The 121362-nt window shown below is 36.8% G+C and overlaps 13 protein-coding genes, 1 long non-coding RNA gene and 5 pseudogenes across 18 annotated transcripts; 9 read left to right on the plus strand and 10 right to left on the minus strand.

Moving 5' to 3' along the window:
- Positions 1 to 6607: 6607 nt before the first annotated feature.
- Positions 6608 to 12180, plus strand: LOC103332304 (putative pectate lyase 5). 2 transcript variants are annotated; one of them, XM_008235031.3, is made up of 4 exons: positions 6608 to 7550; positions 7952 to 8855; positions 9401 to 9606; positions 11865 to 12180. In XM_008235031.3, exons 1-4 carry the CDS (start codon positions 7417 to 7419, stop codon positions 12118 to 12120), a joined length of 1500 nt encoding a protein of 499 aa, XP_008233253.2. In that variant the 5' UTR covers positions 6608 to 7416; the 3' UTR covers positions 12121 to 12180. The 2 variants fall into 2 exon arrangements, with proteins under 2 accessions (XP_008233253.2, XP_088908962.1); XM_089052836.1 differs by having other exon boundaries at positions 6612 to 7550; positions 11871 to 12180.
- Positions 12181 to 13358: 1178 nt separating this feature from the next.
- Positions 13359 to 16383, minus strand: LOC103332305 (serine/threonine protein phosphatase 2A 57 kDa regulatory subunit B' beta isoform). Its single transcript, XM_008235032.2, has 2 exons — positions 15110 to 16383; positions 13359 to 13938 (listed from the first exon to the last, which is right to left on the minus strand). Exons 1-2 carry the CDS (start codon positions 16148 to 16150, stop codon positions 13612 to 13614), a joined length of 1368 nt encoding a protein of 455 aa, XP_008233254.1. The 5' UTR covers positions 16151 to 16383; the 3' UTR covers positions 13359 to 13611.
- Positions 16384 to 16847: 464 nt separating this feature from the next.
- KTF1 (kow domain-containing transcription factor 1) lies at positions 16848 to 26818 on the minus strand. 2 transcript variants are annotated; one of them, XM_089052834.1, is made up of 18 exons: positions 26529 to 26818; positions 25448 to 25701; positions 25112 to 25267; positions 24830 to 24988; positions 24667 to 24750; positions 23526 to 23593; positions 22865 to 23437; positions 22715 to 22766; positions 22493 to 22648; positions 22238 to 22381; positions 22043 to 22139; positions 21804 to 21953; positions 21652 to 21706; positions 21496 to 21557; positions 21133 to 21208; positions 20138 to 20174; positions 19983 to 20031; positions 16848 to 19886 (listed from the first exon to the last, which is right to left on the minus strand). In XM_089052834.1, the coding sequence occupies exons 1-18, from the start codon at positions 26698 to 26700 to the stop codon at positions 16996 to 16998; spliced, it is 5235 nt and encodes a 1744-aa protein (XP_088908960.1). In that variant the 5' UTR covers positions 26701 to 26818; the 3' UTR covers positions 16848 to 16995. The 2 variants fall into 2 exon arrangements, with proteins under 2 accessions (XP_088908960.1, XP_088908961.1); XM_089052835.1 differs by lacking the exons at positions 24667 to 24750; positions 24830 to 24988; positions 25112 to 25267; positions 25448 to 25701; positions 26529 to 26818 and adding an exon at positions 24047 to 24187.
- A 918-nt stretch (positions 26819 to 27736) lies between these two features.
- LOC103332306 (protein NUCLEAR FUSION DEFECTIVE 4-like) lies at positions 27737 to 29842 on the minus strand (annotated as a pseudogene).
- A 1196-nt stretch (positions 29843 to 31038) lies between these two features.
- Positions 31039 to 33593, minus strand: LOC103332307 (protein NUCLEAR FUSION DEFECTIVE 4-like). Of its 2 annotated transcripts, none has more exons than XM_016794124.2 (2): positions 33361 to 33593; positions 31039 to 32895 (listed from the first exon to the last, which is right to left on the minus strand). In XM_016794124.2, exon 2 carries the CDS (start codon positions 32874 to 32876, stop codon positions 31155 to 31157), a length of 1722 nt encoding a protein of 573 aa, XP_016649610.2. In that variant the 5' UTR covers positions 32877 to 32895; positions 33361 to 33593; the 3' UTR covers positions 31039 to 31154. The 2 variants fall into 2 exon arrangements, with proteins under 2 accessions (XP_016649610.2, XP_008233255.2); XM_008235033.3 differs by having other exon boundaries at positions 31039 to 32929.
- Positions 33594 to 36057: 2464 nt separating this feature from the next.
- LOC103332309 (protein NUCLEAR FUSION DEFECTIVE 4-like) lies at positions 36058 to 38082 on the minus strand. The gene is given in 2 exon segments (XM_008235034.2): positions 36058 to 36874; positions 36877 to 38082. Coding segments are annotated over 2 exon segments (1800 nt in total). The 5' UTR covers positions 38015 to 38082; the 3' UTR covers positions 36058 to 36212.
- A 4648-nt stretch (positions 38083 to 42730) lies between these two features.
- Positions 42731 to 47532, minus strand: ATRZ-1C (RNA-binding (RRM/RBD/RNP motifs) family protein with retrovirus zinc finger-like domain-containing protein). The gene is given in 4 exon segments (XM_008235035.3): positions 42731 to 43173; positions 43321 to 43535; positions 43537 to 43815; positions 47203 to 47532. Coding segments are annotated over 4 exon segments (834 nt in total). The 5' UTR covers positions 47314 to 47532; the 3' UTR covers positions 42731 to 42944.
- A 704-nt stretch (positions 47533 to 48236) lies between these two features.
- Positions 48237 to 52480, minus strand: SPD1 (P-loop containing nucleoside triphosphate hydrolases superfamily protein). The gene is made up of 9 exons (XM_008235037.3): positions 51743 to 52480; positions 51113 to 51327; positions 50852 to 51002; positions 50537 to 50728; positions 50143 to 50305; positions 49755 to 50014; positions 49288 to 49464; positions 49012 to 49173; positions 48237 to 48780 (listed from the first exon to the last, which is right to left on the minus strand). Exons 1-9 carry the CDS (start codon positions 52235 to 52237, stop codon positions 48472 to 48474), a joined length of 2124 nt encoding a protein of 707 aa, XP_008233259.1. The 5' UTR covers positions 52238 to 52480; the 3' UTR covers positions 48237 to 48471.
- Positions 52481 to 53177: 697 nt separating this feature from the next.
- Positions 53178 to 56875, minus strand: LOC103332312 (ACT domain-containing protein ACR10-like). Its single transcript, XM_008235038.2, has 6 exons — positions 56443 to 56875; positions 55721 to 55942; positions 54773 to 54878; positions 54094 to 54430; positions 53532 to 53816; positions 53178 to 53416 (listed from the first exon to the last, which is right to left on the minus strand). Exons 1-6 carry the CDS (start codon positions 56594 to 56596, stop codon positions 53279 to 53281), a joined length of 1242 nt encoding a protein of 413 aa, XP_008233260.2. The 5' UTR covers positions 56597 to 56875; the 3' UTR covers positions 53178 to 53278.
- A 2374-nt stretch (positions 56876 to 59249) lies between these two features.
- LOC103332313 (Papain family cysteine protease) lies at positions 59250 to 61541 on the plus strand. Its single transcript, XM_008235039.2, has 4 exons — positions 59250 to 59741; positions 60619 to 60738; positions 60877 to 61120; positions 61264 to 61541. The coding sequence occupies exons 1-4, from the start codon at positions 59250 to 59252 to the stop codon at positions 61539 to 61541; spliced, it is 1134 nt and encodes a 377-aa protein (XP_008233261.2).
- Positions 61542 to 63204: 1663 nt separating this feature from the next.
- LOC103332318 (3-hydroxyisobutyryl-CoA hydrolase 1-like) lies at positions 63205 to 65737 on the plus strand. The gene is made up of 2 exons (XM_089053492.1): positions 63205 to 63629; positions 64627 to 65737. The coding sequence occupies exons 1-2, from the start codon at positions 63309 to 63311 to the stop codon at positions 65482 to 65484; spliced, it is 1179 nt and encodes a 392-aa protein (XP_088909618.1). The 5' UTR covers positions 63205 to 63308; the 3' UTR covers positions 65485 to 65737.
- A 3775-nt stretch (positions 65738 to 69512) lies between these two features.
- On the minus strand, positions 69513 to 70553 carry LOC103332317 (uncharacterized). Its single transcript, XR_514150.3, has 2 exons — positions 70325 to 70553; positions 69513 to 70219 (listed from the first exon to the last, which is right to left on the minus strand). It is a non-coding gene; the product is annotated as an uncharacterized LOC103332317 (long non-coding RNA).
- A 5387-nt stretch (positions 70554 to 75940) lies between these two features.
- Positions 75941 to 77644, plus strand: LOC103332314 (3-hydroxyisobutyryl-CoA hydrolase 1-like). The gene is made up of 2 exons (XM_008235040.3): positions 75941 to 76358; positions 76573 to 77644. The coding sequence occupies exons 1-2, from the start codon at positions 76038 to 76040 to the stop codon at positions 77410 to 77412; spliced, it is 1161 nt and encodes a 386-aa protein (XP_008233262.2). The 5' UTR covers positions 75941 to 76037; the 3' UTR covers positions 77413 to 77644.
- A 4272-nt stretch (positions 77645 to 81916) lies between these two features.
- On the plus strand, positions 81917 to 83809 carry LOC103332319 (3-hydroxyisobutyryl-CoA hydrolase 1-like; annotated as a pseudogene).
- A 17119-nt stretch (positions 83810 to 100928) lies between these two features.
- On the plus strand, positions 100929 to 103571 carry LOC103332320 (protein RICE SALT SENSITIVE 3-like). 2 transcript variants are annotated; one of them, XM_008235041.3, is made up of 7 exons: positions 100929 to 101352; positions 101491 to 101541; positions 101782 to 101913; positions 102093 to 102198; positions 102339 to 102380; positions 102466 to 102522; positions 102625 to 103571. In XM_008235041.3, the coding sequence occupies exons 1-7, from the start codon at positions 101222 to 101224 to the stop codon at positions 103363 to 103365; spliced, it is 1260 nt and encodes a 419-aa protein (XP_008233263.2). In that variant the 5' UTR covers positions 100929 to 101221; the 3' UTR covers positions 103366 to 103571. The 2 variants fall into 2 exon arrangements, with proteins under 2 accessions (XP_008233263.2, XP_088909777.1); XM_089053651.1 differs by lacking the exon at positions 100929 to 101352 and having other exon boundaries at positions 101524 to 101541; positions 101782 to 101924.
- A 913-nt stretch (positions 103572 to 104484) lies between these two features.
- LOC103332471 (uncharacterized) lies at positions 104485 to 105536 on the minus strand (annotated as a pseudogene).
- LOC103332472 (3-hydroxyisobutyryl-CoA hydrolase 1 pseudogene) lies at positions 105491 to 107736 on the plus strand (annotated as a pseudogene).
- A 3604-nt stretch (positions 107737 to 111340) lies between these two features.
- On the plus strand, positions 111341 to 112833 carry LOC103330560 (uncharacterized). The gene is made up of 2 exons (XM_089053706.1): positions 111341 to 112522; positions 112677 to 112833. Exons 1-2 carry the CDS (start codon positions 111341 to 111343, stop codon positions 112692 to 112694), a joined length of 1200 nt encoding a protein of 399 aa, XP_088909832.1. The 3' UTR covers positions 112695 to 112833.
- Positions 112834 to 119211: 6378 nt separating this feature from the next.
- LOC103332473 (3-hydroxyisobutyryl-CoA hydrolase 1 pseudogene) lies at positions 119212 to 120617 on the plus strand (annotated as a pseudogene).
- Positions 120618 to 121362: the final 745 nt, after the last annotated feature.

Here is a 121362-nt window from a genome sequence, read left to right on the forward strand (position 1 = left end):
ATTCGACTTTCTTCATGTTAACACAATGAATCGTACTTTTCTTCCTATCAAGACAAATAATACAAGTAGACGATTAAGCACAACTTGCACATTCTTGTTATCCCAAACGCAATTTGCAGGTCTCTTTCTCTAATGAAACCCAATTGGTATTCACACAATATAATAGACATTGTATAGATCAAGTTGGAGTACGTATCAAGATATATGTATACAAAGTTTTAACTTTGCACTTACAAAAAGAAATGTGCATTCCTCCCCTTATGGTCCTTCCCGTTTATTTATTTGTTATTTAATGACATATCGTTTTTAGAAGAGAATCTTACTCGTAACCGCACACTACTGTGGCGATATTCCAAATCAATCACGCATTATCATACATTTTAACTTTCCTACATGAGAGTGCATGATTGACTTGGAATACCTTCACGATGATATCCCATTGCACGAAAATTCTACTCCATTTCTAGACTTTGACTTAAGTTGGAGCTTTTTATTTATTTATATAACTTAAATAACATTAGGCGTGTAGCGTGTTTCCATGCTTTTGGGGCAAATTTTTTTTATGGTGCTTTAAAGGGTTTAGTATCAAGAACATCTTTGGCAATGTTTAGTAGAAGGAATTAAAAGTGTTTATGGGTTATAAAACAAACACCTTCCATATGCTTATTGAAGAAGAAACCTTAAAGTATTTCCCAAACAAACCTTAAACATTATGTTTTTCTTGAACATATATAGAGCTTCAGTTGAGGGATATCAATATAGGGTTCACTACGTAATATATTTTAATGATCCGAATTGTCTAGTTTTCAAGTCTTCACTTATAGATCATCATCTCAAAAATTCAGGCAAATTAAAAACCATTAAGGCATATAGTTGGAATCAACAAAATAGACGAACACGATGCTTCAACAAAAGGCTATAATAACAATAATCTAATTGAGTGGTTAAATAATTTTGGATTCAAGTGATTTTTTTTTTTTGCAAAATAATCTTTGAGGGAATATATAACAACTAAACGATTTGAATTATTGAAATACAATACGTTATGAGCCCTACAAAAATATCTCTCAAATAAGCTATATTTCCACCATGCAATGAGGCTGCATTTACTTGTCATTATTGACATAATTAACTTATTGTCAGTCCTACATTGATCACACGCATTTCACCATCAACTAATTGAGACAATTACTACATTCCAACGACTGTGAGTTTATAATAATTTCAAAAGCTTGCATTGTCATATGAACCAATAATATGAATGGCAATGAGTCAACATACTACACTAGAGTACGTGACTTTATTAATGTCACATCCACATAACCCTTGTGTTTCAAATTACTATACTGTCATCAAGTTGAAGTTTTTCACATTTTATGAACATTTTGAATGAAACAATGCAAACAACTTAGACTATATTATTTATATATATACAGTTGTTCTCATATGCGGACGTCCGGATGTTATTACTGTAGAACGTCGTTGTAAATATGGAAGAATATATGACGTCTGCAAGATATTAATAACGTCGAACGTCTGTATAGGAGAAATATATTTTTAAATGAGTGATAGAATTAATTTACATTTTTGTATAACACGATCGTGAATTCTTGGTTGGGGGTGAGGGCCTATGTAAAAGTAGCCTTCTTCGATCTATTACATTGATCTTTATGCTAAGTTTATTATAGAGAAAAGTATCTCCTAACTGATCACGGAAAACACGTACTAGACCTTGAAACTGAAATGCACCTAATTATTTTCAGTTTCACTACTTTCTTACTCCTGTATTTTGTATATTTTTCCGATATTAATAGTTCCGTAACACAACATATTAGATTGTCTGTCAAAACACATTTGCTTTGTTACAAAAATTGAAAATTAAAGCCAATCATTATACATTTCTTTCTTCATATCACAGTCACAGCCGATTTATTTGAAAAAATATCGAATTGTCTTGTCTCCATCATCTTTTGTTCATTTTTTCTGGAGAGGATTATACGACGGAAAACAAAATTTCTTGGTTTGTTTAATGTGGAAAAACAAAATGTTGAAAAGATATTCTTGTCTCCATCCTTTAATTAATGCAACGCTTCACTTATCAATATATAATTTTTTCTTCATAAAATTATATTTTTAATTGTTTCTTTTGTTTACTTTTTTTAATAGGAACTTTGATGTTGTTGCTGCTGCTAATTAATCACAGTTTCTGGTTGCAAAATTTATGAACTAGATTTTATCAGGATGGTTTTGAATGGATAGATACTTTACTATAAAGAAAGTTTTTTTTTTATTGTTTGTAAGTACATCCTATTTATGGGGCTTTAAATCAATGATCAAAATAAAAAATAAATATATAAATTGTTCATTTTTCAGAAATGATTATTCATTTAATTACTGATATCTTCTTTTTTCGATACAAGCGATACTGAGAGAGGGGGAAATTGAAACCTAAGACCTCAAATGCAACAGTAAATACTCTTAATTAGTTGAGTTACAAGCCCTTTGCATTGGTATCTTTGTTTTCGATGACCAAACAATTATGAGATATTACAAAGATAAATACCTAAAATATAGACGATTCCGATCCTTCAAATACATTATTAGGTAACCCCAAGAAAAATGTATGAACTTCTGTTAAAATAAGTACATCATCCGCATACAAAAATCCATACCACAAAATGGCTAAAGAAGATGAGCTGTAGTGTTTCGTCCAGGTAGAGCTATAATTGTGATGTGGGTAGCTAGCTGAATTGCTCACCTTCTTAAAATTTTCATTTGGCATTAAAAATTATATATATATTTTTTGCAAAATACTGCCTCTTGGGGTCCTCACAAGTGACAGCATATAATAATATCACACCTATTTATTTATGTGTGAACAATTATTTAGTCAAGGACAAAATTATATTAATTGCCGCTTTCTAGGAAAATATTTTATATCTAATAAAAAAATATAAACGAATATCACTCTACCGACCTAAATGCAAATTGCATTAACAAGTACAAATTAAACAATAGTAATATATTGCAGTAATAATTATTCACATATGCAGCCCAGGATGCAGGGAAGGTCGGTCTTGTTTATGGAAATATAAATATATATATATATATATATATAGTGAAGTTTTATTGAGGGACATTTTTACTCTCTGTTTGGTTGAAAATTACATAAAATTCTAAAATGACGGAATTTAGATTTCATCATTTCAATTTATGGTAATTGAAATTTCAGTGTTTAGATTTATGTATGTCGAATTTTGTAAATGACATAATTTTATAAATGACACTATGAAAATTGTGAAATTACGCCTATTTTGGTGGAAATTGAACTCAGAATTTAATACCTCAATTTTCACCATTTTTTCCTTGCTTCATTTAATAAATTCCATGCTTAAGTTACCAAACAATGGAATTGTCAATTTTTCTTCTTAAATTTTTGACTTTTAGTTAAATTTCGAGTTATTTTCCCTCATATAAATGGAGGGTTATAGGGACCATCACACATTGTTTTTCAATGATCCGAACCGTGTAAGTTTTAGATATTCACTCAAAGATCATATATCTACAAAAAATCACTTGAATATGAAACTATTTGACCTACTCAATTAGATTTTTGTTAATTTATTTTGTTATTAGCAATTAGATGCCTTAATGATTTTCAATTTTTATGATGGTTTGCAAGGATGATTTATGAATGAAGACTTGAAAAATAGACGGTTTGTATCTTCTTTTTTTTGTAAGGTATCCTAAAAGCGTCCCTCAAATAAAATTATTTGAGAGATCCTTCAATAGAAGGGACTATATATATACAAATATAAATTTATATAATAATTTTACTCAGGAAAATGTTAATTTGAATTATTTATGTAGTGTATAATATGGTCATAATAAATTAGACAAAGACATCTATCTATTATTGCATGTCCTATTCATATGCCAAATATTCCTACATGCATCCTCATCAGCAAGTTCCTACATCATTATTTGCCAGGATATCATTTTCCTTAGTTAGTATATTTTTTTTGGATAAATAATTTTTATTAAGGCAAAATTGTAGCAATGGTTCCTGGATTATATATCAACTTTACTTTTTGTCCATCACATTGATAAATTGTTATCGTCATACTTTAATTATGCCTCTGTCCAGCTACAAAAACCGTCATTGCCATAATTTCTGTCAAATTTTCCGTTAAAAATGATGACATGGTATTGACAAGTTTATTTGGCATGGGCAAAAATGTATTTTCGCACAAAATAAAATAAAATAAAATAAAATCATATATCTCTCTCTCCAGCCCGATTCCTCCCCCCCTCCCAACTAGGTCGGAGGTTCACTCTCAACTATGAAAAATTTCTAAAGCTTCCTCCCAATATCCATTTGAACTGCAAAACACCATATATGGAAAAAGAATCCTGTAACAACCCATCCATTCGTAACCTATAGAGGCCAAGGAAGGGATTTTGGGGGAGGTTGGTGGTGGTTTGTGTAGCTAAAGCCATGTTTAAATGATTGGTGGGGGCTGGGAAGAAATTGGTGGGCGGGAGAAGAAATATGGGTGAGAAGGGGCCTTGAAAAATGGTGTATTTTGATCAAAAACCAATGCAAGAAGAATATATGAAAATGGGACAGACAATGCAAGCGGCCCACCTAGTTACCCATCAACCCTCTGCTTCTCTGTTTTGATCAGATCTGGGGTGGAGGATGAGGGCTGGGGTTTTGGGCTCGTGGGTGCTGGGGTTGCGGCTACGGTAGAGGGTGGCTGTGGGATAGTTTGAGGATTGGAGCTTGCAGGTGGTAGTCATGGGGAATTGGGGGAAGAAGAAATCGTCGGGGGAAGAGGGAGAGTGCACAGGAGGGGAGGGGAGGGGAGAGAGAGAGAGAGAGAAATTGAATTTACCAATTTGCCCTTAATTTTGACAGAAAATTTAATAAAGTTAACGGAAAGACTAATGATGCAACACGAGATCTAATTGAAACACACTGTAACAATTTAACAATACAAAGGACGAAAAATAAAGTTAAGATATATTCCAAAGACCATTATTATAATTTTGCCTTTTATTAATTAGTTTAAATATTATAAAACATAATAATAACACCAGATTATTGTCTTCGTCCGATGAATTAGCTGCTATCATTAAATTAAACCTGTAATCCATTATATGCCCAAAGCGATGAAGCAGAATAATTAATAATCAAGAAAGACAACGCAACATCCAAAGCTCACAACAACCATGGTGCTTATTTTGTTTATTAAAAAAAAAATTTATTGTGGAAACAAACAACTTATGATGGATAACATTTTAATTTCATGAACCTAAATATTTATCAACAACTTATGATGGAATCTAATCCAGTAGAAAATGACATTGATTTGCAGATCATTGGTATCATGTTTGAAAATTAATGGCATCTTAATAATATGTGTGTGAGATACCTCCCATCTCCTTAAAGTTTAGACTATCGTTTGTATTAAAAAAAATTTATCAAAAATTATTTCATGATTAATTTGGGGATTATGAGTTATTGATGTGCTTATAATAAAATGAAAAAATTATTGTATGTAAGAACAAAATCCCTTGTCATAGCATTTTCTACGGCCTCGTCAAAGGCTGGCGGGTGCTGTCCTCCAATAGAAATGCCAAAGTCAAGCAGCAAATTAGGGATCCTAATTCCAGTCAACAACCTTAAGGAGTGCTTGTCAATTTACTTTTCCAAATAAAATATGCTTTCTTGTCAACCCTTTTGGTCTGTAAATGTTGTTGGTATATGAAAAAAAAGATATGATTTTCCAACTCTTCTTTTCTCCACTTACACTCTATTTTGTTTTTCAATACTTTTTAATCAATTTTGTTATTTCTCTTTTCTATTCTATCATTACCCTACATTAATTTTATTTTTACTTCATTTTTATATTAGTTATTTTTCTTTATACTTAATTTTCCAACTTGCACTACATTTTCAGTATTTTTTTCCTTTAATCGAGTAAGAAATTAAGTTTTTTTCCCCTTTAATACTAAAAATGGAGTGTAAGTTGGAAAATTAAGTATAAAGAAAAATAAATAATATAAAAGTGAAGTAAAAAATAAATTAATGTAGAGTAATGATAGAATAGGAAAAAGAAATAACAAAATTGATTAAAAAGTATTAAAAAGTAAAATGGAGTGTAAGTGGAGAAAATGGGAGTGGGGAAATCAGCTCCAAAAAAAAAAAAAAAAGAATCATCACACAATAAAAATTGGCTCTTCAAATTGCCAGGTAGATAAACAAAATACACTTTAAAGAGTCAAATTAGCTTGTTATGTTAGAAATGTTCTTAATTTTGTTTTTGGCTTATTTGAGCAAATAAAAGAAATTTGAAAACTTTTGTTTTGAATTTTTAACTTGTAGTAAAAGTTGTTTGAAACGGGAATAACACTGTTTTGATATTCGATCAATCACAGTATACCAAATGAAAAAATTATCTCGCGTGACATAGCGTGATTGACCGGGTATAACAAAATAATGGAGGGAAGAGGACTTTTAGGTGAACCCAATAATCTTTGCTGGCTTTTCTACTAGCAAAAAGGCGCTTTTTATAACAGCAAGCCCGCCTTCGTCTTCACCTGGCAAAGCCGAAAGAAAATTGCCGAAAGCTGCAATCTTTGTTTTGAGATCAACTGCTAAACAAACCTTCAATATTTTTCTAATCAAACCAACAAATGAAAGCGAAAAGAGTTCTTGTCCGCACTCAGAGGCGGGAGGTTTATAGGTTGGAATGAGAACATTCATAACTTTCAGCAAAGAATCTTAATCCGCAGGCAAAGCAGCAAGAAAATCTAGTTTTAGAGAACAAGAAAGAGCAGAAAAGAAAAGGCTTTTAGCATTTTGGATAAGCTCTCTCTCTGAATCTCCATCGGAATTTTTAACATTTTAAAAAGATTTTGATTTGGCTTTCTTCCCATCTATCCCTAGATTAGCAAGCAAGGTAAGAATGTGATTGACTGAAGATGTCTGCAAGGGAGATTGGAGAGTCATTATATTTCTCTCTCCTACTCCCTCATCTTCCAAGTTCCTTGGTTATCCCAATCACCAGCCTACCGCAGCCAAAAGCCACCCCCCCTCTACCCCAATATTTTCTTTCCAAAACCCTCCAAACCCTAGCAGAAAAGTGAAAACATTTTCACAATTAAATTATTCAGTGTTTCATTATTATAATAATTATTTATTATATAAACCACCTCACATTTCCCAAGATTTGCAGCTTCCCAAGTGGTTGTTTGTTGTTAATACTGGGCAGCATTGGAGAGAAAGATCTCTCTCAAAGAAGAGTCTTTTTTTATACAGAAGCATAAAAACACAACAGCAGCCAACAACAAACAAATACCCTTTGGCCTCCCTCCTTATTGTTCTTTCTTTCATCCTTGCTTTCAAGGATGCTTCCTACCACCTGCATTCTCTTAATATGCCTCTTGAGCTCTCTCTCCCCCCTCACCAAAGCTTCTTCCCTCAACCTCACCCTCCCTCACCAACACCCCAACCCTGAAGCTGTTGCTCAAGAAGTACAAAGGTAAGCACAAATGAGCCTCAGCCCCCCAATCATTTCACACAAAATACACACACAAATTGAAAATCCCCATCTGGGTTTTGCTCATTTTTTGATTTTACAAAAAGGGTTGGCTCCCATTTTTCAATCAGTAGGTCCTCAACAGCTAAAACCCCTGTATGGGTGCTGTACATTCTAGTGTTAATGCTCTGGGCCACTCTGTTTTCAAAGCACTGAGCAAAAATCCCAGCTGGGTTTTTCTCAAATCAGGCCCCTTTTCTTCTTTTCTGTGCTTTACTCAAGCATTTTGAGCTGTAAGACCCAAAACCCCCATCTGGGCATTGCTCATTTTCTCTGCATTTCCCTCATTTTCCCTCTAACAAAGCAGAGCACTCTGTTTTTTTTTTAAAACTGTTCATGTTCAGGAGAGTCAATGCATCTCTATCCAGACGCCAAATGCTGTCCCTCGAACTCAAAGAGCAACAACAATGTCTAATCGGCAACCCAATCGACGATTGCTGGCGCTGCGACTCGAACTGGGCCAGAAACCGCCAAAAGCTCGCCGATTGCGGCATAGGGTTCGGCCAAGACGCCATGGGAGGCAAAGGAGGCCAGATCTACATCGTCACCGACTCGTCCGATCGGGACCCAGCCAACCCAGTCCCGGGCACGCTCCGCCACGCCGTGATCCAAACGGAGCCCCTCTGGATCATCTTCTCCGCTGACATGACCATCAAGCTCAAATGCGAGCTCATCGTCAACAGCTTCAAGACCATTGACGGCCGGGGCTTCAACGTCCACGTCACCGGCGGCGGCTGCATAACACTCCAGTACGTCTCCAACATCATCATACACAACATCCACGTCCACCACTGCAAACCCGCGGGTAACACTAACGTCGCCTCCAGCCCCACCCACGTCGGGTGGCGTGGAAAATCGGACGGCGACGGCATCTCCCTCTTTGGCGCTCGCAAAATCTGGATCGACCATTGCTCGCTCTCCTACTGCGCCGACGGCCTGGTCGACGCCATAATGGGGTCCACAGGGATCACGATCTCGAACAGCTACTTTGCCCACCACGACGAGGTGATGCTTTTGGGCCACGACGATAAGTACTTGCCGGACTCCGGAATGCAGGTGACGATTGCGTTCAACCACTTCGGTGAGGCGCTGGTGCAGCGTATGCCTCGGTGCAGGCGCGGGTACATACACGTGGTGAACAACGACTTCACGCAGTGGGAGATGTATGCTATCGGCGGTAGCGCTAACCCCACCATTAACAGCCAGGGGAATCGGTACACTGCTCCCCAGGACCAAAACGCCAAGGAGGTAAAAATTGTAAATTTCTCTAAAGTTCGGGTCTTTTTTCATTTTTTTACTTCTGGGTCGGCGGGAAACCTGAAAAAGGGTAAAATGATTGTTTCATGATATTGGGAATTGGTTCGTTGGCGGGTCCCACTTGGAATGGTGGCGCGTGGGGGTTGTAATTCACGCGCTTCCAGGTTCGGCTTGTCACTTGGAGCATGCATGTCAAAATGGGAAATGGATTCTAACTATAGCCCACTTGCATGGCGGCGTGTGGGATTTAGAATGTATCACGCGCTTCCAGGTGGGGCTGGTTTTGTTGGATATGAAAATGGGTTTTGGGTAGAAGAGGGTTTTACTGTATATCTTGTCTGTGAAAAATTGTTTTGAAATTGAAAGGACAATGATTATATGATAAAGGAAGGAAGGCCTATGTCATACAGAGAGGGACGGTAGTGGCTGACAGTGAGCATTTGCAGCTGTTAATTTGGCACGACCTGTTGACCGTGATGATAGTACGAAGAGCCCTAATTCATTTATTTAATTTTTGCCGTGTGAACAATTCACAGGTAACAAAGCGCGTGGACACGAATGAGGGGGATTGGTCCGACTGGAATTGGAGGACGGACGGGGACATAATGGTAAATGGCGCGTTTTTCGTGCCCTCAGGAGCAGGAATGAGCACTCAGTATGCAAGGGCCTCAAGCACAGAGCCCAAGTCGGTCGCCCTCATCGACCGCCTCACAAACAACGCCGGTGTCTTTGGTGACCCCAGGTAAAGCAATTTACTCTTTCAACTGTATTACCTGTCACATTAACTGTCGTAATGAGGGCCTTTATGTCTTCCGAATATGAATCTCATCCTAAATGACCAAAATGCCCCTGCTTTGCATATTTGGTTGCTGGCATTTTACATGCATCCTGCTTGCTGGGTTTTGGGTTTGAGAATAATAAAATACAAATAGTGTGAGAAGAGCAAAGAGAGAGTGTGAAAAATGGAGCTAGGTTTTTATGGGGTGCACGTGATTATGCGGGGCAGTGGGAATCTAGCTGCTGACACTGCAGCCTTACAGTTCAGTTGTTCATTGTCTTGGCCAAAGGGCCCAAGGCCATGGTTATTATTAACTTATTGGGGTTTATTTATTAGTTAAATAATTTTGGGTTTGTTTTAAATTTAAGTATGACCTTGGGATTAGATTTGAAGTATGTCCCCCTACTCTTGATTTTGTTGGCAGTTTTATTCTTTCTAGGTTGCTTGGGGGGGTTTTGACCATTTTCACTCCCAAAAGACCATCTTATTTTAGAACTCCCAAAATGATGCAACTTGCAAGGGACAAAAGGCCAACGGGTGTGAAAAATGATAGCCTACATTTGCAAAACTATTATACTATTTTACAACTACCCTGAATACCAAATCTGCCCACAGTAGGGTAAGGGGGCTAGGTTTGTGGTGAGATAATTAATTACTGTAACATTGCTACCACCAGCCAATGGTGTCCCCATCAGAAGCTTGTGATGTTATGTTATTGGTGAATGTGTCTGTCAAGGGAAAGGTAGAAAAGTTGCAAGTGGGGGCTTTTTGTCTTTGGGTCCACCCCGGGTCATGGATTGGTGCGTCTGCGTTGGGAAGGTGACTCCGTTATGTTCTCCTCATTTTGCTTTTCAGCAAGTAACTGTGGGGTCCTTGTACAATTTTCAGAAGTGAGTGTGGGCCCACTTTTGATTTTTTTTAAATTATTCATTGGCCCACTTCGGATTTGATTTAACCAAAACATGGACAGCTTGCCCATGCTTAGAATTGGCCCAGGTCCTGAGTCTTGACCGTGAGACCTTTCCTTCTTCTTTCTTTTTCTGAACTTGACTGAGAGGTACCTGTTTCTGATCCTTTCTGTTTTAAGTTTGAGTTAATTTAGAGATTTAAAGTCTCTTAAAGTATAAATTATATAACTATTCTTTAAGGATTTAAAGGTAATCAAAATGTCACAAACTTATAAGAATTTGGATAGATGATGCAGTTTTTAAAGTTTGGAGATAGAGAAAGAGGGTTGGAGATTTTTTTGGTTATAAGAACGGGATCTTGGACTGACCCAAAATTACTGATCAATGAGCCTGAGCCAGCCCAACCCAAGTCCATGAGCCAAGAACTGTAGTGAACCAAGGATTGTGGGTTGTGAACCGACCCAAGTTGGGCTTTAGTTGGTGTGATATGTGAGGATTCTTTAGGTCGTTTGGCACCAACTGTTTGTAGAGTTTATTTAGAAATGTGAGGTAAATCTTAACATGGAAATGACAAAGACTTTGATTCAATCTGGTGATTTTGCATGTTCTTATTCGAGTACTTGCTACTAGATAGTGACAAGGTCATCTCATGCATGTCAGTGGAAGTTCTTGACACTAGGAGATATATTCTCTTTTCAAACCTTGCATTGGCTCTCATGAGCCGGAGCCGGAGCCAGACCAACCCAAGTCCATGAGCCATGAACTATAGTGAACCGACCCAAGTTGGGCTTTAGTTGGTGTGATAGGTGGGGATTCTTTATGTTGTTTGGCTCTCATAAAAATTGACAAAGCTGGCACAAGGGTTTCCAGCTGTTTTTACTACTTCCATAAGAGATTGCTTCTCTTTCTGTCAAATTTTCGTGGATCTTTTTGCTACCTTCTTTACCAATCCTTTATCCCAAAATGGCAAATGCAATTCCAACTATTTGAGAAAAGGTTTGCCAAAATAAGCGAGCTCAACCCACAGGCTCCTCTTATCCCATGTGAGACCAACCCCTTTCCCCAAATTTCCGTTCTCAGATTTGTTTATCACTGAATGCTAAGGACAGTCGTCCTCACGCGCGTGGACAACTCTTCACAATAATCTGTTGTTCATGTCCATGGGGACCTCATGATGTCTTAAAACTTGTTGCAAAGTGTTTTCAGTTACATTTATTTCCGTTCCGTCTATTCTGTTAAACCATATGTCATCATTCATTTCTTGATCTAAATAATTTACTGATTTTGGTTGCTTCAACTATTGTCATGGTATAGGAGCAGTTCGAGCGTATCACACCCCGGAGATGACGGCAGTGGGACCATCACCGATGGCACCAACACTGGAAGTGAAGGGTCCAGCGGCGGTGACGGAGACTATTTTGGAATGATATTTGGGAACGGTGCTCCACCAAGCTCTTCATCATCTTCAAACACAATATTCTTGTCTCTTCTAATTATTTTTATTTTGTACGTTACCATCAACCATGGTGGTGCTCTATTATCATTACCCTTATTATTAACATTATTATAGAATTCAAAGAAAATATCATTATCTGATAAAAAGAGAAAAAAAAGGGAAAAATTTCTCAAATGATTTGATTGCTTGGTTGGTCCCCCCACATCCTTTGTTATCTGTATTATTTTAGTTTTTTTTATGGTCCTTCCTTAAGATGAAAGCTTTCATGGGTTTTCATCACCATACGTTTGACTTTGAAGGCTCTCATGTTTTGGCGGTTCAGTTGGATTGAGTTTTGGGTAGGCTAACGTTACGTGGAGATGGCCACAAAAGAAAATAAAAAAAGAAGATGGGATATGATTGGCTGAGATGGCATGTCAAATTCAGGGGATTTATTTGTTTTTGGCTTCAACCATTTTCGTTGAATTTGAGTGCTTTTCATTGAGTAATAATAATGTAGTTAACATGGCATGTCTCCATGTCTTGGAAAATTGCCAAAAGACAATGGGATTTGTAGTGCCCTTCGAATCTTTTATCTTAGGCGCCCCACTTTCTTCTTTTATGCTAAAGTATAACGTGCTTGTTTGAGTCCGTTCGTTCACTTGTGTGCTAGTATAACAAGGAAACAGAAAGCATATGCATGTCTTGTCAGCTGTATCTGTAAATGATAAGAATTTCACGTGTACATGGGAAAGGGTGATTTCAAGTTAAGAGGAAAGCTAGGGAACTCTGCGGAAGATCAGTGTCCCCATTGTGGGACCAATACCAATCGACATAGTCAGACGGATGCCAACCAACGGTTGATAGTAAGCTATACCACGTCGACTGTTCCTAGCAAGACTCAAATTAGAAGCCATGATGGTTTGGAGCTTCAAGCTTTAGGAGTAGAGCAACCTATACGCATGTAGACGACTGTTTCCAGCAAGAATCAAATTAAAAGCCGTGATGGTTTGGAGTTTCAAGCCCTGGGACTGGGAGTAGAGCACTTCTTCCTCGCATGCACGACAACAGTTCCCTTCTTGTTTTCCCATTCCTTTCCTCTACACCAAAAATAAAAGACCAAAATGGTGAATTTTGTACTACATAATAACATAAAGGATCATTATATAAACAAGTTTCTGGTGACGGATTAGTACCTCTTGAGCTTTGTGCTTTTCACAACCTTCCCTGAAAGCTACAGCATTATATGGTTTAACCGGATTGATTAATCGATAACAAATTCGAGCCAAAGACACATATAAGCTTGTCAAAGAACAAGATAACACCAAGTAGTTTGATGAGGAAAATGAACACAACCTAAAGTGAAAAGTAGATATGAAATGAAGTATGCACATAACTTTTCCCGGTTGGGAAAGAAGGGGAAACAATGGCAAAATCTTCGCAAGCATTCACAATCTTCCATGACATTCATTACACCTTGTTACAACGTTTATATTTTACTCCTTTCCAAGTTATTTCATAGCCTTGGTAGGACTTCAACATTGAAACAAGTTTGAAAAAAAAAAAAGGAACAAAAAAAAAAGCCATTTAAGTGAAAACTTTGAGTTGTTTGTGTCCTATATTTAATTAACTAACCAATACCATATCCTCTCCCCCTGCAGTTGCCGCCACTGCTTCTATTCTCTTCCAAGTCAATTCTCGCTGCTCTTCCATTTCTCTGGCCCTTGTTTCTTTTTCTAAATATTGTTCCTGACACTCTTCAAACAATTCTGGGTCCATTTCCTGGAACATCCGTCGCACATTGGCTGTCAGCCCATGGATAGCCTGGTTCCAGTGACCTTGCGTGTTTTTCTCCAATGCTTCAAAGATTAATGGCAATATCACGTTCCGGTTCTGAGCAATTAAACTTACAATGTGTTCACTGTTCCACAAGTAAAGAGCTCGTTCGGCAACCTGCCAAGCATCTTTATATTAGAAACACTTTTCAAATAGAATAGTTATACAACTAGAGAAAGAAAAAAAAAAGTATGTTATAACATTTTGGGAAATCCCCAACACACATTTTCATTAAGCTTTCTTAGTCATAGATAAGAAGATATTTTGTTACGTGATGGCAAGGAAGAGGCATGTACCAATTGACTCCAACACAATAAGCAGCAATACAGCAACACCATAACTTATCCTTTAAAGAGGGTAGACAAATGTGAAAACTAGAGACATTGCCTAGCTTTGTTCAGCTAAACAGTGTTCCTTTTCTCAGACCGAGAAAAGAGCAACTGCGTAGCTTAAATAATAATAAAAACATGAATTTCATGGTTAAACTGTGGCCTGTCTAAGCATATGTATTTGCTGGCTAACCTGCGCCTAACCCTCTCTGCGAGCAAGAGCTCAGATTCAAACAAAAGTATTGTAATCAATGACGTGCGGGCAAAAATGACAGCTCACACAACCTTATTGTGTTTCTGTTGGACTTCAATATAGAGGCAAACTAAAGAGATGATTTAAAAATAAAATAAAAACAAACTAGCCATATGGAGAGACAACTAAGAATATAAGACTGCTTCAAAGAACTTACCAAACTTACTAACAATAGCATGTTTATAACCTATTATCAGGTAGTTCTTGTATGGATCATATCAACCACCATCAGAAGGGGACCAAGTGAAATTAATGTCTACCACAGCCAGAAAATTACACACAATAACTATGGAGACTCCTGAAATCTATTGTTTGAAAGAGTGGCACATGAGTATCCTACGCAATTTCAACACTTTCAACAGAAATGCTTACACGTCAAGCATTCAGACCAACTTTGAATGACACATAAGTCAAAGGTACGAGCTACAGTATTAGCTATATATTCTTTACAAAATCACATTTTGATGGATTCGTTCTCATAAAGTTTAAGTAGTCTCACAGAAACAGTGGAAGGGGGAAAGAAACGTCCAAGTGATGGTAATACTGTACATTAAACAGGTCCAACAACTTATTATCTATTTCATAACTAATGCCATAGTTTTATCATATAATTTACTTTTCGGAAAAAAATCACACTGAAAAATGCATAAACAATCTAATTGTAACTACCAGGCTACTCATATAAAAAACAGTCTTTCGAATTCACCTGAAAATGAGGGCTATTAAGGCAGCGCCCAATCTGTCTAAAAAGCGGAAGCATACATCTGTGAAACTCAGCAGCCTGCGTAGCTTCCAAAACCTCTTCTAACTCTGCAAGAAACAGAACCTCCTTCTGACAATTGGTGACCGGCCAATACTTCAACAACCCCTTGACCACCAATTCGGCCAACTTATAATCCTTGTCAACAAACTGTATGATACAATAGGCTAACTGGTGATGATACGCGGATATGCACTTGGGTTTGTGCAGAGGAATAAGTGCTCTCACAAGGAACAGCTTATGCTCCTCTTTCATGGGCAAAGCAAAGCCATTTATTATACTTCCTAGAATCTCTAACAACTCTCCAATCCCACAATGCCTCTGTGTCTCAAATATAAACCTATAAAACACATTATTCATGGCCTTCCTGATAAAGGGTCTGTGAACCATAAACTTCCCATAAATTCTATGCAAAAGGGTTTTCAAATACTCGCGTTCCCGAGGGTCCTCAGAATCAAACAACTCCATTAACCTCAACACAAAGATGTGATCAATGTAACGTTTAGCGACTTTAGCATCGGTTTCTGGTGAGGCAATGTACCTTAACAAGAGTTCATAGACGATTTGCAGGTGAGGCCATGAGGGCTCCTGATAGGGCTCGTCCTCGTCGGGTTCGAGCAAGTCCGAGGCCGGAGGCAAGCATCGGAAGATGTTGAGTGACACCATGCGAATGAGCTCCTCTTGCATTGGACCGGTGAGCTTGCACGAACTGGAGTCGATGAAGTCCACGAGCTCCATGAGGGTTTGGCGCTTGAGCTCTTTCTCGAGAACCCATTTGAGAGAGTTGGAGAAGTCGCAGTAGAAGGAGCAGAGTTGGAGCTTTTTGAGGAAAAGGGCCGGGCGGTCCAAAACAGCGACGTCTCGGAGAAGAGGAAGGGGTTCCATGGAGAGGGATAGTGTGATGGGTTGTGACTCGGGTTCGAACTCGAGATCGGTGGGTTCGGGTTTTGGGGATTTGCGGTGGCCGCGTTTTATGATTTTGAGCATTTTTTTTTTTTAAAATTGGTTTTTTTTGGGTTTAAAGGAGTATTGGGGAGAGATAAGGACGACCTAGGAAACTGAAGAAGAGAGGAAAATTAGGGTTGTGGATGGGGATAAGGAGGGATTTGGGGGAAGAGATATTGGGATGAGGAGATCATTTGGTGTTTGGGAGATGAGAAAATTTGCAGAGTGATGGGAAAGTTTGTGGGAGTGGGAAATTGAGAGGCCACCCCTTGCTTGGAACTGAGGGAGTAGTACGATTGACCATAAATGGAAACTTTTTGATTTTCTGTTAAAAGATCTCTTTTTCATTTGGACAATTTGCTAAAATATCACCTTTTAGTGCCTCCCGCTTTCCCTTCTCCCCACTTGAAATTGAGCATACAACGAAGTAGGCTACAAGTGTAAAATCGATCAAAAATTTTTTTTGGGTCAACAAAGATATCATAAAAGCCAACCAGCAAAGGCCCAAAGGGGAGCCAAACCCAACCAAACAAACAGAACAGACACACTAAATCAAAGAACTAAAAACAAGCCAAAATAACAAAACAAAAGAAGAGCCACACAACAAAAGATTAATTTGAATTAGCATTTTGTAGTGAATTTAGGTTTGGCAGGAGCATCATGATTCAATTTTCGGAAGCAATTTTATTTTGAGAAAAGCTTGTTCCATAACATCATCTGTTTCATGCTAAGGCTTGAATGTTGACAAAAAGATGCATACCAAATATCAACCATTGTCAATAGATACAGGGGTTTAATAAGTTACGATCCTTATAGCTGTGCGAAAGACAAAGCAATATCTACACCATTTAAGTTAAAAACACTACTTTTTTTGAAGAGTGATCTGATCACCACCCTCCTTTGCCACTTCCACCATCAGATCCCTTGCCCCAAGAGCTTGCGGGTGCTACGGCTTTGCCCCAGGAATTAGTCGGTTTTGCACCTTCATCGGTTCCTTGTTTTGCCTCACCACCATCAGATCCGTTGCCCCAAGAGCATGCTGCTGCTGCTTTGCCCCATGAATTGGTTGGTACTGCACCTTGATCGGTTCCTTGTTTTGCCTCACCTGATTGATTCCAACCAGAGGACTGAGCCCCACTTGAAGTGCTTGATTGCTTCCAGTCGGATGATTTACCTCCTCCAGCAGCACTTGGTTGGCCTCCAGTACCGCCTCCAAATCCTGAACCTGTTCCTTTGTTCCAACCTGAACCCTGGTTGCCCCAGCCCCCAGCTTGTGTGCTTGAGCTTGGTCCCTTGTTCCAGCCACCATCTTGATCAGTGGTTCCTTCGACTTCTTTGGCTGCAGTCGATTGTTTCCAGCTTGACAACTGGTCCACATTACAAGCATCTGATGATTTCCAATTGTTTGCCCAGCTTCCGCTCGCTTCATTACGAGAGCCTGTTCCTTTGTCCTGAGTGGCAGCAGTATCTTTAGCCTCCACTGTCTGATTCCAACCTGATCCTGAACCGCCAATTCCTTTATTCACATCAGACTGGTTCCAACCAGAGCTCTGGCTAATCCATCCGCTAGATTTCCCACCCTGCCAATCGTTCTTACTGCCACCTCCTTGGTTCCAACTTCCTCCGCCATTGTCTTTTTTCCATCCCTCGCCAGCACCATCTGCCCCTTTGCTCCAGCCTGATGAATTATTATCAAAAGAATCATTTCTATTGCTCCAACCACCACTTTGATCCCTCCCACGCCCTCTTCCTCCGTAGCCTGTACCACCAAACCCTCCTCCATCTGATCCATCTGTACCACCAAACCCTCCTCCGTCTGATCCACCTGTACCACCAAACCCTCCTCCGTCTGATCCTCCTCTACCACCAAACCCTCCTCTGTCTGATCTACCCCTACCACCAAAGCTCCCTCTGTCTCCACCTCTACCACCAAAACCCCCTCTACGTCCAAAGCCCCCTCTATCTCCCTCTCTCTCACCACCTCCACATCCAAAACCCCGTCCACCTCTAAAACCTCCTCTGTCTGAATTTCCTCTACCTGAACCACCTCTCCAATTTCCACCACTTCGATTATTATTGAAATCTTCAGGTTGGTCTCCATTCCCACCATCTATTGATTGACTGCCACCAAAAGAATTTGCTGAATTCCAATTGCTTTTACTGCTCCAATTAGAATTCTGATCTGCATCACCAGATCCTGAGTTCCAACTATTTTTCCTTCCCCAGCCAGAATCTTTATTGCCGCCAGTGTCACCAGATCCGGAGTTCCAGTTGCTTTTCTTGCCCCAAGTAGAATCCTGGTTCCCACCTGAGGAATCAGATCCAATGTTCCAATCTCTTTTCCCACCACTACTAGAATCCTGATTGCCACCAGCCTCACTAGATCTGGAGTTCCAACTGCCCTTTTGGCCCCAGCTAGAAACTTGACTTCCTCCATCACTTGACCCACTTTGCCAAGCTTTAGTTTGACCCCATCCTGACATTTGGTCTCTGTCAGAAGATTTTGGAGCATTCCAATCACCAGATTTGTTACCCCCTGTTGATTGTTCTTCAACATTCTCTTTCCCTGCCCCCCATCCTTTGCTCCAACCTGATCCATTGTTCTCAACAGAAGCATTTGGATTCTTCCAACCACCTATTCCATCAGCACTCCTATTGTTTTCCCGATCCTTGTTCCACCCAGAGGATTGATCCTGACTGAATGACCTACCCCTGCCAAATTGATCTCTACCTCCTCTTCCTCCTCTTCTTCCACCAAACCCATGAGCCCCCTCAAAGGATTTTGGCCTTCCCGAGAAGTCTTGCTGATCTATATCACCCTTATCCCCACTCCCTTTGCCCCAACCACCAGATCCTTGATCACCGCCAAAACTTTTTGCTCTCTTCCAACCATCATCTTGATTCCCCACTCCGCCAGACTCATGTCCTGCTGTTACATCAGCTTGTTTACCCCATGAAGATCCTCCAGCTTGTTTACTCCAAGAAGAATCTCCTGCTGGTTTATTCCAAGCAGAACCGCCATCTTGCTTATTCCAAGTAGAACCTTCACCTTGTTTATTCCATGTAGAATCTCCGTCTTGTTTATTCCAAGCAGAACCTCCATCTGCTTTACCCCAGGAAGCTCTTTTATTGTCATCTACACCACTTGGTTTCTTCCAACTGTCATTCTGATTCTCATTACTAAATGCACCTTTAGGTTTTGCCCAGCCACTTGCTTCATCTTTGTTTCCTGCCTCTGATTGGGGCAAAACCCCACCTGCATTACCCCAGCTTCCTGTCTGAACATCTTCTGCCGGCTTTGAAATTTTCCACCCTGCCTCACCAGCACTTGATTCATCTTTAGTGCTCCAGTTCCCTGTGGCTTTACTGCAAGAATCTTCTTTAGTTCCCCAACCGGCTCCTTTATTCTGAGCCTTACCCCAATCAGACCCATCACTACTGACTGCATTTCCTTTGTCCAAAGGTTTCTGTTGACCCCACCCAGAACTAGCAATATCACCAGATGTTGCATCAGAATTCTTTTCCCATGATCCTGATTCAACTACATTTTTACCTTTGCCCCATGAATCCAGTTGGCTATTCCCAGCAGTAGCAGTACCAGAAGGTTCTATTGCCTTCTGCCAAATATCCGATGCACTGCTGTCACCCCCAGTTTTAGCACTAGATTTACCCCAAGAGTCCACACCTTTTCCCCAGCCAGCACCTTGATCATTGTTATCTGTTGCTGCACCCCAGGACGAAATTTTATTTGGAGCAACTTTGCTCTCCCAAGAATCATCTACAGGTTATGAAGGAAAATGAATAAATCAGCTTTGGCTAAGGGAAATCTATCATCAAAGACATTGCTACTTTTAAACTTCAGAACTGAACATACCTTTCTTAACATCATTTCCATCCTGACCAGAAATGGACTCTGACTGAATCTGGAACCATAAAGAGAACTCAGTGGTCAGGATGTTAATCAAATACATGCACAAATATATACGGTTTTTTTCTCTTTCTTTGGGTGTGGGAGGGATAAAAACCTACCGAAATGCCTGTGGCAGAGAAACTTGGCCAAGAATTCCTGCAAGAATGCAGTCATCAGAATAAGATCATACAAAATGGCACATGGAGGGAAAACGGATCAAATAAACAAATAGGAAATGTACATTTTGTAAACAGCAAAAAAATATAATGTTTGTGGGGTTAGGTCACTTCATTTATCTGCATTATGCATCTGATGAAAATCAAGGCCTCACCAAACTGAGGCATTCATTTAATCATTTTTGAGTCAAGGCAATCAAACAAAGTACACCAAATAACAACTGGACGAGTATTACTGCAGTAAGCAGAGCATTGTACACATGAAATAAAAATTTACAAAAAAAATTACAGATGTACTAGCTTTCCATTTTCCAAGGTGACTTTCAATATTACATATATATATATATTATATAATGAGAAAATTACAAGTGATTGTACACAATACGAGCCATTCAATAAACATGTCAAAGAGAAAAAAAAACCATAATGATTAATATGATCATACAATTAACATAAATTCATAAAACCATAAATGAATTGTGCTCAAGAGTATGATAAGCAATGAGGAGTTATGACTTCTATATGTTGAGCATTGTGCTACAAATAATACAAAGTAGAAGTGTCAAAAAGGGGGTCAACCTCCACCTCCACCAGTAGTTATTACAACCTACCTAATTAATTTGTAAACATTTGTATGGAAAAAGATTTTTCTTGATAAATTAACAAGCATATTAAAAATATATATTGAGATCCTTAAAAAGATTTTTCATGATACCTAAGTTATGTTGTAAGCGAACGTATGCAAAAAGATGGTGCACGACTTCTATTAACTTGTAAATTTTGAGATGCTTCAGTAAAAGTTTTACCACAGGAACTCTACTTTCTATTACATCAAAATTCAACTAAATCCTGACCAATATTGCTGTATTAGGCAATTGCCAATTTATAGTATCTGCATGAGGAGATTGAGTGCATAATTCACAGGACCAAAATGTTACCTTTCACCAGATACCCCTCCAGCATTCCACCCATTGCCAGCACCGCCAGCTGATGCCCCAGCTCCATCTGTCCAATCTTCAAATACAAGAAGCACCATAAGTCACACTTGTTGAGGGTAAAGGCCAACAGATATATATATATATATATATAGAAAAGTGTTCTTTTTCCGGATAATCTGTCATGTTATGACGTCAAACTGTCATTTGGAACAGATAGATCATCATTTGAATGTGCGTCAAGCTTAACAGTTTTGACAACATAACATGTCAAATTGTCTGGAAAGAGAACATTACCCTATAAAATAGCTCAAGATAAAACTGAAGTATCAATTAAAGTAGAAACTTCTTCCAAGAGATATACACCTTTAGAGCCTCCTTCATTTCCAAGCATATCAAATGGTTTTAAACTGGACTCCGGATCCTCACTTTGCAGAGAAATAGGGTATTAGCACACTTAATGAAAAGACAATGAGTAAAGAACGGCTTGACACAAATGATTAATTGACTAAAAAGAAGTACCTAATCAGCACAGAAGAGCTCTTTCCACGAACTTCAGAAAGATGCTCACATTTAACTGCATTACATCACAACAAAATATTATGACAACGGTAGAATCGCATTCAATGATCAACCAACTAATTACACCCAGTACTTAATTGATATTGACGAACCTGTAAGAACCTTCTGCTGAGAATCAAGCTTAACAGTGATATCAGCACGGCGTATAGCCAAAATGCGACAGAGGTATCCCTTCAAGGGACCCACACGGATTCTCACAGTTTGACCAATTGAGAAAATTCCATCTGTATCACCCCGATTAACTGCATTCAAAATAATTAATGAGCAGGAGGCAGAAACCTTGATAGTTACAGTTGATAACTTACAATAGAGCATTAACACTCATGCATACAGTTACTATCTCTTTCTAGCCATGGCTTTTTTGGCGATAGAGGGGATTTAGGAGATGACATGAAATCTTCAAAACCTGGACCACCTGAATCCCCATCCTGAATGAAATGAGGAAGAAATATCATTACTAAAACCTTCATGCTAAGATTTAATATACCTTACAAGACTACTTCCAAAAGAGAAAAAAGCTTCCAACCTTTTCTTTGCAAGCATCATTATAAAGCTTAATTTTCTCACACATATGAGATTTTGAGCAGAAATAACCACCATTTTCTGTCTCGTTCTCATCATACAAGAATATGGTACCTCTATAGATTTGCCTAACAATCCCCTGCCTATCCTGAAAAGTGAGATAAAGCAGTGTAAAATGTTCCACTCTTTGGAGGCATATGTAACTCATTAAACTCCTTTTTCACATTCTAAGATAAATGATTTCAAATTAGTGTCAAACCTTCAATGGTCCTTCCAACACTTTGACAGTATCACTAACGCATATGGGTTTCGTGCGCCGATCTAAAGCCGTAAATTTCATATCAGAAAGAACATTCTTTAGCTCACGCTTCTGAACAATCAGAACAACAGGTCCTTCCAGCCCCTCTTTCAGAATCTAAGACACATTATAGAATGTAAGTAAGCAATATTAAGGATCTGAGCACATAAACTAAATATGTACCTTGTAACTATCATCTTTCTCCATGCCTATTACAAGACCAAAATCTTTCCGACTGCAATAGAAAATAAGAAAAGTAAACATCATTTCAATGTACATAAGCAGTTCATGGAGGATCACTAAGGCCACACAACCAGTTCATACAAGACTCACCCAAGACAAACAAGATCATACAGTTCAAAGCAATTCCCACCAGATCCTGATGAACCCACTCCTTTCCCCACAGACCCTAATGAACCCTCTCCTTTCCCCATAGAACCTGATGATCCCTCTCCCTTACCCATAGAACCCGATGAGCCCTCTCCTTTACCCATAGAACCCGATGCGCTCTCTCCTTTTCCCATAGAACCCGATGAGCCCTCTCCTTTCCCCATACACCCAGATGAGCCCTCTCCTTTCCCCATAGAACCCGATGAGCCCTCTCCTTTCCCCATACACCCAGATGAACCCTCTCCTTTCCCACCCCCTTCCTCAATTTTGATGGTCCGTCTTTTCTTTTCCTTACCATAAAGCTCTGTCAGCCACTCCAAATTATCACTTTCATTGTTCTCAGAAGACTTGAATTTCAGTAGCTCCTCTTCTGATGGCATAACACCCCAGAAGCTTAATGAATCTATTGGTACTTTTTTGTATAAATATCCATCCTTGAACATCAGACCATCAAGAAATTCAAACCTCATGCCACTTTCACGATCCTTCCTGCACTGAATGAGAGGGCGGAACTCCCTACACATGAAATAAATAAATAAACAAATAAACATTGACCAGAAGCTAGCATGAAATAATGAACTACAAGGCAAGATTTTGGTCATACTCGAGTTCGCTTGAGTTGATCAATCTCGGTGCAGGAGCGGGGACTTTCTTTCTAGTACCTCCCCCACCCTATAGAGTGAAAGGAATCAGTACATCCAGAATCTTAAATCATATTTAGATTCTAAATAAAATTTGGATTGCAAAGTTGCAGATACACAAAAACATCACATATTACAGTAGATCCATTTAAACAAGCATTAGAGGAAATTAGACTGCTTGTTTTGGTAAGTGGTAGAATCTGCACCTTCCTGACATAAAATTTAACAGACATTAAATGTATAAATCAGCTTTTATGGCCATAAACCTACATGCCATAGCCTTTTATGTATGACCCTTAGAATTTGCTTTGCTTGTTTGTCATTTGTGTCCAGTCACATCAAAGAAAGAACAATGAACAAAGCCAATCTATTTGTGTCTAATTCGTACTTATTAAAAGTTCCAACACATTTTTCCTATAAGATGTTCTTTACTTGTAGTGCACAAACACCATTCTAAAGATAACATCAGAAAGAAAATCACAACCTTCCTATGATGGGAATGGTTGAAAGGTAAAAATGATGCAGGAGCATCTACGGCCTCATAAAGCTCCCACATTTTGGGAGATCATATCATCAAGCTGAAACAAAGGTATTTGCATCAACAAAGTTCAATGAGGCAATTGTTCTTAGAAGCAGCTTTTAGAAAGAAGTCAAAGACTAAAACAAGGATATTTAAAGGGTAGTAATTATGTCACTGGTATTTAAAACTCTAATTTCTCCATGGGGGTTAAAAAGAAGCATTTGAGGGTAAAGGAGGTGTCATGGTTCCACTCCATCAGGTTAATACAAGGATATTCACATTTGTGTCCGGGGTAGAAACTGCCCATTTAAGGTACAATATCAAAGCTAAGCTCAACCCGACTATATTGACAACTGGTCCTAGAATTTCTTTGCAATAGAAACCTGGACTTTGAAACATTATTCCTCTAGAATACTCAATCTGGCAATTCAACTAACCCTTCCACCCAATTTAAGGAATATATATAACAGTTATTAGTCATCAATTAGAAAATTAAATGGTGGTTCTGGAAAAATATTTATAACAATAATAACCATCACCAACAAACAGAAAGAGGACAACATGGGATAAACAATTCTCATTACAAATTTTGCAGCCATTGCTTGTAGATTGATTCTTGGGATCAGCTTTACTGTCGCTCGTTTTCGTAAATCGTTCATGAACACAACCTACAGAAACAAAATCCAGATATCGGAAATAAGTGTCAGCGGGTTAAAGCAACCCAACCCAACTGGGGAAAAATTATACCTGTGCCAAATCACCCTTGTAGTTCCCACTCTTCACGCGGGCCCACATGCCCACAGTAATTCCATTGTATCTAGTCCGAGGAGACAGCAAATGAGAAACTTCATTATTTGGAACTGGCATTACTCGGGACGAATATATGCTACAAATTCCTTTGCATGCCTAAGAAAAACAATGACAGTTCAGATATTAGCATATTAAGAATAGTATTGACCAAACCCGCAACTTTTCCAATACTGACTAATAAAATGATAAGCTTTCTACTACATCCAAAAGATAGATGACCTCATTAATATCAGATTGCTTGTCAGCTTCGATGAAAAGAAAACCCTTGATGTGCTCAACAGCAAACGCAGAAATTATCTCCAGTTTGGTACCTAGCGATCGTAAGTCAACAAACTTCTGCATCATACAGAAAGCTGAATGCCTCTCGCGTCCAACCTACAGCCCAAAAAATTTGAGTGAGAAAAGATTGTGCTTCCTTTTAGAGAGAGAGAGAGAGAGAGAGAGAGAGAGAGAGAGAGAGAGAGAGAGAGAGAGAGAAGAGAAAAATTGTTTAAGGAGCCATTTCAGAATTTTTCAACAACAAAAGAAAAAGTAACAAAACATTCAATGTCATACCATGCATTTCACTTTCCAGATGATTGGATCCTTAACAGTAGGCAGAAGAACACTTCCGTCAACTGACCTTTTGTTCTCATAATTATCTTCGGCATAGGTAATATAGCTAGAACCACTCCTGTATCGTTCTTCCATCATTTTTTCAAATTCTTCACCATCCACATCCTCCTCTTTAGGAATGAATGGAAGGTTTTGTGCTTTCCCTGGTTCATTCTTGACTACAGGTTCTGTTTCAAATTCTTCTTCCATAAAATCTGTTATCAATAATTTCATAAGCAACTGCTAGTGTAAACACAGATCTCATAGGTGAAATTCACATACTCATTATTATGATACTTTTGCACATCTAACACATATGATATATTAAATGACGGTGCTAATATGACATATCCTTAGCATCACAAAACCATGCATGTGCAAGTGGATCCCAATCTCTAACAGGAAATGCAAAAACATCTGACCGAGCTTAACAAGGAGTAATAAAATAACTAAGACTCTTTGCAAGGATACATGACAAGCCCAAAATATGGTACACCAAGAAAAAACAAGTTAACTATGGAAATAAGCAACTAACCAATAATCCCTTCTATTGCACACATCCAGAACAAAGTTTAAGAATTTTTTTTTGGCATTGTATGCAACAACCTTATATGAGGTTGGTAAATCCAGCACTCAACCCTTCATGTAAACTTAAGCCAAAAATTCCCATTCTACCACAAGTGCAACTTGTTTCGATGGCATTCACAACCAGAGCAAACAGACGACTATTAAAGCCATCACCAATCCTTACAAAAGCCTGAAACTGACCAGATTACGACAAAAAAACTTACAATTTTCAACAATCCACAGTAAATTGCTCAAAATCCATATCGGCGCACTATTTATGAAAAATGAAAATAAAAATGCAAAAACTCCACAAGCAACTACAAAAGCCAGCACTTCAAACCCAAAAATGCACGAAAGCTAAAAACTGGTCTATGCACAAAACAAACTCTAAAAACAAAATCCATTCTCAAAACCCTAAAAATCCGAACCGAGAAGAAAATGCGTGACCAAAAAAGACGTCAGAAACAGTATATACCGTCATCGAAGTCACTGTCGTCGCCGTCGTCGGCTTCCGCAGCGACATCTTCGAAGAACTTGAGGACGCCGCGGTCGGTCCTCTTCCGGCCACCGCCGGTCTTGTCATCGTCGTACTTACGCTTGCCGCCGGAGGATCCACCTCCGGCGATCCCCTTGCCCTTCGACGTCATGACAATGCGAGGGTTTCAGGGCAACAATTTCCTTGCATGTAGCGAGAGAGAGAGAGGCCTTTTGGTTTCGAAGTTTCAGTCTGGTATCACTACTGACCGGTGAATTGGCCCCGGGCTCACACCTTTTTATGCGTAGGTGGCACTTCCGAAATGGAATGGGTTGTTGCATGCGATTTTACCACTCTGTCCTTCTTCAGGGTTTCGATTTATGGCTCTTTTCCTGGATTGCGGTCCGTGGGTATTAATGTCAAGTCGATTTTATGCTTGGTGAAAAGTTGAAAACAAGTGTTGTCTGTCGTTACAAATTCGGATCTTTTTTTTAAAAAAAATAGAAAAACATGAAAATTAAACTTAAAAAAGAAAACCTTTTCTGAAAACGATGTTTTTGGGTAGATTGGTGAAAATAAAATGTTAATTTAATTTCCAGAAAAAATGTTTTCAAAATTGAAATAGTAAATTTCGTTTCGTTTTGTTACAACAAGGGCTGGAACTTCAAAAGCCCAAAACACTACGAATTTGGAAATAAACGAGGCGCTTGGACTATAGCATGTTCCCCATCGAATGAACAAATGGTCCAAATCAATGTTGAACCCCAAAACTTTGTCTCTCTTGAGAAATTCTTTGGACATCAGCTGGATCTCCCATCCTCACAATCAAGCGGGGCCTTCCAGTTTGGAGTTTCTTATGGCCCATTTGGATACGATCTCAACTTATGTTTTTTTAGTATAAGCGATAGTCTAAACTACTATAAGAAAGTTTTCACACACACAACTTATGCCATTGGAATTCAAACTTGAGACTTTTGATATGCAAATCAAGGCCCTTTTCCACTGGACTGACAACGTTGACTAAACGACATCAACTTTATTCATACTAGAAGTGCACGACCATGCAGCACCACCAACTTCGTTCGTCCCTATATCCATCGGCGGAACTAGTGCAAGGGCTGCCCTGGGCTGTAGCCAAAGGAAGGTTTTGGGAAAAAATAATAAGTAAACATATATAGCCTAATATTTTAAACTAAAAATAAATAAAATATAGTTAGAGCCTTAAATAAAAATAAATTAAGGTTTTGGACAAGCACATTACATTTCCACCACTCTCTCCCTCTCTCTACACTAGTGACTCAACACGACACTACAAGTCAAAGCCTTAGGATGCACAAATGCATTTTATGCACTATTTAGAATTTGAGTCTTAGAGATAACAAATATATAAAAATAACCAAAGACATAGTTGATTCTTCGTAATTAATGAACCCACAAATTTTATTTTATTATAAGGTACGGTAAGCACAATTATTCTACAAACCAAGATTTACGCTTATAAGCGATTCACAGTTACTCATGCGCCACCTATTACGGTATTATCAATGACCCCTAAGTGTGCGAGGTATGTTTTGAGATCAGTAACCTCCACTTGCAGCAGTTTTAGCAACCACTATTCCTGTCTAAGCCACTTTCACTTCATCTCTGAACTTCTTATAAAACTTCCTTGTCCTATCCACCAAAAGCAGTGACACAAGTGCACCAAACAATGCCACCACAGCAAGTATAATGAAAGACAATTTGAAGCACTGCCCCCCAACACAATTCAACTCCTCCCCCACCTTTCTCTGAAGCCCCAAAGCTGCCATTTGCTTCTTAGCCTCCTTGTCATACAAATACCCTGTGACCCTCACATTGAGCAAATACAGCCCAATTGGGCTAGCCAACCCTCCAAAATTGTACAAAGTGGAGTAATATTTAAGGCCAAAAAGTTCAGAAATTAGAGTGAAAATCAAAGGCCAATGTGCACCAAAACAGAAACCAGTAACCACTGAAGAAACATAGAGGCCATAGGGGACATTGAATGCAATTATGAGATGGCCAACACATGAGAGCAACAGAACTGCAGTGAAGATGAGAGGGCGAGGCCATTTGTACTTGATAATGAACATTTCTGAGCCTATGCCAGCAACAATCTGTCCCAGAAAATTCCAAATGCTCGTAAGCGACACGAAATTTCTTATGCTTCGCAAAGGGTAGCAAAGAAGTTCCAATCTGCCCCAAGTTGTCCATCATGGTCATGGTGCCTCCAAGGCCACAAACTGTTGCCAACAACAAAGTCAGCATTTCAATGCTGAAAAGTGCTTGCAATATTGTGAAGTCTTCACCTATCTCTGGTGGGTTAAGTATGTCCTTGTTCCAAGATGGAACCTTTTTGTATGTTGGGGATGAAATGGCATCAGGGTTTTGGCCTTCGGTTACAATTTTGACAGGTGAAGGATCAGAATCTAAATTCAGGGATATCGATCTCTTGCTCTGCCAAACTTTATATTCTTCCATAATAACCACAGCAAGTGGTAAAAAGAGCAGAAAAAGCACAACAGCTGCACTTCCAACATACTGGCTCTGGCTAAACCTGAACCTTTTCTCAACAACAATTATAATCAACAAAAATGCTGCTAGGCCAAGAGATATATAAAGGAAATTATAGAAAGCTCTGAGCTCGTTCGGGCGGCGACTAGCCTTGATGATCCGAATGGTTCCAATGAAAATCAAAGAGAGCAGTTGGAAGCCAAGCCACCACCAAAGTAAAAGACTTTGTGTCATCACCATAGGCAGCATGGTAGAGCTGTGAGATCACAGCTGCGCTTATGCCGGTATAGCCTTTGAGAAGGCCTAACACGACACCACGGCTTTCTGGGAAGTTCTTGACACATGTAACAAGGGCTCCAGTGTTGGTGAAAGTATGTGAATTGGCCCCTATGGACATGTACAAGCACATGTGCCAGACTTGAGGCTTTGGGATTTTTTGTGTTATTGCAAGCCAGATCATGAAGTGACCGAAAAAGTTTAGGACCGCACTGATTGATAGGACCACCCACGGGGGTGTTACCTCATTGATCAGGCCGGACAAGATGCCAACGTTGGCTCCTAAGTCCTTGAAGAAACTGATCAAGTTGAGTGTCGTTTGGTCGTATCCCAGCACGAATTTTATGTCGTTGGAGTAGAGGCCGAACATGTAGCTTGCGCCTGCAGTGACCATCATTAGAAATGAAGCAAACACCATGAGCCATCTTCCTGTGAGGACTTGGAGGAAAAGGCCCTTCATGTCCACCCAACTGCGTATGCCTGTGCCGCCACCGCCATGATCAGGAGCTCTCATTTTTTCTGTTTATGGTGATCACATAGTAATAATGGCTTGATATATATCAAGTATGAATGGACGTAAAGCTTAAAAAGGTTGTGTGTGTGTAATTTGTGGTTGATATTCGAAAACAATAATATCAAAAAGGGAAAAGTTCTGTTTCAACTCATCCAATCATAAGGAAAGGATAATTAGAAAACAATACTACCAAAAGGGGAAGAGTTCACTATGTTGAGTAAATGGATCTTTCATAATATATATTTAGGGGATTTCTTGACAGACAGATGGAGATACCATATACTAGGATCATTCAAGACACAAAGAAAGAAGGTATACAACAAATTATAGATATCTATATTTCTGAAGATAACATTGATCAGAGAGAATATAAGCGATATTATTCTGCACAACTTGTTTCCCTTTTCTTTTATTCTTGAATCTGGGACTGCAAAAGCAGATTAAGGATGTTAATCGCACTTTCCGCTTGTGCTAGAGATGTGTTACGTTCCCATTGGATTTGCGCGGCAAAATAATCAGAAAGATTAATTAAGCATCATCACCACTCAAGAGCATCGTCCATCCAAAATACATTATACTCATCTGTAGATCAGTCAGATAGCATATTTAATTTGCAAAAGCTTGTGCCACCACACCAGGTTCAACATTGAGAGAAAATCCACATGTTGATAACGACCATACTTTGCTAGCAAACCTTTAACATCATTATTAGTAGTTGCATTTTCTTGCTTTTGCTTTTGCTTTTCCTAATGGAGCTTCAAAATGGTTGATGGCTTTTGCAATCTCTTTCATGTGCATTAAGTTCCTCTTTTTTGTGATCACTTTATTTTTCATGCTGATTTGGTTTTGTATTTAGTACATAATTTAGCTGCATAATTAATTCAAAGCCACCAGGCTTTGCAGAATCAGATTTTATTAGGAGATTAACAAAGCTCAGCTTCAATCATTGACCACTTTACTCCTGAATAATACATTTCAATCACTTCCATTGTTACTTGTCACCCACTTTGCTGCTGGATTCCACTAGTTATCACTATACCACTTAATTTTTCAACCCTAGTGCCAAAGTAGCCACATCTTCTCTCTCTCTCTCTCTCTCTCTCTCTCTCTCTCTCTCTCATGAGCATGCAACAGTCTGAATAATGATCATTTGAGACTGATTTCCATTTTGAACCAAAGAAATATCCGTTATTGTAAAAGTCACAAAGATTGCATTTATTTGAAGAAAATATATACATACATATCAGAATTACAGAGATCAAACTCACCAAGTATATTTCATGCATACATCTCAATCTAGCTTTTTAAATCAATCTCAGCTTCCAACTTTGGTAGCCCAACATTGGGTTTTTGGCCACCACTGTTTCAGACTCTGCTGCTCTTTTCTCATCTTTGAACTTTTTATAAATGTCACTGTTATAAAATTTCCTAGTCCTAAACACCAAAACCAGGGAAACAAGCACACCAAGCAATGTCGCTGCAGTGATTATAATGAAGGGTAATTTGAAGCATTGTCCTCCACTGCAATTCAACTCCTCCCCAGGCTTCCTTTCCAATCCCAAAGCTCTCAATTGCTTCTCTGCCTCCCTATCATAAAGATACCCTGTGACCTTCACATTAAGCAAATATGACCCAAGTGGGCAAGCCATTGCCCCAACATTGTTGAGCGTAGAGATATGCTTGAGCCCGAAAATCTCAGAAATTATTGAAAAAAGCAATGGCCATACCCCACCAAAGCAAAACCCTGTGATTATTGAAGCTACATAGAGACCATTTGGGACATTGAAGGCAATTAGAAGGTAACCAATGCAGGACAGAAAAAGGGCGAAAGTGAACATGAGAGGCCTTGGACATTTGTACTTTGTGATAAAGATTTCTGAGAGCAAACCCACCATTACTTCTCCAAGGTAAATCCATATGCTTGCGAGTGACACAAAAGTGCTTATGCTTTCCAAGGAGTATCCTAGGGCAGTTCCAATCTGACCCAAATTGTCCATCATTGTCAACATGCCACCTAGGCCACACAATGTGGTCAAGAACAAAGTCAACATCTCAATGCTGAACACTGCTTGGAGTATTGTGTGGTCTTCTCCTATCTCTGGTGGACTAAACACATGTTTCCAACTAGAAAGCTTGATTTGGTCCACATGGGTTGAATCTGGTGATGGAATTTCAATATTTGCAGTGCTCAAAGATTGCTTGGTCCTCCAAGAAATATACTCTTCTGCAACAACAACAGCAAGTGGGAGAAAGAGCAAGAAAAGCACTATAGCTGCACTTCCACCATACTCAATTTGTGTGAAATTCACCTTTTGCTCTACTATGATTATAATTAACAAGTACCCTGCCAATCCAAGTGAGATATAGAGGAATTTACATAACACCTTGTAATATCTCTTCTGCGGTATAACCTTCATTATCCGAATCGTACGAAGAAATATCAGAGAAACAGCTGAAGGAAGCCATGCCACAAACAAAGTGAAGGACTTTGTGTCATCACCATAGAAAGCATGGTATAGCTGTGCAATCACAGCTGCACTCAGGCCAATGTAGCCATTCAAAAGCCCGATCAAGAGGCCGCGGCTTCTCGGGAAGTTCTTTACACATGTGACGAAAGCTCCTGTGTTGATGAAAGTATGTGAATTTGCTCCCATTGTGATGTACAAGCACATGTGCCAGACTTGGGGCTTGGCTATTTTTTCTGTCACGGCAAGCCATATCATGAAGTACCCAAAAAAGTTGAATGCTGCACCAATTGATAAGACCACCCATGGGGGTGTGACTTCATTGATTAGGCCAGAGAAGATGCCAACGTTGGCCCCCAAGTCCTTGAAGAAGCTGATCATGTTGAGGGTGGATTGGTTGTAACCAAGGACAGATTTGATGTCATTTGAGTAGAGGCCAAACATGTAGCTTGCCCCAGCACTAGCCATCATTAGAAATGAGGCAAACAGCATGAGCCACCGACCTGTAAGAACTTGGAGAGCAAAGCCCTTGATGTCTGCCCAAGTGCCATGAACCCCCATTTCTCTAAATCACCTTCCCCTGTTTTTTAACCCGTAATTATACAAAGCGTGAGCTGAGAAAAACAGGCACAGGACGATCATACCACGTTATCATGATATGATCATTCAACAAGAAAGCCATGTACTACAAATGAAAGTTTTGACGTCTGGATGATGAGAAATGTTTTGTAATTTGTTCTTACTCTTGGTTTGGTTAAAGTTTTGACGTGTGGATGATCTCTGCCTCTTTGGAGCATACATACATCACAGATAATAGATACAAGTGCCCCTTCAATGCATATTGTGTCACATTTATTGTTTATATTAAATTGTGCTAAAATATCCATGTGCTGTGTGGATAAATACATGATCACAAGCTACAAATATGCAAATTAAATTCGGAAATTAAGTCACCATCTAGATAAAAGGTAAAGCTTTTTTCAATTAAATAATATAATATATGAGCAGAACTAAAGTGAAAAAAGAGGTGATCAGTTTGCCCAACCTGTCCAAAGCCAGGGCAACCTAGAGGTAACAGCAGCTCCAACTTGAGCAGAGTTGTTTATGGCTTCTTTGGATTTGGTATTCTTGGTTCAAGCTTTGATTTGCCTACTGAGTACTCAATTATCTGGAGTTCTGAGTAAAAGAGTAGTTGATTATACTCGTTTGAACTTGAAATATCTTCCGATACAAAGCGGAGAGAACTATCACTAGATTAGTAGCTTGTAGTGATTGGGTAACTGAATATTTTTATTTCTTTTTTTATTTTTGTTCTCTAAGAGCTACCTTATCACTAAGAATTTTCTTGTTTTGGTTGAGTGGATGAAAATAAAGTGAAAGAAGAAGCAAAACCAAAAATCTCCATCTTATGAAAAGTCAAGCAAAACAAAGACTTTTCCAGCCAATCGGCAGTTTATTACTTTCTTTATTTTGTTGGGAAGTTGGGAAAATTAAGAAGGCTAGCCCTGCAACCTTGCCATTAATATGAGGTGAAAAAAGGAAGAAAAATTAAAATCCCATACACTGCAATATTATATTAATCAAGGGATTAATATAATAATGCATGTTTAACATATTAGTTATCAATAATTAAACCCATTATTCATTGTTTAAACACCCAACTTTTTTTTTTTTTTTTTAATCTAGCCACCTTTCACCTCTAACAGTCCAATGGGGTTTGTGGCCACCACAATTTTTGACTCTCCTGCTCTTCCCTCATCTCTGAACTTCTTATAGATGTCACTGGTATAAAATTTCCTAGTCCTGACCACCAAAACCAAGGAAATAAGCACACCAAGCAATGTCACAGGCTCACAGCAGTAATTATAATGAAGGACAGTTTGTAGCATTGTCTCCCAGTACAATTTAATCCCTCCCCAGGCTTCCTGTCCAATCCCAAAGCTTTCAATTGCCTCTCTGCCTTGCCCCAACATTGTTGAGAGTAGAGCAATGCTTGAGCCCAAAAATCTCAGAAGATTGAGAAAGTTGTTTTGGGTGTAACGCATGCATGTGGAACTCTATAATTGAAGGTCTCCAACATATATACATCTTAGTTGGAAGAAAGAGAGGATCATCACTCACTCATACAAGTGAGTCAACTTAATGTGAAGAATTTTGAGTTTCTTTTCTTTATTTTCTTTCTTTATACAAAGAAATGTTGCTACCAAATTGCTGACGTAAAAAAAAAAGAATTACAGATCAAAGTAGCTGCCATTGAATGAGAAAAATACGAGAGAGTGACACACTTTGAGTATGAGAGATTTTCCTTGGAGAAAATTCAATTCAATGGCCTAACAGCTGCTAATGTTAGGCCCACGTTCCATCTGGGCTAACCTCCCATTCGATCCAAATCAAAGGGATGTAAGTTGTAACTGGCCTTTTAAACCAGTCACTCTCTTGTTAATCATCATTTAGTCCGGCTATAGAACCGAAGTCTGTTTTTTTATGAATAGATTGTCAATATGTCATTGATAATGTGTTCATATTATTATCGCTAACGAAATGTACTGGCATGTTATCGATACAATATTGATGTACATCTTCTCTTTAATTGAAAAAAGGGACATCCTGCGGGATATATCTATTACTAGCTTTACTTGACATGTATCATGTATTACTCATGAAATACGTTCAATTATACATGTTGATTACAGATAATTATATATGAAGTAACACATTGTACATGCTGGCATATGCCGGATGCAAAGCTTGTGTCTGTCAGGCCTAATTCATTTATTCTATTTGTTTAAAGGGATACTACCAAATGAGTTTAACTTTGGCATGCACTTGTTTATTTTAAGAAAAAGTTTCGTGCAAATCAAGAGACAAGGCCAGTTTGTTAGCAACCAAACCTATTGATTTAATAATCTGTATGTACAATTTGGGATATCGTTTTTTGCTCTCCTAATTATAGAATTTGGGGTTAGGTTTATGGGTTTACCCGATAAGATCGGTACACATGCATCGCCCTTGCTTGTATTGATGGTTAGCTACAAATAGAAGAAGATGGTGGAAAGCCCAATGAAATGCAGGCAGATATGGAATCTTGGAAGATGCTGCTTTCAACTTTCAAACGATTCAGTAATTAAGAAAAATATGTATGGAAAGAAACAAAACTAACCTGTCATAGGATTCCAAATTTGTAATAGGATTTGCTTATCTTGTTAAGCGTGCTTTCCATCGCTTGAAGGGTATAGTTCAGTTGGTTGAACTTGAGTAGAGGTTCGAAATCTCAGGCACTCAATGATATTTGTATAAATCCCGATTTCCCAATCGCTTGTTCTTAAAAGAAAAACGTATTTTACACCAATCGTTATTTGATACAGTTTAATTACTGAAAAAAAAAATCTTATATTCAAATCTTATCAACGACAATTAATAATAAAATAAAACGTACATAGTCGAAAATGAAATTCTTTAGTAAACTCCATCCCTGCTAGCTGGAAAATTGGGGATAGAGACACAAACTGACATATAGTTAACAAGTTATGTGTCCCCTTCTGTATATCTATGTTTCGTTTGGATTATGTCAGACCAAAGAAAAAAAGAAGGATGCATTGGTCTCTTTACTATTATTGTTTTGTTATTTAGTGTTTTAAAATTCAATTTTCAATGTTCATGTACTTTGAATTTTCAAATATGAAGGGATTTGGACAATGAAGAAAGCAACCTTTTCTCATATACTATTGACATGTTGGAGAAATTCAGAAAGCTAACTGTATAATCTTTTTGCCATTAATGAAGTAAACAAACAAAAACAAGAAAATCTCACACAAAATGCCATAATAAAAATCATACATGTCAATATAATTTTCTTTCCAAAATCTGTACATCTCTAACTTCATGGCATGTAAATCTCTATTTTGATCTTCCGTTAGTTTCTAATGGGTTTGCTCCATTTTGATCAGCCATGGCCATCTCAGTCTCGGCAGCTTGTGCTGCCTCTCTGAACTTCTTGTATATATCACTTTTGTAAAACTTTCTAGTCCTGATCACCAAAATGAGTGAAACCAATGTCCCAAAAAATGTGGCTGCAGCAATCACAATGAAGGCCAATTTGAAGCACTCTCCACCAGCACAATTCAATTCCTCCTCTGCTTTTCTTACAAGTCCCGAAGCTGCTAGCTGCTTCTTGGCTTCTTTGTCATATAGATGACCTGTGAGCTTCACATTGAGCAAGTATAGCCCAACTGGGCTAGCAGATGACCCAAAATTGTACAAAGTGGAGTAGTATTTGAGGCCGAAGAGCTCAGAAATTATGGCAAAAAGTAGAGGCCATTGGGCACCAAAACAAAACCCTATTATGATGGAGGCTACATAGAGACCATTTGGGACATTGAATGCAATTAGAAGGTGACCAACACAAGAGAGCAATAGGGTTAGGGTGAGCATGAGAGGACGAGGGAATTTGTATCTTTTTAATAAGATTTCAGACCCGAAACCCGACATGACTCGACCCAGATAATTCCATATGCTCACTAGTGACACAAAAGTGCTTGCGCTGCGTTTTGGGTACCCAAAGAAGTTCCAATCTGACCCAAGTTGTCTATTGCTGTCAACGTGCCTCCAACACCACAAATGCATGCCATGAAAAGAATGAGCATGTCAATGCTGAAAAGTGCTTGCAGTATGGTGTAGTCCTCACCTCTGTCTGGTGGCCTGAACATGGTTTTCCAACACGACGCGGTGGGTGGTTCGGCCTCTGTTGTGGTGGTGGCGAGCGTTTCCCTGGGTCGTGACAGATCATCAGACGTGACTTCTGGTTGAGGCTTCTCCGTAACTATTTTCAAGTCCGAACCGCCGTTCAACTCAACTTTCTTGCCTTCCCAGATCTTAAACTCCTCAATAATAACCACAGCAAGTGGGAGGACAAGCAAGAAAATAACCATGGCAGCACTTGCACCATACTCACTTTGATTGAATGTCACACTCTTCTCTACTATGATCATGATCATCAAAAACCCAGCAAGCCCAAGTGAGATATACAGCATATTATAAAACACTTTGAGCTCATTGGGTCGCCTAGTGACCTTCATGATCCGAATTGTACGCAGAAAGGCAAAAGAAATGACAGCAGGAAGCCACCCAATCAACAAAATCAAAGCCTTGGTGTCATCATAATAAAAAGCATAATATAACTGTGTGATTATAGCACCACTGAGCCCTACATAGCCCTTCAAAATCCCCAAAACAGCCCCACGGCTTTCTGGGAAATTTTTCACACAAGTGACCAGAGAGCCAGTGTTGGCAAAAGACTGAGAATTTGCACCTATACAAATGTAAAGGCACATATGCCAAACTTGGGGCCTGGCAATTTTTTTGGTCACAGCCATCCAAATCATGAAGTACCCAAAAAAGTTGAGCACCGCACCAATTGATAAGACCACCCATGGGGGAGTGACCTCGTTGATAAGACCAGAAAGGACCCCAACATTGGCACCCAGGTCCTTGAAGAAGCTGAGGAGATTGAGGGTAGTTTGGTCATAGCCGAGCACAGATTTGATGTCACTGGAGTATATGCCAAACATGTAGGTGGCTCCAGCAGCTGACATGATCAAAAGAGAAGCAAACATCATGAACCACCTTCCATTGAGGACTTGGAGGGTGAGGGCTTTGGTGTTTCCCCGACCTCCTCCTCCACCAGCTCCAGAAACCACCATGATTTTTGGTCTCTGAATTGCACCACCAAATCTCTCACAAGTTTGTTTGTGAAGTGAAGAAGTTGGGGAGGTAAGCAATATATAGAGGCAAAAGACTGAGAGAGCAATTAAAGACAAAAGAAAAAATAATCTCCCAAAAAATAAAATAAAAGAGTAGTGAGACCAAATTTTTACTTTTTTATACAAGCGATATTGGAGACGGAAATAGAGACAGGTGATGGGATAGACCCAGCTAGATTATAAATTTAAGTAAATGATAAGGACTGAATTGCAAAGGAAATAAAAAAAATAGGAAAGAGGAGCTATATCCTATTCTTATAAATGTGATCTTATCCATCAGAAGAAGAATGAAGAAATTGTGAGGAGGGTTGTTCGGGAGGTAATAATTTCAGGAATTGTGGGTTGTGGTGATAGGAGGAAAATTTGTTAGTTTTGTCTTTGATTTGTCAAGTTGATATGATTTAGTTAGAGCCTCTCTAAGGGAGATGTCAAATACCAAACATCAAATTTAAATTTGATGGCTGATGTGGCAATTTGACATTTTATACAGCTTTACACTCTACCCGATATGTCAAATTAAATTATTATTTTATTACATTTTAGTGTTGATTCATTTTTAATTAAAAAGAAAAGAAAAAAATAATAAAATATTCATTTGACATCTTGCTTTTGGAATGTTTAAAATAACATCTCAACCTCCAGCCTTCATTCCACATCAACTTTGACATATCGGTTAGAGTGATGTGAAATATTATTTCTTATTAAATATCTATATGGCACGTTTGACACATCAATTGAAAATACTCTTGTAACACGCACCTCTTTGTTAGACCGTTGACTGCCCAAATATCTAATGCATGGGAAGGCCACCAAATTGGACACAACTAAGTTTTTTAACCCATTTTAATACGTATCTTTTTTTTTTCTTTTCCCCTTATGATATTGGATAAGAAAAGTCGACAAATCATAGCCCATGGGTTCTCACCACAGTGGTGATGGTTTTCCCCTTCTGTTATGGCATCACCTCAGCTCGAACTCCAGAGTCGAACTCCAAAGTAAACACTAAAGTCTACAACGTTGAATTATTATTTATTTTTGGTTTATTATCCACAAAACAATTAATGCATGTGCTGGTTTCCTTCCACCCCAGGCATGAGGACAGTTCACAAGTGGCATTGCCAGCAAGAATTTTTTTTTCTTTGATCAAAGTCAATTGCATAGGCATTGACTATTGAAGATAATGACTGATCGAGTGTATAGATCCACGAAATTATATAAAATTAAATACGGACCGACTCAAAGCTATACAACTACGAGGTTGTGGATTATCTTCCAACTCTCAAGCTAGGTCACGCCCATAATCCTTGGAAAAAGCATATAAAAGTAGAATTTGGTTCATTTTGATTCTATTTTACAACAAATACATGGGGGTTTATATGATAGACCTATACAAACCTTAAAAATATTCTAAATCCAAACTTACTCAATCTTATCTGTATATAAGTAAGCATTTTAGAAAAAAGTCTCGTTCACTCGTTAAATAAAAAACATAATCAAATCTCAATCTTATCGCATTCTAATATTATACAATAATTTCTCGTTTCATTGTATTGTAACATAGAACTTCCTCCAATATATATTGATGATATTTTGAGACTTTCTCGGGCCAAGGTATGTAAGTTTTTCCATATATTTTGTGAGTTTGTCTTTTCATTATTATGAGGTGTCATATAAATAATAAATAGAGTTATATTTAAATTAAGATATCATGAGACTTTTATTCGGATAATGATTAAATGGAATAACTGTTACAGGAGGTGGATATCATCCATTATCTCCACGTTTTGGCTAGCAATTGTCTCTTAATAGGAGAGTCAGTTGTAAAGCAACTTGGATAAAAGGCTTGGTCTCTGCTCTCATACTTACACGTTCATATTCTGTATGCTTGTCCTATTGAAAGCCTTGACATTTTGGAATACTGAGAGGAGAAGATCATCTTGTATATTTAATTATGACTAATTCAAGTAAGTCTTATCTCTACTTGTTTTATTGTTTAATTGTCAAATTTGTGTTATGGTGTGGTTTAAGTGCTAAATTGGTTCAAGATTATTTTGAATACAGTAAAGTTTACAAGGCATTCATGATTGAGCTATATTGGCATTTTAGGGCATCTATGACGATGCAAGACTTGAGCAAATGACAAGCGCAGCAGCTACTTTGATTGAAGGTCAGGGTAAGCGTGCGCTTCCACCAGTCGTGCACTGCGAACATATATAACTTGTCCTCTGTTTATAAGAATCCGGCGTGTCTACAAATGTTTAACAAATTACTTTATAGGTGAAAACACAAACTGATAGTCTAGTTTCTTGAAAAAGGTCATTGTTTATAAGAATCCAGAGTGGTCTTAAGTTCGAACCTCATAACACCTTAATAGTGTGTATGAGAAACCTCCATTTTCTCAATATGTTGTTTTAGTTAAAAACACAATATACATCTAAGTTACGAACATCAACAATAGTCCCTAGACGTGTACCCAAATTTAAGTACAACAAGAGCAGAAAGAGATTTGAACGATAGATGGGCAATTACAAAACATGGACCTACACGGTTACACCTATGGAGGATGCCATTAAATACAAGTCCACTCTAACCCTTTATATTTCCTACTTGTCAATTCTCAAGTTGCCGTTAGACTATCACCATTGACTTGGAATTAAAGTTTAATTGTACCACGTATAGGCATCACCACCATCAGCTATATAACCGCTCATGATTTCCTCTTTTCAATGCAAAATCATGGGACAACTTATATCAATTTTGATAGGCCTCAAATTAACCCCTTCTTATTATATATTCTCAATAAATAAAAAATAAGTAAATTTAGGTTTTAGACGTAAAAAAATATTTATAACCCAGTCTGTCCATGTGTATGTGGCTCTACTAATTTTGATGAAAATGGCAAATATGTAATTGATTCAAATTGCTTACTTACCATGACCAATAACCATCTTAGTGAATGTGATGGATTGGAATCTTCTTCTTGTATGACTATTCTAACTTACTAGAGGGCCAGCCTTTGCTTCAAAGATCTAACTTCTCCTTATCATATTTTGATCTTTTAAATTGATTGATATCCTTTTTAATGAATATAATGACATATGTACAAATATAGCTAGACAAAGTGTAAAGATTTGGAAGGTGACTTGTATGGCTGATAGGGTGATCTTAACATTATTGTCATTGTATCCAATTAAATAGTAAGGTGGGTTCATCCTGCATTACTTCATTCAATCCACAAACCCAATTGCCCAATTGGCCTTCACTTGAAAAGAAAGGGAAAAAAAAAAGGATTTAGAGCTCGGCTTTAAAGATAAGATGAGAGTTTGATTCTTACTCTCATCTCCACGTATGTATGTAGATACATCGAAAATTAGTTTAAAATGTGCACCATGACTTTTCAACCATGAAAGGGGGGCATTCTAGAGAGCATTTTAGTCCATTTAGTATCTTTGCATTAACCAAAAAAAAAAAAAAAGAGTTGAAAATTAAGCAGAGACCCAATTCGTCACCAAACTCTCATATTCAACACAGACGAGCAGAAGTTCACACCTGTGAAAGCTACAATAATTCAATTATGCCAGCAGCCAAGCAAACAACACACAAACACACGTACACAAAAGTTGGATAAATCTTGAAAATTCAGAAGCTTAAAATCATGCTGACGAAGGAACCATAAGGTTTATTTCCCCACACTACTTTCCCTCTCCCTCTTGCTCTGCATAAAGATCAACTTAGCTAGTAAATTCCCAGGAATCTCAGGCGCTGTTGTTTTCTAAAGTTTGCTTTGGAAAATAGATACAGAGACGCAGAAACATTATTCAAAAGGCCAGAAAGCGATTTTGACTTTCTTTCTTTGAGAGAGAGAGAGAGAGAGAGGTAAAGAAGTATAATATATTGCATTATTCTCTCAGAAGTGTGAGATCCCAGTCAATGTGTTTACATTTAGAAAAAGAAAGAAAAGTATAAGTCCACGTGCTTGTAAGGTCCAGTTTAATTTAATATTCAACTAAACTAATCAATGATCTTGAAAATTTATGAGCTGGAAAGATTGCTTCTTTTTCCATGGATTAACTTAAACAATCATTAAAATGACTAATTGAAGGTGGTTCGTTATAGATGCTTATCCATGACATCTGAACCAATTACATCACTTTGTGCCATTATAATTTCTATAATATTCTTAGAAGTTTCGACTTGACTTGACTTTGGGGTTTGGCTTCCCATAAGCCTCAAATTCAGAACTCGTGCTGTATTCTCGTGTGCCAGTCAGTCCTTTGGGTTTACTTGTGCTGTAGGGAAAGTCATTACGCATAACCAATCTATATACTGTCCTACCAGTGGGAATATTTGACCCAATTACTTCAAATCCAAGGCACCTTGGAAAAGAAAAAGGGAAAGCAGAAATCCAGGGCCACTTGGAAATTTTTCTTTCTGATGAAAAACAAGGTCAAAACACTTGAACATACTAAAGAAGATGCATCATAGCAGAAAAACTCCTTTTTCTCATGCCCTGTTTTGCACCACTCACACTGCAAGAGAAATCCACTTCTCTACAACTCCGCCAGCCAATAAGAAGGGAGATAAAGAAAACAGAGACTAACGGATATCATTTAGTGCTAAAATTGTTATCTTTACAACGCAAACAAACAATGAGACTTTGTAATAAATTTCCCAAATTTCATTTTATGTCGCTAAATTTGTTTGTCAACCAGTCAGAAAAAGTGTAATAACTAAAATCAAACAGAAAAATACTGAATTAAATTACATCCATCAATCCTACGTAAAATTGTGTCCGCAACATCCCACATCAAAAACCTAAAAGAGCATAAACAGCTACAAATTTCATGAGAATAGCCAGGCCAACCAACATTTAGTAGCGGTCAAAGGAAGATGGGCGCCCTCCCCTGCTGGGGCGATCGTAAGGACCTGCCCTGCTTCTGTAATTTCCTCCCTCATCTCTTGCTGGCCCTCCACTTCCATATCTGTCGCTTCCACCTCTTGCATCCCTATCATAGCCTCTATCTTTGCCATAACCATTTTGAGGATAACGATCAGAACCACCATATCTATCACTTGCAAAACGATCACCAGCCGGATACCTGCAAAGAAAGCCACATAGAGTAGAGCATACTGGATGATGCTTAAATAAAAGGGCTTCTTATCTATTATTCAGCACAATTATATCTAATGTGATAAGAGAATGAAAAAGGTGACAGTGGAACAAGCAACAACGGAGGAACTGTTACCTGTCACTAACATAGCGATCACGGCTCCCATACTTCTCCTCCCTGCTGTCAAAACGGTCCCTCTCTCCATAACGCCCTCCATCATAACGGTCATCCACATAGCGATCACGGTCTCCACCAAAGCGATCCCCACGGCCACCAGCCCCAAACCTAGAATGGGATGAGAAAGAACCTCCACCTCTTCCACCACCAGCTGAAGGGCAATCTCGGGCCCAAGTGTCCTGGTCGCCCACACTTGAAGCATTCATCTTGCCCTACAGGTCTATCTCCTCCCCCATAGTTTCTCCTGCCACCAGTCGAGTAGCCTCCTCTATAGCCATGGTCTGAATCCTCCCCTCCCCCTCCCATTTTTGGTTGAGCTTTGTTCACAGAGATGATGCGATCACCAAGCTCCCGCCCATGCATCTCCCGGATTGCATCTTCCATTGCTCGCCGATCTCCAAATGTAATAAACCCAAAACCCCGAGGACGATTTGTATCTCTTTCCATCATGATCTACAGAAATACCACATTAGTCATTTCATATTAATGAGATTCATCTCTTCTAAAAGAGAACCAGGACTTTTGGAAAGCTGGGAAAAGAATTAGGAGACAATGAACATTCAACATGAACATACAAACTAGTTTTCTTATATCACTTACAACACATTTGAGAATGAGATATGGATTTAAGCCAACAATTTATATTAGCAGACATCCTAACTGGCAGATAACTTATCCTAACTGCAGTAACTTATTATACTTAACAAGTTGACTTAACTTACTTTCTCCTTGTTACTATGGATAACAGGTTGCAACGTGGTTAGTACTGAAAAAATTTCTGATAAACAATAGAGGAATCCATCTCTGCTGACCTTGACTTCCAACAAAATCCAATAATTACATCCAGCATAAACTGATACCTAACCGACCACAAAGTCAAGTGCATCTACTCTCAAACAGCTAAATTGAATTGGTCATCAGTGCTTGCATTATCTTTGTGATATGGTTAACTTCCCACAGACAAGTCCTTAATCATAACACAAGACTACCAGAAATAACGATAACACTTTAAACAACAGGCAAGCATCCATCTTGTATCCACGAAATCAATTTTCCTCCTGACCAAAGCTACGCAGATCAGCCAGACAAAGGCAGCTATTGCAATATTCAATCTTTCCACCATTCAAAACAAACCATATAGAACACAAATACACATCAAGGTATCCCAAGAAACTGCATCTTTTTTGCAAGCTATGCCCAACTTGATCCATAATTATCCTATCCTCACCAACTTTCACCAAGTCAATAAAAACCACAAGATTCAGTCAAAGGCAGCAAAGATACTGTGTCCAAGTGTCAGCTCAAAATAGCAGAGCTGATGAAAATGCTGATCATCTCTTTCAACCAAAAAACTTAGACTTACTAAGCCCATTAAAAATACCCCCGGAGTCCTGGAGATCCATGTTCTGACAACTTATTTTGATAGGAGATGTTACAACCTTTTTTTATAGGAGATGCTCTGACAATTCTTAAGTACTTTCAATTATCATAATATCACCTATTAAAAAAATCTACATCACTGTGTCAAAAGAATTGTGTGCCCATGCCCAGACTCCGTATTTGACCAGATTCAGAATTTGAGGAGGCCAGAAGTATTACTCCACCAAAGCATCAAATCTTAAATCAATATTGGAACTACTGATGAACTAGGAAGCATCAATATTTGGTGTAGCATTGATGTTGCTGAATTCATCTTTCACATGCAACATGATAACCCAAAGCATTGAACCTCTGATACAATACTGTTACTGGCACCTGCAAGGACTCTAGCGATCTGAATAAGGTCTCATAAGATCCACTGAATGGGTTGCATAAATGTTCCCACAAGTGAAGTGGCCAGACTAAGCGTGTTGGAGGCTTCATGAGACATAAAGCACCACGAAAACTTATCCACATACGACAATCGACTATGAAATTGATCTTGATCTCTTGTCCCTCGCTAAACCAGTAATGTTAGCATAATTGTAACAACAACAACATAAAATCAATAAAAAAGTTCAAACTAGTTCAAACAAAAACTGACATGGCTGAAAGGAGGCTCAGACTTCATGAGAGCTATACAATAGCAGATGAGATGATCCCATTGCCAGAAAGGAGCAGTTTAGAGTCCCTAACTCTAGTCCGCATCAAGCATAAAGTAACTAAACTAGATGCTTCGCAGCCTCACAAAATCAAGAATTTGAAATATCTGAAGAACAACTAACAAGAGAAAACAAAGCTTTGTGATATAGCAGCCACTATGAAAACTGCATAGCCTATAAAACAACAAATGACGAGTTGACAGCAGATAACCCTCTGGATTCTATGACAACAAAAACAAATGAACATAGATGAGGAGACGCTATTCAGCTCAATAATCTTTCTTGGACAACAGACACATCCTTCACCATCATGTTTGAGTTCAACTGATACAAAATATGGCCAAACCATTTACTTTCCGAGCATTTGTTCTAATTAGATAAAAACCTTTGTCGAAGCAAAAGGATGAAAATCACTTGATCAAACAATGAACATTTCAGACTTCGGCTGCAGAGCCACAGAATCCAAACAGAAAGCATACTTCCTAAAGAAAGAGAAACTTCTCAAAGTTGCCACATCAAGTGAACAGATGATTAGTCGGCCCATCCTCAAAGGATTACTTATATGCCAAATTTCCAACACTATCACAGGATTTTCTGCGGATCCCAACCACAGACCTTTTCATGACTAAATATTTAGTTACCAAATAGCAGGTGAGACTAAATCAAGCAATTAACTTGAGCAGCCTTGTACCCAATTCCACACATCCAGATACCATCTGCTTATGTTTATACTTCCTGGCTTGAGAATCACAATAACCATCAGCTATAACTAGTCCCAAAAACTCATACTAAGCTTCAGCAGCTTGATGCAATCACTCTAACAAAAATATCTCTACGAAAACCCATCTACGTACAGCATCAAAAGATCATAACCAGCATTCCAGAAAGACATGAAAACAAATAAGGAGCATTAATATACAATGAGAACAAAAAACTGATGAAATAAAAGGATAAAATCAAAACAAACATAAGTAATCGGTGTTACAGACATAGGAATTAAGTACCAGTGCTAATTGGAAAAGTAGAATCAAACATATGCTGAGGTCAGAATGGCATAACCAACAATAAAATCCTCATTAAGTAGTTTATTTATTCCATACTTCTTAGCTATGGAGGGGCACTTGATATGAAATATAACAGGGTAAACCAAGCTCATGTAATAGTGGAAAGAGCATGATTTGAAATTCGAAAATGAGGATCAATCAAACAAGTAATAAACATGTCTTTAATCTGCTGTAATACAAAATATTTCATGTATTATAACCATAGAACATCATTGTCTAAACTTCCAAAAACGATAACACTCATTGATTCTGAATATAAAAGACTATATACCAAAACCAAAAGCTTCCATGAAACTTCAACCAATTTGTACTCCAAATGTCTTGGGTAAGATACTCATTTAAAGAAAATGCCCAAAATAACTAGAAGGGCGACCAATTTCGCAAACAAAGAGTTTGACTGTCTGTCTTCTAAAAATAAACCATAGGGTCAAAATTACGGCTCAAACTGATTGAGACAGAGACAAAGTTGTGTCCTTTTAACTTACTAAAACCCTAAATTGAAATGGGTCTTAGACCAAAAGCATAAATAAAAAAATAAAAAAAAAGAACCCTTTTGATATAATTTGCAAGCAAAGTAAAGCAGCTGAAGCCTGAAAGTGCATGCCTCTATCAATTGTGACACAACTAACAAATAAAAAGTTTTGAAAACATTAGGGTTCAAATATATTCATGCTAGGAAACAAATTGAGCGTTACCTGAGCTTCATGGACTTTGCCGAAACGCTGGAAAGCGCTCTCCAGCTGACGCTCCGTGACGTCCCACGACAACCCTCCCACGAATATGCGGAAATCTTCCTTCCCTGCCATCTCTCTCTCTCTCTGAAGAGTGTTTCTTCTTAACCTGTGAACTTTGTTGAGCGAAACCCTAACCGCTTCGAATACCTGGATGCGGTCGACTTCTTCTATAACTATGCTACGCCTCCTTCGATTTTTCCTTTTCCTATTTTTTACAGGAGAATTTATATCATTTTTAAATTATTTTTGGGTTAATGTTGCGGACGGTCTTGGCCGCTTGATGGGTAGACCCGTGTGAGAGAAGGATCAGCGGTAGAATGATTGTCTCTTGTATGAAAGGAAACTGCCACGCTTCGTTTTGTTTTTTTCCCTTTTTTTTTTATGAGATTAAAATTACAAGACAAACTCTCCCAAAGTCGGCACAAGCCAAATTAAAACGGTCAAAGTTTAAAAGTGGAGGTAGGGTTAATTTGGGAATGCTATGGACAAACAAACAAAATTAGCTTATCTAGCTCAAGTGGTCGAGAAAGCACACGCGAAGTCCTAGATTCGATTCGATTCTCCCGTCTTTTATTATGGTAATATCACTTATATAAAAATAATAAATAAATAATGGACATGATGAAAACTAAAGGTTGGTATGAAATAATTATGTCAATTTTAATACGAATAATCAAAATTTCCAACTGTATTTTTTCGGGTGAAAAACACCAACAATTGGTATGGTAGGAATTAGGTGTGGACGTATTGCAATTTGGTTTGATTTAGTCCTCAAACCGCATACTGAACCAATGAAGAATCATAGTTCGGTTTACGCTTAAAACTAGTAGCATAAGTGAACTGATCTACTTAAAACTAGTAGCATAGGTGAACCAAACTAATCTATTTAGCGACCAATGTGACTGCATTTTTCGATCTTGAAATCATTCGGTCTAGTTCGATCAAGATTACAATGTTTCTAATGTTAAATCCAAACCAAAACGTTGGAAAATCCATTTGGAGAAAAGAAAAATCTGTTATTGATTTGATGCGCTATTTGGTTGAAGAATAAATAATTGCAAAGAGTTCGTTACATATTAATTGAAATAATTACATGAATTGACATACTTAGTGTACACGACGACTATACATGAAATGGCCCATGCCATGTATCAACCAGCGATTGAAATATATGTTACAGTTGAGCTTGAGGGAGGCTTCATCCATCCATCCATCCATCCATCCATCCTACTATTGGTCAGATAAAAGCGGCAGCCTCGTAACGCTGGTACCTCCTCCACCGCCAGTTAGTGATTTTGAGTTAATCACCTTCAGAAAACTTGAACTGGATTTTGCAGCTTTAGAAGAAGATTTCTTCTTGTTTAATCTCATGGGAAGAATCTGCAACCTGGGATTCATCTCAGTACCTGAATTTTCAGCAGCCAACTGATAACTTGCCACTAGCTCTAGCTGCCGGGCAATTATTTCAGAGCGTCTTGGGAGAAGCTCTACTGGCTCTCCACCAGGAATCACGATATACTCGATTGCAAGTCGAACCTCCTATCAAAAACAAAAGGAGAAAGAAAATGTATATTAAGCATGTGATATATATGTAGGGAGACATGAATGGGAATAATTTACAGACAAAAAACAGAAATGTTCAATGTGAAGTTGAATGTTATCCCTTCCTTGGAATATTTGGCCATGTAGTATGGGGATTACAACAGAGAGAACAAAGGTCAAATTTCTCAGACGATGCAAATACATACATACATAGAAAAGGAAATATACCTCCAATGCATCAATCTCTTCCAAAGATGGTTTTCGTTTTGGGGCATCATCTTCAATTTCAATGTCGAAAGGATTCTTGACTAGCTGCTTTGGCGAAGACCCAACTGATTCCATTTCAAGAATCATACGAACTGCCTTGACCATTTGTGCCATGGTATTTGACTGCAATTATGGACACCAAATATCTCAATGAGACATGAAGACGGCGTGTATACAAGCCTACATAGACATAGATACACAAACGGAGAAAGTTTAAAAACACACGAGCATACTTACCTTCATGACAAATACAGGCAACTGGTGGAATTTTGCTACACCTCGGATCCATGGATTCTGCTTCATTTCAGAACTGGATGCTATTATTGCATCTGCTGTTCCAATATCATCAGTTACCTCTATTTCATCTTCAAGCCCCATCACCTTTGCTACTTGTAGCAGGTCGGCCTCAAGGATCTATAGTACATCAAATAATAAAAAGAAAGGTTTAAATACAAATCATCTGGATTGTGAAAACTATCTACTATTCAATAGCATTCTGGCAAAATTCATTATGTTGCTCTTCTTAACTGAACTGCATACCCAACACTTAATTGAGCTTATGTAGCCTCCAATTTTGCACATTACTTTATAAAACGTCAAAATCTGAACTAAAAGTAATGCATGACCTTCATTCTCATTTCAACGAGTGTGGATTTGAAACTTCCAATTGAAAACATAAAGTGAAGCCTAAGAGAGCAATTTACCTTGTATGTATAGATACAGACTGGTAACCTTTGTTTCTTCAAAGATATATTGCTGCCAGGTTTTTTGGAGTGATTTTTGGACCAATTAGGAGAATGATCTAGATCTTCCCCATCAGACTCTATGTCAGCAGAAGCATCAATGTCTTCATTAACAGTAAAATTAGATATTTTTAGACAGTTCTTTTCTGGTAGTGGAATAGACTTGCGAGAGTCATTAGCCTCCGCATCAATACGACGGACTTCAAATAAAGGAGTTTTTCCTGTACCAAAGAAAGATTTCAATTGGATTAATTGTTGCCCTAAAAACGTCACTTGTAAGAGAAGTACACAGTAAATAAACCAGTTAAGACATTAATTGGGATTCTCCAAAGAAGAAAGCACAGAATACCAGCCAGTATAGCATCCACAGTTGCATCTAATCTGTGATGCACACGATACTCTGCTTTAGATATAATCTCAACAGCACATGTAAATGTAGGAGGCCCCTTTCTTTCAAGAATTGTCTTCTGAACCTTCCTTTTTCTAGCTTCTTCATCACCGAGAGTAACACTCTGCATTCAGATGATAACTGGTATAATCAATCGACATTTCTTATCTGGGAAAGCCTTAAATTGGTAAGGTCCCAACACAAACTGGAAATGATCATTTATATATGACATCACCAAGGAGAACTAATAGCACTTTGTAAACCTAGTAGATTTAGCATAACTTTTGTTGGAATATATACCTATATATCCAATATAAACGAATACAGAGTGGCAGAAAAAGATATTGCATTGCACCTCTATGCCACCAACAAGGATTTGTAGAGAAGGATTCTTCATTATGTTGTCTATCGTCATTCCATGTGCTGTTCCAACTAGTTGGACTCCTCTCTGAGCAATAGTACTGGCAGCCAATGCTTCAAGCTCTGTTCCAATTTCATCTATAATTATTGTTTCGGGCATATGATTTTCCACTGCTTCAATCATAACCTGTGTACAAGTTCAAAAGGGGAAAAAAAATATGATATGGGTGAAAGAAGTAATGCAAAATTTACTTGGGAACTAAAAGAGCAGTTGCTGATAACAAGTCATAGAACTTATTTCAACACTCACATTATGCTGCATATTAACATTAGGAACTTGCATCCTCCTTGCACGACCTATTCCTGCATGAGGAACATCTCCGTCTCCACCAATCTCATTAGATGTATCCACAATCACAACACGCTTCATCTGATCATCTGCCAACATTCTAGCAATTTCTCTGCACCAACATATCCTCTCGAAAATCATAACATGTTCATTCTTGATGCCAATTCAAAATGGGAGAAAATGGAAATTTAAATGTTACTTTAAACCTTGAGTAGGAAATACCTGATCAAGGTTGTCTTGCCAACTCCAGGAGGTCCTATCACCAAGATGGAACCTCCGCCCTCAACCAAATCGCGGATGACCTCAGCACTTCCTGACACAGCTCGTCCCACACGGCAAGTGAGGCCAATGATTTGCAACTTACGGTTTCGAATAGCACTAATCCGATGTAATGAGTTATTAATACCCGAACGGTTGTCATCTGAAAACTCACTAACCTACATTAAGCAGAACGTAGCATGACATAAGAAATATAAGTAACTATATCTTCCCTCCTCCACAAACATTCCAACTGTAACACAATATTTAAATTAAAGATGTTAATGATTGATAATAAGCTATTAACTTATTAAGCAATCACACAAGGGCCTAAAATTGGCAATCCATTTGAATATAAAACGCTGAATTTTCTGACATGAAAATGTAAGTTGGTATCTATCTCTGTATGAATATTCCAATCAAACATAGAAATAAATAAATAAATGAGTAAATTTGGACGTACACCAGAAAAAGACCACCGTTAACCACCAAATTGAAGATCGGCCAAATAAAATTATTTCATGCAAATATGACTCTTAAGTCTCAATCTGCATAAAAATGCTTCAAACCATTTATTTACTTGTCGTAGATCACCTTCGATACAGCGTGCCGTAGATCTTCGTGGTTCACAGGCTTCTCTGAGATCACCCAATCACCCGAAGGAAACCTCGCAATCGGGCTCCTTCCTAAATCCATCACAACCTCAATGAGCTCGCCAATCTCCTCGTGCCCGTACAGCTCACTCTTCATCCTCATAGGCAACAATTCAAGTAACATTTCCAGCTCCGGAGCGGCCTGCGGCTGCGACGTGGAAGCCGAATTCGAATTCGTAGAATTCGACAACGACCCATTCCCGGAAAAGAACCGATCCGATGGCCGCCGAATTTCCGGCGACGGAATCGGTGGGGAGGAGGATTTGGACGAAGCGATTGGCTTATGCGCACGACGTGTTCGACGCAATGACGAAGACACTGTGGAGATGAAGTTGGAGTTCTGAAGGTAACAGAGGGTCGAGGTGGGGATTTGGTTTGCTGAGTGCCATGAGTTCTGAAGATCCACAAGCACAAAATGTGAGCTCAAAGCTCTCATTCTCTCTCGCTGAATTTTATTTCTAAACACAAATTACTAGGAGACTTTGATTTTTTTTTTTCTTTCTCTATTTTATGGTTGTAGTTTTTCAAGCGTCTGGTTCGTGATTTTGTTTCCGTTGTGTGTCTGAATTGGCAACGATGGAAGAAGATTCGGAGGCATCTCCTCTGCGATTGGAATTTGGAGGGAAAGTGGGGCCGCCAAGAAACAACCCAACAAACTGCTAACGACCACTGAAAGTAATGGAAGTTCAGCCACGAGGGGCTGCTTCACGAGCCACACATATTTTTCAAAGCTTTAACTTTTTAGATGAAATGATGTGTTGGTAACTTTGGAACTACTTAGAAAAATCTTTCTTTACTTTTAACTTAATAATTCCATGTTATTTTGTTACGTAGCTCCACGTATTTAAAATTCATGTTTTGTGTTCAGTTTCTTTCAGCATGTGCCAAATAGTTATGTATTGGGTAGTCCAATCCAGTCTAATCTGACGTGCTAAACGAGTCTTTATATATGCCGAATGAGCCGTATAAGTGTAACAATCCAAGCATGCTTCAAATGTGCAGAGTGGTAAACAGGAAGGACTTGCTTGCGGCGGAGTGCAGTGTCATTTTCATGGTATCTTTGTTCAATTTTGTCAGTCGACTGTAGAGACTTTTGAAGCAAAATCTGAAACAACGTTCAGGTCAGTCCTCAAGACGTGCAAGGCTGGTGCAGGCCACCGACGAAGACGGCTCTTGCTATGAGCCATACCAATGCTCAAGTTACACGGACGGTGAGCTTATTTGAATGGTGATACTCATTGAACAGAAAAACAATAACCCTATGATCTGTAGCCCATGTAAACCTGTAAACTACAGCTCCTCTGAACTTTGATCTTGAACCGACAGATAAAATTGTGAAAGACCAGAGAAGAAACCATAAAGAATGAAGAACAGGATGAAATACTACTAGCTCTTGATGTAGTAGAAACTCAATGCTAAGAAAAATATACTGTACACTGTACAGTGATGGAAGCCATTAACTAAATTTGGCGCCAATCTATTCCCAACCCATCAATTTATTTCTTACACCTTCCTCAATTTTGCTCCTTGGCACTGAATAACCAACTCCTTCATCTAGCAGGATTCTGTAGACCTCCCACTCCCGATCTTGGATCATGTGTTTCCCTATCTTAACCTGAAATAACCAAAGCAAAATAAATGGTAGAATGGCAAAATTAGATAGGATGTCCCTAAAGAGAATGTAGGAAAATATTACATAAGACACTCATGGCATTGGTTGGAGCCAGTACCGAAAAGATGTGTGTCTTCTGAACTTTGAGGGCATGAGTAATATCATAAAAGACTAGAGGACGACCCCTGCCAGACAACTCAACAGGGTTAGCTACCACCAGCTCAGTATCAGGGCCACGGCTCACCACCGCCACTCTAAGAGGACGCAAAAGCTCCATTCTCAAACGAGAACATAACGCATTTTGCTTGTTGGGGTCAACAATCTTCTTGCCATCTGCTTGCATTATGAACAAGTCCACCTCACAATTTCCCTTTGGGCTTGCATAGAATCGTCCATAAGAAACCTGACATTATCAGCTAACAAAGGTCACAACCACACATGCATAATAACACCAAATGTCAAATGAAACCTCCACAACCTTTCCCAGGAATCATAATTTCTTACGATCAACTATTAAACGCTAACGAAACAAATTAATATTCTGCAAACATAATACTGTAACATGTTCGATGAGTGATGATGACAATTCGTTTCAATACTGAAAATGTGAAATTTTGAAACACAACCTAAAAGTTTTTTTCTCCCAAAAAGAAAAGCTCTATATAGCTTATAAGATGTACCTGAATGTTGTAATCCTTTAGGGTTCTCATGATATCATATACAAGGCCTTTATGATCCTGACAGAAGATTTGAACGAGTGTGTGAGATGGGCTAAGGTTGTTGTCCACTGTTACTGAAATGGGGTTGGAGGCAACAGATCTGCCTAGGCGTCCATTGGGCAGCTCTAAACTGAATATTTCTTCAGTGATGGCAGAAGGAAGACATGGAGAACCCTGTGAACAGGCGGTAACCTCTGATCCAGCCAATTCAATTTTGCAACTCAACAAGGCATCCCCTAAAACAGCTTTCAGACAAAGAATTGTTTCGTCTTGTCTTCTTTTTGCATGAAGAAGTTCTCTGAAGAGAGAAGGAAAAAGCTTCTATTAACCATATTTGAGCAATTGGCCTCACATAGACATGAGACACTGACATCTAGACTCCATTTCCATTGGCAGCATGAGCGAGTACAGAATTATTGGAAATAAAATACATAAACACTTTATTTAAGAATTATGCAAAAGCAAATCTAAGGAACCAAATGGAGGATTGCAGCTCTCTTTTCTTTTTTCCCTTTGAATTATTGCCAGTAACAATCAAGTTGACAATAAGGCACATGAAGATAGGGAAGTAAAAAGAGAAAAATACAAGAAGAAATGCTGCACCATGATTAAAAGTGAAGCAACGTCAAGAATGACAAACCTGGTATCTGTAACAAAAAAAAGGTCCATCACTCTCCCATCCGGGGTAGTAGATACCTTCACTCTATGTATTGTGAGCTCCAGCTCACAGAGAACCTCAGTGACATCTATTATGAAAAAAGTTTTAATAACAGTCTCAAACAAAATATACGGCTCTTATTCAGGAAAACAAAAAACAAAATATATGGCTCCATACGATACATTTTCTGCTCAAGTATTGAGATGCATTCAGAAAAGTAGGCAAAACTAGGTAAGGGAAGAGAAGAAAAAGAAACAAATAGAAACAAACAACACTTAAAAGTTGATTAACCAAATAGATAAGCAACATTATTTGCATTCCAACAGGTAACTTTGGTTAGATAAGTGAAAGTAAAGATCCCTTTTCTTGATTTCCCAAAACTCAAAAGGAAAATAAGAAAAAAAATAAAGTTGTCATTTATGTTTATGGATGGGAAAGGGATCATAATGATAACGATTTAAGTTGTCTTCATTCCATTTCAGGCGACTTTAAAAAATAACTTATTCTTATACCAATCTGTCATAAATTATATTCCTCGGTAACTTCAATCCATTCTAAACAAGGGATATGAAAATTACTTGTTGATACTTCTTGCAATGCTTCGACATTACTATCATCAAAGTCGCAATTACATAGACAGTGAATCACGGCCTTTCTATATCATCAGATACAAAATTGATAATCACCCATAAATGATCTTCAAATTCATAACTTTGTCCATTTCAAATTTCTTACTAAGTTGGAAGGTTCAGACAAATCATTGAGCAAGATATGCAACATTCCCGCATGAAAACAAATGCGAAATTCATTAAGTACGGTACTTCTAAGCCAAATTAAGCTTAGGGGATAATGCCTACAAAGAAGAAACAATTCCCAAGATAACAATTACTCAAGCAAGTGACATTCTTAGAACTGAAAGGTTCGTATTACCATGCAATAGGCCTTCCCGTTCATAAGAGCACCAGAATTCAAGAAGGAAAACATCCGGTGGCTTAGGCTGCTGGTTTTCAGGGTGATAATAAAATATTCCAGAAGTCGACAAATACGACGGACACACTTCCAACAATCTCTTTGTCAACAAATTCCACCTTGTATTTGGTTTTCCCACCACCCAAAACACTATGTAGCACCATTTCCCATCTGTTGAAACATCTGCTCCACAAAAAAAGCTAAACTAATCACCAGCACATTCAATAAAATATTAAGGGAAACTTATAAAAATTAAACTATCACTCAAAACTCCAAGACTCATGAAGAATAACCTGTTTTCTGATTTACCACAAAAAGAAACTCAAACCAATTCTTTGTTTCTCTCTAAAAGTGGGGCCTGAGGCCCCCTGCGAATCCGTAAATCTGAGGAGCATGCCGCAAGAAAAGGATGGTCCCCTATGTATTTCATTCTTTCCGTACCAAAACGTTTCAGAAAAACTCAAGAACAAAATGACCTGTATTCTCAAGAATTTCAGATCCAAACAGTAAATTTCCCAGTAAATCAGCGAAAAAAAACCTAAAAACATCAAATGAATCACACTGCCCACCACTTCACTGACTACACTCCAAAACCCACCTCCAAAAAATTCAGAATTACCCAGAAAAAAGAAAATTAAACCAAAAGCAAAAAAAAACATACAGTCAATAACAACAACCCTCACCTCCTCTGCAAATGCTTAGCCCAAAGAGCAATATAACCCTGCACAAATCACAGCCCAATCCAGTTTTGTCAGGGCAATTGACAGTGATTACAGTGGGTTCCCCAGCCTTCTTTGCCTGGTTAATTACCACAACATCCTCATGCAAAATGCCCATTGCTCTGCTTTCAGCTACCTACCACTGTTCCTAAATCCTACTCTGTTTTTTGCTCTGTTTTTGGATCACTGAAAGCTCAGCGGCAACCGATAAAATGAGCCAAACACCCCAAGTGGGTATCTTTGGATTCTCACTCTTGTATGTTTTTATTGACTTAATGGATTGGGGATTCCGCCAAACACAGAGATCAGATAATACAACGATCAGAGGGTCTCTCTCCTCCTCTGCTTTTCCTTTCACGGAATTTCAATTTCTCGTCCTTTTCACCGGTTTGTAGTTGAGACAGTGAGAGATATTTAGGAAAGACTTTAAAAAATTGAAACGTGGGTGATTAGGTGTGCTCGGATGTACAGTGAGATTGGATTTGAAGTTTTGGTATTTTACCCAATTAGTGTTGAACACGTCCTTGTTGCTTGAAGAGGATTAAATTTTCGGTTACAGTTAAGTAGGATTAATTTTGATGATTAATTTGAAGAGCTTAAGTGGACCGGCATCCTTCCTTACAGGAGACAACTTGTCGGCATAAAATCAATTTCAATATCAGGGTGTTAATTTGATTTTCCCCAATATTATATGATTGGTGCCCTAAATTGGGTTTAACAGTCACTAATTCGAGTAAGAACCCTAATTGACGGATCATATTCAATAATTTTTCTTCCCATGGGAGAAATAAAGCCGGCATAGCACTTTAATTTAGTAATCATTGACTAATTGCCTTGCATCATCCTCATTAAATTATTTTGTGGAACATCTTACTCTATATTAATCATACTAAAATATAATATTAAATAAATGTTTAATAATTTAATGATCCCATTATACGACTAAACAGGGTTATCTCCCCCTTACATGTGGAGGGCCTTTCTTCCTAGTTGATTTCGTGCTAGGCTTTTGTATCCTTTGTGTTTTGCAAGGTTTGTCTCATACCTAGTTGTTTTATGGTCTTCCTACAAACCTTTTTGGTTAGATCTTTATAGATTTGTGTAGATCTATCTTTTTGGTATGTGTTGTGGTGTCATTACAGTTTTGGGGTTGATGAGGTGGATCTTCATCATATCTTCGTGTTGAGGGATGAAGCTATTGATTTTGTGGATATACTATTAATTGGTGCTTTGAGTTTAGCGATGTTTGGGAGACGTTATGACCATGTGTTATGGTGAAAGTTGAGTGAGATTTGCTTTTCTACTTGTATGTGTTTCCTATTCCCAACTCCCAAATTGGTAGAGAGTTCTATCTCTCATATGTCTTCTTGTAGTGGCTTTATGGATCCTCTTATGTTTTTCAATTCATGGTGAACTGGGATTTCAAGATATAAAATTATTTTTGTTCATTGTCTTGCAATAGTTGTCTTTATTATCTACAAGAGCTCTTTGTGAGACTAGATTCTTGTAATGTCATTTTATTAATGAAATTGTTGAAACTATAAAATATAAAAATAAAAAAGGAAACATATAAAACTAGTACAAGTAACATCAAAGAAGCAAGGCAATCTCATGAAACCCATTTAATCAAAACTAATTGCAGCACATTACATATGTAGCATAGTTTGAGTAAAATGGTAATGCTACATTCAATCTTAGGAGGTTGGTGAGTAAAATATTTTTAAAATGATAAGGTATAGATTGCAACTTTACTCATACTTGTGTATATTACTATACCTGAAAATGGATCAAATTAGTCTATATTCAATCCGATCTGATAGGAAAAATAATTCGATCATATATGATAATCCAAAGGATTATTAATAAACAAATCCATATCCGATTGCTAAGTTAACGAATATTTGATGTCATAATTTGATCCGACTTTTATTTTATATACTTTTATTCATTAACCATTAATAGTGTTATTTTTACCAATAACATAGTTTTAAGTATAGAAGTTTATTGTGACAAGTATTTTTTGTTTAGTAGAGAAGATTTAAATAAGAAAATAATATATATAATTTTTTTAACTTATAAATATTCAAATTACTATATGATATTAATTAACTATTAAGGGTTTACCGAATATACGTATACTAAATCAGGACATATATTACACGCGCATTCGAATTAAAATCCGATCCATTGACATGTTTAGTTATCACTCCACTTTAAAGTGTCATTATATTATCATGAGTAAAAACAGTCAGAGTCTATCTTTGTATCTGTTATGAAATATTTATCATAGTTAATAAACGTTACTATTTTGAGCTGATGAACAATATGATTGCAAATAAGCTAATGGCTTTAAATTGGATTTTGAGGTATTGGGTTGAGCCTATTGCTGAAGGTCTTGCTTGCTAGGCGGAATGGAGAAGTTGCTGTTAACTTTGAGTTGGGCCTGTCAGGGCGAGGGCCCGTTCGTAACCAAACGAAAAACCAGAACACCAACCAATTAAGAAGCTACACAACGTAGCATGCTTGCGCAGAACGACCTCCACGTGTTTGCATGCATGCAACGACACAAAAGTCCGCATGCAACAGCACCGCCTGCAACCGTTTACTACATTTACAAAAATACCCCTCACGAGCAACATATATTTATCTTTCTCAGGGTCAGAACGGTCAATCACAAAAAATATGAGCTCCAAGTATAAAAGCACAGCCAAGAAGAAGAGACAGCTAGCTGTGATTAAGCTAGCGGAGCGGACCAACCGAAGAAATCAAAGATGGCTGGAGCAGTTCTACCTCCAACTCTAAAATGCGCCGTGAGTGCCGTTGCAGTCTTAACCTGCGCACTTATAAGCACCCTCTCTTTCGCTCTCCACGACGCCTCACAGGACCCAATCATACACCAAGTCACAGACAATCACCGCCCTCTGCTGGGGACAGAGAGGAGCTTCCAGATGTTCATCGAGAAATACGGGAAGAAGTATTCGACCCAAAAGGAGTACATGCACCGCCTCGGGATCTTCGCAAAGAACATGGTCAGAGCCGCCGAACACCAGGCCCTTGATCCGACGGCTGTCCACGGCGTCACGCCTTTCTCTGACCTGTCCGAGGAGGAGTTCGAGCGGATGTACACCGGCATGAGAGCTGTCCCGCCGGCCAGCTCGAACGACGGCGTTTCGGATAGTGCTCCACCGGTTATGGATGTTAGTGATTTGCCTAAGAACTTTGATTGGAGAGAGAAAGGAGCTGTTACTGAGGTCAAGATGCAGGTAACTAATAACTATTAACAATTTATTACCTAATCTTTTTTATTTCTTTTATCTCTCCAGGAATAATTTAAAAAAATCCCACAAATAATCCTCATTGTAAAAAAATTTTGTGTCACCACAATATAGATCCCTCATGAAATTGTAACTGATCTAAGTTCTTCGACTTTTGTGCCACATAAGATTATATATATATTTTTTGATGTAATATTTTTATTTATTTATTTTTAAAATCATTTTTGTTCTAATGTTTCCTCTTATAACTTGAATTGGATAATAATCATTTATGTCACAGTAATTAGTTATTTACAACGTTTGACATTGAATAGAAAAGGAAAATATAGAAAACATATCCCAAAAATCATGTTTTTACCTACAATCATGCTCCTTCGAACTCTAAATGTTTTGACAAAGGGTGTAGGTATATTGTCTTATTGCCTATTGCATAAGTATATATATGTGTTTTTTTTTTTTTTTTCATATTTTCGACAATGAGTTTAATTTATGTTCTAATTTTTATAGGTAGCATAGAATTTTATTTGTCTATTTTTATATATGACTTATAAGTAGTCTTGTAATTTATGTTCTTAATTTATAGGTAGTCTTGTAATTTATGTTCCTAACTAACATGATTTATGAAGGAAATAATTCAAAATTTAAATTCTAAAATGCAACTACAAGGAAATAATGCATTAAATTTATATTTTAAATGTGTTTTCCTTATTTACATCAAAGAGTAAAATCGACACAACAAAAAACGTAATAAATGTTAAAGGACCTATATCTAAAACAAACAATACATGGACTAAACTTAATGACAGCTAATCATTTTGGACCTAGAGCTAATAAGCCTTATGATTATTTCATTTATATTTTGCAGGGTGGGTGTGGGTCGTGCTGGGCCTTCAGCACTACAGGAGCAATTGAAGGAGCCAATTTTATTGCAACAGGAAAGCTTCTTAGTCTCAGTGAGCAACAGCTTGTGGACTGCGATAGCACAGTAATAAATTAATTAACCTCTAAATTATAATGGTGTTTATAGTTACATACACATTGGTTAATTACTTGTTTCAAATTTACATTTATGATGATGTTCATCAAATCTAGTTTAATAATTTGTTTAAATTTCGATTTGAAGTGCGATGCGAAAGACAAGACTGCGTGCGACAGTGGGTGTGGTGGCGGGCTTATGACAAATGCCTACGAATATCTGATTGAAGCCGGAGGGTTGGAGGAGGAGAGCACATACCCATACACCGGAAGACGGGGTGAATGCAAATTTAATCCGGACAAGGTGGCTGTAAAAGTTGCCAATTTTAGCACCATCCCTATTGATGAGGACCAAATTGCAGCCAATTTAGTCCACCGTGGCCCCCTTGCCAGTAAGTACATACACACTATTAAAGACCTGGGATTTGAAACTTAAGACATCTTTCAATGTTAGTACTTCAGCTACCATCTAATGTGACAAGGAAAAAAATGTGAATTAACTATGTAACTATGCTTAACACTATTTATGTTGCAGTTGGGTTGAATGCTATGTTTATGCAAACATACATCAGCGGTGTTTCGTGCCCCCTAATCTGTTTCAGGAAATGGGTGAACCATGGTGTTTTACTTGTGGGGTATGGTGCCAAGGGCTACTCCATTCTCAGGCTGCGCAACAAGCCATATTGGATCATCAAGAATTCATGGGGTGAACAATGGGGAGAGAATGGGTATTATCATCTTTGCCGAGGCCATGCCATGTGTGGTATGAACTCAATGGTCTCTGCAGTTGTGACCCGTACTCGTCCCGCCTAGCTACAAGGCTAAAACTATAAGAGACAGAGACATGTTTGCAGCTCTTTTGGTTAAACTTGTGTGTGTAATTTTCCTATATATATATATATATATATATCTACCCCTTAGTTACTTTGGCCAGTCGATTTGTTCTCTTTTTTGCTGTGAAATTCTTCTTGTACCTTTTGGTTAAGATTATGGAGAGAGAAAACTGAACTGGTTCTGCTTGGGTGTGGTAGGGTGCGTATTTTTTGTTTCGTTTGAAGAGAATTAATGAGATTGACGGTGATATCAATGTCGAAGATCTATGAATTAATAGAGTGCATGATGAAAATGATAACCATTGTTTGTTGCGACTGGAAACCAAAAGTCAGAGCCTATTCCCTTCAACATTATGATAATCTTGATACCATACTCAAAAAAAGTGAGCCTATTCCCTTCGTATTCATGATCCCTTAACAAATACCAAAAGAAGATATATTTTCAAACAACTTAAATATACCAAAAGAAGATATATTTTCAAAATTGTGAGATGCGGGGCCTTAATTGTGGAGAAGATGGCGGCTAGAAAGGAACTTGGCAGGATGCAATCATGTTGGCTAAACAATGGCCACACAAATGAATGGTAATCTAGAACTCTGCAAAAGATAGTGGTTGGAATAGCAAATCAAAGTGAAAAGTGAAGAGCAATACTTGTGGTTTGTGATGATGGTAATGTTCCATCAATGAAATGTGGTTTAAGCGAGATAACTCCGCACCTGAGCTACCAATCATCAATAATGAAGTGAGGCCGATAGCGTTGTTCTATAGTGAAGTAACCAAGTCCGCAAGGAGTAGCAACCAGGAAATCCACATGAACGACAAAGGAATCACTCTTTTCGAACTTCCATCTCAATGGACATATTGGAAGATAAGTCTTTTTTTGTTGTTTTTTGATAGGGAAACCGGGAAAAGAAAAGCTTGCTGAGAGCTAAGACTTTGGGGGCAGACAGTGCAGAGAAAGGAAGAACAAGAAAACAAAACAAAAAGAAGAAGTGACGTAAAGGCATTTGTTTTAAATTTTTAATTGATTTTTTATTTTAAGAATGATGTGTCAAGTTTAAAACTCTTAGATTAAATTTTAATGAGATGACGTGTAGTGGACAAAAGTTAAGTAGATCATGACAGATAAAATCAAAGCAGATGATCCGGATCCATTCAACATATATTGTAATTTTACTTTGTCAATTTTCGATGTTGGACTTACATTCTTCAACACAAGTCTCCTCTAAATTAATAAAATTCATTTGTTGCAATTACTGTTCTATCTTTCCCTAAACTTCTCTAAACATAAACCAACATTCAATCGTTCAGCCATAATAGCGCCAATTAATTTTTGGGTTGAATGCTTAAATTATGTCACGATTATATGTGAGTTATTTTTGTTGAAGAATACATAGAGTCCCACATTGGAAACTTAACAAAATAGAAAATAAAATAAAATGAATGACTCCACTTCTTATAACATTGAGACCTTTTATATAAAACCCTGCTAAACATGTGGTTAAGTTGGGGACAATACCAATATTGCTAGCGATGGGTTAAGGATCCGTCCCTCTGAAATATTAACCACTGTAAATAAGCTTAATTAGTTTTATATGTTTTCTAGGTACCCAATATATTATATATATGCAGAAACTAAAAAGCTAGCCTTCAAATTCCTCCTCCACCGATCATCTTTTCTAACCTAGGTTTCAAACTCTCAGAGCACTTCCCGATTTTATTTCTATTACGCCAATTAACCATCCTATGGCTTCTTTCCCACTTGATGACCAGGTTCTAGTACAAGAGACTATGTTCGTGAGAACATTGACCTTGAACAGGCCTCGCCAACTAAACACCCTTTCCCTTGAAATGATCTCTCAGCTATCAGAACTTTTCCTGGCCTATGAGGACGATGCCAATGCCAAGTTGATCATTCTCAAGGGTAGAGGAAGAGCATTTTGTGCTGGCGGCAATCTAGCTGCTGTGCATCGTCACTTTCTTGAAGGAAATCTGAAATATGGTGAAAAAGTTAGTCAGAAGATCATGAACTTAACCTATTTGATAGCAACATACAGTAAACCCCAGGCAAGTATGCAACTAATTTCCATAATGAGCTTTGAAATCTGTGTTAAATATTTTTCGGATAATTCCGCAAGTGCTACGTACTATATGTATCATCTCAACTAGTCAATTAGTATACCTGGTGGCGGATCCACCATGGGGTCAATGAGGTCAGTCGACCCTATGGCAGCCCTGGAAATGGCTTGGAGGTTCTTGGTTTCTCTTGGCAACCATGGGAGACGACCCCATGGAGAAGAAGATGCAAGCTGCTAGGGAGAAGAAATAGGGAGGAAGAAGAAAGAGAGAGAGAGGGGGAGGAAGAAGAAGACAGTGGTTGAGAGGGAGAAAAAGAAGAGAGAGAAGGGGAGGAAGAAGAAGAAGACTGAGGGAGAAGAAAAGAGAGGAGGGGGAGGAAAAAGATGAAGACTGAGAGGGAGAAGAAGATGCGCCGACATAATTTTTTTTTAAAAGGAAGATATTTGTTAGGGTTTTTTTTAATATTATTTTAATTTTATTGAGTAGACATATAAATACTAAAAGTATAGATGAATAACATAAAGACATCACTTACCATAGTGGTTTTTGAATAGAAATAGACCTTAAGGTTAATGGTTCAACACTCATTATGCTTTTTGTTTTTTTTAATATTCAAGAAATTTTATTATTTGGGTTATTTTTGGGTGAGTTTATTTATTATTTAGGTTGGTGTTATTATTTTCATGAAATTCATGGCTTACATAATACATATATGAGCTTGATTCATTGAATGATGTTTTTGTTAGTTGAAATAAGTTTGGTGTATTTTTAAATTATTATTATTTTGCATTATTTCATTTTAAAAAGAAAATTGGAACTTTAACATTATGACCCCATAGGATAACAATCCTGGATCTGCCACTGCATATGACGTGTATCTCTCGCATCTGTTCAGTCAAGATGGTACAAATAGTTTCATTGTACTTTCTTTTGTTAGACTTGAAGTTTTCATATCTTTTGTTATTTATTTATAAAAACAAAACAGGTTTCAATTCTGAATGGGATTGCCATGGGAGCTGGGGTTGGTATTTCAATCCATGGAAAATTCCGTGTAGCAACAGAGAATTCGATCTTTGCAACGCCAGAAAATGGTCTGGGATTTTTTCCTAATGTGGGTGCTTCTTATTTCTTGTCAAGACTTCCTGGATTTTTTGGAGAGTATTTGGGTCTCACAGGTGCCAGGTTGGATGGTGCTGAAATGCTTGCTTGTGGTCTAGCAACTCACTTTGTTCCCTCAGCCAAGTTGCCTATACTGGAAAAGGCTCTGATTTCCAGAGCAGCTTCAGCTACTTCCTCAAGCTTTGATCTTACATTTATTTCAGCAATTATAGACGAACACTCTCTACAGCAACCGGCTCTAAACGAGAGAAGTGCTCTTCACAAAATGGATGTCATTGACAAGTGCTTTTCCAGACCAACAGTTGAAGAAATCTTAAGTGCCCTTGAGAGGGAGGCTGCAGAAGCAAACATGGCACATGATGACCATCGTTATGAATGGTTAGCTTTGACAATTCATTTACTGAAGAAGGCATCGCCGATGAGCTTGAAGATTTGTTTGAGATCCATTAGAGAAGGAAGGATGCAGGCAATTGATGAATGCCTTGTCCGCGAGTACAGAATAACTAGCCATATACTGCGAGGGCAAATAAGCAAGGACTTCAGAGAAGGTTGTAGAGCTATCGTGTGGGACAAGGATAAGAAACCAAAGTGGAAGCCTTATAATTTGGAGCTCATCACTGACCATATGGTTGATCACTACTTCTCTAAGTTGGATGGTGATGAAGAATTAAAGCTCCCTGATCAAAGATCCAACTTGCCTGCATTTGCCAATGCCAAGCTTTGAGCTCAATGTTATTCCAATTTTATTAGCCCACACCCCGACAATTTGTTAGTCTTGTTTTCACGTCTGCTGAAGTTTCCTTTTTGTTGTGGAGAGTTTGTTTGTTTGTTTATTTAGTTTTAATTCAGTAAAGTTGTGTTCTTTAGAAATGGATTGTTGATTACATTGGAAGAAGGGATTGTGTGGTAATTTGTATGTTTTTCTTGAGGTTGGGAATTTACGTGCAAATTTTTTAAGGTTTGATACTAATTTAAAACGACCTCCAAAAATTGGGTAGTTTTGTTTTATGTAGTTAACCTAATATAATATATAGTAGAAAGAGAAAATGACACTCCTCCTTTAAATGCGATTTGGAATATATCCTTCCAATTTCTTCAAGCAATTTGAAATAAGTCATGAGAGGTATTCAATATTTAGGGCCTGAAAATTTGAAGGCCCCGTCTGATAACTATTTCAATTTTAATTTTTAGTTTTCATTTTTTGTGCTAGAGTATAGAGGAAAATGAGAGTGAGAATGAGAGTGAGGAGGGGAGGGGAGGGATGTGTAATAAAAGTAAAAAAAAAAAGCACTTGAAAGTGAAAATGATTTCAAATAGAATTTAGTTTTTAGTCTTAGTTTTCACTTTTCTTATTCCCCCCTCTCATCTTCCCTCTCAATCTCATCTTCATCCTTATTTTCACTCTCATTCTCTCTCTTTTCCCTCCATAATCTAACACAAAAATTGAAAACTAAAATCTAAAATTAAAATGGTTATCAAACGGAACCTTAAAAGTCGTTAATTAGATTTTAAGGCTGAAATTATGAAGTTTGAATGGTAGAAAAATATTGTAGATACACAAGCACAAATTAGTGGGGCCAAGCCCCATAAGAAGAAACTAAATAATAATGACCTATTACCCAATATGTGGAGAGGAGCGTCACTAGGAACCAACTTCCCAATCCAAAGTTTGGCTCTTCATTATAGTTTCCATTGGGTCAATCGTGATTCGTAAGATTTTTAGAAAAAAAGCAAACAAACACTACAAAAAATTTGGACAATAGTTCCTTTTCTTTGGTGACTATTGGTTACTAATACTATTAGTCACCTTTATTCGTGACTACAAGCTTAGTCACCCTACAGTCATGATTAACCAGTGTGTTACATATGTGTCCGTAACTATTGATGTTTGTCACCAATATAAACCATTCGTGACATGAGTTTGTCATGCCAAAGTACATGTCCAATCACTTGAAAGTGAGGAGGGGAGGGGATAGATGTGTAATAAAAGTTTTTTTTTTAAAAGCACTTGAAAGTGAAAATGATTTCAAATAGAATTCAGTTTTTAGTCTTAGTTTTCACTTTTCTTATTCTTCCCTCTCAATCCCATCTTCCCTCTCACTCCTATCTTCATCCTTATTTTCACTCCCATCTTCATCCTTATTTTCACTCCCATTCTCCCTCTTTCCCTCCATACTCTAACACAAAAATTGAACACTAAAATCTAAAATTAAAATGGTTATCAAACGGAACCTTAAAAGACGTTAATTAGATTTTAAGGCTGAAATTATGAAGTTTGAATGGTAGAAAAATATTGTAGATACACAAGCACAAATTAGTGGGGCCAAGCCCCATAAGAAGAAACTAAATAATAATGACCTATTACCCAATATGTGGAGAGGAGCGTCACTAGGAACCAACTTCCCAATCCAAAGTTTGGCTCTTCATTATAGTTTCCATTGGGTCAATCGTGATTCGTAAGATTTTTAGAAAAAAAGCAAACAAACACTACAAAAAATTTGGACAATAGTTCCTTTTCTTTGGTGACTATTGGTTACTAATACTATTAGTCACATTTATTCGTGACTACAAGCTTTAGGCCTAGTTTGGGATTGCTGTCACTTTTAAAAAAAGTTGCTTCTACTGTGCTTTAAAAATAATTAGCTGTAAAGTAAAGCAGCTCCATGTTTGGTAAACACTATTTTTAAAGTGCTGTTAGTACAAAAAGCAGTGTTAAAATCGTTTGGTAAATTTTAATATAAAATTGTTGTAACTGTGAATAATAACTAAAATAGACATGATGGTAAAAGTGTTATGCACTAATCATGTGGTGGTAGTGGTAGTGATAATGATGGAGTGGAGTTGGTGGTGGAGATGAAGGCGAAGTTGATGGTTGTGGTGGTGGGGATGGCAGTTGTGGAGGTGGTGGTGGTGGCGGCGGCGGCGACGGTGGTGGTGAATAAGGAGGAGGTGATGTTGGAGGTGGTGGTGGCGGAGGATGAGGAAGAGGAGGATGTGGTGGTTGTGGTGGTGGTGGTGGTGGTGGTTGTGGAGGTAGTAAATGTGGTGGTGCAAGTGGTGAAGTTGAATGTAAAAGTGGAGGTGGTGTCATTTGTTTAAAATGAATGATGATATTTTGAGAATTAAAAAAATTCATTAAATGTTCATCTCTGCTTCTTTTGAAAGCAGCTTTGAAAAGCAACCCAGAGTCAGCTTTTAAAAGTTGCTATCAAAAGACCACTGCTTTTAAAATAATCGGGATATTTTAATTTTACTAAACACCTTAAACTGCTTAACTTTAAAGTTAAGCAGGTTTTTGGCCAAAAAAAGTAATCCCAAACGGGACCTTAGTCACCCTACAGTCATGATTAACCAGTGTGTTACATATGTGTCCGTAACTATTGATGTTTGTCACCAATATAAACCATTCGTGACACGAGTTTGTCATGCCAAAGTACATGTCCAATCACTTGAAAGTGAGGAGGGAGGGGATAGATGTGTAATAAAAGTTTTTTTTTTTTTTTAAAAGCACTTGAAAGTGAAAATGATTTCAAATAGAATTCAGTTTTTAGTCTTAGTTTTCACTTTTCTTATTCTTCCCTCTCAATCCCATCTTCCCTCTCACTCCTATCTTCATCCTTATTTTCACTCCCATCTTCATCCTTATTTTCACTCCCATTCTCCCTCTTTTCCCTCCATACTCTAACACAAAAATTGAAAACTAAAATCTAAAATTAAAATGGTTATCAAACGGAACCTTAAAAGACGTTAATTAGATTTTAAGGCTGAAATTATGAAGTTTGAATGGTAGAAAAATATTTGTAGATACACAAACACAAATTAGTGGGGGCCAAGCCCCAAAAGAAGAAACTAAATAATAATGACCTATTACCCAATATGTGGAGGAGCATCACTCAAGAACCAACTTCCCAATCCAAAGTTTGGCTCTTCATTAGAGCATCTCCACCCATAAGGGCTAAGTCTAAGGCAAGGGCAAGCAAGGGCTGCCACTATTCACGTGAATAGTGTCAGCCTTTGCATTTGTGGTTCCACCCATAAGGGCAAAGTCTAGGGCAAGTCTAAGGCAATTACTATTCATTATACTTTATTTCCTATTTGTTTATACTTTAAACTATTAATTTTGATAAGCTTTTTAGATTATATTTTCGGTTGTCACGTGTCACTATTTATTATAAAATTTTCATTTAAAATTTAAGATAACATTTTTCGAATAAAATTTTCAAATAAAATTTTTGGATAAAATTTTTCGAATAACATTTTTGGTTTTGCCTTGACTAATCTATTAAAAAAAAAGAAATTGGAAATGCAAGAAATATATATATAAAAAGACATTAAATTGAATAAAACGGATTTTTTTTTTTACCTCGTTGCCAAGATTTTGATGTGGAAAGTGAAAAATATTGGAAGGAGATGAGTTTTTATGAAGATTTGGTGTAGAAAGTGAATAAAATGGTTAGGTATTTATAGGGAAAAAATACAGAATTTTTTGGTATTTAAAAAAATTCAGATTTTTCAGATTTTTTCAATTTTTTGGCAAAAAAATAAAAAAATCTGTTTTATTGACGTCAGCGTGATGCCTCGCTGACGTCACAAAACTCGGGCTTCAGCCCAGGCAGAAGTTGCCCTTGGGCTTGCTCGGGCTGATGGGACCCACCACGAAACCAGGCTGCTTCTCTTGCGCTGGAGCCATCTCGGGCTCGCCAGGGGGCCCTTTCCCCCAGTTTGGGTCCTGCGCTGGACCTGCTCTTATAGTTTTCACCAGTTCAATCGTGATTCGTAAGATTTTTATAAAAAAAGCAAACAAACACTACAAAAAATTTGGACAATAGTCACTTTTTCTTTGGTGACTATTAGTCACATTTATTCGTGACTACAAGCTTCAGTCACCTTACAGTCATGATTAACCAGTGTGTTACATATGTCTACGTAACTATTGATGTTTGTCACCAATTCGTGACATGAGTTTGTCAGGCTAAAGTACATGTCCAATCACCATTAGTCATGCATATTTTATTATTTTGTCAGGCAATACGTCTTTTATTATTTTGTCATGTCCAATCACCGTTAAACCACCAACATCCCAAACCCACCCAACTCCAAACAGCCTCTCCCACCCCCACCCAACACCGTCAACCAAACCACCACTTCGCAGGCAGCAACACCATCTCCATCTCCCCTATGTCCCAACCACACGATTTGTTTTATTTTCATTTTGATCTCCCTTAAATATCCTAGCCATACCAAAATCTGCAATTTTGGGGTACATAGAAGCATCTCGTAGAACATTGCTTGTCTTTAGATCTCTATGAATGATTCTTAATCTTGAATATTGATGAAGATATAAGATTATTTCGAAGTATCTTATCCAATTCAAAAGCGCTCTATTTTTTTCAAGTATTCATATAATCTTCTGTTCACAGCCTTATCACTGCTATTTCCCTTCCATTGTAAAGCACACCCTGAAATTATAATCCAAACTTAACTCATATTCTTTTGAGGAAACTATTAGAAATCAAATAATGCATGACAACACAAAAAAGTGAAATGATTCTGAGGACGGCTACCTTATAGACAGAACCAAATCCACTTGTTCTGGAAAGAGAAATTGTTCGTCGCGGCTGTGATGTTTGTAAGATCAAAGAAACCATATGACGGTGATGGAATCCAAATTGCAGTCCTGAAAACCACTTTAGATCCAGATCTAGAGATTTTGTTCAAGAGACAGAGAGAGGGGGGAAGATGAAGAGAGGGAGAGAGAAACCCAGAGAGAAAGGGCAGAGACCATACATCTCCTTGGCTTTAGTTGGGTACACCTTGTGTAGGGTACACTATATTATATTACTTTTTAATTTTATATTTATTATATTTAATTTGAATGTCACCAATAATGGTGAGGAGTTCATTGCCAACTTTCCCATGTCAGGTTGACCAAAAAAAACAACCTTTCCATGTCACCAATACGTATTGTTTTTCCTACGTTTTATATTGCAAAATTACTATTTAAGTGTTAGATGACTAGTCACAATTAATAGTGACCACTCATTCAAATGTCACCAAAATCTATTTGTTGCTTTAAAATTGTGACTATTGTCTTCTATTTTTGTAGTGAAATTAGTTATAGTATACGTATAATTTTCATATGTTACCTTCATATACGTGTCAAAATGTGACTCAAGAATGACTCTTTACATATAAAGAGCACTCTGTGATGACCAACCCGTATAAATTGTGATCATGTTCTATTTCTTTATTTTCTTCAAATGTGACTCAACAAAGCCCGCTATATGCAAATGTTATGGCCTCTGCAGGGTCTATTCATTAACCTAGAATGAGCAAACAAACGCAAGTCGTACAAGTTTCCATTTTCCACCAGTCACAGACTAGGTTAGGGCCACCTCAATGTCGATCTGTAGTAATAGTTTCAGCAATATCTGTACTGTATTATAAAAAAGACTGCCTTCCAATTCCTCCACCTCTCATCTTCTCAATAAAAGGTTGCACCTAGGTTTCAAACTTTTAGTGCACTTATCGACTTTATTTCTATACAAATTGATCATTTCCATGGCTTCTTTTCAACTTGATGACCAGGATCTGGTACAAGAGAGACTTTGTTCGTGACGACATTGATCCTAAATTGGCCTCAACACTGTCCCAATTGTTTGATCATTTTGGAGAGTTTGTTTTTTTTATTTATTTTTAATTTAGTAAAGTTGTGTTCTATAGAAACAGATTGTTGATTACACTGGGAGAAGGGATTGTGTGGCTTTTAATTTGTATGTTTTTCCTGAAGTTGAGTTTCTACGTGCAAGATTGTGAAGGTTGAGTATTAATTTGAAACGACCTCTAAAGATGGAGTATTAGAGAGAACTTTATAGAGATGTCCTACACAAGAATGTCCAAAAGAATTCATTAATTCATTAGTTTGTCTTATCTTCTTTTCCTTAAGTGCTATGTACTATATGTATCATCTCAACTGATCAATTACTTTTCCATATGACGTATATCTCTCGCATCTGTTCAATCGAGATGGTAGAAATAGTTTCATTGTACTTTCTTTTGTTAGACTATGGAGTTTTCATATAATTTCTTTCAATACCATCTTTTGTTATTTATTTATAACAACAAAACAGGTTTCAATTCTGAATGGGATTGCCATGGGAGTTAGGGTTGGTATTTTAGTACACGGAAAATTCCGTGTAGCAATAGAGAATTCGATCTTTGCAATGCCAGAAATTGGTCTGGGATTTTTCCTAATGCGGGTGCTTCCTATTTCTGGTCAAGACTCCCTGGATTTTTTTGGAGAGTATTTGGGTCTCACAGGTGCCAAGTTGGATGGTGCTGAAATACTTGCTTGTGGTTTAGGAACTCACTTTGTTCCCTCAGCCAAATTGCCTCTACTGGAAAAAGTTTTGATTTCCAGAGCAGCTTTAGTCCTCAAGCTGTGATCTTGCTTTTATTTAAGCAATTATAGACGAATACTCCCTACAGCAACTGGCTCTGAACGAGAAAAGTGCTCTTCACAAAATGGACGTCATTGACAAGTGCTTTTCATAAAAAATGGAAAATTAGGAGTATAGGTTGTTCATAAAAAAAAAAATTATAAAAAAAAGAAAAAAGAAAAAAAGAAAAAGTTGGCAGTAGGCAAAAAGACGGAAATACTTTTCATTTTAGAGAAAGTTTTATAGAGATGTCCTACACAAGAATGTCCCGGAGAATTCGTCAATTCATTAGTTTGTTTTATCTTTTTTTTCCTTAAGTGTATTGTTGGATGAGCTATGACATGATTATCCTTAGTAGGCCTGAGTGGGCTAAATTAAATTTTTGAATAATAAAATAACAACTCACCTAGGCCATAGTCCATATTAGTCCCTTCTTGGGATCATTCCCACTAGCGGAGCTAGTGCATGCCCAGGGTGGGCATTGGCCCCCTTTCAAATATTGTTGTATATACAATTTTATGTTAGTATATTGTACAAAATATTATAAAATTCCTTACAAATTCTTAAATGGCCACTATTTTCTTTGTTTCTCTTTCATTTTCATGTCTAAATTTCTTTTGAATTGCATGTATTTTGTTATTATAAAAGAGTGATAGGTTATTCATACAAAAAGTAAAGGAAAAAAGAGAGAGAAAAGTGATAAAATTAGGGATTTCTTAAAAACTAGGTTGATTTGTCATAAAAGAAAGCGTTCGAATTTTTAAAGGTGCTCCCTCTTACTTAAATTCCTGACTCCGCCACTGTCCATTGCCTATATGTGGAGGAGGATTAGTCCAATCCCAAGTTCGGCTCTTCATTAGTGGTCCATTGTAATGGCCAGTTTGACATATTGCTATGCTGTGAAAATAATCGTTGTCAGATTTGTTGTAAGAGAAATCAGCTGTGAGAGAAAGCAGTTTGATGTTTGGTAAACTTTTTGTTAAAAGTGTTGTTGGTACTAATTCTCACATAATTAGAAAATGATTGTCACGTAATCATTAAACTCAACGCCTCTTTGAAACTAATTCCTGTATAATCAGAAAATGAAAGCACATCATTAGTTATTTCCCTTATAACTTTCTCTCATAGTAATTTTTAACAATAAGTGATTTTCTCATAGTTTACCAAACGGTTTGTGCTTTCTAATTTTTTTTAAAAAATCACTTATTACCCCAAATAAGCAATGTCAAACTGGTACTAAGTCTTTTCCTTTTGTAGAAAAAAACAAACAAATTACAGTTTGATGTGTGTGTAGAACATCTCAATCTTAAGTTCAGCTCTTCATTAGTCTCCCCTGGTCCATTGTAAGCCTTTTCTTTTCGTATGAAAAAAAGCAAACAAATCACAGTTTGATGTGTTTGTAGAACATCTCAATCTTAAGTTCAGCTCTTCATTAGTCTCCCCTGGTCCATTCTAAGCCTTTTCTTTTTGTAAGAAAAAAGAAAACAAATAGTTCTTTCCTCTGATGACCAAACCCCGTTCTGCTAACCACGTTCTGCTATTTCTTTCTTTTCTTCACGTTTTTTCTCTGCCTATGCTGCTTATTTACGGACGGAACACAAAGAAAGGCAAGTGTGTGAACATTTTTTTCTGCCAAGTCAATTCATGCATTGATGCTGGCCCAGCCTAGTGCGAAGTTGTTCCTCCCCCCACCCACACCACATGTGACATGGGCTCATACAAAGCAAAGTTGATTACAACTTGTTGACAACTAGGTTTTTGTTTCCATTTTCAATCATTTAACAATATCTACACTGTCAATTAATTTTGGGCCGAATTCTCAAATTCTATCATAATGTTTGTATCATTTTAATTGTCAATGTTTTAAAAAATTCTGCCAAATATTTTTCTGTTATTTCTATTGTAAGTTGAAATGGTATAAATAGGTTTATTTGTTTTCGAGGAACCCGAAAATATATTGTGTCAATTTTTTTTGGTTCGAAAAAGGAAAAAAAAGAAGAAGATATAGACATGCAATATGCAGAAACCAAAAGGCTGGCCTAACTTGTACTTATAAAAAAGATTGCCTTCCAATTCCTCCACCTCTCATCTTCTCAATAAAAAGTTGCACCTAGGTTTCAAACTTTGAGTGCACTTATCGACTTTATTTCTATACAAATTGAACATTTCCATGGCTTCTTTCCAACTTGATGACCTGGTTCTGGTACAAGAGACTTTGTTTGTGAGGACATTGATCCTGAATAGGCCTCAACACTGTCCCAATTGTTTGATCATTTTGGAGAGTTTGTTTGTTTATTTATTTTTAATTCAGTAAAGTTGTGTTCTATAGAAATAGATTGGAGATTACACTGGAAGAAGGGATTGTGTGGCTTTTAATTTGTATGTTTTTCCTGAAGTTGAGTTTCTACTTGCAAGATTGTTAAGGTTGAGTATTAATTTGAAACGACCCCTAAAGATGGAGTATTAGAGAGAACTTTATAGAGTTGTCCTACACAAGAATGTCCAGAAGAACTCATCAATTCATTAGTTTGTCTTATCTTCTTTTCCTTAAGTGTATTGTTGAATGAGTGATGACATGATTATCATTAGTAGGCCTGAGTGGGCTAATTAAATTTTTGAATAATAAAATAACAATTCACATAGGCTATAGTCCATGTTAGTCCCTTGTTGGGACCATCCCTGCCTATATGTGGAGGAGGATTAGTCCAATCCCAAGTTCGGCTCTTCATTAGTGGTCCATTGCTTTTGTAGGAAAAACAAAAACAAATTATATTGTTTGACGTATGTGTAGAACATCTCAATCTTAAGCTCATATCTTCATTAGTCTCCCGTGGTCCATTGTAAACGGTTTCCTTTCGGATGAAAAAAAAAAGCAAACAAATCACAGTTTGATGTGTATGTAGAACATCTCAATCTTAAGTTCAGCTCTTCATTAGTCTCCCCTGGTCTATTCTAAGCCTTTTCTTTTTGTAAGAAAAAAGAAAAGAAAAAGTTCTTTCCTCTGATGACCAAACCCCGTTTAAATTGTGCTTCAAGTTTAAAGCACAATTTAAACACGTTCTGCTATTTCTTTCTTTTGTTCAATTTACGGACATTAGTCTCCCCTGGTCTATTCTAAGCCTTTTCTTTTTGTAAGAAAAAAGAAAAGAAAAAGTTCTTTCCTCTGATGACCAAACCCCGTTTAAATTGTGCTTCAAGTTTAAAGCACAATTTAAACACGTTCTGCTATTTCTTTCTTTTGTTCAATTTACGGACAGAACACAAACAAAGGCAAGTGTGTGGACATTTTTTCCTGCCAAATCAATTTATGCATTGATGCTGGCCGGCCCAGCCTAATAGTTGTTCCTCCCCCAACTCACACCACATGTGACATGGGCTCATACAAAGCAAAGTTGATTACAACTTGTTATATTAACAACTAGGTTTTTGTTTCCATTTTCAATAATTCAATATCTGTACTGTCAATTAATTTTGAGTCGAATTCTCAAATTCCATCATAATATTTGCACTATTTTAATTGTCAATATTTTTTAAAAATAATATGACAAAATAAAACGGTACAAATAATTTTATGTTATTTATGTTGTAAGTTGAAATAGTATGAATAGTTTTAACCTGAAAATACATTGTGTCGATTTTTTTTTGGTTCCAAAAAGGAAAAAAATAGAAGACATAGACATGCAATATGCAGAAACCAAAAGGCTGGCCTACATCGTACTTATAAATAAGATTGCCTTCCAATTCCTCCACCTCCCATCTTCTCAATAAAAAGTTGCACCTAGGTTTCGAACTTTGAGTGCACTTATCGATTTAATTTCTATACAAATTGATCATTTCCATGACTTCTGTCCAACTTGATGACCAGGTTCTGGTACAAGAGACTTTGTTCGTGAGGACATTGACTCTGAATAGGCCTCGCCAGCTGAACACCCTTTCCCTTGAAATGATCTCTCGTCTGTCAGAACTTTTCCAGGCCTATGAGGACGACACCAATGCCAAGTTGATCATTCTCAAGGGTAGAGGAAGAGCATTTTGTGCTGGCGGCGATCTAGCCGCCATGCATCGTCACTTTCTTGAAGGAAATCTGAAATATGGTGAAAATATTGTTCAGAAGATCCTCAACTTAACCTATTTGATAGCAACACACAGTAAACCCCAGGCAAGTATGCAATTAATTTCCATAATGTCTTCAAAATCCAGGTTTAATATTTTTTTGGATACTAAGTGCTAATACTTATACCATATGCAATATATCGTATCTTCCCCGAGATGGTACAAATAGTTCTATCGTACTTTCTTTTGCAGACTTGAAGTTTTCCTAGAATTCTTTCAATACCATCTTTTGTTATTTATACATATATTTTGTAAAATAGGTTTCAATTATGAATGGGATTGCAATGGGAGCTGGGGTTTGTATTTCAGTACACGGAAAATTCCGTGTAGCAACTGAGAATTCCATCTTTGCTATGCCAGAAAATGCTCTGGGATTGTTTCCTGATGTGGGTCATTTCTTGTCAAGACTTCCTGGATTTTTTGGAGAGTATTTGGGTCTTACAGGTACAAGGTTGGATGGTGCTGAAATGCTGGCTTGTGGTCTGGCAACTCACTTTGTTCCCTCAGCCAAATTGTCTCTGTTGGAAAAAGCACTAATTTCCAGAGCAGCTTCAGCTACATCAAGCTGTGATCTTGCTTTTATTTCAGCAATTATAGACGAATACTCCTTGCAGCAACCGGCTCTGAACGAGAAAAGTGCTTTACACAAAATGGATGTCATTGACAAGTGCTTTTCCAGACCAACAGTTGAAGATATCTTAAGTGCCCTTGAGAAGGAGGTTACTACAAGAGATGCAAACAGGGCAGGTGATGAATGGCTAGCTTCAACGATTCAATCGCTGAAGAAGGCATCGCCGATGAGCTTGAAGATTTGTTTGAGATCCATTAGAGAAGGAAGGGTGCAGGCAATGGATGAATGTCTTGTCCGCGAGTACAGAATAGCTTGTCATGTTATGAGAGGGCAAATAAGCAAGGACTTCAGAGAAGGTTGCAGAGCTATCTTGTGGGACAAGGACCAGAAACCAAAGTGGAAGCCTTCTAGTTTGGATCTTATCACTGAGCATATGGTTGACCAATGCTTCTCTAGGTTGGATGGTGATGAAGAATTAAAGCTCCCTCAAAGATGCAACTTGCCTGTATTTGCCAATGCCAAGCTTTGAGCTAATTGTGATTTTGGGGTGTTTCTCTAACCTATACCTATCAATATTTCAATTCCCTCCCTCATATTATTCAAAATTTTTATTAGTGTACACACCCCATCATTTTCTCACCCCACCCCACCCCACCCCACACCACCCCAACTCTCTCATTGGAATATGTATGTACAACCAACTTGTCAAATAAACTATACGTATATAATCTGTTATATAAATATCTTGGTTTTTTTTTTTTGTTGTTGTTGTCAAAATACATATCTTGTTTGTTAGTTCGGCTTATATATAGGTACATATACAATTGTATATGTTTATGTCATTTCCGTTACATAACATGGCTATGTTGAGAGTGTCCTACATTGTCAGATGAATATGAGGGGGTCTACGTGTGAGGGGGCGTGTTGAGAGGCTCAATATTGCCATTCAATAATAACTCTGTATAATTAAGGATCCCTCATTATAACCCTTCACTCAGTTGCAATTTTGCTTAAAATTTTTAGGCCTCTTCACCTATTGCCAATTGGTTGTTGCTTGGGGAATCTGCCCCATATTATTGATAAAAATTTGGTTGGTGTCCAAAGAGATATTCGGAGACTTGAGAAGAAACACATATTGGAGCTTGTGTTGTTTCGGCCCAACGAAATATGAGTTCTGAAAATAAAAAGCTGGGTAGGGTTGAACTGGTCCAAAATTTTAGGCTTTGGGTCTGGGTGACCCAAGCTGATTTTGGCCGCACCAGTTTCTCAAGTAAACGATTAAAATAAAAACAAAACAAAACGATGTTTCTTCTTTTTCATATGCATGACTGACGACTTTACTTCCCAACCGCCGGAGCTTAGAGACAAGCTCACAATGTCTACGTTTGAGCCTTCTGATAGTGTCAATGTGTCATGGCAATGCTCATCGATTGTGAAGAAGAACAAGAAGAACAACAGCAAACCGATGGTCGAACTCCAATGCCTAAGCGCCTAGAAATCTTGCCTTCTTACCCTTCGAATAAGAGGGACGAAGGGGAAGAGGGTACAAGGAAGAGGGTTTCCAGTGTGAGCAATTTCAGAGGGGTTCTTTTTCCTTATTTGTATGGAATTATGGTTGTCCCAAGGCGATCATCAAGTTAGGTTAGAGATAGCATCTTGGGGTTTTGGCAGAAAATTTGTTGGTTTTTGTTTTCATTTTTGTTGAAGTTCCCCTTTTGGTTGTTGTTCTTATAATAATGCACTGTCCCAATTGTTTGATCATTTTGGAGAGTTTGTTTGTTTATTTATTTTTAATTCAGTAAAGTTATGTTCTATAGAAACATATTGTTGATTACATTGGGAGATGAGATTGTGTGGCTTTTAATTTGTATGTTTTTCTTGAAGTCGGGTTTTTACGTGAAAGATTGTTAAGGTTCAGTATTAATTTGAAACGACCTGAAAGATTGAGTAATTTTATGCAGTTAACCTAATATAATATGAGTAATGCTACACTTATCACATTTTTTATCCCACATTTTTATACCACATGATGTGGCATATGCATATTATATGCCACATCAATTAAATCAATGAAGTGTATAAGACAATTAGAAAAACAAATACTGGAATAAATCATAAAATAAAATAAAATATTAAATAATTTTAATTGATGTAGCTGTTCAACTCAGCTGCCACATAAGATGGTATAGAGATATGGTTTACAAATGTGATAAGAGTAGCATTATTCATATAATATATAGTAGGAAGATGCTGCAAAACAAATTGAATCTCCAAACTCACTCTTCATGTCCTCCACCACCCAAAAGAAAATGACACACCTCCTTATCTTTTAAAATTGCAAAGGAGAGAAGGATAATCATGGTTGATATAAATTAAGGGAGCTGATTTTCACATTATGTACCTTGAATTAAGGTTTTGATAACATAAATTAAGAAAAGTTAACCCAAAAAAAAAAAAAGTCCCAGCAATATAAAAAAAAAACAATTTATGTGTAATTTTCCAACAAACTAAACCATTTTCAACTTGTGTTTCAATTGTTCTAAAATGATTCCCATCCTCAAGTAAGCTTCGAAATGCCCATAAATAACTCAAATTCCATAACAAAGCATTGAATTGCACAGTAATTTCTTAAAAACCCCAAAACAGGAGAAATTCCAGAATCTTCAAAACAGCCCTTAAAAACCTTAGATTGTTGGGCTCGATCTCACGATCTTGTAGGCAAAAACGGTTCATGAATTCGACAACTAGAGAGAAAGTTATGATTTTTCGAAATTTTTTCAACTAAACTTTGAAGTTGCAAACTCCCAAGGGGAGGAAGAAAAAAGAAATTAATGCAGGGTAAAAGTAGAATAGGAAAGAGAAAGAACAAAATTAATGCAGGGTAAAAGTAGAATAGGAAAGAGAAAGAACAAAATTAATTAAAAAAATGAAAACAAAAGATAGTGTAAGTAAACAAAAAGGAAGTTGGAAAATCAGCTCCCTAAATTAAATGCGATTTGGAATATATCCTTCAAATTTCTCCAAGCAATTTGAAACTATCTTTTCAATATTAAGTGAAAATTTTGAAATATATAAAAAGACGCAATTAGATTATTTTTTGGTTGTTGATAAAGATGTTGTATTAAACATCATAAGAGTATATATGGAAGAGGATGACAACGTCCAAAAGCTAACATGAAAGCTAGGAACAAGAGTAGAATCTTAAAAACATTCGTTGTCTAAACCAATTACTAGGAAACAATAAAAAAGAAAAAAAAAAACTACTGCCCAAGACGCAATTAGATTTGAAGGCTAAAATAATGAAGTTTGTATGGTAGAAAAATACTGTAGACACACAAGTACAAATTCATGGTGTTAAGGCCCAAAAGAAGAACCTAAATAATATAATATATGACCTTATATGTAGGGACGGATCCAAGATTTAAAATGGGATAGGCTAAATTTACCTTATGTACGCATCAGAGAGTGGAACATAAAGGTCCAACTATTGCAGCGTAGCAATTCGTTCTTTTATTTATTTATTTTTTCACTTAAAATGGACTATGTGTGAAGAGGGTTATCACTGAAAGGAAAATTAGGAGTAGGCTGTTCATAAATAAATAAAATAAATATAAATATAAATAAAAAAATGTTGGTTGTAGGCTTAAAAAGTAAGAACAAGGCGGAAATACTTTTCATTTTAGAGAGAACTTTACAAAGATGTCTTATACAAAAATGTCTAGGAATAGTCAAAGAGAATTCATCAATTCATTAGTTTGTCTTATCTTCTTTTCCTTATAAGCGATGACATGATTGTCATTAGTAGGCTTAGGTGGGCTAAATTAAATTTTTGAATAATAAAATAACAACTCACCTATGCTATAGCCTAGGTTAGTCCCTTCTTGGGACCGTCCCTGCCTATATCTGGAGGAGGATTAGTCCAATCCCAAGTTCGGCTCTTCATTAGTGGTCCATTGTAAGTATTTTCCTTTTGTAGGAAAAAAGCAAACAAATTACAGTTTGATGTGTGTGTAGAACATCTCAATCTTAAGTTCAACTCTTCATTAGTCTCCCCTGGTCCATTATAAACCTTTTCCTTTCGTATGAAGAAAGCAAATAAATTACAGTTTGATGTGTATGTAGAACATCTCAATCTTAAGTTCAGCTCTTCATCTTTGACCTAAAAAAAAAAAAAAAAAATTCAGCTCTTTATTAGTCTCCTCTGGTCTATTGTAAGCATTTTCATTTTGTAAGAAAAAAGAAAACAAATAGTTATTTCCTACCAAACCTACCAAACCCCGTTTAAATTGTGCTTCAAGTTCAAGCACAATTTAACCATGTTATGCTATTTCTTTCTTTTTTTCACGTCTCGTCTCTGCCTATGCTGCTTATTTACGAATGGAACACAAAGAAAGGCAAGTGTGTGAACATTTTTTTTTCTACCAAGGGTCAATTTATGCATTGATGCTGGCCCAGCCTAGTAGTTGTTCCTCCCCCACACACACACATAGGCTCATACAAAGCAACGTTCACTACAACTTGTTATATTAACAACTAGGTTTTTGTTTACATTTTCATTCATTCAACAACTAGCCTACCTTCTACTTAAAGAAAAGCTACTGCCTTCCAATTCCTCCGCCTAGGTTTCACATTTTAGTTGAAGCTAGCCTACAAAAAGTTGCACCTAGGTAATAAAAGTCAAAGGACCTGCATCTAAAATCAAAAACGCGTGCACTAAACTCAATGACAACTAATCATTTTGGACCTAGATCTAAGAAGCCCTTATATAAAACCCCACACATGCTAAACATGTGGTTAAGTTAGAGACAATATCAATGTTGCTAATGGGGGGTCAAGAGTCTGTCCCTCTGAAATCTTAACCACTATAAATAAGCTTAGTTTTATTCATTTTCTAGGTACCCAATATATTATATATGCAGAAACTTAAAAGCTAGCCTTCAAATTCCACCTCCACCGATCATCTTTTCTAACCTAGGTTTCAAACTCTCATAGCACTTCTTAATTTTCTTTCTATTACGCTAATTAACCATCCTATGGCTTCTTTCCAACTTGATGACCAGGTTCTAGTACAAGAGACTATGTTCGTGAGAACATTGACCTTGAACAAGCCTCGCCAACTGAACCCCATTTCCCTTGAAATGATCTCTTAGCTGTCAAAAATTTTCCTGGCCTATGAGGACGATGCCAATGCCAAGTTGATCATTCTCAAGGGTAGAGGAATAACATTTTGTGTTGGCGGCAATCTAGCTGCCCTGCATTGTGTCACTTTCTTGAAGGAAATCTGAAATATGGTGAAAAAGTTAGTCAGAAGATCATGAACTTAACCTATTTGATAGCAACATACAGTAAACCCCAGGCAAGTATGCAACTTATTTCCATAATGTCTAGCTTCAAAATCTGTGTTAAATACTTTTCGGATACTTCCGCAAGTGCTACGTACTATGTGTATCATCTCAACTAGTCAATTAGTATTCCATATGGACGTATATCTCTCACATTTGTTCAGTTAAGATGGTACAAATAGTTTCATTTGTACTTTCTTTTGCTAGACTTGAAGTTTTCATATCTTTTGTTATTTATTTTAAAAAACAAAACAGGTTTCAATTCTGAATGAGATTGCCATGGGAGCTGGGGTTGGTATTTCAGTACATGGAAAATTCCGTGTAGCAACAGAGAATTCGATCTTTGCAACTCCAGAAAATGGTCAGGGATTTTTTCCTAATGTGGGGGCTTCTTATTTCTTGTCAAGACTTCCTGAATTTTTTGGAGAGTATTTGGGTCCCACAGGTACCAGGTCGGATTGTGTTGAAATGCTTGCTTGTGGTCTAGCAACTCACTTTGTTCCTCACCAAATTGCCTCTATTGGAAACGGCTCTGATTTCCAGAGCAGCTTCAGCTACTTCCTCAAGCTTTGATCTTACTTTTATTTCAGCAATTATAAACGAACACTCCCTACAGCAACCGGCTCTGAACGAGAAAAGTGCTATTCACAAAATGGATGTCATTGACAAGTGCTTTTCCAGACCAACAATTGAAGAAATCTTAAGCACCCTTGAAAGGGAAGCTGCATAAGCAAACATGGCACATGATGACCATCGTCATGAATGGTTAGCTTTGACGATTCGTTTACTGAAGAAGGCGTCGCCGATGAGCTTGAAGATTTGTTTGAGATCCGTCAGAGAAGGAAGGGTGCAAGCTGTTGATGCTCTTTTTGGGAGGTCAATTTAGATAGAGGTGGAATGGTGGATGATAGGTGAAGGTGAGGACCTTCAGCATGTGTGTGAAGATTTAGGCAAACGATGGGCAAACGATAAATATAAAGAAGACAAGATATACGTGGTTCACCCTTAATGAATGAGCTACGTCCACGAAGAAGTATTCTTATTATAATAATAGAGGATTACATTTGTACATGGGGTTAGGCCCAAATATAAAGATAACAATTGAGATGCCTTGGCCAAGGATCTAGAAGAGAGAGAATCCAAGGCCCAATGGTCTAGCTCCATGACCCGGATCCTCTTCTCAGTTGGGAGAAGTCCTCCTTTCACATGGATACCATTCCCTATTTATAGGGAGGTGAAAGTGGGAGGTTTGCATAGAATTTCGATGTGGGACTTTGTGCAAGTCACTTTGATATTGGATATGCTCGGTTGATTATGGTGTAAACACAGGCAATTGACGAATGCCTTGTCCGCGAGTATAAAATAACTAGCCATATACTGTGAGGGCAAATAAGCAAGGACTTCAGAGAAGGTTGCAAAGCTATCGTGTGGGACAAGGATAAGAAACCAAAGTGGAAGCCTTCTAGTTTGGAGCTAATCATTGACCATATGGTTGATCACTACTTCTCTAAGTTGGATGGTGATGAAGAATTAAAGCTCCCTCAAATATCAAACTTGCCTGCATTTGCCAATGCCAAGCTTTGAGCTAAATGTTATTCCAATTTTATTAGCCCACACCCCGACAATTTGTTGGTTTTGTTTTCACGTCTGTTGAAGTTTCCTTTTTGTTGTGGTGGTTCTTATAATTGTGTAGAGTTTGTTTGTTTGTTTAGTTTTAATTCAGTAAAGTTGTGTTCTTTAGAAACGGATTGTTGATTACATTGGGAGATGAGATTGTGTGGCTTTTAATTTGTATGTTTTTCCTCAGGTTGGGAATTTACGTGCAAAATTTTTAAAGTTTGATACTAATTTAAAATTTAAAACGACCTCCAAAAATTGGGTAGTTTTATTTTATGTAGTTAACCTATTATAATATATAGTTGGAAGATGCTGCAAAACAAATTGAATTTCCATACTCATTCTTCATGTCCTCCACCAGAAAAAGAAAATGACACTCCTCCTTTTAAATATGATTTGGAATATATCCTTCCAGTTTCTTCAAGCAATTTGAAATAAGTCATGAGAGGTATTCAATATTAAGGGTGTGAAAATTTTAAGGCCCCGTTTGATAATCATTTCAATTTTAGTTTTTAGTTTTCATTTTTTGTGCTAAAGTATAGAGGAAAATGAGAGTGAGAATGAGAGTGAGGTTGAGAGAGGAGGGGAGGGAGAAGTAATAAAAGTGAAAATAAAAACTTGTGAAATTCCCTAGAATGGCCAACTGATCTGTTTCTTAGTACTCAAACACCATAGCAGGATTGAAATAGTGTAACAATCCTGTAAGCAAAAATTTCAGAATATACAAAGCAGAATAAATTCAAATAAAAACGCAAACAATTGCACAAGGGACACACGATATGTTGACGCAGTAAAAAACCTCAAGATGAGGAAAACAACTGCAAGCACTATACCGGAGAACAAATCACTATGAGAAAGAATACAAAAAGGTCTTACAAGTCTCAACTCACAAGGCAGACTTGCCTACTCACATTTGCTACTCAACCCAACCAGCGATCTTGTCTTCCTTCGTCAACCAGAGATGGCACAACTCGTCACTGCTGCTCACACCTCAAGGCACGATTGTTGATCACCAACATGCATAATGCTCATGAACTCACACATATATGAAAAGATGATGATTTAATCACTCATGGAGGCTAACAAGGAACAGCCATATGAGTTTTCGAAGTAAACTCTCAAAAACCTCTCTCAAATATTTTGTCGTTCTTTTTCTTTTCAATGTTGCAGACACACAAAACAAAACGGCTAAGTTCTTTCTTGTATTACATGCTTAAAACTAGGTCAAAGACCAAAAAAGGCTTTTTGCAAAAATGGGCTTTTTAACAAATAAATTATTTCTTTAAAACAAATAAAGCCACTTAATTAAAAACTCCGCTGTAAAGACAAAAGAACCCTTTTGCTTAAATAAGCACCAAACTAAAGAATATAAAACCATCGTTAAAAACTCACTGATGTTTGGCGTTGAATTATGTAAGGCTGAAATCATATATTAGTCTTATACATCTGACAACCACTTTTGATGATCTTGCAAATATGCAAATATGAATGAATGGATGCAAAACATACCTTGGCATTGTCTCTGAGTCACACTGATCCAGGATAACATGACGTTACTTGAAAACTGTAGATTATACTCAAGGACCTACTCTATGTTTTTGTAACAAGAAATTGCCAATATACCAAAAATTGGTCCTAACAAAGTGAAAACAATTTCAAATAGAATTCAGTTTTCACTTTTGTTACTCCTCTCTCCCATCTTCCCTCTCAATCCCATCTTCACACTTATTTTCACTACCATTCTCCCTCTTTTCTCTCCATATTCTAACACAAAAATTGAAAACTAAAATGGTATCAAACGGAACCATAAAAGGCGTTAATTCGATTTTAAGGCTAAAAGAATGAAGTTTGAATGGTAGAAAAATATTGTAGATACACAAGCACAAATTAGTGAGGGCCAAGCCCCAAAAGAAGAAACTAAATAATAATGACTCTTCATTACCCAATATGTGGAGGAGCATCACTCAGGAACCAACTTCCCAATTCAAAGTTGGGCAATGCTAGCAACCTTCTCTCTAACCTTCTCCCTCCTCCTCATGACATGTGTCATTTTCTTTACACTTAAAACAATGACATTAATGCATTAGACAATATATCTTTTGTTCCCAAATTTACCCTTATTAAATGTATTAACTTTATATTTCCTTCCATTTACAACTTAACTTAAACAATTAAATTTAAAAAATAAACATTAAAAGTTCAATTAAATAAATATTTGAAAATAAAAACGAAGTATACTTCCCTAAAAAAAAACTTTTTTTTTTGCAATAAAACCGTTCAAAATTATGGAATTTTAACAAAATACAGATAAATATTTTTTTAAATTAATGAACATTCTAATTTATTAAAAAAGTTAAAAGATAAAAAGAAACATAAAAAAAAATGAAAACCCAACCCACCATGCACTGTACTTCTCAGTCTCCTCCTCCAATCCATACCTCAAAATCCATTCTCCCTTCCCTCACAAAAAAAAAGTAGTAAACAGAATTTTTTTTATTAATAAAAAAAAAACTGATGTTAATTTTGTGGAAGATTTTAAAATTCTCTTTTAATTTTTTAACAAGATGAAAATAAAAGTTAGTTTGTCCAATGCATTTAACAAGGGTAAATGTGGAAAACAAAACATACATTGTCTAATGTATTAATGACATTGTTTTAAGTGTAGAGAAAGTGACACATGTCATGAAGAGAAGGAAGACGGCCCAAAAGAAAAGGTTAAAGAGAATGTTGCTAAGATGAGTCCTAAACCTCAGTTTTTACTCAGTTGGGAGCCTCCTGGTTTAGGTATGTGTAAACTGTATGTGGATGGTTCTAGGAGAGCAACCTCAGGTTGTATTGGTGCTGGCAGAGTGATCCGTGGGCTAATGGCAATTGGATATGTGGTTTTGCTGTGAATCTAGGCAAGGGGCAGATCCTTGAGGCTAAGCTTTGGGGCTTGTATTTTGGGCTGCACTTGGCTTGTGATAAAGGTATCTATAATCTTCTTATTGAGATGGATGTTGCAGTTGTTGTTTCCCTTGTTCAGCAAGTTGGTACCTTGAGTTGTCATCCTTTTGTTGCGTTAATTCAGAGTTGTTGTGTTCTTATAAGGCGTATTGGCAACTGTCACCTTGCTTATGTTTACAGATAAATGAATGTTGTAGCTGATCGTATGGCTAACTGGAGCTTTAACTTGGATTTGGGGGTTAGCTATTTGGATGAGGCCCCTGCTTGGGTTAGCTCTTTTTTGGAGGATGATTTTTTAGGAGTTGTTAGGCCTCCCTTGATCTATACTAGTTAGTTGTTGTTTGGGGTTTATCCCCCTCATTTCATCCAAAAAAAAAAAAAAGGTTGCTAGCATTCCTCTCCAAAGTTTGGCTCTTCTCTATAGTTTCCACAGAGTCAATCGTGATTCGTAAGCCTTTAAATTTTTTTTTTTATTAAAAAGCAAACAAATTAGTTATAGTATACGTATAATTTTCATACGTTACCTTTATATATGTGTCAGAATGTGACTCAAGAATGACTCTTTACATATAACGAGCACCCTCTGATGACCAACCCGTTTAAATTGTGATCATGTTCTGTTTCTTTATTTTCTTCAAATGTCTGTGTTATGGCCTCCGCAAAGTCTATTCATTAACCTAGAATGAGCAAACAAAGGCAAGTCCTACAAGTCTCCATTTTCCATCAGTCAGAGACTAGTTTCAGCAATATCTGTACTTGTCAATTAATTTTGGGTTGAATTCTAAAATTCCATCATAATATTTGCACCATTTTAATTGTCAATATTTTTTAAAAATAATATGACAAAATAAAACGGTACAAATAATTTTATGTTATTTATATTGTAAGTTGAAATAGTATGAATAGTTTTATTTGTTTTCGAGGAACCCGAAAATATATTGTGTCAATTTTTTTTTTTATGTTCGAAAAAGGAAAAAAATAAAAGACGTAGACATGCAATATGCAGAAACCAAAAGGCTAGCCTACCTTGTACTCTCCACATCCCTATTTCCCTAGCCTAGATATATATTTGATAGCTATGATTTCGATCATATCATACAACACAAAATTCTGCCTTATCTATTTAATGAACATTTGTTTGTGAGTCTTTATAAAGACACCTACTTAATGTAATCAGCACTAAAACAGTGGCCTTATAACTAATTAACACAATCTAGCTAGCTCGACCAGAAGAGACATTTAAATCATGATCCCAAGCATGAATGCACAAGTTGCTCTTATCATCTGACGCATCCATTTTTAGCCCATCAAATTAGACAATTTGTCGGCATGAAAAAGTTCCACAAATTGCAGTTCCAGCTAAAATCCATGAAATTGTCATTAGTCTTAATTGGCATTATATTTTTTTTTCTTTTACCAAAGGGAGAGAGAGAGAGAGAGAGACAGAGGAGGCCTTGAGCATAGGCGATCAGGTGGCCGCCTACGGTCTCCAAATTGGGAGGCTCCCAACCTCTATATATGCATACATTTGGTACTTTAAAAAAATTGTACTATATTAATATTATGTTAGACCCAAGTATTGTAAAAAGAAAAAAATATCCCTATTATTCGCTGTAAAATTAAAATGAGAAATTCAATAAACGGCCCATTATTATCTAAACTTATAGCTTAAGTCAATTAAAATCTGGTTGAATGACAAATTTTAATATAAAAAAGTTAACCTAGTTGAATAAAGTAAGAAATAAAATACAAGGATAATTTATTTAAAAGTTCCTATAGCTAAGCATATATCAGTTGAGTTGAGGTTTTGACAAAAGAAAAAAAAACAAGCAATTGAAGGAAGATTGAATGGCTTAGCTATGTTATCCATTGAAAAAGACATGGTAGAAAATTTTGATTATGTAAAGTTAATTGATACTTTTGCATCCAAAAATGCAAGATGAGTGATATTTAAGTAATGTTTTGATGCATTTTATAAAGTTGTTATGTGATTATATATTGTTTGTTTATTTTTCTGGTTACAATTGTGACTTTGAGTTTGTATAAATTTTTTTTATATTATTGGAAAAAAATCACATAAATATATACAAATGGTAGAAAGGCCACATTTTGGTAATTCGCCTTGGGCCTCCAAAACATTAGGACCGCCGCTAGAGAGAGGGAGGGTTTTGAACCGGACATAATACATTTTTTAACCCTATTTTCATCATATATTTTTGGACCAAATTGAGGGCGATATATAATTCTTTTGCTTATGGTTTTGGGTTTCCTCTCGTTTTGTTTGGTGCTGATGAGGACCCATGTCCTTATAATTATTATGTTCTCAGTACATGTATACTGTGCCTCCTACTAGCTAGTCGATGATGAAAGATCACCACCTTCTGCTGTTAATAGCTAACTAGGACATCATCAAACGTATGCTGCATTCATAGTAAGTATAAGCTTTTGAGGTAAGAAACCTAACAACAGGCAAAACATGCACGCCTATCTTAGGCTTGAAATGTACTGATCGTAGACCGGAGGAGGGACTTATTTTGGTCCCACAATATATACTGCTATATATTTATACTTCGGTCCTTTTTTAGTTATAAAATGAAGTGTAAGTGGATAAAATTGGAGTGAGAAAATCACCGCTCTTTATATATAGTATTAATGTTATACGGTAATGTCCTCCTATCATACATGCTACTTTGTCCAATTTTATTTTTTTGGGGTCGAAGTTTAAAATGGGAAGAGGGGAGGTGTTAATGAGGTTTGATCATGAGACCAATCTTAGATCCGTTTAATGTATATGGAATATATGCATGGATTTTAGGGATTTATTAATTAATTATATATTATTCACTATAGTGTGACGAATAAATTTTCAACTATGAAGACAACCCTTATGTAGGGCAGGCCATGGGCCTGGGAAATTAAAGTTCATCGCCGGCCTTCCAAAAAGATAATAGGTTCATTATTAATTACATGTTGTCAACCATAAAATAGTTTGTATTTGTTATTTTAGTTCAATTAAACTATTATATTTTAGTAAAAAAAAAAAATACACGTGTAGAGTTTTTTTTTCTTGTTAAACTATGATTACATACAAAGAAAAATTAAGTATCTTATTTTAATTTATGGCCCCGAACTACTCAAAAGTCCAAATTGACCTTGACCTTATGGGACGAAATTGAAAAATGAGAGTGTGCCAAAACTCAACTCCGCATTAAAGTTGGGCAGTTGACTAGTGGATGTTAAAGTAGTAGTTTCTCATGTAGCACAAATTGTATTTTCTCATAAGATTTTTCTTTGTTTTTTTGGTATAAATTGTGTTGAAGGTCAACAAAAAGAAATCTCATATAAACTAAACTCACCACAAATCTTCAAATAAAAGACAGCCCATAAAAGCAGGGAAACCTCATAAGAAATTTTTTTTTCCCAAGCATTTATTATGTATAGTACATGTGTCATTTCCATATGTCTTAACTCAACTCACAAGAGATAATTAGCATGGATCCCCTTGTACTATTCACCAAAACAGATCGCATGCGAGTCCAATTCACAGATTTCATTATTTTTTAGGACATCAATAAAAAATTTTCCTTAAAAAAATCAATGAAATCATAAATCATTTAACTAGGGTTGATTTTGACTTTTGAGTGATCCATGGGCACAAATGAGGCCCTTTTTCCTTAATTATAGTTTAACAAGAAACAAAATTTATTTTGCACATGTATGCATTTTCTTTTGGGCAATGATTTTTTCACTCCTATTTTATCCACTTACACTCCTTTTTTAGTATAAAAAAGGAGTGTAAGTTGATAAAATAGGAGAAAAAGGAGTGGGGAAATCACCGCTCTTTCTTTTTGGCTTAATTATGGTAATTCTATCAAACTAAAATAACAAAGAACATGAAACATAAAAAACCATTAACTTGTATTTTTTTTAGTACAAGCGATAGTTTAAACTACATGAGAGGGAATTTCTCACACACAAAACACAACCAAGATGCCATGGGGTTTGAACCTTATACCTCTAGTCTGCAAGTCAAAATCCTTTTTCATAGGGCTAGACCCCATTGACAACCATCAATTTATTGAGAGCAAAAAAAATTATCAAACTAGAAGAACTAAACATTTTCTTAAAGAGTAGACACCGGCTTAGCCAAGTTAGTTAGAGCGAATGTGCTCCCAACTTTGCACCCTAATTCGAATTCCCCTTTCGTAGTTTAGATTAATATAAAATAGAATATCGCTTGTATAAAATAAATAAATAAAACATTTTCTTGAAAGTGTTTGATTAATTGGATCTTTATTATTACCAAACAAAAATAATAAATTTTTAATGTTTAATTGTAAATGTAGGCCCTTGTATTGTTAAAATTTTAAAATGATTGTTATTTGGACCCTTGTATTTTAAAACTCTCAAGAAAATCCATTTAATATGGCCATGAACAATTTTAATATATATATATATATAAGGGTTAATCGTTTTATTAGTGCATGAACTCATATCTGATTTACATTTGAGTCCCTTAATTTACAAAATCATTCCCGTGGTCCTTCAAATTCAGTTTCGTTAGGACAAATAGTCATGCCGTCAATTTTGTTAACTTTTCTGTTAAATGCATGGGTAAAATGGTATTTTTGTATTAAATTGATTAAAATACCAATAAAAAATTTAAAATTAAACTCTCTTTCTCCCCCTATATCCCAATTTCTACTCCCCCAAAACCTTTTTTTTTTTTTGGGTTTTTTATTTGATTTTCTTTCATTGTTATTTGAAAGATATGATTTTTTATTCTTTTTTTTGTTTTAATATAAAAAAACCATTTTGCCTCTGTATTTAATAGAAAAATTAACAAAATTAAAGGTAGGATCATTTGTCCTAATGAAAGTGAAGTTAAAGGATCACGGGAACGATTTTGAAAATTGAAGGACTCAAATGTAAATTGAATATAAGTTCAAGAACTAATAAAACGATTAATCCCAAAATAAAATTTGTGACTCTCTTGATTTGAGGCTCTAGGCCGTCGCCCTCGGGACCACGTCTAGGATGGCCTTGCATTTAACCATCATACTATAAAAAATAAATAAACGAACACAAATATTCTCGATAAACACCAAAACATTCGTGATGATAATCAAATGGTCAAATGATTTAATATTTGTTGATTTCGTTGCAGAAATAATTAGTAAATAGGAATATAACAAAGTAAATGATTTGGTTCATTGAACCACAAAAGGAATTCCTGCTATTAAGCTTCTTGTGGTATTGTATTTGTATATAAAACTATCATACTTTTTCCCCTTACTTTGAATCAAGTGCATGCCAATAAGCTTTTAAAACATTGAAAACGATTGACTTTAGGAAATGGAGTGTATTGTTTTGATTATTGTTAATGAAAAAACAATGGACCCCAAATGGAAGGCGTTAGGGATCGAGGGTTAGGTTTAGAACAAAACAAAGAATTCCAGAGGGATTTAGCAGCAGGCCCAACAAAAGATACGGTCATAGGTTTTGAAGCGGGGCCTGGGCCGGTCAATGTGGAGCAGAGTGAGCCCAACGTTTCTGATTGATGTATCAATTTTGTTATTTTTGGTAGAGGCCAAGACCACGCGCCTAATTTCACACGCACCCTCGGCACCCACAATCCTTATGTTTGTCACTGTCCGTCTGCTCCATTAAGCGTGGCTTATGGGAGGAAAAGTTGTAGGTACAAGAAGCAGGCACCCCGCAATCTGTGCGCTTTCTTTTTTTCATTTTTAAGGTTGATTTTTGTTTTTTAAAAATTTATGGGTTTTTCTCTTTACAAACATACTGGACAAATAAGATCGATCAAAACTTCAGATGCAATGGTGAATGCTCTTAATTAAGGATCACTGAAGTTACAAGTTTTTATTTATTTATTGGTTTTGGATTCCTTAAGCTCTATAAAAATGAATTTTTGAGAACAAGGACGGTTTGGGATTTCAAATAGAGTGTGTCAGATGTACCTTACGAGTGAGCTATTAAATTTTGAGATGAAATAAGCCTTAAAACTCTATAACACAAAAAAACAAAAAAAATTCATTCGGGTCATAACTGAGGTTAGACACTGCTCATGTACTTAGTTGAAAGCTAAGTTGCGTGAGTGTGGAGAAAAACTTTCTTGGTATGTACGAATGCAATACACATTTCTACCTCTCTCATTTTTCACTCTACTAATCAAATGAGTGTGCATACGTTTACACACTAAGGGTTCGTTTGTTACAAAGGATTGTCTTGGCATGGACTATCCTTAGGAACTGCCTTGGCTTGGCTTGGCTTTGTCTAAGTTGGATAACATTTATCCTACGTTTGGAGTATGCTTGGACTAGGACTAGATTTTTTTATTTTTTCAAAAATATCTATATATATGTATATATGTATTTTATAATATATATATATACATATGTATATATACATACATATAATATATATATATATATATAACATATATGTGTATATACATATATCAGTCCCTTCTATTGAGGATCCTCAAATAATTTTATTTGAGGGACGCCCTTTAGGGTACCCTACAATTTTTTTCCCAATAATCCAAACCATGTATTTTTTAGGTCTTCATTCATAGATCATCCTTACAAAAAATTAGACAAATCGGAAACCATTTTGACATCTAATTGTGTCTTACAAAATCAACGAACACGGTACTTCAAGAAAGTACTAAAATTTCAATAACTCAATTGAGTGGTCAAATGAAATCGGATTCAAGTGATTTTTTGTAGAGATGATCTTTGAATGAGTATCTACAAAATAGACGGTTTGGATTAGTGAAATACAATCCGGAGTGGGGCCTGCAAGAGGTGTCCCTCAAATAAGCTTATTTGAGGATCCTCAATAAACTCTCTATACATGTATATATGTATATTATAATATTATTATATATTATAAATAATATAAACATATATATATATATATATATGTGTATATATAGGTTTATCTATATATTATAATATGTACATGGGTATAATACATATATATATATACATATGTATATTATAATAGATAATATATATATATATATATGTTATAATGATAATATACATGTATATACGTGTATATATGTATATTATAATATATATACATATAGTATAAATATATAATGTATATGTGTATATACGTGTGTACATGTATATTATAATACATACATGGGTATAATATATATACACATATATGTATATATACGTATATATATATGTATTATAATAATATATATATATATTACATATATACATGTATGCTATTATTATAATATTAATATGTATGTGTATATGGGTATATTATAATAATAATATACGTGTATATATCTATATATATAAAGCAAAAGGTAGAGAATGGTAAAACATTCAAAATACCAGAAAATGCCCTTAATTAATTCAAACATTAAGAATTGAAATTATGAATTAAATAAGGATAATATAGTAAATTCACATTTTTTTGACATTAAAAAATTAAAATTAAAAACAAAATTAGATAATAGGTCCTACTTTTATGAACCAATAACTACCCATGTTATTTTTCTTAATTCTAAAAATAAAATAAAAAATAAAAAATAAAATCAATTGGCACATGCGTGGGGCTAGTATATTATATATGTATATATGTTTATATATATACATGTATATGTGTATATATGTGTTTATATATATTACATGTATATGTGTATATACGTGTATATATGTACATTAATATATAATATAATATATATTACATATATACATATATGCTATTATTATTATTATAATATTAATATGTATGTGTATATGGGTATATTATATATGTGTATATATGTACATTATAGTATATGTGTATGTAATAATAATAATAATAATAATAATAATAATAATAATAATAATAATATATGTTATTAGTATTACAATATAATATATGCATCTTATACATTGGTGAACATAAGACTAGTTAACCCTCCCTTTCCACATAGGCTTAGTACGCGTCCCCTCATAAGTAGGTGTTTTAGGTGGGCATGGTATTAGTAATCTCATCTAAGACTAGAATTAAATGAAACAAACATGGTACTAAATTTAATCCAAGCCAGTCAAAGCCAAGCCTATGTACCAAATGACCCCTAAAGTTTTTCTAGTGAGTGTGGTCCCATTCATCTCAAAGGTTTACTCAGCATGGTGAATGTATTAGGTCAGAGGGAGAAGAAGCCAACCTAACCTTGTATATGAAAGAGAGCGCACACAGTGCTCTTACTGTTGTACTTTTTATGTCTCTTCAGTTGTTGCCTCACTGTCATGAATGCCAAGGCTGACTACTTGGGCTAAAAACAAAAGAAGCACACAATATAGGGAGAAATATAAGGTTGCTAATCAAATCAAATCAAGTCAAGTCAAATCATGCCCAAAATTACTGTTGGGTTTAAGAACAAGAATTCCTCTTTCAAAGTACTAGTTGAAGGGATTCAAAGCATTAAGCAGTTAACATATGAGCTAATGTAAAACTGATTAGAAGAGTTGAAGCTTAGCAGTGCATCAGCTATGGATAGAGGATAGCGTCATATAGAGAGAGAAGTAAGGTAGAAAAAGAAGAAAGACTGATGGTCTAAATTGGAGAGGTAGAGAGACTGAGATATATGGACTCAGGAGCAACAGATAGGAGCTATTGACGCTAAAAAATAGTTTGGCATTTTTTGGCCCAACTTAGTGATAAGGTGAGATGGATGATGGGTGAAGGTGAGGACCTTCAGCATGTGTCTGAAGATTTGGGCAAGCGATAAATATATAGAAGACAAAATATACGTGGTTCACCCTTAATAAATGGGCTATGTCCACGGAGAAGTGTATTCTCATTATTATAGTAATATGTATTTACATTTGTACATAGGGTTAGACCCAAATATAAAGGTAAGAAGGGAGAAGCCCCTGACTAAAGATCAAGCCCAGCCCAAGGTTCCCTTCCTAAGTGGAGAGTGGTCTCCTTTTATAGATGAGGAGGAGTCTCCACATATTGTAATATTCCAATGTGGGACTCTTTGCCTTGCTTAGATTTGCTTCTAGTTGCTTGGTCAGATATGGTATAAACATGAACAAATAAGCTGTGGGGATGATGGATAGATGAATGATGATATGAACTCATGAGCAACATACAAGAGCATAGAGAAGCTGTTGGGATGATGGCCTTTCATGAGGCCTTAGAAGCTTCTACTTTGGATATACATAATTTCACTGTTCTGTTACTCAATATTGTCATATAACATGAACAACCACACGGTTTTGTCACTTTATCTTAAATTACATCCAAACTCACCTTGTTAGCTCTTGAATATTGAACCCTAAAAAATACATGAGTTGTTCTTAATGAATGCTTGAAATTTGAGTGTATATCTATATTTTTTTTATCAACAAAAGAAGAAATTTCCTTCAACAAATAAGCACAACTTGTTAGCTCTTGATCATATCAACCCTCTATTTTTTATAAAAAAATATTAACAATAGAGAAAAAGATTGAAACTCGAAACTCCAAAGTACCAAAACACCAATGGTTTGTTTACTAATCAGGAATTCAATTCCTAATTTTGGAGGAATTCAATTCTTGGGTGAGATATGATATTCTAATTCTTAGAGAACTAACTCATTAGGAATTCATCTTTTTTACCCATTATATCCTCACTCGATTTTGAAAATTACAAATTTGTCATCTACTTTACCCTAACAACGAAGACATTTTAGTAATTAGTACCACTCATATCCCAATTCTATATGGTTTAGTAAACAACTTCGATAGAAATCCGAAATTTAATTCTCCTCAATCCATATGATTTAGTAAACAACTTTAATAGGAATCCAAAATCTAATTCTCTTCAATTCAACTCATCTTTAATTCAATTCATACTCAATTCAATTACTCATAATCCGAACGGATTAGTAAACTGCCACAAATCTAACTTTTGAGTAATGAACTTTTTTTTTCCCTGAAGGAATATGTGGGTAAGTAACCTAAAAACAAAAGTATCGCATAAGCAAAAACCTTCGAAGTATATAAAAACGTGTGACATTTTGGGTATTATCAACTTCGTGTGATAACACAACCCTGCAATTCGTGCGTTTCGCTTTCTTTATGTGAAACGATGCACCGACTCACTGCCATGGCACATGAGCACATGACACCTTAATCTCCATTATTCTTTCCTCAACTTTCGTTAATTACTTTTTTCTATATACAACTCTACAAAGCACAAGCCGAGCACCCTCTCAAAATTTCCACAGGGCCACCGTTTTGTATGAAAGACAATATTACCCATACCACACATGTCTCATTCATTCTAGGGCCACCGTTTTGTATGAAAGACAATATTACCCATACCACACATGTCTCATTCATTCTACAAATATTCTTAAAACTCTATTATTTGAGTTGGTTGCAACATTGATTTTGTCAAAAACTAGTTTGGATTTTCTAGTACTTAAATTGGATTACATTGTTGATCATAATAAAATAGGATTACATTTGAGTCTGAGCAAATTAAAAAAAGAAAATTTTGGAGTTTATCATTTGTGAATTGAAGGACTCCAACTGGTCCATAGCTTTGTAGTAAAAACATTTAGTGTTGAAGAATATAAGTTCCACATCGAAAACTTGACTAAATAAAATACAATATATAATGAATGGTTCTACTACTAATATTACTGAGGCCTTTTGTAATAAAATCTCACACCCACTGGACTTTGTAGGTGGTTAAGTTGGGGACAATATTAGTGTTGTTAATAGTGAGGTATTAGCCCGTCTCTCTGAATTAAACATGGTATCAGAGCGGGTTGATTGACTAGGCCTGAATTGAGCCTTCACCCTTACCCAATATGTGATGTTCACATGTTAGGCTTGAATGTTTACCTCTATCCCTTTCAATACGTGATGTTCACGTGTTGGGCTTGAATGATTGACTCCAATGTGAACTTGGCTCCACGTGTGGCTCACTATGTAGTGGTCCCACGTTTAGTGAGCCACACGTGAGGGGGAATGTTGAAGAATATAAGTCTCATATCGGAAACTTGACTAAATAAAATAAAATATATAATGAATGGTTCCACTACTAATATTACCGGCGTTTTGTAATAAAAATTCACACCTACTGGACTTTGTAGGTAGTTAAGTTGGGGACAATATCAATGTTGTTAGTAGTGGGCCGCCGGCCCATCTTTCTGAATTAAACATGGTATCAGAGCATATTGAATATTTACCATACTTTGTTTTACTTGGTATCAGAGCCAAGTTTTCTTGTGACATGTGCTTATGTTCTCCTTGAAATTAAAGTACTCTCATCCCCTCCTCTTCAAGGGGGTGGGGGGAAGGGGGAGTTAAAGAGATATATTTATTGATATATCCCAATTACCTTGACGTATTCCTATGAAGATGTTACTTATTTCTTGACTCTGACGACCTCATTCTCTTCAGAGAGAGATGAGGATTGAAGAGAAGTTGTGTCTGTGTAAATTAGCTAAAGTTTATAAGGAAGAATTTATTGTTGCCATTGCCACTACTGCCACCGTTGATATTGCCGTTGATGTTACCATTGCCGCTATTGTTGCTATTGATGTTGACTTTGTTTGCTTCACTTTCCGTTGTTATGGTCATTGCCGATTATGTTGTTGTGTTTTGATCCGTCTCTACCCTAACCCTAAACACTACCTATTTCCGCTGCACTATACACCTAACCTATAATCCTAGCCCACCACCGCCGTCTATCTTGCTACTGTCTTCACTGCCTTACCTTCTATCGTGATCACAAGGTTTCTGTGTTTTGCCTTATCTACTGTCGTGCTCACAAGGTTTTTGTGTTTTGCCTTACCTATTGTCGTGCTCACAGGATTTCTGTGTTCTGCCTTACCTACTACCGTGCTCACAGGAACTTTTATGTGTTCTTGTATGTGCCCAATTTGTTACGGTTTTTATGACAAGGCCTTTTCTACAGTTGTTCAATTGTTCAATGTCGAGTATGGTATTCTATGACTCGCTTGTCAAGTTGGGCATGCGAAATATCTTTGCCCCAACTTGAGAGGGAGTGTTGGCGAGTCCTTACTTAATTAGGATTTTGGTTACTTACCCATTTATCTAGTTCCTATTATCATTGAGCTTTATTTCCTATTATAATTTATATTTATTTTCTATTGTAATTTATATTTATTTTCTATTTTATTTAGGGTTGTACTTCTCTATAAATACATTTATATTGTAGAAGAATAAAATATGAGTGAATCTGAGCATATCTGAATATTTATCCTACTTTGTTTGACTTTTAGTTGCAAATTCGTGATATCAAATTCAAACCACGTTCATACTTCTCCTCTACCTTCAAATTGTTGAACAAATAAAAACAATTGAAAGGGCAAATTTGAAGTTTTGATTCACCTTAGTCATGGAGTTAGGTGAGGCAAGTAGCAAGAGGGGAGTGCTCAAATGGTATAAGCCATTTGGATACTCATGACCGTACAATATTTAATTATGATTAGACTAGGTGTTTTGTCCTTGCAAACTGACATAACAACAATATTATATTGTCTTAAAATATTAATCCAAATCTAACCGTCAGTATCCACGTTATCACCTTTGACTGGTAAAGATTCTGTGCCATCCCAATTGTTTTAGTTATCTTTCATCTTCGATATTCGAGAATTATCGAGCTCAAATGGGTAACTGGGGCAAGAAATAGGTTTCTTATAGTTGGATTGATGTGCATCAATAAATTTTAGAATGTAATAATTGTTCTAACATAATATATATATTTTCATTTTAGAAGGTCCAAGTCGGAATTTCCAATTTATATTAACGTTACGTTTGTTTAGTTTTTAACATATATGAAATGAATGATGTTTTAGAGTACAAGTGATAGTTTAAAAGGAGTTCGAAATTGAGATCTTTACCATGAAAGAAAGACTTTTTTCCATTCGACTAAAACCATTGACATGAGATGAATGATATTAGCTATATATAGCACAGTTATTTAAAACTTTTTTAAAGTCCAATGATTATTTAAGAATTAAGAAATACTTGCTATGTACCACAATTCAACAAGCAAGCGATGAGGGGAGAAAAAATATTGGTGGGTTGTCCTTTTTATGTCCAAATGCATTGCTAACTGTCAAACTCCAGCTTCAAGGCACAATTAGGAAGCCAAATGTTGGTGAAGATGAAACTTTTCCCAAACACGAAGTTCAATTATATTATTCAGCATTCAAAATTTACCGATATTTGCTGCTTAATCAGTGGCTTAAAGTGGAATTGCATGGCAGCAAACCCATTTATGATGTCTGTTTACCACTCAAAAAAATTAACTTTTTGAAAATTTTTTAGCAAAGGGTTTGTACTAAATAATTTTTCTTGCTTTTATTTTTTTTTGTTGTTGTTGTCTATTGTGCAATTAATTCCAACACCACCGTTAATGGTGCAATCATAGGCCTATAATTTTGACACAATACAAGGAAAGCAAGATATGATGCTGAAATGTAGTTGGCTAAACCAGCATCATGTAACAGTAAAAAGATTATAACGACCAAAGGCAAACCAAAACCTCCCAAAAAAAAATTAAAAATTAAAAATTTAAGGAACACAAAAGTGGGTTGTTGGGGGAGCTCAGCAGTTTGACTGGCTCATTCATCCGGAGGGTTAAACAGCATCAGCGTGCATGGTAAATATTATGCAAAAACTTGTACGAAGGAGTTTTGCTATTTTCTGCAAATCATAGACTATTATGTGAAAAAATGATCATGTATGTAACATACTGTAATTAGCCGAAAATATCAAAATAGTGATATTCTCATTTCATGTAAGTGTGTCTCCAAATTCAGACGCAAAATCCAACACCTAAACTGACAATGCTAAGAAAAGGGTAAAATGGTAATTCCAGTATAATCTCTTACTTTACTGTTCTGCTTTTGCAAGAGACAGAGAGCAAGGATAAAAGCTGACCCCACTGTTTATATTTTCCAAGGCTTAAATACTTACAAGACCCAAAACCCCCCACTTTCTACTCTTCCACTGCTTGTTTGTTTTTTTTTTTTAACCTCATCTCTGTCAAGAAATACCAAAACTGACTACTTGGGACAAACAAAACAATAGTAAAGAAAGACGAGGTTGCTAAACAAAAATAAAAAATAGAAATCAAACACAGAGAAAGAGAGAGAGAGAGAGAGAGGTAGAGATGAAGAAAGGGTGTGCTTTGTGGTGGTTGAGCAATGTGCAGGTGCCAAAGAAGAAAGAAAATTTAAGCTGAGTTTGAACGAGAAGTAAGCCGGCTAGTTGGCAGAGTTTCCAGGCAGATATAGATAAATAAATAGAAAGTAAGAAAGAGAAAAAAGAAGAAAGGGAGGTGGTGGTCTTAAAATTGGACGAGTGAAAGAGGCAAAAAAAGAAAATAAAAGTCATAGAAAAGAGAAAGAGATAGAGATTGAGATGGTGGGCTCAGGAGCAACAGATAGGAGCAAAGAAGCTGTTGGGATGATGGCCCTTCATGAGGCCCTCAAAAGCGTCTGTCTCAACACAGACTGGACTTACTCTGTCTTCTGGACCATCCGTCCACGCCCGTATGTCTCTCCTCTCTCTCTCTTAAAGTTCTCTTCTTTTTCTGTCTCTCTACACTTGATCTGATGTTTAGCTTTGGATGCTTTGATTTCTAGCTGTTTTCTTTTCTGGGTTTAATTCATTAATTTGTTTTGTTGCAGGAGAGTCAGAGGAGGTAATGGCTGCAAGGTTGGGGATGACAATGGCAGCTTGTAAGTATATAATATATGGTGCTTATGTAAAATGAGAATTAAACTTTATTTGAACTACTAAGCACAACTTGGTTAGCTATGCAATTCAATTTTGCTCTGTTTTCTCTCTGCTTCTCTAAGGAACAGGGTGAAAGCCAGAGGAGCTGACTAGGAATCTTATTTTTTATATGAACATGAGTTTTTAGAAATGGGTTTTTGGTAATTTTGTGATTTTAGTGTTGTTTATGAAATTTGGTGAAGGATGTTGATGTGGGAAGATGGGTTTTGTCGAGGAAGGGTTTCATCAGATTGTCTTGAAGATATTGACGGAGAAGATCCTGTCAGGAAAGCCTTCAGCAAAATGTCCATTCAGCTGTATAATTATGGAGAAGGGTGGGTACTTGGTATGTGTTTTTTTGTTGTGGTTTCTTCTCTCTCTCTCTCTCTCTCTCTCTCTCTCTCTCTACCTACATGACAATCTTGCAGGACATAAAATATGGTTCTTTTTTTGTTATGGGAAATAAGTTCTTCTTGTATTTGTGCTGTCATTGGTTGCACTGAATTCAACACAGGTTGATGGGGAAGGTTGCATCTGATAAGTGCCACAAATGGGTTTTCAAAGAACCTACAGAGTGTGAACCAAACATCTCCAACTACTGGCAGAGTTCTTTTGATGCTGTATGTAATAAAAGCCAGTCTTTTTTCTCCCTTTCACCTATATATTTGTCAAAGTAGAGAAGCTGGAATTAGCACAAGTTTGTGCTTAGCTAGCACATATTAATGACTGATAGTAACCTTTTTTATGCTATTTATTGCAGCTTCCTCCTGAATGGACTGATCAGTTTGAGTCAGGCATTCAGGTCAGAACAGAAACATTTACTGCTTCAATTATTGGTCTCATCATTTTGGTGTAATTTTTTTTTAACAGTTAATTTATTTTACCAGACAATTGCTGTAATTCAAGCTGGTCATGGTCTTCTGCAGTTGGGCTCCTGCAAGATTGTGAGATATATATTATATATATATATTTTCTTTTCACATTAATATTTGCTTTAATGCTGCAAATTCACCCTAACACAAGGACATGCACAATATGTATATCAGATATCAGAAGATCTTCACTTTGTACTAAGAATGAGGCATACCTTTGAGTCTCTAGGCTACCAATCTGGTTTTTACCTCTCCCAACTATTTTCCTCTACCAGAAACAACTCTGCCTCATCAGTGCTTCCTTCGAAGCAGTCCCCAATTCCGATCCGGCCTCCTCCTCCTCTCTTCAATTGGGCTCAAAGGCCTCTTCCATCTGCAACAGCTATGCAGCTGCCTTCACCCAACAGTTTTCAGAACTCTGCAGCCAGACTTGGATACAATCCACAAGCCAATAAAGATGAGACACACATGTTTTTGCTGCCTCATTCAGCCGAAACACAAATGGGAGGAGACATGATGGGAGGAGGAGGAGGAGGAGGAGAGCATGAAAATGACATCAAATGGCCAAATGGATTGTCTTTCTTCAATGCCCTCACGGGACGTTCCGATGATGCAAAGCTTTTGTTCAATCCGGAGAACTTGGGAAACAAAGGTGGAGACGAAAATCACCACCACAACCCGAATCCAAACTCAGATCATGCTTCGAATCACAACGAGTTTTTGAGCTTGGATTGCCACCCGGATAGTAGTGCAAGGAAGAACATGGAGAACAAGTACAAGAGGAGCTTTACTTTGCCTGCAAGAATGGCTTCATCATCTTCAAACTCAGTTGATCACCATCAGCACCAATCTGTGGGGTATCGAAATGCCGAAGCTGGTATGTACTCTGATGTTATGGAGACCTTCTTGGAGTGAAATGGGAAGGGAGGATTGTATTAGAGGGACAATGGGTGAGGAGTTGTATGTAAGCAAAGCTTTTGAGCTCCTTTGCTGCTTATTACTTCTGTGATCGATTTCATGTTCTAGCTCTTTATATGTTTATGTGTTTTCATCCCAGTTAGTGAGACTTAATTAGAGATCATTTTGTACTTGTAGTTCATCCCAAGAAGAATTTCCCTCCATTCTTTTGTTCTTCTAACTCTCACTAAGGTCATGGAATGTAAAATAGAAAATAAACATAGAAGAAAATCAACACAATCATGCCAAGTTGGTTCAAGTAATCAAAGCTTATCCAATTCCAGCAGTAATGGGCTTGAAATTCATTATGCCCAAAATGCTCAAGAAAATAAAACTATTTGAATACACAGTTACAAATACACATGGTCACTGGGAGTCTCACATCCATTGTTTAGCTTTATTGCTGGGAGATACAGTCTTCATCACACCTTTTGGAAATCCAATGTTGCTACTGATTCTCTAGCTAGGGTTATCTATAATAAGGAGTTGGGCCTCTACATTCGTACTTGAGTGTAAGGTGGCGTGTTCACTGACCTAGTCAACTGGCCAAACATGTCTAGACCTAGAGTTGTTGAAGCGTTTATAAAGGCTAAGATACTGGGGGAAAACTGTCGCTCTATTTGAAATTGGATTTCAATAGAGTCGTTGACAGAGTCTGTTCTTGATCCAATACTTCTGTTGGGTTAGTTATAACTTATAACTGAGGCCATATGCATTTGAAAAAAAAAAATAGAACTCTTTGTATCTACTTTTCCAAATTAACAAGCGATCACGACAAGCCTTGGCTTTTAGATAGAGATTTGGTTGACTGATCACTATTCAGTCAACCAACTAGTTTATGTTTCCAAAGGATTTACGGAAGAATATCATTGCCATATCAACAGCTTCAACTTCAAGATTAAACGCTCGCTCTGAATAATTTGAAACAATAACCGAACACATTGTGACAAAAGCTCTATTTTAACAAGCCAAATTGCTTTTGCTGGTTAACGTTCCCAGATATATATATATATATATATATATATTTCCTTTTGCTTTTCTTCAAAGTTGAAAGTGATCAAAAGCCAAAGCCAAAGCTAAAGTATAAAGCCAGTTATCTACTTTCAAAGCAAACTTCAAAATCCTAACCTCAAACCCATGAACAAATTACAAAACTTGATAAACAAGTTTAAAAAAATCATTTTTCACTTCACATTTATCAATTCGCAGCTTTAATTGATTACATGATCACTACTTTTGTTGGACGGGTCCATTGCGTGGACACTTTCTGCAGGTCCAAACAAGCCACCGGAAAAACCTCCGGCCAAAACTCCGGTGGACCACCACCGTCTTCACCCGGAGTTTTCTCTTCCCTTTGATGGGTTTCTCCTTCCCTTCAAGCTGATCCATTTTCGCCTTCTTCCGAGAATTGTCACGGCTTAAAGAAGCCGGTACAGGCACAGCTGTTATGAATTGCCATCTCTGAGAAGAACCATAAACTTGTCCACCTCCGAGATTATTAGCTCTGTTTCCTTTGTATCTATCTGATGAAGCTCTAGAACCCAATTTGTTTTGGTGCACCAATTTCCTCTCAGAGTTATCGCTTGAGCTTGTCCTTGCGCTGCTCCTGCTGTTGGTGCTATTGCTTCTTGAGGACATGAGAGAGTCCTTGCTGCTAATGCTGCTCGTCCGACTTGTTCTCCGTGAATTACTATCGACACCCATAAAACCGTTGCTAATTGGTTGAAATGGGAAGGCATGTGGTAAGAGCCTGCCATTGAAGAACAAATGGTCTGCAGGGGAGTCTTTGCAGGGATCAGTGCTGGAGGCTGAGTCAGGGGTAAAGCATCCAAATTCAAAATCGGAGTCTTGCTCATGGATCGGAGTGCTTGGAAAGGAGAATGTGTCGCCGGAGGTGCTCTTTTGCCGGCGGTTTTCCATGGATGGTTTTTTTAGGGAGAGAGAGGAGGTTAGTGTATTTGCATGGGGCAGGTTGTATATTTATAAGAAGGTTTAATTAGGGGTAGAAAAAAGTGAGGGAAATTCAGGTTTCTTTTGATATGGGTGTGGCACGTGGAATGATCTTGACCCTCTGTTGGGTGACATGGGCAAAGGTTTTGGTGGTGTGAATGATGAAGTTCTACTTCCCAACTCAGTATTAAATTCAATACTTTTGGTGGTGTTAGGCCTCGACACTGTCCCAATTGTTTGATCATTTTGGAGAGTGAGTTTGTTTATTTATTTTTAATTCAGTAAAGTTGTGTTCTATAGAAACACATTGTTGATTACATTGGGAGAAGGGATTGTGTGGCTTTTAATTTGTATGTTTTTTCTGAAGTTGAGTTTCTACGTGTAAGATTGTTAATGTTGAGTATAAATTTGAAACAACTCCTAAAGATGGAGTATTAGAGAGAACTTTATAGAAATGTCATACACAAGAATGTCCAGGAGAATTCATCAATTCATTAGTTTATATTATATTCTTTTCCTTAAGTGATACGTACATACTATATGTATCATCTCAACTTGTCAATTACTTTTCCATATGACGTATATTTCTCACATTTGTTCAATCGAAATGGTACAAATAGTTTCATTCTACTTTCTTTTGTTAGACTCGGGAGTTTTCATATAATTTCTTTCAATACCATCTTTTGATATTTATTTATAAAAACAAACAGGTTTCAATTCTGAATGGGATTGCCATGGGAATTGGGGTTGGTATTTCAATACACGAAAAATTCCGTGTAGCAACAGAGAATTCGATCTTTACAACGCCAGAAAATGGTCTAGGATTTTTTCCTAATGTGGGTGCTTCCTATTTCTTGTCAAGACCTCCTGGATTTTTTGGAGAGTATTTGGGTCTCACAGGTAGGGGTGGGCATTGGGACCGGAAAACCGGAACACGAACCGAACCGGTGAAAAATCAGTTGACCAAAAAGTCAACAAACTAGACCGAATCTGGATCAAACCGGCTCCAATCGGATCGAATCGGTTCCAACCGGTTTTGGTTTTACACTGCACAGGACCGAACCGGACCGGTCATTTTTTTTATTTTTACAAATATTTAAAATCTAATGCCATATTTTAAATTTTATAATCACTATTTTTCCAAGTTCAACTTCAAAAAATTTCTAAATGTATGAATTGGATTATTTGTTAATTTTTAAGCCAAAAAAAATAAGTTATTTATTATAATTTTTTTTAAAAAAATTAAAATTAAAAATAAATTAATAATCCGATTCAAAATCGAAACCAGTCAGAACTGAACCAGCCGGTTTTTCAAATTTTTTTTGCCTAAATCGGACCAAATTGGACCGGTTAAATAGTATCGATTTCGATTCCAGTTTGAGGTGAGAATCGGACAACCGGATCGCACCCACCCCTACTCACAGGTGCCAGGTTGGATGGTGCTGAAATGTTTGCTTGTGGTCTAGCAACTCACTTTGTTCCCTTAGCCAAATTGCCTATACTGGAAAAAACACTAATTTCCAGAGCAGCTTCAGCTACATCAAGCTGTGATCTTGCTTTTATTTCAGCAATTATAGACGAATACTCCTTGCAGCAACCAGCTCTGAATGAGAAAAGTGCTTTACACAAAATGGATGTCATTGACAAGTGCTTTTCTAGACCAACATTTGAAGATATCTTAAGTGCCCTTGAGAAGGAGGTTACTACAAGAGATGCAAACAGGGCAGGTGATGAATGGCTAGCTTCAACGATTCAATCGCTGAAGAAGGCATCGCCGATGAGCTTGAAGATTTGTTTGAGATCCATTAGAGAAGGAAGAGTGCAGGCAATGGATGAATGTCTTGTCCGCGAGTACAGAATAGCTTGTCATGTTATGAGAGGGCAAATAAGCCAGGACTTCAGAGAAGGTTGCAGAGCTATCTTGTGGGACAAGGACCAGAAACCAAAGTGGAAGCCTTCTAGTTTGGATCTCATTACTGAGCATATGGTTGACCAATGCTTCTCTAGGTTGGATGGTGATGAAGAATTAAAGCTCCCTCAAAGATGCAACTTGCCTGCATTTGCCAATGCCAAGCTTTGAGCTAATTGTGATTTTGGGGTGTTTCTCTAACCTATACCTATCAATATTTCAATTCCCTCCCTCATATTATTCAAAATTTTCATTAGTGTACACACCCCATCATTTTCTCACCCCACCCCACCCCAACTTTCTCATTGGAATATGTATGCACAACCAACTTGCCAAATAAACCATACGTATATAATCTGTTATATACCTATCTTGTTTTTTTTTTTTTTTTTTTGGTTGTCAAAATACATATCTTGTTTGTTAGTTCGGCTTATATATAGGTACATATACAATTGTATATGTTTATTTCATTCCGTTACATAACATGGCTATGTTGAGAGTATCTTACATTGTCAGATGAATATGAGGGGGTCTATGTGTGAGGGGGTGTGTTGAGAGGTTCAATCTTGCCGTTCATTAATAACTCTGTATAATTAAGGATCCCTCATTATAACCCTTCACTCAGTTGCAATATTGCTTACAATTTTTAGACCTCTTCACCTATTGCCAATTGGTTGTTGCTTGGGTTGTAGGCACTCATATCGTTTTCTTCATCGGTCCACTCTGTATTTTGCTTAATTACAACCTTTGTTTCGACTGGCCTTCACCTTCAACCTCTTTTCCACGCCCTTTAATTTCCTTTGTTGGAGGTTCCCAACCATTCTCAATAGTTGTCCAACCTTTGTACCTTGAGCCCACAGAAAAGATTTCATCTTAGCTTTCCAAGCCCCATAGTTAGTATTCTCATCAAGAAACGGAGGATGAGTCACAGACCCACATGCACGATCCATTCTAGCACAGCCCAACAATCTCATAAGCACGTCTAGTGACCCGCTCTGATGCCAATTGAAATTCCCTATGGCCAACTGATTGTTTCTTATATTGTTTATTTAAGCAAAAAATTCCAGTACGCAGCAGAATAAACTCAAATAAAAACGCAAACAATGCACAGGGGACACACGATATGACGCAGTAAAAAACCTCAAGATGAGGAAAACAACTGCGGGCACTATGCCGGAGAACAAATCACTATGAGAAAGAATACAAAAAGGTCTTACAAGTCTCAACTCACAAGACTAACGCTCACAAGGCAGATTTGCCTACTCGCCTTTGCTACTCAACCCAACCAGCGATCTTGTCTTCCTTCGTCTTCCTTCATCAACAAGAGATGGCACAACTCTAGTCTCGGCTGCTCACACCTCAAGGCACGATTGTTGATCACCAACATGCATAATGCTCATGAACTCACACATATATGAAAAGATGATTATTTAATCACTCATGGAGGCTAACAAGGAACAACCACATGAGTTTTCAATATGAACTCTCAAAAACCTCTCTACAAATATTTTGTCGTTCTTCTCCCTTTTTCAATGTTGCAGACACTCAACCTAAGTTCCTTTCTTTTATTACACGCTTAAAACTAGGTCAGAGACCAAAAAAGGCTTTTAGCAAAAATGGGCTTTTTAACAAATAAATTATTTCTTTAAAACAAATAAAGCCACTTAATTAAAAACCCAGCCGTAAAGACAAAAGAGCCCTTTTGCTAAAGAATATAAAACCATCGTTAAAAACTCATTGATGTCTGGCACTGGATTATATAAGACTGAAATCATATATCAATCATGTACATCTTACAGCCACTTTTGATGATCAAGCAAATATGAAAATATGAATGCATGGATGCAAAACATACCTTGGCATTGTCTCTGAGCCACACTGATCCAGGATAGCAGAATGTCACTTGAAAACTGTAGGTTACACTCAAAGACCTACTCTATGTTTTTGTAACAGGAAATTGCCAATATACCAAAATTGCCAATATACCAAAAATTGGTCCTAACATTGGGGAATCTGCCCAGTATTTTTGTTAAAAAATTTGGTAGGTGTCCAAAGACAAATATTTGGAGACCTGAGAAGAAACCCATATTGGAGCTTGTATTGTTTCGGCCCAAGGAAATATGGGTTCTGAAAATGAAAAGCTAGGTAGGGTTAAACTTCAGAAGAAAACTGACTGGTCCAAAATTTTAGGCTTTGGGTTTGGGTGACCCAAGCTGATTTTGGCCGCACCAGTTTCTCAAGTAAACGATTAAAATAAAAACAAAACAAAACGATGTTTCTTCTTTTTCCTATGCATGACTGACGACTTTACTTCCCAACCGCCGGAGCTTAGAGACAAGCTCACAATGTCTACTTTTGAGCCTTCTGATAGTGTCAATGTGTCATGGCAATGCTCATCGATTGTGAAGAAGAACAAGAAGAACAACAGCAAACCGATGGTCGAACTCCAATGCCTAAGCGCCTAGAAATCTTGCCTTCTCACTCTTCGAATAAGAGGGACGACGGGAAAGAGGGTACAAGGAAGAGGGTTTTCAGTGAGCAATTTCGGAGGGGTACTTTTTCCCTATTTGTATGGAGTTATGGTCGTCCCAAGGCGATCATCAAGTTAGGTTAGAGATAGCATCTTGGGGTTTTCGCAGAAAATTTGTTGGTTTTTGTTTTCATTTTTGTTGAAGTTCCCTTTTGGTTGTTGTTCTTATAATAACGCACTGTCCCAATTGTTTGATCATTTTGGAGAGTTTGTTTGTTTGTTTGTTTATTTATTTTCAATTCAGTAAAGTTGTGTTCTATAGAAACAGACTGTTGATTACATTGGAAGATGGGATTGTGTGGCTTTTGTTAGTACGAAATTCGTATTGGCATTTCCTAGACTTTAGTATAGGGTGAAAATTAGTTTGTGAGGAATTGTTATTGAACGCTTTGTCACTACTCTTTCAACCCCACACTTCCGAGGCATGCCCTGACCATATGAGAATCTTGACATCAGGTAAATCATGACATAATCACGCATTCATTATAGGATTCCTAGTTGGAGTTATTTTCACTCAAGTATTTTTATGTTAATCTTATTTCTAATAAGATTAGATTTTATCTCTTGAGATTACTTTCATAGTTCAACTCTATTTTAATTGAAATTAAAATATTATCTTTTCCTATTGTGACTCTGCACGTTGCTTACCTCTTAGTTAATTTGGTTTAAAGAGAGGCGTCATTACTTTGAGTCCAAGGTGAATCAAATCTCTTATTGATGATAGGTTGTGGTGCAATAGGAAGTTTAATATTCGTGGCCTATTGGGTTTCTCTCCCATCCCATGAGAGAGAACAAGTCTTGTATAAAAGATCATGTGCCATTCTTTTATTTGTAGTGCTTTTGAGATATTTGTTTTGAGCATATAGAATTCTAAGAAAAGCTGCTGTGCGTATATTTGAGATAAATCATCAAGTGTTCAATGTTTACTTGGTGATTTATCAAACACTTTAATCATTCATATTGCATTCATATGCATGTCGGTGACTCATACGGTTGAGGGCACCAAGACCGTGGTGGCGGTTTTCCTCCGGTGAGCTTGAAGCAATCGTGGCCAGTATTGCGTTCAACATAAGGAGTGTCGAAGATCATCCCGTGACAGAAGTTGAGTTACGAAGAAGTCGGTAAACATTATCTAGAATGTGTTTAGGATAAGTGTGTGAGTACTTCTTGTAATCATCGTTCTATAGTGGATTTGTGTTGGACTGAGGAGTCCCGTGGATTTTCCCCAGAGGTGGGGTTTTACCACGTAAAATAATTCTCTGCGTGTTCTTTTATTTTATGCCCAACACGTTACAGGATTGATAAGCCATATCAATCCTGCTACCGAAGTTTATTTTTATTTATTTGATTAGAATCTTAAATTGGCATATTCACCCTCATCTAGGCATTTTGAGTCATCCTGCAGGTATTATCAATTGGCATCAGAGCAGGTTGCTGGACATACTCAGCAAGATCTAACATACCTTAGAATGGATTGTGCCTCGGGCTCAATTGCACATCCACCATATTTCGATGGCAACAACTATGACGCTTGGAAGGCCAAAATGAAGTCGTTTCTTTGGTCCTTAGATGAATGTGTATGGAGTACAGTGGTTCATGGATTTCCTAAACCCACAAAGACGATCGGAAAAGGAGATGAAGAAACCACAGTCCTCAAAACTAGAGAGGAGTGGACCACTGCAGAAGTCACACACAGCACTAATAATCAAAAGGGGTTAAATGCTTTATTTACTGCTGTCTCTTCCGATCAATTTGAATATATATGTGCTTGTGATACTTCTAAGGAAGCTTGGGATATTTTGCAGGTTACTCATGAAGGAACAGATACTGTCAAGGGAGCCAAGCTTCAAATGCACACTTTACAGTTTGAGACACTTATGATGGATGAGAATGAAACTTTTTCTGAATTTTATGCTAAACTTTGTGTAATTGTGAATGCTTGTTCAGGTTTAGGTGAAAAAATTCCAGAAGATAAAGTTGTGAAAAAGATTTTGAGATCCTTGCCTCAACGGTTTCAACCAAAGATCACGGTTATTGAAGAAATCCGTGACTTGAACACCTTGAAAGTTCAAGAACTCATAGGGTCCATTCAAACCTATGAGATGAAACATCTACCTCTTAAAAAGAGCAAAAATGTTGCATTCAAGGTTGTGAATGAAGAAGATGATGGGCATTCAAATGAAGATTGCAGTGATGAGGAATTAACGATTCTCACAAGACGATTCATGAACTTTCTCAAGAATCAGGATCCAAGGAGTCGAGATTCAAAAGGTATAAATTCTAAAAATAGGTTTGTTAACTATACTGATGGTGGATCTAAATTTCGCAGGTTAAATGAACGAAAGAATCCAAGAGAAAAGGTCAAATGTGTCGAATGTGAAGGCTATGGACACATATCTTCGGAATGTGCCAACACCTTAAAGAAACAAAAGGATGGCAAGAATAAGGCAATGCATACTACTTGGAGTGATAGTGAATCGGAATGCGAGAATGATGAAAAGACGGTTGCACTTATAACCACAGTTAGCTTGGATGAATCACGTGAGGATGATGATTGTAAAGGTATAAATATTGAGTTTATCATGAACAAATATGATGATTTGTTGGCTGCATCTCAGAAGCTCAGTAAACAAAATAGTGAGCTCGTCAAAGAAGTTGCTGTGCTGAAGCTGGAAAATTGCAGGATTGCAAACGAGTTTCAATCCCCTGATGCAGATTCCGAAAAGGTAAGTGCAGGTATGAACGAAAAATTGATGTTTTTGCAGAAAAAATTGACTGATCAGAATAAATTAATTGCTTCTCTAACTTCTGACAACAAAGCCCTTGAACTTGAACTTAAAAATTCAAAAGAAAGGATTGTTTCTTTAACCATTGGTGCAGAAAAAATTGACAAGATGATTAGCATGGGACGAAGAGATGGTGACAAACGAGGCTTGGGATTTGAACCAAGTAATAAGTCTTCCGCTGTGTCTAAAACAAAGTTTGTCAAATCCACTTCACCTATTGAACCTTCTGCCTCTCATGAAGTCAAGAAATTTATTCCAATTTGTCACTTTTGTGGAACTCGTGGGCACATAAGACCGAGATGCAATAAGCTTCGAAACGAATTTGTTCGTTCAAATTCTCATGGCATGGGTGGAAAAGTAAGTATCCAACATAAGATTTCAAATCTTATGAAAGAGGTAAACCGCTTATCCAAACTATCTTCTTTTCATTGTTTGCCGTCAACTAAGACAAAGTTAGTTTGGAGGAAAAAGGAAAATCATAATTGTATGTCTTCCTCCACTAATGTTGTGCATGAACCCGTTGCTTTAGAAAGTTTGGATCTTAAATGTATTGCTGCAAAACCCTTGGATAATCTTCGATTTGACACTCTTAGAAAGTCTTTAGGTATATGTGCTCTAGATTAATTTGGAGTCTATTGCATGCCAAAGCCTCTTTCATGTTTTATGATATTTCAATTAATTTCTGTGTTTATAAATCTGTCCAGCTCGTGCAAGGATTGTTAAGGTGTATCAATCCTGTAACTGTCTGAACGTATTTGTTGATCTTAGATTGGGCTCTAACATTGCACTATATTAAGAACTTACACTCTCAGCTTCACACAAAGGTTTCCATTGTCTTGGTGCATTATAAACTTCATTAAATGATCTATCCATCTATTTATTTTTATTTTGCACACCACACTATTTTCCTTGAAGTCCTTTGAATATCTCTTATCATGCACTTGTCTCTCTTTGGATTGCCATAACACTACTGTGCGTAAGTTCTTGATCTGTTTATAAAAATAAATTTTAAATTTTTAAAAAAAAAAAAAGGGTGTCAACCACTCATTGCTCAGTAACCGGGCCTCTTGTCTAACCAACGTCGAGGTTCGAGTCAACTGGTTGTGATGGTTTGCTATCCTTGCTTATCTTTGGAGCCTTCATGATTCGGATCAGTATTTCCCCAGGGGTGCTTCATCACCCAGTTGCCTCCAGTCATCTGACGTAAGCACACTGATTGACCATCCGTTACATGGATCATGTCGAAAGCTAGATAAAGTGAGCCACAAAATTCGTATTAAAAAATATATATATAAATTGATCTTCTTATACTTACTATGCACTTAGTGTTTGTGCAATCTTTGGTGGGATTCGTTTTGTGTGGACATATTTTTTGTGCTTAATTGAAAAAGAGTTCATTTAACACATTTGCTCCTTGATGGTAGACTCATTTGATGCTTTTTATCTTTCACCATGACTGTGGTATGCCTCTACTGTTCTCTGTGAGTTTGTGAGTCTTGTGTGCTGTCGTGTGTTTGTCCCTGACATGCTTTGCTTCACATGCGTTCAAGACAGCAAAGGGTTTGTTGCTTCTTTCATTCTTTACCCACAAACTTGGCATGTTTATGAATGGAAAATAATTATATCTTCAAGAGAACTTTGGGTCTGCATCTACAGTATGTTTTATGTCTTGATTGTTTTGAGCTTTCTGTCTTGAGTGTATTGCTTTTGTTTTTATATGTTTTGGTTCTTAACAACTTCTCATTATTCTTTTTAGTTCTCTATTTTCCTGTCGCTTATCCCAAAAAAAAAAAAAAAAAGAATTTTCTGTTTGTTTTCAAGATAAAGCCTCTTACATGCTTTATTGGTTATTCTCTATGTCTTTATATGTTGGGAATGCAATCTGATTTTTTTATTTTTCTTTTTCTTTCCCTCTTATATATGCTCCCTTATGTTCATTCTTTGCCCTTTGGATTTCCTGACAAAAAGGGGGAGAGATTGTGTTGTGGAATTAAGGGGGAGAGATTGTGTTATGGAATTAAGGGGGAGTTGTGTTGTAATTCTGCTTTGAATTACATTTCTTCTCCCACATGCTTCACTGGTTTTGTTGTTTCATAATGTGCAGGGATTCAGGGCTTCAAGCTTAGAATAAGAATTCATTTGTTAAATCCCATGTAATTTCTTTTGAGTTGTAATAGGTATTTTGTCTAGGAAATGCCAAAGGGGGAGATTGTTAGTACGAAATTCGTATTGGCATTTCCTAGACTTTAGTATAGGGTGAAAATTAGTTTGTGAGGAATTGTTATTGAACGCTTTGTCACTACTCTTTCAACCCCACACTTCCGAGGCATGCCCTGACCATATGAGAATCTTGACATCAGGTAAATCATGACATAATCACGCATTCATTATAGGATTCCTAGTTGGAGTTATTTTCACTCAAGTATTTTTATGTTAATCTTATTTCTAATAAGATTAGATTTTATCTCTTGAGATTACTTTCCTAGTTCAACTCTATTTTAATTGAAGTTAAAATATTATCTTTTCCTATTGTGACTCTGCACGTTGCTTACCTCTTAGTTAATTTGGTTTAAAGAGAGGCGTCATTACTTTGAGTCCAAGGTGAATCAAATCTCTTATTGATGATAGGTTGTGGTGCAATAGGAAGTTTAATATTCGTGGCCTATTGGGTTTCTCTCCCATCCCATGAGAGAGAACAAGTCTTGTATAAAAGATCATGTGCCATTCTTTTATTTGTAGTGCTTTTGAGATATTTGTTTTGAGCATATAGAATTCTAAGAAAAGCTGCTGTGCGTATATTTGAGATAAATCATCAAGTGTTCAATGTTTACTTGGTGATTTATCAAACACTTTAATCATTCATATTGCATTCATATGCATGTCGGTGACTTCATACGGTTGAGGGCACCAAGACCGTGGTGGCGGTTTTCCTCCGGTGAGCTTGAAGCAATCGTGGCCAGTATTGCGTTCAACATAAGGAGTGTCGAAGATCATCCCGTGACTGAAGTTGAGTTACGAAGAAGTCGGTAAACATTATCTAGAATGTGTTTAGGATAAGTGTGTGAGTACTTCTTGTAATCATCGTTCTATAGTGGATTTGTGTTGGACTGAGGAGTCCCGTGGATTTTCCCCAGAGGTGGGGTTTTACCACGTAAAATAATTCTCTGCGTGTTCTTTTATTTTATGCCCAGCACGTTACAGGATTGATAAGCCATATCAATCCTGCTACCGAAGTTTATTTTTATTTATTTGATTAGAATCTTAAATTGGCCTATTCACCATCCTCTAGGCATTTTGAGTCATCCTGCAGGTATTATCAGCTTTGATTTGTTCAGTATTAATTTGAAACGACCCCGAAAGATTGAATAATTTTATGTAGTTAACCTAATATAATATATAGTAGGAAGATGCTGCAAAACAAATTGAATCTCCAATCTCACTCTTCATGTCCTCCACCACCCAAAAGAAAATGACACTCCTCCTATTTTTTAAAATTGCAAAGGAGAGAAGGATAATCATGGTTGAATAAAGGTTTTGATAACAGAAATTAGGCTTTCCGCACGTGCTTCTGTGTTTATTTTAGAATTAAAAAATATAATGGGTAGTTGTATTCCATAAAAATAGGAGGATATGATTTTTTTTTTCTTTTTTTTTAATTTTTTTTAAATATGAAAAAGTGTGAATTTACCACATTATCCTCATTTAATTAATCATTTTAATTCTTAATATTTGGATTAACCAATGACATTTTCTAGTATTTTGAATGTTTCATCATTCTCTGCATTTTGCTTTATATATATATAGATTAAGAAAAGTTAACCAAAAAAAAAAAAGTCCCAGCAACGTAAAAAAAAAAATTATGTGCAATATTCCAACAAACTAAACCATTTTGAACTTGTGTTTCAATTGTTCTAAAATGATTCCTGTCCTCAAGTAAGCTTCGAATGCCCATAAATAACTCAAATACCATAACAAAGCATTGAATTGCATAGTAATTTCTTAAAAACCCCAAAACAAGAGAAATTCCAGAATCTTCAAAACAACCCTTAAAATTTACCTTAGATTGTTGGGCTCGATCTCCTGATCTTATAGGCGAAAACGGTTCATGAATTCGACAACTAGAGAGAAAGTTATGATTTTTCGAAATTTTTTCAACTAAACTTTGTTTTTGGAAGTTGCAGACCCCCACCGGGAGGAAGAAGAAAGAAATTAATGCCGGGTAAATGTATAATAGGAAAGATAAAGAACAAAATTAATTAAAAAAAAATTAAAAACAAAAGATAGTGTAAGTGAACAAAAAGGAAGTGGGAAAATCAGCTCCCTAAATTAAATGCGATTTGGAATATATCCTTTAAGTTTCTCCAAGCAATTTGAAATAAGTCATGAGAGGTAGTTTTCGATATTAAGTGAAAATTTTGAAATATATAAAAATACGCAGTTAGATATTATTTTGGTTGTTGATATAGATGTTGTATTAAACATCATAAGAGTATACATGGAAGAGGATGACAACGTCCGAAAGCTAACATGAAAGCCAAGAACAAGAGTAGAATCTTAAAAAAATTCGCAGTCTGAACCAATTACTAGGAAACAATAAAAAAAAAAAAACTACTGCCCAAGACGCAATTAGATTTGAAGGCTAAAATAATGAAGTCTGAATGGTAGAAAAACACTGTAGACACACAAGTGCAAATTCGTGGGGGCAAGACCCAAAAGAAGAACCTAAATAATATAATATATGACCCTATATGCAAGGATGGATCCAGGATTTTAAAATGGGGTGAGCTAAATTTATTTTATGTACGCATCAGATAGTGAACATAAATGTCCAACTACTACAGCGTAGCAATTTGTTCTTTTATTTATGTAGGCTAAAAAAGTAAGAACAAGGCGGAAATACTTTTCATTTTAGAGAGAACTTTACAAAGATGTCCTACACAAGAATGTCTAGGAATAGTCAAAGAGAATTCATCAATTCATTTGTTTGTTTTATCTTCTTTTCCTTAAGTGTAAGCGATGACATGATTGTCATTAGTAGGCTTAGGTGGGCTAAATTAAATTTTTGAATAATAAAATAACAACTCACTTAGGCTATAGCCTAGGCTAGTCCCTTCTTGGGACCGTCCCTGCCTATATGTGGAGGAGGATTAGTCCAATCCCAAGTTCGGCTCTTCATTAGTGGTCCATTGTAAGTATTTTCCTTTCGTAGGAAAAAAGCAAACAAATTACAGTTTGACGTGTGTGTAGAACATCTCAATCTTAAGTTCAACTCTTCATTAGTCTCTCCTGGTCCATTATAAACCTTTTCCTTTCGTATGAAGAAAGCAAATAAATTACAGTTTGATGTGTATGTAGAACATCTCAATCTTAAGTTAACCTCTTCATTTTTTACCCCCAAAAAAAAATAATAATAATAAATCAGCTCTTCATTAGTCTCCCCTGGTCCATTGTAAGCCTTTTCTTTTTGTAAGAAAAAAGAAAACAAATAGTTCTTTCTTACCAAACCTCGTTTAAATTGTGCTTCAAGTTTAAGCATAATTTAACCACGTTATGATATTTCTTTCTTTTTTTCACATCTCTTATCTGCCTAAGCTGCTTATTTACGAACAGAACACAAAGATAAGGCAAGTGTGTGAACATTTTTGTTCTACCAAAGGTCAATTTATGCATCGATGCTGCCCCAGCCTAGTAGTTGTTCCTCCCCCACACACACCACATGGGCTCATACAAAGCAACGTTCACTACAACTTGTTATATTAACAACTAGGTTTTTGTTTACATTTTCATTCATTCAACAACTAGCCTACCTTCTACTTAAAGAAAAGCTATTGCCTTCCAATTCCTCCGCCTAGGTTTCACACTTTAGTTGAAGCTAGCCTATAAAAAGTTGCACCTAGGTAATAAATGTCAAAGGACCTACATCTAAAGCCAAAAACGCGTGCACTAAACCCAATAACAGTTAATCGTTTTGGACCTAGATCTAAGAGCATCTCCAAGGAAGATGTCAAATACCAAACATCAAATTTAAATTTGATGGTTGATGTGGCAAATTGACATTTACTTAGTTTTACACTTCACCTGATATGTCAAATAAATAATTATTGTAACAGTCAAATCATTTAAGATAAAGAAGAAAAAAAAAAAAAAAATGAAAGTAACAGCCAGCTATCTTTTAAAAATAATAAAATATTTATTTGACATATTGCTTTTGGGATGTCAAAAATAACATCTCAACCTCTAGCCTTCATTCACATTAGCTTTGACACATCGGTTGGAGTGTTGTGAGATGTTATTTCTAGCAGTTAAATGTCTATCTTGCACTTTTGACACATCGGTTCGAGATGCTCTAAGAAGCCCTTATATAAAACCTCACACCTGCTAAACATGTGGTTAAGTTAGGGACAATATCAATATTGCTAATAGTGGGTCAAGAGTATGTCCCTCTGAAATCTTAACCACTATAAATAAACTTAGTTTTATTCGTTTTCTGGGTAGCCAATATATTATATATGCAGAAACTAAAAAGCTAGCCTTTAAATTCCTCCTCCACCGATCATCTTTTCTAACCTAGGTTTCAAACTCTCAGAGCACTTCTGGATTTTATTTCTATTACGCTAATTAACCATCCTATGGCTTCTTTCCAACTTGATGACCAGGTTCTAGTACAAGAGACTATGTTCTTGAGAACATTGACTTTGAACAGGCCTCGCCAACTGAACACCCTTTCCCTTGAAATGATCTCTCAGCTGTCAGAACTTTTCCTGGCCTATGAGGACGATGCCAATGCCAAATTGATCATTCTCAAGGGTAAAGGAAGAATGCAGGCAATTGATAGCAACATACAGTAAACCCCAGGCAAGTATGCGACTAATTTCCATAATGTCTAGCTTTGAAATCTGTGTTAAATATTTTTCGAATACTTCCGCAAGTGCTACGTACTATATGTATCATCTCAATTAGTCAATTAGTATTCCATATGACGTATATCCCTCACATCTATTCAATCAAGATGGTACAAATAGTTTCATTGTAATTTCTTTTGTTAGACTTGAAGTTTTCATATATTTTGTTAATTATTTATAAAAACAAAACAGGTTTCAATTCTGAATGAGATTGCCATGAGAGCTGGGGTTGGTATTTCAGTACACGGAAAATTCCGTGTAGCAAAAAAGAATTCGATCTTTGCAACGCTTAAAAATGGTCTGGGATTTTTTCCTAATGTGGGTGCTTCTTATTTCTTGTTAAGACTTCCCAGATTTTTTGGAGAGAATTTGGGTCTCACAAGAGCCAGGTTGGATGGTGCTGAAATGCTTGCTTGTGGTCTAGCAACTCATTTTGTTCCCTCAGCCAAATTGCCTATACTGGAAAAGGCTTTGATTTCCAGAGCAGCTTCAGCTACTTCCTCAAGTTTGATCTTGCTTTTATTTCAGCAATTATAAACGAACACTCCCTACAGCAACCGGCTCTGAACGAGAAAAGTGTTCTTCACAAAATGGATGTCATTGACAAGTGCTTTTCCAGACCAACAGTTAAAGAAATCTTAAGTGCCCTTGAGAGGGAGGCTGCAGAAGCAAACATGGCACATGATGACCATCGTTGTGAATGGTTAGATTTGACGATTCGTTTACTGAAGAAGGCGTGCCGATGAGCTTGAAGGTTTGTTTGAGATCCATTAGAGAAGGAAGGGTGCATGCAATTGATGAATGCCTTACCCGCGAGTACAAAATAAGTAGCCTTATATACTGCGAGGGCAAATAACCAAGGACTTCAGAGAAGGTTGCAGAGCTATCGTGTGGGACAAGGATAAGAAACCAAAGTGGAAGACTTAATAGTTTGGAGCTCATCACAGACCATATGGTTGATCACTACTTCTCTAAGTTGGATGGTGATGAAGAATTGAAGCTCCCTCAAAGTTCCAACTTGCCTGCATTTGCCAATGCCAAGCTTTGAGCTAAATGTTATTCCAATTTTATTAGCCCACACCCTGACAATTTGTTGGTTTCGTTTTCACGTATGTTGAAGTTTCCTTTTTGTTGTGGAGACTTTTTTTGTTTGTTTATTTAGTATTAATTCAGTAAAGTTGTGTTCTTTAGAAACGGATTGTTGATTACATTGGGAGAAGGGATTGTGTGGCTTTTAATTTGTATGTTTTTCTTGAGGTTGGGAATTTACGTGCAAAATAGTTTGATACTAATTTAAAATGACCTTCAAAAATTGGGTAGTTTTATTTTATATATGTTTATACCATAATCAACCGAGTATATCCAACCTTAAAACGACTAGCACCAAAACAGACACGTCTTCATTTCTGCCAAAGGAAGACACTCTTCCAAGGTGCCAGACACCTGTCAAAGCTCCTGACTGCCGAACCTAATCTCCAAAACACATGTCACCACTACAACGACTTGCACAAAGTCCCACATCAAAATTTTGTGCAAATCACCCACTTTCACTTCCCTATAAATAGGGAACAATACACAAGTAAAAAGGGTAATTTCTCTATTACTTTTACTGTTACTCTACCAATTTTACCACCATTAGCTGACTTAAGCATCGAAGAGCTTTGATCGGCACCACACCGGTGTCCGAAGCTTAACGATTGCTTCTCCTACTTTGTCTTATGCAGGCTTTTCCCTTACCAAAGGTCCTCACCTTCTCCACTGCTAAAGACAACCCCCTTTTCTCTAAGTTGACCTCCCAAAAGAAGCATCAACAATGTAGTTAACCTATTATAATATATAGTAGGAAGATGCTGCAAAACAAATTGAATATCCATACTC

The sequence above is a fragment of the Prunus mume genome, linkage group LG5 (assembly GCF_029339155.1).
Source record: "Prunus mume cultivar Tortuosa linkage group LG5, ASM2933915v1, whole genome shotgun sequence".
NCBI lineage: Eukaryota > Viridiplantae > Streptophyta > Magnoliopsida > Rosales > Rosaceae > Prunus > Prunus mume.

What these genes read in the sequence shown, in the direction of transcription:
- LOC103332304 (XM_008235031.3), top strand. Translation starts at nt 7,417, where the DNA reads ATGCTTCCTACCACCTGCATTCTCTTAATATGCCTCTTGAGCTCTCTC. An exon ending in GTTGCTCAAGAAGTACAAAG is followed by an intron (nt 7,551 to 7,951) that starts GTAAGCACAAAT and finishes GTTCATGTTCAG; the next exon opens with GAGAGTCAATGCATCTCTAT. An exon ending in GGTGTCTTTGGTGACCCCAG is followed by an intron (nt 9,607 to 11,864) that starts GTAAAGCAATTT and finishes GTCATGGTATAG; the next exon opens with GAGCAGTTCGAGCGTATCAC.
- LOC103332305 (XM_008235032.2), bottom strand. Translation starts at nt 16,150, where the DNA reads ATGCTCAAAATCATAAAACGCGGCCACCGCAAATCCCCAAAACCCGAA. An exon ending in TTAATAGCCCTCATTTTCAG is followed by an intron (nt 13,939 to 15,109) that starts GTGAATTCGAAA and finishes GATGCTTGGCAG; the next exon opens with GTTGCCGAACGAGCTCTTTA.
- KTF1 (XM_089052834.1), bottom strand. Translation starts at nt 26,700, where the DNA reads ATGACGTCGAAGGGCAAGGGGATCGCCGGAGGTGGATCCTCCGGCGGC. An exon ending in ACAAGGGTGATTTGGCACAG is followed by an intron (nt 24,751 to 24,829) that starts GTATAATTTTTC and finishes TTGTTTCTGTAG; the next exon opens with GTTGTGTTCATGAACGATTT. An exon ending in TATGATCTTGTTTGTCTTGG is followed by an intron (nt 22,767 to 22,864) that starts GTGAGTCTTGTA and finishes TTTCTATTGCAG; the next exon opens with TCGGAAAGATTTTGGTCTTG.
- LOC103332307 (XM_016794124.2), bottom strand. Translation starts at nt 32,876, where the DNA reads ATGGGGGTTCATGGCACTTGGGCAGACATCAAGGGCTTTGCTCTCCAA.
- SPD1 (XM_008235037.3), bottom strand. Translation starts at nt 52,237, where the DNA reads ATGAGAGCTTTGAGCTCACATTTTGTGCTTGTGGATCTTCAGAACTCA. An exon ending in TGCCTGTATTTGTCATGAAG is followed by an intron (nt 49,174 to 49,287) that starts GTAAGTATGCTC and finishes CCATAATTGCAG; the next exon opens with TCAAATACCATGGCACAAAT. An exon ending in AAGAGATTGATGCATTGGAG is followed by an intron (nt 48,781 to 49,011) that starts GTATATTTCCTT and finishes TGTTTTTGATAG; the next exon opens with GAGGTTCGACTTGCAATCGA.
- LOC103332312 (XM_008235038.2), bottom strand. Translation starts at nt 56,596, where the DNA reads ATGGGCATTTTGCATGAGGATGTTGTGGTAATTAACCAGGCAAAGAAG. An exon ending in GCTAAGCATTTGCAGAGGAG is followed by an intron (nt 55,943 to 56,442) that starts GTGAGGGTTGTT and finishes TTTGTGGAGCAG; the next exon opens with ATGTTTCAACAGATGGGAAA. An exon ending in ACGGGAAGGCCTATTGCATG is followed by an intron (nt 54,879 to 55,720) that starts GTAATACGAACC and finishes TTTTCATAATAG; the next exon opens with ATGTCACTGAGGTTCTCTGT.
- LOC103332313 (XM_008235039.2), top strand. Translation starts at nt 59,250, where the DNA reads ATGGCTGGAGCAGTTCTACCTCCAACTCTAAAATGCGCCGTGAGTGCC. An exon ending in TTACTGAGGTCAAGATGCAG is followed by an intron (nt 59,742 to 60,618) that starts GTAACTAATAAC and finishes TATATTTTGCAG; the next exon opens with GGTGGGTGTGGGTCGTGCTG. An exon ending in TTGTGGACTGCGATAGCACA is followed by an intron (nt 60,739 to 60,876) that starts GTAATAAATTAA and finishes TTCGATTTGAAG; the next exon opens with TGCGATGCGAAAGACAAGAC.
- LOC103332318 (XM_089053492.1), top strand. Translation starts at nt 63,309, where the DNA reads ATGGCTTCTTTCCCACTTGATGACCAGGTTCTAGTACAAGAGACTATG. An exon ending in CAACATACAGTAAACCCCAG is followed by an intron (nt 63,630 to 64,626) that starts GCAAGTATGCAA and finishes AAAACAAAACAG; the next exon opens with GTTTCAATTCTGAATGGGAT.
- LOC103332314 (XM_008235040.3), top strand. Translation starts at nt 76,038, where the DNA reads ATGACTTCTGTCCAACTTGATGACCAGGTTCTGGTACAAGAGACTTTG. An exon ending in CAACACACAGTAAACCCCAG is followed by an intron (nt 76,359 to 76,572) that starts GCAAGTATGCAA and finishes TTTGTAAAATAG; the next exon opens with GTTTCAATTATGAATGGGAT.
- LOC103332320 (XM_008235041.3), top strand. Translation starts at nt 101,222, where the DNA reads ATGGTGGGCTCAGGAGCAACAGATAGGAGCAAAGAAGCTGTTGGGATG. An exon ending in GGGGATGACAATGGCAGCTT is followed by an intron (nt 101,542 to 101,781) that starts GTAAGTATATAA and finishes AATTTGGTGAAG; the next exon opens with GATGTTGATGTGGGAAGATG. An exon ending in AGTTTGAGTCAGGCATTCAG is followed by an intron (nt 102,381 to 102,465) that starts GTCAGAACAGAA and finishes TTATTTTACCAG; the next exon opens with ACAATTGCTGTAATTCAAGC.
- LOC103330560 (XM_089053706.1), top strand. Translation starts at nt 111,341, where the DNA reads ATGAAGTCGTTTCTTTGGTCCTTAGATGAATGTGTATGGAGTACAGTG.